This window comes from Mytilus trossulus, chromosome 3 (assembly GCF_036588685.1).
Source record: "Mytilus trossulus isolate FHL-02 chromosome 3, PNRI_Mtr1.1.1.hap1, whole genome shotgun sequence".
Lineage (NCBI taxonomy): Eukaryota > Metazoa > Mollusca > Bivalvia > Mytilida > Mytilidae > Mytilus > Mytilus trossulus.
This window is the reverse complement of record NC_086375.1, coordinates 22,124,175-22,268,353: the sequence shown is the minus strand read 5'-3', so window position 1 is coordinate 22,268,353 and position 144,179 is coordinate 22,124,175. Positions and strand designations below refer to the sequence as shown.

The window sequence follows — 144,179 nt, the reverse complement described above, 5'->3', positions numbered from 1 at the left end:
GAAATTGGAGTATGAACTCTAATTTGGCATTAAAATTAGAAAGATCATATCATAGGGAACATGTGTAATAACTTTCAACCTGATAGGACTTCAACTTAATCAAAAACTTCCTTGACCAAAAACTTTAACCCGAAGCTGGACAGACGGACGGACAAACAAACATATGGATGAACAGACCAGCAAACATAATGGCCCTCTGCTATCCTAGGTGGGGCATAAACATGCTTTTTCTCTAAACACTCAATTTATGTACACATGTGTTTGTGTGAATGTTTTGCCAGTTCTAAGTGAATATCTAACACACTTTAATACCAGACTGTATAAAACTATTAATTGCAAAAATACTAAGTCCTTTAATGTTTCTCATGTAAAATTTCATTAATACAAATCACAATGTTAACTACAAAATAATGCTAGCCAGTATCTCAATGTTGACTACAAAATAACTTCAGTCCATAGCAAGAAAACTGAAAACCTGAAAGATATCTTGTAAAATTTTGCTCTGAACCCTATCTTTTGGTCATAAAAGGCTAGGAATCTGATGTACAGTAGTTGTCGTTTGTTTATATAATATAAACGTGTTTCTCGTTTCTCGTTTTGTTGAATGGTTTTATACTAGTAATTTTGGGGCCCTTTATAGCTTGTTGTTCGGTGTGAGCCAAGGCTCCGTGTTGAAGGCCGTACTTTAACCTATAATGGTTTACTTTTTAAATTGTTATTTGGATGGAGAGTTGTCTCATTGGCACTCACACCACATCTTCCTATATCTATTAACATTATTTTCCATGAATATTTGACAAACTTATCAATGTCTAAATAAAAAAACATTCAACACAAACTGAACCTTAGATGTTGATGCCTACAACAACATGATATTTATGTTTTTCTTTCTTGACAGAGCTATTCTACAGAAATCAAGTTTAAAACCAACAAATTTTATTTTATTTATATATATATATTTCTCCTTCATTTATAACATACGCTAAGTAGCTTGAAAAAATGACACCCACGTGCACTAAACATAGCTTCCTGGTTTACATTTTGGCAAGTTATAGTCTTCCTCTTAAGTGTGTAATTTTTAATGAAAAAATAAATATTGATTTTAGTTATTGGGAAGTATAATTCCTGTTTTATCTCCTCTTTCCCTGTCAGATATGATTTATAATACATTTCATACCTTTAGTTACTCACTGCTTTATACCCAGATTTAAACCTAGCATTTTATTAGTTTCAACTGTTTGCTAGCTGTACAAAATTGGTGCATTGTTTAAGGTCCCACAAACCTTTACCTTTTTGAATTATGTTTTTAAGAACCTAACTTTCAAAATCCATCCTAGCTCAAAATTCTGATATATGCGAATTTGAAGTAGAAAATGGGCTTTCAACATAGGTCAAATTTCTCGTATGAAATAGATCAATCTTACGATAAGCGTGAGAGCATGACATAATTTTTTGAACTGTCATATAGCAAACTGTAATTTCATGGACCTGTTTATTTCCTAACAGAAACAAAATATTAATATTTTTTCAAATATTACCTGTGTATCAACCCATCTTTTCTTTCCACCATTATCCTCAACTCTTCCATAGAAGTTGATAGGGAGTACATATTCTGGTCTAGCTTTCTCCCATGGGTTTCCATACCTCAACCATTCATCTGGTTCCTCTACCTGACAAAAAGTACCAGTACACATAGCTTTGTTCATGGTTAAACATGAAAATTTTGATAATGAAAATAAAATTCATTAAATGCCAGATTTCAAAATAATTTCTATCGTTTTTGGCTATTTCAAACAGTAAGAAATATATTTAACAGTTATGTACCGAAAAAGGCAAAGATTTCATGAGTAGAATAAAGCTAATATATTGACTCTATCTGTAGAAAATCCTTAGACACATTGAAAAGGTCTTGCAGTGGCAAACGGGGAAAGGGATGGACATAAAAAAATAATTTAATTTACTTTCAAGGTAAAAGGTGTGCTACATCAATATGCCAGATATCATAGGCTTTTGTCACAGGAGAAAAAACAATTAAGTCCAGAACAAAAAAAATGTAAAGCCTTGACCTTGACCTAGAAGTCATAGAGAGGTCATGATGATATGTAATACACTGTGCTTAAGTCACAATATGCTTCAGTAAACACTTTTTCATCAATATAGTATAGAATTATAAAGATTATTATGGACAGGTCTAATAATTTTTTTCTACATAGACATAATGACATAACTAATACCCTAAATGATAAATATTTTATTTGAGATACTCTGACACTGTATCAAGAGTATAATTCAAAAGAAAAATATGTAATCTATTGTTTGTTTTTCTTATTTTAAATGACTATAAATTCAAAAGTCGGCTTAAATTTTAGGTAAATACCTTTAAATATTATATAAACAATAAACTGCCAGGAAGTTTTTTTGGCCTTCAGAATATTTTCCTTTTTTTGCTTTTTAACAAATTGAAATTTTTTTCTCAGGAGTTTATTTTAATTGAACTTAGAAAAGTAATATGTATATTAAAATTGAATCTGTACTGAAAATAATATTTTGGGTTTTATAATGTATCATGAATAATTCATTGTTACCAAAATCTGATAGTAAAATTACATAAGAAGAGGTAGCTTAAGAAAATGCTTGACTGATTCACAATTTATACTAAATTGGATGAATATTACATATTATACATGTTTGTGAAGATGTGACAAGATAAGGATGATAAAAAAAATCTGCTAATTCATCAAAAGTACATGTTTTTTTTTATAATATTAGGAATATTTAGTGGTCCAAAACATATCTGTTTCCTCTTATTCTAAAGAGTCACTTCAGTAAAGGAATCTTAGGTGCACTTGAAAGGCCTTATTATGGCATTATAGAATGTATAAGGTTAAAGAGTGGAAATCTGACTCACAGCAACACAACCTATGATGCACTGGAAAGACCTGATCATGACAATTAAGAATATACTCTTTTGGGTTGCATGTGAAAAAATCCTGAAAAATCTGTAACTTGACCTTTAGGTCAACCCCAAATGTCATCTCAATTATAAATCATAGAAACAAGACCAATTATAAAAAGAAATGTTTTCGTATTATTGGAATGACTACAGTTTACTACATTTGTATTCAAATTTTGTCATAGAGCTTCAAAAACAACTTTCTCCTCAAATTAAAGCAAAATGAACTTTTGAACTGACTGAAGAAATGGACTTACCTGCCAACCATTTTCTATTTTCTGTGCAAAGATACCATAATCATATCTTATACCATAACCATATGCTGCCAGCCCAAGTGTTGCCATGGAATCTAGGAAACATGCGGCAAGACGACCAAGTCCTCCATTACCCAGACCAGCATCCTCTTCTATCTCCTCAAGTTCTTCTATATCTAATCCTAACTATAAAACACAATACATTTCAAGAGTTATGTCTCTGCCAATTAATGAGGAGTTACTCCCTTTGCTTGTTAGATAGTGTTATTTTAATGATTTCAGAAGTATAGATTTTCAAATTAAGTGAATATCGGGTCCTAACATTGAGAAGTATCAAATGACATCTAAAAAATAAACAGGTTTTTTTTCCTTCTGTACAGAATACTTCACTGAATGATGAAATCATGCTTTCAGTTACATCTTAGTGTGGTGGTAATGGACTTGGGGAAAAAATAATTCACACTCAAACCTGACCTAGAGAATGCTCTGATTATTTTCTCCCCAGTGACTGTGATACATATCATTTGACTGGATATACTTGTTTATATAAAAGTTTGGCGTGTATTTGTTCAAATATGTAACCTTTTACTCTGTAATCTCCAAATGAATCTGACAATAACTACTATAACTGTATCTATCAATATACTTGATACAATGTGAAATCACATGATCACTGTATTCCAATAAACATGAAGTTTGCTAGGGTACATCTCATCAGTCCCTGATTATATGTTACACCAAACTTAACCTATCAATATGCCTGATATAATGTTTAATCACATGCTCACTGTATTCCAAGACTGAAGATGATGTTTGCTAGGGAACATCTCACCAGTCCCTAATTCTATCTCACACCTTATCTTGACCGTTCCTCTGGTATCTTTCGCCCCTCTTTTATTGAAATTATCAACATACCTGATATAATGCTTCATCACATGACGATTGTATTCCAAGATTGACCATAGTGTTAGCTAGTGTACGTCCCATGTAAAACTCCAAAGATAAGTAATATACTCTCTGAAATTAAAAATAATTTTGATAATGAAGAAATAATAAACTATACTTCATTATTTCTTTTTGTTTTTGTATGAATTTTTTGTGTCCTAAAGAACTGAAACTGTAATTTTTTAAAACAATCAACAATCTCAGATTGATTAATTGTAGATTGTTTTAAAAAATTAAACAAGCAGTGACAAACATTTCATGCATATGCAGGACGATTTCAAGACCAGAAAGTTAAAATATATTTACTTAAAAATTGCAGCTGAATTTGCATATACATTTTGTAGTGCTTATAATAATGAACTAACAAGTTATATTGGATCTTAGTCTTTACTTTCTCTCCAACTGGGGCTGGAACCTATACTTTTCCTTTTTAAATTTATATTAACTAAGCAGACCATGCACTATACAAAATGATTTAATCACACATATAACTATATATATCTGAGACTGAGGTCCTTTGAATTTTGATCAAGAGAATGGATGTAATATTAAATACAAGATCTTAAATTTGACCCTCTCTATTTCAAAAAACTACAAAAATTTCCTCCCACTTTCATCAGGATAATGACACATATTATTTTATCATATTTAACTATAACTATAAGGGCCTGTCTAATATCAAGAGATTTAAATGTCCCGACTGAAGGATTACATATATGTTTGGCAGGTTCACAAATAATGTATAAGAGGGAAAATTGAAGGCATAAATATGAATAAATGAGGATGTGGGGTATACATTGTATGTACATGTACCAATGAGATAACAACCTTGCTATACAAGAAATACAAGATATCCAGAAGTCAATGTATGACCTTCAACCCTAACCAAGTGTCTTAACAATGTGTCAAACTTGAAATCACCTAATATGACCAAAGGAATGTAAAATAATATGAAAAAATCTAAAATTCAACAGACTTTCAGAGATCTACCAACAATGACAACTTCTTGGTAGTACATAAAGATTGACAGAAGTGCTCACAGTTTTCAGCAAAAACATTAAAATTTTAGCAATTAAAGACAGTAGGTCCGAGACCACAATTGTCCCCCCTTGATTTCCGTTGTTCACGAATATAGTCCCTAGTGTTTACAGTGTGTTACTTGCCAATAATTTTCATACCCCTTCCAAATTTATTTCTCCATGTTTAATGGCTCAAATTGTAAGTAGGGGGGTGAAATTACACTGGGTCCAGAATTATACAGGAAAGTAGTGATTTGGTACAGCTGAAAAAGGTTAAAAATTAGCACTTCGGAAGCTGTCAAAGATTTCAAGACACCCTAAACACAAAATTGTCCATATTTTGAGTTAGAGGCGATGAAGTTTTCTATAATTTTGATATAATTTGTCCAAAAAGTAGTACAACACACTGTAAACATGGTAAAAATTTCATTGAGAAAGCGCAGGTGGGATTTTTTTAATTTTCATTTATGTTCTAAAAGAAATGCACTACAAATTAATTGTGTTCTCGGACCAGTACAATCAGTGATAAGGTATCAATTTAATGACTGAGAATTAGACCCAATTAAGATTTCCTTCCAAATCCAACACTACAAAACATCTTGTCTCTTGAAAATTTGAGATAATGACCTCTAAATCAATTGCTTTTTTTTTAGAAAAAAAGAGTTTTTTACAATGGTATATTTATAGAATATGTTACTCAATACGTCTATGTAAATCAGATTTTATTGTTTCATATAATCTTCAGCCCCTCAGATATGGAAAGCCATACCTGTCAACTCACCCGTTTTTTGCGGGTGACACCCGTTATTTTCACCTCTCACCCGGGAGTTTTTCTTTAGCCGGCGGGTCCCGGGAATTTCTAACATAACCCGTTTCACCCGGAATTCTGACCGGAATTGTTTCCGGTATTTAGAAGTAATACGACCTTCGGTTTTATCGGTCTTTTTCGATAACCAAAAGTCAAAATGGAGGACTGTTTACCTGAGCTACGTAACGATATTTTCAACAAGCTACAAGATGAGTTCAGTGACTCTCAGTTGACCCCATTAGATGAACTTCCACTTTGCACTTCCCCTGAAACTGACATTGGCACATTTTGGGGAGAAATGTCCAAGTTGCATGACATTTTTCTTTACAAGCCAAGATTTTTTGTTTTGTCAAAACTTGCTAAAACATTACTGGTTTTGCCAAACAGCAATGCAGACAGTGAGAGGGCATTTTCTTAAGTAAAGAAAATAGCTACAGAGTTTAGGGCTGATCTTAATAAGGATACACTGTGTGCTCTTCTTTCCTGAAAAATGAATACACATTTGCATTGCTATAAACTGAAACCAAGTGCAGTTCTTTTAAAGAATGCCAAGTCTGCTACTATGGAATATAACAATAGTCTGAAATAAACTTGTATACATGTTCTAGCTGTTTCATATACATATTGACTATATAAATTATATGTAAACATATTTTTGTTCTTCAATTGAGCCCGCAAAATGTCGTACGCGTTATGACCTGAGATTTTTTTTCTCAATGCAGGTCATGACCTGACTTTTCATTTTCAGAGGTTGACAGGTATGGAAAGCTTATACATACATATAAAATAGAGACAACAACTGTCAGACAAGGATCTGGATTAACAAATGATTAAAGACATCTAGTCTCTAGAGGTTAATATAAATTGGAAAGGACCATCTAAAATTGAGCGTCACTGATGAGTCTTTTGTAGACGAAACGTACGTCTGGCGTATACTAAATTTAGTCCTGGTATCTATGATGAGTTTATTTGCATATAGGCCATTCAAGACTATAAAAATAAGAAAAGTTCTATATGTGATTCCAAATCTAAAACAAATTTATAAACATCAATGACCTTGGACTTGTATGTATATATTGTAACCTTTCAAGGTTTTTAAATGTTTGAGTAATATCAATGATAATTTCAAGGCAACTTTTAAACATTTTGAACAATTTCCAGGTTCAACTTAGATTTACAAGTATTACAGGTAATATCCCACTTGAACCAGATATTCATGATATTGATAAATATGTCAATGACTTCTTTTCATATTTTTTTAAATCCAAAATAAGTCATTAATGAAAACTATTATAATCTACCAAGTAAAAAGTACACACTATTATGATATTGTAGGTCTTGTTTTTGTTTGGGTTGTTTGCTTGTTCATGTTATTTATGATGATTTAGCAGATTATACCCATACTCCCACAGTTTATTATAACTCACTAAATATAGTGATTCAAAAAAATTTAAAACCTTTTTATATTCTGCACGAATGGATGAAAATTAAAACTGTTATACACATATATCATTGTTGTTTAAAGAGACAAAATGATATTGTCCTTTTGTTTAATTTATTCCCAAAGGGAAATATTACTGTCTTTTGTATATTTTCACCATTTAGCTTACACTTTTATTTCTACAGATTTTTAAAAACTGGGGAAAAAAAACCCTGATCAGTTAATAGACTGTTTAAGCGATGCAGGCAATAGTGCTATAAAATTTGTAAAAGGAACAGTCAACAGCCACTTTTGATATATTTAATATGATATCAGATATTTTTGCAAATCATTCCTTAACCAATTATGATGTCCCCTTTGTACTTTTTTTTTACTCTCAATTCTATGATGAACTTGATATTTGACACATGAAAAAGCCTAGTTTTTAAAAGTAAGGTTATGAAAATTGAAGCCACTGGCAAAAACATGCACTTTTCTACATTGGCTAGAGGTATAGGGGGAGGGTTGAGATTTCATAAACATGTTTAACCCGCCACAATTTTGCACCTGTCCCAAGTCAGGAGCCTCTGGCCTTAGTTAGTCTTGTATGCTTTTTAATTTTAGTTTCTTGTGTATAATTTGGAGTTTAGTATGACATCCATTATCACTGTACTAGTATGCATATTTTTAGGGGCCAGCTGAAGGACATCTTCAGGTGCGAGAATTCTCGCTACATTGCAGACCCATTGGTTGCCTTCGGCTGTTGTCTGCTTTATGGTCGGGTAGTTGTCGCTTTGACACATTCACCATTTCCTTTCTCAATTTTACTTTCTATTCACACCCCTAAAACAAAATGTTTGTTTTCAATCTAAAGCTTCTTGTGTGTTTTTGAGTGAAATAAAGGCCACTTATTCTTTTCATCAGTACCAGGATCACAATAGTCATTGTTAGTTGTCTATGTAAAAATTAGCATCCAACACAAAAACTCATCAATTTGCAAATATCTTTTTAATTTATAATCATATTCTATAAATTTAAATTTTGAAAATAAAGAATTAAAGTAAACGTTCTGAAAAAATTCTGTATTCATGCCAAACATATAGGCAGCAACTGGATTCCTCTTTATTCATTTCTATACTACACCATGAAAAAGGGTCCAAGTTTTAATATTCATTTACTAACAGTTCTTTTCGTCTCCATAAAATACAAACAACTAAAAATTCATTTTTTTTGGCCTATTGCTTGATCTACAAGCATGACAAGTAACTCTGTTATTGCAAGAGAAATGAGGTTACTCAGGTTACCTTAACATATATATTTTTTATATTTCTGTATATCATACACTTGCCACACTTTCTCAATCATGTCAACTATCTACAGAAATTAACGGAAAACTTCCATAGACTTGGAAATCATTGGAAAAGTACAGCTTAACTTGTGACTAAACCAGTTCCTAACACCATATTAGTTATTGGATATCTCCAATCAAGTATTATTGTTATTGAATATAAATAGACTCAGACTGGTACTAGTCTAAACTGGGTGGAAGTTCAATGAACCGTAGCACATTAAATGTCATTACAAGTTGAGGAGATCTTATTGTACCTTTAGCATTTTAATACACTCGGATTTTAATAGTACAATGTATTACACAAATGATAAATGCGTTAATGTTTTTTTTTTCCTTATTGAAATAATAGCACCTACATGTAGGACACAAACGTTATCATGTTTTTATACTACGTAATTCTTAAGATTAATGAATTCACACCAAGTGACATTTCATTGTTGAAACTTTTCTACATGTTCTTAGCTGGGATGATATTAATTTATATTAGGGTGTAATGCTAGCTTTAGGCTCCCCAAAAATTATCAAACTAAAGGTGTAAAACCAAAAATGTTGATCTGCATTTACAATAAGCAAAATTTTCCATATTTGACATCTTTTGGAGGTTTTCAACCCAATTTTTGAATACATAACCTGATACATGTAGGCTTTAACAAAATCATGTCATTTAACAAAGATATATCCCTATCAGCAAATTAAGGATATATTGTACTGTTTATAGTGTAGATCTACTTAGATTTTAACTCCAAGTGCTCTAGTACAATGCATACATATACATAAATGCACAGACCACAGACGGAAAGCGTTTGGCTTTGAAATTAAAAATGCAGACAGATTTATCTTTTTAAAGTAAGAATGAACTCTGGAAAGCAGTGATATATTTGGTAGTTCATGACAATGCCTTTATGTTTCATTTATTTATCTGCACCTGATGTTTGATGTTTCTTTAATAATGGCTGTGCATTGATTACATAATACCAAAATAAAATTAATCTTTTTCACAGATCAGGTTTATGCTGTATGAACTTTCTACTGAAAAGTTCTATGCAAATAACTTCAAACAAATTAAAAGCTATTTTTAATGAGTTCATTGCAAGTTTATCTATTAGACTAGAGTAGAGAATGGAAACAATTGGTGTGTCAAAGAGACAGAAACCAAATCAAAGGGCAGAAAATGTCCCAAGGCCACCAATGGGTTTTCAACACAGCAAGAAAATTAAAACGATTTCCAAAAATATAAACTTTCCTTCTTAAAAATATCCTTCTGAGGGAAATCTCCAATGTTTGAAGTTTTAAAAATCTGGCACCAAATACAGTATGACATGAATTACTTCTAAAAATATTTTTTTAAACTTTCCCCAATATTTTTTGTTGACATGCTTTTCTGATAATAAATAAAAATCTTATACAATGTATCTGGAAATAACCTACTTAACAGCAATTACATAGCTAAACTACTAAGAATAAGATTTGATATTTTTTTTGAATATGATAATACATGTTTGTACTACAGTTTAACAAAAGGACAAAGAAGACATTATTTTAGCTGACATCCTCTTTTCCATACAGCCACTTAACACTATAATGTACAATCTTAGTACACATTATAAATGATTGTCTGTCTCTAAGTGAATATGACAAATACAGGATATAAGTAGTATCTATATACATGTTCATACAAAAATGCACTCATTCACAATGAGTATACTGTATCCAATACTAGTTTATCTCTTTCCTGTTCTTAGTTTTTTGGTGATAGTACTTGTTTGTTCATTAGAGATCTATCATGTGCACATTTTTTTAAACAATTAATCACAAATGGGTTAAAACACTATAGACTTTTGGCCTTTAATAGGCCTCTAAAATTACTCAAGCAAAGTCTTCAGAGAAATCTCTCAAATCTTTTATACAGTTAATACTGAAAAACTAATGTTTATACACATATTGTGAATTTAACAAAACTGCTAAGACAGCTTTATTAGAAAAAGTATGTGTTATATCACCAGCCGATTGGATACAGGGGATTCCACCGTACATCATGTACATGAACATTATCATTGCATCATGACAAAATAATGGAAAGATTATAATAACCCAGTTACATTCACAATGCAGGCACTGCACTGGTGCATCGATCATGGATGCATTATGTTAAGGTGACTGCGTACATTGTTCAGTCAAGTATTAAGTGTGTCAACCCTCTGTACCTAAATCAGTCTTTTGCACTCTGTCTCCAGTATGTAATGAAATAAACAGACTATGAAGTACATGTATATGTAGTCCAATAATCATAAATAGTTGGAAGGCTATTTCATTTTTTTGATTAAACAACATTGTTTAATATATTTCATAATATATACTTCACAAGATCTTCACTTCAAAGAGTATAAATAGCTTTTCAAGACATTAATTTATAATTACATGTATTTGGACAATGTACACTATGAATTTGAAGGGGCACATATTTTCTTTAGAGGAGAAAATTGCATATTAAACTCAACAAAACAAAATTCTGTATGCATGTACATGTATGTACCTGTACATGTACATCTACTTAATACCAATATGTGTAATTGTGTCGGTACATGAACAGTGTTCTCCTTTTTTCACTAAGGTAAGGTGGGTGTTTTGAAAAAAACACTTGCAACCGGGTGATTTTTTTTTACATTTTCAACCGGGTTTTATTTTTTTTCAGTTTTACTGTGGGTTGGTGTTACAAATAGAAGGATTAGTATTGTATTCACATTTAATGGAATTGAACCATTCTTCTGCTATCGCTGCTAGCCTTTCATTAAATGATTTGACAAATTAGTTTTGTGCATCTCGGATAGCAGATCATAATGGCTTTTGCAAGACTCCCTCCTCTGACGAAGTCTGCTCATGCATGGCCTTTCGAACCAAGTTTCTCTCGTGTTCCTTGCTTTAGTGCTGTATTTTTGGCAGAAAGAACAGTAATATCCTTCTGTGACGATCATCCATGATTTAAAGTCCTGTTCATATTTATCACCACCCCTCAAATGAGGGGTAATCTCTCAATGTAATGACTATCCCTTTTATGAGGGGTACATTTAAAGAGAAACAGACGAGGGGTTACCTCTCCATGTAATGACTATCCCTTTTATGTAGGGTACATTTAAAGAGAAACAAACGAGGACATATTTGTTTCTGACCTTTTTATTATCATGGACACTCTTTTAGAAAAGTTTACTAAATAAAACGATTTCCCCCTTTTAAGCTAATTAATACATCTAAGTTTTTCTATTTTCTTCTTCAACAGTAATATGACCCCTTGCCTGATGGAGAGTCCCTAATTTAAGGGATATCCCTCATTTTGGGATTGTTCCCAACCTGTTTATCTTCGCGATCGCCTGTGTGCCTTTTCTGTTGTTTTGATACTTTTTTTTTCAATTTCAATTCAACTATCCGTTTTAGTTGACTTATATGGCTTAGAATTTCCTAATCACCATCGTCATCCGCCTTTCCATTCCCCCGATTGATAAAAAGAAAACATTGAAATTTAACGATCCGCCATTTTTTGTCAATGAAAACAAACTGCGAGGCGCGATTAGTATTTAAATGTTTACGGTGCGGAACTGAAAAAAGTCCGGAATTTGAAAAAAAGGCCGACCACCTCCTCAAATGGAAAGGTGGTCGGATTTGAAGAGAAAGTGGTCGGCACACCCGGCTTAAATGCCGAATGGAAAACACTGATGAAACAAATGTCAACTTTTCAAAATTCTAACAGGAACATGCCATTTCAAAATGCCATAAATATGTGGGGTAGTATAGCCCAAAATAAAATTTAGAATTTTGCATTTGTTTACATTGTTGTCAATGGTTGTAGGTCAATAGTTGGGAACTTTTGGAGAAGAATTTTTCAAGAAAACAAATTAGTTGCTAGATTGATCTCTCTGAAAATCAGCATCTTACAAGGGATGAAACGCATAAACAATACAGTATTCAGAAAAGGTGCTAAACAAAAGTCATTACATGTATTTCCCTTGAAGGATTTTTTTTTTTGCACAGTTAATTTTAAATCCCATATCCAAAACTAAAACAGGATACTATGACCAACATGTTTGTACTGTACCTTTTTATTGTTTCAATGCTAATATTTGAATATTTAAAGTTTTATTTGAAATCCAAACCATTTCCTCCAGCATGTCCAGGTCCTATCTACATGATATACTCTAACATTTGACAATTACTTATAAAGTTAATAGATATACATGTTTGAGATAATTTCATGCAGTACTACATGTCACAGTTATTTCCCTAAAACAAGTTTATAAACATGATCATGATGATTAATAAAATTATTGTCCATATCAGTTCAAAATTGCTACATCAATATGGACTATTCAAGCACACCCTTCATGTGTGTGTTTGACTTATTATTTTGACACACATAACTTTTTTAGGTTGTAAAAATTGTTCAGGACTTTTTGTAAATAATAAAAATGCTAGCACAACAAGCAATTCAAATGAGTAATCTGTGTTTAAAACGTTACCACAAATATCTTTGCAATATAGTTTGTGGGTTTTCTGTTAACATTTTGGCTTGATTTGCCATATAATTTCATTAACCTATTTGGTTTAATTTAAGAATTAAATTATTCAATTAGCAAAACAGTGAAATTTATATTTTACACCTCAGTAATCACACTGGTTCAAACTAGATTTTCATTAGTATAAACTCTTGCATTAAATTTACTCACTATATTATTTCGCTCTTTTTATTGGATATAAACTTTTCCTTTGTTGTTAATTGTTTATTTATACTATTGCAAAGTGTTTTCTTTACATTTTTGAATTTGATATTACGTTGAAATTACCCACCCTCCCTCCCTTGTTAAATTTTTTTTTTTTTTCCTTTTATAAATTCATAGTGGCGGATGTTTGCCAAAAAATTTGGTTTTATATCTATGTTTATGTATTTTCATTTGTGTATTTAATTATATATGATATATTGTATTTTGTAATATATTGAAAACATATTTATATCAGGCAATACAAATTATACCTATTGACTTCCTTTTATTTCACCCACTTGATAATTTCTATTAAAAATTTAAATGCAATAAAATCAAATCAATATTGCTGTGATCAAATTCCCCTATGTACAAAATCAAATGTCTCTTGTCTTCAGTTTTTTGCACCTTAAAAATTTGGCAATCCATTTGGGCCTATAATTTAAAATGGGTCACCAACCTTTTTTCACTTTAAATTAAACTTACCTTTGGGTCTTTTTCATAGTAATGTTGCTGTGTACGAATCCAGCGTCCTACTAAATGGTCCCTAATTGTGTGTGCAAGCGCTAAATAGTAATCTCTTGGTGTGGCAACATTCCTATCCTTCACTATAGTATAGTGGAGATGCCTATTGAATGCTTTCTTCAAATCTACAACATTTTCAACCGGTGCAATTCCTCTGATACTAATTTGCTTTCGTCTGTCATGGTCAGTCTGTGGTTTTGCAGCCATGATGATTTTGATCTACACCTTCAAACTACTGATCTGCAATATTCAGTTCCTAAATATCGAATAAATCACAGTAATGTCGACCTTCCCAAGGCCAGTTTCCTCGTCAAGGTTGACAACCGGAAGTAAATTACAGATTCAATTCGGGGATTAAGTAAAATCCGGAAATTTAGCTGTAACGTGTCTATTTATGTTTTTGGTAGCAAAGTATATTGATATCGTTTTCCAATTTGTTCATCGATTGTTGTTTTACATATAAAATAATCATTTTTTCAAAGTTCATTGTTTTTACCTTGCAACCTCAAACAGCACCCACTTAATTAAACTAACGATTTGTAGACTTAATTTATTTATCGTCAGAATAACCTTTAGTTTATTTCTTATCTAATGTGTGCCATATATTTATTGTTAAGATGATTACCAAAACACATGCCCAATTAAAAATACTGTCATGTTCATGAAATCTAGGTGTTCCAATCATTGAAGCGGACGTCATCGAAAGCACCAGATAAGTTGCTTGAAATTGTTTTATTATCTACACTTCACCATTGAGGCGTGGATGTCAACATGTCGAAAAAAGTTTCACGTGTTTCAAAAAAAGAGATTGATTTAGAGTTTATAGAAGCTCTTGGTGGTGAAAAGGTTAGGTTATTAATATAACAATGGAATCAGAATTCCTTACAGCGAAATATACGTATTTTTGTTAATGAAATTTTGTATGCATTTACATGATTTAGATCTCGTTGCAAAAATTGTTGAAAAAATATAGAAACATATAAACATTATACCATTTTCATAAATCCTGCTGTTAGTTTTCTTGTTTGAATTGTTCTGACATGCATGTTCATGTTTATCATTTCCTAGTCTTTTACAACTGTCTCTGTCATATAATATTTGCTCATTGTTGAAGGCCATCCATTGACCTACATGTTCTATTTCAGTTGGTCTCTTGCTGAGTGTGGTCTCATTGTCAATCACAGCACATATTTTTTTTATAAGTTGATTCAGAAAGCAGAAACAAATCAACCAGCCTCTATAAACTTGTACATGTAGTCTAAAGAACAATGTTTTGATAGTCAACCATGTCAACATAATTAAATTAAGAAGAGAAACAGGGAATGTGTCAAAGAGGCAAAACCCTGGCAAAAGAACAGCCAAAGGCCACCAATGGGTTTTCACCATTGTGAGAAAAATCCATTCATGTGAACCTCCCAACGGGAGTCCAATAATCCCGTTTTCAGGGGTCTCCTCCCGTCCTCCAGTTGAGGAGAAAAAAATCCTGTGTATGAGAAATATTTCATGAATGAAAATTTTCAGCTTCCATTTTTTTAATTTCTTACTACAGTACAGGTGTAATTTACACATGTGTTAAATTTTACCTGTAAATCAAAGAAGATGTATAATTATATGGCTTCACTTGACAGCTTGGGTGTCAAACATACTGGTAATCAACGGTGCTTACCTCTGGCTAATGATCACTAATTGCCGTTGTGTGATAAAAACTTTGTGAATTAAATTTTTGAAATACATTTTGGTTACTTCCCTTTGATTTATCCTGTTATAAGTTATTTATCGTTCAAAAATGTAAATTGTAAAATAAATGAATTATATTTTAATCAAATAATCATAAAAGGATGGTAATTAAATGAATTTAAATGTTTTGGGACAAATAATATAAAATGAATTTACAATATATTGTAGGAATCTAGACTTCTTTTCAAAGATTAATTTGAAATTTATATAATAATTCTGACCTTTTAATTATTTGTTAAACATTTCCATATATATATATTTGTAATTAAATGCATATTTCTGCATGTTTTTGAACTGAATAAATCACTGTAACAGTTGAACAAATTGCCTGACCCAGACCTTTAGGTGTAGAAATGTCTATATAAATTTGGTCAGTAAAATTGGTTATCAGTCACTAAAACAAGCAAAATCTTAAACACAGAATCTCAAGTTTCTAGTAATATGACTTTTATAATGCTAAAAAAACATGCAATTTACTATTATTATTGTAAATTATTTTTTAATTAATTTATCATGACAAAAATATACATGTTTAGCATATTTCTTTCTTATTTGTTTATAATCATTTATATGCAAGCAATGAACAATCAATTATCAAACACAAAACAAAACAAGAAACAGAATATTCTCAATATTTTTATTTGATAATGTGTTATCATTCAAATAGAAAGGCAACAAGGGTACTAGGGTGTATAAACACATTACATTCTGATGTAAATGAAAGAAATTTTAAAAGACAATTTCTACATTGTATGGTCACATTTACGACAAAATTAATGTCGATAAAAAACCTCCTGATCTGAGTCCCAATCTCCTAACCAAAAAATTCCCAATCTCCTGATCTGAGTTTCACAGTCCATCACATGTGTAAAAATCCTCAGAGGCAAAATTCCGCTGGCCCCTAAACAAAAATGTGTAGTAGTTTAGAGAAAATGGACGTCACACTAAACATGCTAAACTCTGAAACAAATTAAATGAATTAAAATAAATGTTTCAGAGCTTAAAGAAGATTCCTTGATAAAAATCTTCAAAACTGTCTCAGGTACATATTACACATGTTACATACATGTATATATGTTTTTCACTTAGGTTTCACTTAATATGCAATATGATTATTTCCCCTTGAATTTCTTAGTTATTATTGATAAGAAGTTTTAACACTTGCCGTTTAGTCAATCTATGTTCTTTATCATTGTTAATAATTTTATATTTCATAGCCATGATAGATTGAATGTTTCTCTGTTTTAGGGTGATCTTGATTTGCTAGAGGATTTAGATGATGATGAAGATGAAAATGAAGACCTTGATGACTTTGATGTTGATATGGATGCTGATCCAATCAAGAGAGATGAGGTAAAATTTAGAGCCACATGTAATTAATATGATAGTCCCTATCACATTCTGAATTTCTGATTCAATCAATTCAAGTAGGCTAAGGAAAAAATATTTACCTAATTTTTGTACATGCACCTGTTATTGATTTTAGTAGTGCTAGATCTAGATATCTGTTAAGTCTTTCTCTGCACTTGGAATATGTTACACAATGAGATTTGTGAGTGTTAATGCTATAGTATATATCACATGTGCTCAAACATTTCTAATTTTGTTATGTTTAATATTTTTAAATTAAGTTCTGATTTTTTATCAACTTTATATTAGGACACTTTAGACATTTTTTATAATATATATATATACATGTATGATTGGGATTTTTTACAGCTGAAAGATTTTATCAAACAGTTAGGAATAAAGGAGCACCGTGATGGCGAGGGGTAAGAAAGATACATGTATTTAACACAGCATTATTTTATTTTGTAAATATCAGTAACTATTCAAATATTGGAAGAGAACATAAGATATGGTGTATCTTTCCGTTACACAAAAACAGTACATGCACTGCAAAAAAAAACACTTAAAAATTAAAGCAAAGAAACAGCACTTTTATTGTTGTGTTTCATCTCCAAAGTCACAGCGAGGCATTCAACACTTGTATAAATTAAATCTTTAAACAATGGCTACTGAACACAAAAATTGGTTAATATGGTAAATGCAGGCATTCTTGAAAAGATGTCTTCCAAGTATGTTTTTGGCTATTTTGGTTGTGTTCGTAAAGAAACAAAGAGTTTTTTGGGGGTTTGAGCAAACAAAATTTATTCCTTTTTGACTGCTTTGATGAATAGATATCATGCAGGATAAATTTATTCTAAAGAATATTTAGCAGAAATAAATCTTAATGTAACTACCATAGTGGAATGAACAAATTTAAAGTCTATCCACATTTAGTAATTTCTACAAATGAAAAAGATTCATAAATTACTTTTTTGGCCAAATAAAGCCAAACTATTACGCAGGTTATACTAGAAATAATGTTTGTTCATTAGATACTTTGTCACAATTCCCTAATTGCGGATTATCAATTTTATAAGAATTTGATTTGACAAAAAGTTTGTGCAATGTAGCATGATATTTTTTTTAACTGCTTGCTCAACATGGGAAGGAGGTGACGTTGCCCCTAAATGTAAGAATGATGTTCATTGAAACCAAAGTTTTAAAGGAAATGCCACTAAGTCTAAAGTGGTTTATTTACAAGTATTGATAATTTTTTGCCACCTTATGGTGATTCTTAGTTGACTTGTTTGTTCATTAAACTTTTTCCATAATGAATGACATATATCAAAATGACATGGCTTCCAGGAAAAAAGAAAAGAAGAAAAAGCTGTTAGTTATGAAACCAGAAGAAGAAGAAGAAGTTAAACCTGAAAAATCAAGTAAAAAGAAGAAAAAGGAAAAAATCCAACATGATGAAGTGTCGAGTACCACAGCAAGAGTCACCTTTGATTTCTCTGCACACATTAAAAATAACAAACCTAGAGCTTACTTAGTGGTAAAATCTGGTCAAAACTGGATGGATATTCAGGTGTGTAAATTATACTTGCTCAAATGTACAATTGTAACATGTCTATTGCTTTCTAGTGATAAATATACACCACAGGGACCATATCTCTTATATTCATAACAACAGGAAATTATTGCAAGCTCAGTCCATCTGATTTTGTCAATTCCCTTTTGTTGTGTGAATGCAATTTTATGAAGAGATATTTTAGAATATTTCCAAAGTAAAAACCAAAATTGCACAATTTAAAGCAACAGTTAACAAGCTGTTTCAACTGAGTAATACTGATATCATGATGTTTACAAATAGACATAGTAAGATGTGGTATGAGTGCTTATGAGACAACTCTCTATCCAAGTCATTTTTAAAAGTAAACCATTATAGGTCAAGGTACGCTCTTCAACACGAGCCCAAAAAATTAACTAGTGTAAACCATTCAAACGGGGAAAACCAACAGTCTTAATCATGTTAATGTTTTTTAAAATAGCTCATGGTAAATTTTAATATCCAGCAACTAGAAAACATATATATATATATTTCTATGAGTTTGAGTATAAGGAAACTTTGATACCATTATCAGATAGAGCTTTTAACTGCTACGTAACCCTTGTTCCGCAAAAGTAAAAGTTTGCCTTTAAAATTTTGTTTGTGATATTTAAATACAGCATTTCACATTATCTTTATAGTTAATCTCTCGATTGTGTCTTTGTTCAACAACTGCAATTAATAATACACACAAAAAATTCTGAATTTAGCCAGTCTAATTACAATGTAAAATTTGTTGTTGCAGGCACCTGATGATAAAGTTAGGATGAAACAAGACCATAGCCGAGAGTTAGAACAACAAATGGAGAACTTTGCTTCTAAGTTATTGCAGGATGAAGTGGTAGTTTATAACAAACGTCAGTATTTACTGTAACTCCTAGTCTCAAATGAGTACAATGAAAGGATACTTAAAATACATTTCAACCTTTTAATATGAATCTCAAATTGTATGCTGGAAGGAAATATGTTTGATCAAATTTGTGTAATTTAACAATTTTACCAATTTACTATCGCTTTAATGCTGAATAACAAAAGATATTAAAAAAAAACACTCACAGTGTGTAGTATGTGAGTGTGCTTACAATGGGTCTTTAAATTGAAATGTAATTGATTAAATATAGGTTAGATATTAAAGAATACACCATCTATTCTGATCATCAGCAAATCACCACATAAGCATTTTAATCTTTGATGTCTCTCCAAATTCTGAAGACTTAAAAAGTTAACACCTTTGTTTAAAGTATCTTATATGAAAAATTATTTGTTTTACACATTTGACTTGCAGAACGTGAAGCCAGTAAAAAGTCAGATGTTGGCTGGATTAAAACAGTTTTGTCATCTGGAACTCTTGGAGATAAAATAGCAGCTCTTACACTGTTGGTTCAGGAATCACCCATACAGAATTTAACAAGTCTAGAATCATTGATAAACATGACAAAGAAAAAGGGAAAGAGAGAATGCATGATGGCTGCAGGTATGTTAGTTATTGCATTTATGATGATTTAACATCACCATCACAACATATTTCTTTCACAGAAGTGATTACCAATTTACATATTTCCATTTTCATATGTTTAGGTTTTTTTTGTGCCTCAGCCATTTAGTAGCATTGGCAGTTGGGGTTACCCTTGTTTTTCATGTGTCCATCCCAAAACATGTGTTGTTCAGACCTGTTTTATGCCTGTAATTTTTGAGATATCTTCACACTTTTGGGTTTCTTACACACTCTATTGACATGAGTTTTAAACTACTGAACAGTTTATTCTACTTACTGGAGAAAAATTGTTCTCTTTATTTTTCAGATACCACGAAAGAGCTGTTTCTAACATATCTGCTACCAAACGATAGGAAATTACTTACGTTTGACCAGGTAATTAATATTGATGAATAGTGAAAAATAGAAAGTGTGAACTGTTATCTTATCCATATACTTCATGATTTAGCTTCTCAAATTGTCTCATTGTTATCATTGCCATTTTACAGTACTTTGTGGATTTTTTTATTTTTTTTTATTATGTCCCCACTATTCAGTGGCTGGGGTATATTGTGGTGAGCCCTTTATTTGAAATTCAAACAGTTGCCTCAGTTTTTATGCCCCATTTATGCATTTATGGGCATTATGTCATCTCATCTGTTCGTCCAGTCATTCGTCTGTTCGTCCAGTCGTTTGTCTGTCAGGTTAAAGTTTTTGGTTGAGGTAGTTTTTGATGAAGTTGAAGTCCAATCAATTTGAGTATACATGTTCCTTATGATATGATATTTCTAATTTTAATGCCAAGTAAGAGTTCTGACCCAAATTTCACGGTCCACTGAACACAGAAAATGATAGTTTGATTTGGGCATCCGTGTACTATGGACACATTCTTGTTTGCAATATGCCTGTAGATGTTGGATTCACTAGTATATTATGTAAGCAAATAAATGAGTTCATGTTTCATTTCATATTTATACAAAATGAATTACCTATGTTTTCATGGAATTACATAGTGTTTTCATCATTCTGCAGAAGACAACTTTTGTTTTGTTTAAACATATTACATTTTCTGTAATGAATTGTGAATAAAATATTCTAGTCTATACTGGCTGAATTTTTGGCAACAAAGACATGAAACAAGTTTTACTATGACCTCAACAGATCTAACAATCTTTTTATCTAAAATGTTATGTAGTCATAAACAGTGGTTTGTTAATTTAGGAATATGGTAGAATAATACAGTATTAGGGCTGTTCCATTAAACCATACACAGTACCCAGTGAAGGCACTTTCAAAACGGGGTATCATCACAATTTATAATTTAACTTATATTTCCACTATGCAGGAACATAGATGACACCCACCAATAGTTATGATTCTTGGGTCACATGCATGTTTTTATAGAACATCCCTGATTCAAATATTATTAAAGCACTGGGTAATTTCCACTTACTGTGAAATCATTAATATATGTTGGATTTGTGGGTTCAAAGGAACCATGAATTCAAATGTTCAACAAATAACAAATTTTCTAAAGGAATGTATGCAATCTTTTTTAGTACAACGAAATTAAATATCCAAGAAAACTGCAACTTTTCTTAAAATCATGAAAACTGGTACCCACAAAAATAAATGAATTCACAGTATGCCTAACTTCCTTAAAAATACTGAAGAATTAGTAAATACAGTTTAAACAAAATAATACATATTAAGATATCTTTCCATTTCAGAATCCCTTATCCAGTTTAGGAAAGCTGTCAGGTGGGAACAAAGACACCATTGACAAATATTTGATGGTGTGGTACTTTGAATCTAAACTAAAAGAACATTATTCTAAATTTGTCAATGCTATAGAGGTAATTTTTGGGATACGATTGCTTTCAAGCAATCTGTAGACTTTTACCATTGGCTCAGAGCAATGCCCTCAGGTCAACCGTTTTATTCTAAACACTAAGGAACATCACTGATTCTTATGATTGTCTTGCTTTTGAAGGTATAAACAAACAAAGGGATTGAACTTAAACATCTTTCTAAAATGTTCTTTTCATAATCTTCATGTTTGATAATTCCCTTGACTTATATGCATGTTTTAAACAACACGGAACATCAGAATTAAGCAGTATTTATATTTAGTGTTTCTATTAATTTAGAAACACGTCGGAGGGAATTCCCCAGTTTTGATAAAAATGCGAGAGTTCTCTAAGTTCCGATAAATCTATTTCTGTCTTATAAGAACTGAAGTGGAGTTTTTCTTATTTGTTACCGTTATAATATACTGATATTTGAGATTGTACTTCCATAAAGAAATAGAGAACCATCTAGGTCGTTTAATAAACATTTTTAATACGTTCTTGTTCCAGGGTTTGTTTTGGTAATTATGCGCATGCGTATAGTTTTCTTGACTTGAAGAGGTATTAGATCGAATGGTTTCTCTGGATTCCCTACTCAATTAATTAATTTATAACTCATGGGATCTTTTTCTATGTATGTCTGCTATTGAGGGTTATTGTTGTTGCATAATTTTAAATCATATGCATCATTTGAATTAAAATAAATGTAGTCCACATAGTCAAATTGTAACGAGAACACCCCTTCAGGTGAAATGGAGTCTTCCATATTATCGTTTCTAGTTGTCTCCCTTCCGTAAGTAACTTCCATGAATTCTGAATCAAAACAACACGTTGAGTATTAGCTTGTTCTGTCGATAAACGTCATATTATATTAAAAACAATCGCAATTTAAATGTACGGAAAGGAGTCATGATCACTGACCCAAAGGAAATTAAATATTTAAAGAGTTAGGAATAGGGTTCCTCCTAGAATTAACGTAGGAAAAAGGTGAGTAGTTACAAAGTGAAATACCTTCTCTCACTCTGAGTCTGAGTGACTGTTGTGGAAAGTAAACTTGGAATTGATAGTACAAATATAAAACACAATAGGCCTAAGTACATTGTTCATACACTTTTATCCGAGATTGGCTATTTTGTAACTATTCAGATTACGTAAATTACATTTTACATGTGCAGTTGACATAGTTTTGAAAATAATATTATCCAGCTGCATATATACATGTGTCAATGAAACCATGGCAATAGTATCCCTTAGGACAATCTGCTCTTTGATTAAAGTAAAGTATTTACCGTTAAGCATGATAAACTTTTACCTCCGACTGTATAGTGGGTTATTTTGGTAGGGTGATATTTTTGCTTATTTTCGCGGGTAGAACAAAATTGCCAAAAAAAATACTCCGAGTAAAATTGCACATGTAAATGTATTGATAAAAGTTTTGAATCTCCTAGAATGATAACCGCCAAAATAACCCTCTATACAGTATTATTAGACTTCTTGTGGCAATGAATCATCATTAAGCAAGCAATAGCTCACAGTAGGATTCTGTTATATTTTAGTGGGAGGGGTAATCTGCCTTCCAGGTGGAAAATAAGAAATGCATTCAATCAAAAGAATAAAAAAATATAAATGGAGGTAAAAAGTAACTTCCTGTCATACAAGAAATGCTCACTGTATTTTGTGGGTGTAAAAAAACTTGTACACAGGTATTTTATACCAATGATTGTGCTATATATCAAACTTTAGCATAAAATTTGCATTCTCTTCCATTTCTACTTTCAGTTGATGTCACATGATACACTTTTACCAACAAAACAAAAAGCTTTGGGTAAGAAAAACTCTGTTTGTATGATAATTCATGTACAAAATATATAATACCAGTCTTAAATTGAACCGCACATGTTCTTGAATAACTTTGAGTACATTGAAGTCCATACCATGAATCCACAGTTTTTATACCCCCCCCCCCCCCCCCCCCCCCTTTAAAAAAAAAGGGGGTGTATACTGTTTTACCTCTGTCTGTCCTTCCGTCAGTCAGTCTGGCCGTCCCATGAATATTTTTCGTCGCATTTTTCTCAGGGACTACAATACAAGGATTTCTGAAATTTGGTTTCAGGATTTATATAAGTCAGCTATACTGTGTGATGCGTTTTCAGATTCATCACTCGAAAACTTCCTGTTTACCGAACACTTATATATTTTTACACTATTATAATATTATCCACTTGCAGCGAGGGTATCATCAGTGAGCAGTAGATCGCAGTTTCACATGTTTTCTACTCTGCAAAATTCATATTTTAGTTTAGTATAGAAGCCATTATTAAAGATGTTATTTTGGCATTTAGATGTATTTTGTGGTAGTCTGTTGTTGTATTGTTATCTCATTGAAGACCATGATAAATTTTCTTTTATTTGTAAATATTTTTATTATATCTGACAGTTTTTACAATCAGATATTGAAGGCTGTACGGTGACCTATAGTTGTTTTAAATGTCTGTGTCATTTTGGTCTTTTGTGGATAGTTGTCTCATTGGCAATCATATTATATCTTCTTTTTATATAGTAATAAAAAAGTGGTTGAAAATAATTCAGATACAACACTTACAAATATGTAACTCTCATTTGATTATCTCTGTTTGTTTTTAGGGATAATATTTGACCTGTTGGTAGGAAGACCAGAGCAGGAAAAGGTAAGTATGAAAAATTATTGCTAAAAATTTAACAGGGTTGTAATCCCAATAATTTTAACTCACATTTTTGATTGTTTTAAATGAATGAAGAAGGATTTTTCTTAGTATAGCAAAAACAAAAAATGAAATTTGGTTCAAAATGACATAATCACAATGATAAATGCAATTACAGTAAACACCCATTTGTGTTTGCTTGGTAAAATGCTAGTTGTGAGAAATGTTTTGATAAAACATAACTTTATTGAACCAGAACTTTAATGGAAAATTACTGTTAATACATACCATTGCTATCTGAACTATATGGGTCTTCAGTGTTGATACTTTTAAAAATATGTGAAACATAGGAACCTCTACATTGGGAGGGCTCTTCTTGATTACACTTGGTGTTAATTTGAAATTTTGAATAATAAAAAATGTATAAAAGTATTAAATCATCAGCTTTGATTGAAAGGGAGACAATTGTTTTTGATAATATAAAAACTTTATTAACTGAGAATAACAGATGATCTTCTGCTCTTTATATTTCAGGTTTTGCTGAACTTGCTAGTAAATAAAGTTGGTGATCCTAATTATAAACTGGCTTCTAAGACTGCATACTTATTAAGGAGATTGGGTAGGTTTGGTATAAAAACTGTACTACTACTGTGTGATTTTGGGAATGATAAAGTGATAATAGAAAGTCTTTTGAACACAGTTAAAGTTAGAGATACTGTTAGACCAAAATTTGGTTTAGACTTTTAATTTGAGACAGAATTTTTTTTTTTAGTTTCATCCTTGTATTAAACACTGATAAAGGCCCAATACAACTGTCGCAGGAAAAATGGGACACCATATAATATCGACTTGGGATGAGGGATAAATCACCATAAACCCATAAACTTGTCGTTGTAATGCGTGTGGGCCATTTCTGCATTTAATGAGTCGTCCAATATATAAATACTTTATTATATATAAATCTGCAAGTATACAAATTGTAAACCAAGTTTACAATTATGTTCCAATTAATATGAACAATATATATACTGAAATATTTGCATGCAACGGAGCTTTATTCTGACCTTAACTTATATACCAAAATGCGGCTTTCAAGCCATACTGAATTCTATATATGAAATACTAAAATAACTTTACTTTAATTGAAACATTTTAAACATTGCTAAAAGAATAAATAAATTTACAAGTACCTGCAGCGTAGACATTAGTCTGCCGCCTCCCTGATTGTAATAATGACCAGTGACTAACTTTAAAAGTGAAATTGTATTAATATATATATGGTTAGTATTGCCGCGCTTTGAGCTCATGCATAACTCATGCTATTTAAATATAAATATATATCATTTAAATAATAATAAGAATCGCTTTAACTTTCTATTGTACTAATTTAAATATTGAGTACGTAAAGCAAAGCATAGCGTATAAAGCTATAGTCTATTTCAAAATATGCAGCGCAAAACTATTGTCGTCAATCGCCAAGAAACATGATGATATGAAATATGAATATGATATGAATGGAAAACATATAGCACGGAAAACACAATTAATATGAAATGCATAATAATGAACCAAAATGGAAAAATATATCCGGTGACATACACCCCCTCCTACAAAAAGTTTCGTTCGAAACTATATCGAAACCAATATATCAAACCTTATACAATAATATATGACACTTTTGAAATTTGGGCATTCTAGATAGGCATGCGGCAAACGCCTCTATACCATATAGCAATGACCAAAATTCAAGACACTCAATAGGATTCACAAACAAATAACAACAAAAAAACAACAAAAAAAATATCAAAAAGTTAAATAAAATTTAAAAAATCTTCCCTCATTGCTTTGAATTGCCCTTGACAAACGATCAATCCAAATTCTTGCCAAATCAAATGTAGGATGTACCCCATCCACTAATCTGTTATACAAATATCTAAATTTTCCACTCTTACATTTATTATGTACAGGAGAATGAAAAAATGGAGTTATAACATGATTTGTTTGATTAAATTCTGTAATAAAATTATTTACATCCTGTATAATGGAGTTAAGTTCTAGCTGCATCCTATCGTATGCATTCTCATACTTTAAATGACTTGTTTTTCCAATAGACAATCTATGTAAATTCCAAAGACAGAAACTCATAGTTGTAATAGTAGCAAAAACTACCTTACAATTTATACTTTTCAATTTAGTTTCTGTATTTACTATAGTATTCTTTAGTCTCAATGCATGTTCAAAACAACTATTGTCAGTTCTTTTAAGAAATGATTCCTCATAATTTGATCTACGATTCCTTTCTAAAGAACAAATATCCGGTATTCCAGCTATGAAATACACGATTTTCAGACCGTCTATATCTTTAAGATCATCATATGCATATTTGCACAAAGTTTCCAATTTTCCTCCAGGCACTTCACGTGACGCTTTACAACGAACTTTGCCTTCTAGAACTTTTCCTCTACTAGACGTGTAAATATATGTATGCTGATTCATTTCTGTGAAACAAACAAAAATGAAACTAAATAGAAATAAAACTAAATTCCAAATATCAATACACAATATTCAAAAGTTAAATCATTAAAACTTGATTTACAATTTGTATACTTGCAGATTTATATATAATAAAGTATTTATATATTGGACGACTCATTAAATGCAGAAATGGCCCACACGCATTACAACGACAAGTTTATGGGTTTATGGTGATTTATCCCTCATCCCAAGTCGATATTATATGGTGTCCCATTTTTCCTGCGACAATGGAGGTTCCACTGTCATCTAACTTTGTTAAATAGTTGGTGTGTGAGCTGTCCAAAAATTTACACACACACACACATCCACATATTTTGTTCTTTGGAATATTCCTTAAGAAAAATGAAATTAAATCTCACATGTTTAAATATTGATATATTTTTTATCATTATGATCATGACAAGAAAATGATTCTAATTTTTAGTGGAGAAACACCCCAACATGAAGAGTGTGGTAGTTGATGAAGTAGAGAGACTATTGTACAGACCTAATATATCATCTAAAGCACAGTAAGTGTTCACAGACTTTTTTGGTTATTTTATCCCAAAAAAATCTTGATATAAAATATTCTTTGAAAAAAAAGTTTTATAAATACCAAGACTAGAATTGATATTGAAAATGGGTAATTGTAACTCCAGGAATACCTGGATTGTTTTTCCTTTTAAAGAAGTAAAGTTTTTATTTACAATATAGTGGTTTCAATCAACCCTATGATAGCCAAATTTTATCATTATTTAATTAGAACCACAGAGATTTTAAAATTGTTTGAATAGGAATGTACATGGTCAGTGCCAGCACTCAAAGTTTTTATTATTTTTAATTAAGGTACTACAGCATTTGTTTTCTGAATCAGCTAATGTTATCTAGAGAAGACAAACTCTTGGCTGCCAAGCTTGTAACTGTTTATTTCTCATTTTTCAAGGTAAGATATTATGAGTTGATAGTTGTGTTTTTTGTATGTATTTAGCTGAAGATGTTCAGAAAATTTTGATAAGTTTTTGTCACTTTGCTTAAAAAAAACTTGAAACTGAGTACACATGTTCCCTATGATATGATTTGTCTAATTGTAATGCCAAATTAGATTGTTTAACCCATTTTCATGGTCCACTGAACATAGAAAATGATAGTGTGAGTGGGGCATCTTTGTACTGGGGACACATTCTTGTTTATTCTGTAATGATTGATTTTTGTTAGTGGAATTTTATTTTAATTGCTTAATCATGATATGTGAAGACAAACTGCATTCATGACAATTTGTATTTTCAGTCATTTGTAAAGAAAGGAGAGGTAGACAGTAAGATGATGAGTGCATTGCTTACAGGTGTCAATAGATCATATCCTTATGCTGCAGGTAAACAAATTACACTTCTTTAAGCATCAACCAAACTGGACTCACACTAAGCTTTCATTCAGCAAATACTTGAAACATATATAAGTGTACAAAGGGTTTAGAGGTTACATGGTCTTCAATATGTTTAGAACATCTAATTGTAGAGCCCTGTGATATCTTGCTTCTGTTGTTTGTAAAAATGGGAAGGCTAATTAAATCTTTGAGATGAAATTAATGTCTTCCAAGAATTTTAGATAAATTCATTACTATCACAAAATAAAAGCATAACAAAATAATATTTATCACTTGCTAATTCATTTTACAATTTATTAAATTTGAATCAATTCAAGCATTCTGAAATTCAGATATTATCATTTAGTTGTGTTTTGATTTCTATTAACAGTTGATCCAGAATACTTAAGTGAACAGTTGCATAACATTTACAAGCTTGTCCATGTGGTCAACTTTAACACCAGTTTGCAGGCTTTGATGTTACTGTATCAAGTTATGGATTCAAGGTGAGTACAATGTTGACCTTAATGGATTTTGTGGTTAGAGTTGATAAATGAATTTGGGGGTTCAGCAGAATGCATATTTCCTAGAGGCTTGTATTATTTTTATATTTGAAATGTAAAATAAGGCTAGAAAGTCAAATTAAGTTAATATAGTCAATGATTACAAAAACTAGCATCCATCATCTGCATGTTTTTTTGTAATTAGAATAAGTAAAACTCTCAATATGAAAGAGAGGCAGAATATATTCAAACTCATAAGTGGAAAACAAACTGACAATGCCATGGCTAAATAACCAAAAAAATGAAGTAAAGAAAAACAACAGTACATAAAATGAAGACTTAGCAATATGATTGTTGAAAACCAAATCCGGACTCCTAGCTGACAAGGTTTTTTTAAGTCTTATGGTGTTTTTTTTCAGTCATTGGTTTAGATTCCCATGTTAAGTTTTGTTGCATGCCATATTGATTTATTCCCCACAATTTCATGGTTTTCTGTAAAATGTTTTTTTTTTTTATTTTCCAGTGAAACAGTATCTGATAGATATTACACAGCATTATATAAGAAGATGTCTGATCCAGAATTAAAGTCTTCATCAAAACAATCTATGTTTCTAAACTTACTGTTTAAAAGTATTAAAAAGGATACAGTGGATAGGAGAACAAAGGTAAAAGTAGAAACTGTTTTGTATTGTGGAATGTCTTCATTTTTTACAAATTAAGTTATTCACTTTTACAAAGCCAAACATCAAAATATATGTTTATGTCATTTATGAGCCAAATCATATAAAATGAAAAATATTGTCTAAATGGCAGGTTGGAACTTTTGAAATCTCTTATATAAAGAAAAAAGAAAAAAGATCTTGACTTTGTGGCATCATGTCTGTTTTAAGTAATAATCTCATTTGCATAATGCCCTTAAAATCACAAATATGTTATAGAAAAATTATGTTGTTTGAAATAGTGTAAATTAACCTCATCTTTTATTTTAATTTTATGTAAGCTTTTAGATACAAAAATGACCTTCAACAATATTTTTACCCTTTAATTAGAATTATTAAAATAGAAATGCTATCATTTTTATTGATCTTTTGTGTCAATAAGTATACAACCCATGGAGTATTGAAATTACATATAATATTTATTTTATTTTTTTGCTTTATTTTGTAGGCTTTTATTAAGAGACTATTACAAATATGCTCCAGTCAACCTGCCCAGTTTGTATGTGGTGCTCTAGTATTGTTGGGAGAACTTGTCAAATTAAAACCATCTGTTATTGTTGGCAAGCATATGGTTGAGGTATAATAATTTCTGCTAGTCTTTGTCCAATGTTGTATAAAACAAACCACAAAAAAACATATGTAAGCGTTAGTTTTATGCCAGATTTCTATATGTTTTATTCAAAAACAAAACAATTACAATGTAAGTATTCAAATATTGAGTTAAAATTGGAAACTTAAGCATGGGCGCACAAAATATAAAATTAAAGACATTGATCATATTATGGTCACTTGAAAAACACCGATATCACTCAGATTACATTTCTACCTTGACAGGTAAGTTTGTATTTAGCCTATGAAATACTTATTTAGCCTTGAGAATTGAAAGGTCAGTTTATCCCATTCATACAATAGAAGTTTACCTATGAGGGTCAAAATGGGGTTTACAGTATAGAGAATACATGTAATAGCAACACAAAATAGAGAAAATAGAAAATGAACAATAAATAATCTTGTAACAAAAAGACTATATAATAAAATCATTTTCATGAACATTTTACAGAATGAGAGTTATTTTCAAGACTATTAAACATGTTAAAAGGAAAATGCCATAAAAATTTAAAGAATACAGATATTAAAAAACCCATGCAGGTCCTCATGTCATTTACATTGTCAATATATAGGACACATCTAGTAAAACTGGTTTTAAACTAAACATCTGGTCAAACTGGTTTGGTATAACTGAATGTTTCTTGCCCTAGTTGTATATTTCACAGTGACCTTATGTGTTTGTGCTAAGAGTACATTGTAATGTCATATTTATTGATTTTCTGTTGGGACATGACCTAAATTGTAAACATAAAAAACAGTGGCTTGAGATTTCAACTGATATTAGTATAAGAAACAATGATAAATTAATATTTGGAATTTTATATCCTGGTTGATGATGTTTTTTTGGGACCAAGATGTTTCTTCATTCTAGTTTATATGATTATTTTAACCTTCAACATTGTTCAATGCACTTTTAAAATTTCAGGTCTCATTTAAAATATTTTGCAACTAAAATAATTTGTCAGATTTGGTGTAAACTAAAGACAAGACTTAGACAATATACGTATAGTGTCTTGAAATATGAAATTTATTTGTATGAGGCTTAGAAACGGGAAAATGCGAGGTTCTACCGAGCATTTTCCCGTTTCGTGCCGAACACAAATAAATTTCATATTTCTAGACACTATACGTATATTGTTTTTATACTGAAATCGAAAAAAAAAATGAAAAATGAAAAAAACATGTAACAAAAATTGTTAAAAAAAGTGTTTGGAATTTCCCTCTTGAGGTACCATTTTGGGGTATTTCCCTATGAGCGTAGTCCAGGTGGTAAGACATTGGCGTATTAAGGAATTAGAAAGGGAAAATTAACTTAAATAATAACATTTGATAAACATGATATATAAATAACCAATTTGAAGACATAAAAGTTTAAATTGAAAAAAGTTTGACCATTGTTACTTTACGTTGTCATGGTCGTGACGTGATGTTGATGAAATACGATAAGGAGGCGGGGCTTATAGGTCAGTTGGGGTCATTGACGTATAAAGCTAACGTTTATACGTATAGCTTTATCTGTACAGTAAACTAGCTGATTGCAGTATAAAGTGTAATAGATAACCTGCAAGCATAGTCTATTTCTATAACAGTCAAGCAGATAGTTTTTTTTTATATCTGAAAAAAACCTACCATGTAAAGAAATATGCAATTTAATATAACCTTATATAACCCCTAAAACTCAACATTAACAGATTTTTAAGAATTAAATCAAGATGCACAAAATTTTAAGTATTGGTCAGAATATAGGGTTCTTTTGTACTTTAACAATATCACAATAACAATAAAGTGACCTTAATTTTGGACAAGGTAAATGGCATGAAGCCAAATTTATCAACTTCTATTGTATGAATGGGAAACTGACCTTTCAATTCTCAAGGCTAAATAAGTATTTAAATTTTAATAGGCTAAATACAAACTTAGATGTGAAGGTAGAATTGTAATCTGAGTGATGCAGGTGTTATTCAACTCACCATAAAGTATTTTTTCTCAAATGCAGACATCAAAATGGTGCTATATTGTATATTGAACCAATGCAATGAAATTTATTTTATTTTCTTTTTCATATTGTAGATTGAAATTAATTACACAAAGTAGTTCAGAATTTGAATATTTTCACATTTTTTTTAGGAATCTGACGATGATGAAGATGAACACTTTACAGATCTCCCTGATCCTGACAGTGACAGTGGTACCAAAGAAACACAGTCACAAACAACAATAAAACAGAATCCATCATCTTGGGATCATAGATCTAAAGATAAAAGTAAGATTATTTGTAGAAAAAAGATAGATGAGAATGGTGCTAAATTCTGGAAAATATTGGAGAAAAAACTATATTAGAATTAGTATCTTCAATCCTGTTCAAAACAACAACAACATCTTCGTAAAACATTCAAGGAAATTCCTTTACCCAGTGGCATTACGGACCTGCAAATTTTATATGACTGCAAAAATTTTGCCGTCGTATATTGGTATCACGTCGTCAGCGTCATCCGAAGACAGATGGTTTCCGGATAATAACTTTAGTGATAGTTAATAAAAATCAATAAATTTTAATGTTTACACAAAAGGAGGCTTGGGATTGGTTTTGGGGTTATGGTCCCTCAGATTTGGGAATTAGGGGCCCAAAGGGCCCAAAACAAGCATTTATCTAGTGTCAGTACAAAAAGTTGTGTATAAGTATTTCAATTGTTCTGAAATTGTACCACAATGTTTAATACCATAAGTAGAAGGTTGGCATATATTTTGTTAATTAGGGGGCAAACAGTATAGGAATAAAGGGCCAAACATTGACCACAAACAAACATTTTTGTAGTTTCAAGAAAATAAATTGGAGTTATCTTTCTTTGTCCAGATTGGTTTTTGAATCACCTAAAACCAATACTTTATGAAATCTTTGAAAATTGGAGTTATCTTTCTATGTCTAGAATAGTAGTTGAATCAACTTTAATCATTGCTGTATACAAAATACAATGCAATATTCACTTAACTACCAACTGATAAATTAAAGCAGTCTTTACCATTTAGTGATTATAAGCACTTTGATTAAGCTCAATTTTTGGCAGCTTCACTTTTACAATTCTTGAATTATGTCCTTTTATAACATTTTATGCGAGGGGGAGGGTTATCATTTGTGTCCCTTTGGACACATTCCCCATTTTATTTTTCAGAAGTTACTATAAATTAATATTAATTTTAACCATGACTATGAAATTTTATATTTTAATATTTTATGATGTATTTAAATGAGTACTTATTGTTGCTAACTCCATTAGAAATTTGAATTGAGATCATTGTTTGAATAGGAGTTCATTAGACAACATTCATTCTGTGACAGAAACCTATGCTGTGTCAACTATTTAATCACAATCCAAAATCAGCTCTGTATCCAGCTTGAATGTTGTGTCCATACTAGCCCTAACTGTTCAGGGTTCGACCTCTGCAGTCGTATAAAGCTGCACCCTGTGGAGCATCTGGTTTATACTTAATATAAAGGTTATGTTTTCTACTATTTGTTTATCCGCCCATCCTGTATCAGGTTAAAAAATAAATGGTATTTTACCATATCAACTTGAAATATAGTACGCATTATTAATATGTTGTGAATTTTATTAATTTTATGTCAAATTAGGGTTTTTACCCCAATTTCAGAGTTCACTGAATCTGGAAATATAGCTCAAGCAAGACATGTCCTGTGAATCTTGTTTCAGAATATTTTTTCTGGAATATGTTGTACCAAACCATGAATGATTTTGTAATATCTATGACAATGGAGGGAACTAGATATGTGACTATCTAGTTAATTTCTTTGTCTTGTCATGACTTGATATGACTGTAATGCCAAGGAAAATTGTATACAAATCAATTTGCAATCTTATTTACAGATAAAAGTAGTCATTATGATCCCCAACACAGAAACCCACTATACTGTAATGCTGAGAACGAGTGTATTTGGGAACTGAAGCAGTTAAAGAATCACTTCCATCCAACTGTATCATTGTTTGCAGCTAAATTAGTCAAGGTTACTTATTAATCATTTTTCTAATAATACTGACAATTTACAGATTATCTCCCTTCTTGAAATCTGTTGACTGAAATACCGTATATTCAGATGATTATAAATGCAAAACACTTTGACTGGGCATTGTCGAATTTCCATTTTCTTAAATCAATTGTTTCAATGATAGAGTCCAATTATTAAATTTTGCAATGTTTACTAATTTATTATTTTATAAATGGAAATATAATTTCAAAATTTACAGTTTCAAGATAATTAACATTGCTGTTATTTTTATCTGTTAAAATTTATCCAAATATAGCCTCTTTTGTTTTTCATTAATTTTGGTTTAAATTTTATGTCTCTTTTCAAAATATGATAAATATTTCAGGGAGAACCAGTCACATATACTGGTAACCCATTAGAAGATTTCACAACTATCAGATTCCTTGACAGATTTGTTTATAAAAATCCAAAGAAAAGAGATGCATGTAAGTTATTTGTTATAAAATCATTAAATAGGAACAAACATATAGCTGAAGCTTAAAACATTAATGGATGCTGACTTCCAGCATAGGTAGATATTAAGATGGCCTCTGAGTTTTGAATTTCAGTGCAAATACTATAAATTAAAAGACAGAAAATATACTTTTACAAAAATGATTCAAAACACATGTATCAACTTCACTTTATTTGGCCTTTTTAACTTTTTTTATTTGAGCATCACTGATGAGAAATATCTAAAAAAAAAACATGTACACAATTTTAATCCTGGTATCTTCAATGAGTTTAATAAAATCAAAGTTACTGAGTTTCTGATTCTTGTCTTGATAGGGACAATTTAATGTGACAGAATTGACATTTTATTGCTGTTAATCTTAACATTTTCTTTAACAGCACAACATTATATTTTATGAATAAGATGTTATATATTTTAGTGCCTGAAGCTACCATGACCATAAAAAAACATAACAAAGCATCAGCTAAAGGCATCAAAAATATACCAGTGAACAGTGAGAAATATCTGGAGAACACAGAGGAGAGTATACCAGCAGAAGAGTTGTTCTACTACAGGTAAATGATGTACACTAGGAAATGGGACAGGGAAACAGTACATTAAAAGATTGGTACTAGAAGTAATTGAGGGATTATTCTTCTTTGTTTTAAATAATTCAGCAGCTACACCATTGTTTCATGCATGCTTCAATGTTATCACAAGAGAACACTTTCAAATCTTTGTACTTTCCCATAAATTTACTGTCACAAGGCTTATGTTATTACGTCACAATAAGAAACTATTGTTTGATGATTACTTGGTAGTACATGTGTAACTGAATCATTAAAAAATCATAGATTGGTGTATACATATGTCATGGATGATGTCATTCATTGTGAAATATAGGGTTTCAATTTAAAGTTGCTTGCATTTAACAGTCATTACAGCTTGTATTACAGGTACTTTTGTCAGCAGTTCTTTATATTTTTAAGGAGTTTCTTTATGTATCACACAGAAGGGAAGATAATCTTAAAAATTGCAGATAAATCTAACTGATGTTTTTATTTGTGTAATTCAGATACTTTTCACAGAAGGCAGCCAGGAAGAAGACAGATGATGATAACATGAGTGACACTGAGAGTGTTAGTGATGGAGAGTTTGATGCATATTTAGGTAAGTTGAAAATAATTTGTTTAAAGAATTGTTTATATTTTTAAAAACTAGTGCAATCTATTGAACAATTTAAGGATTCCTTACAAATGATTTAGTGGATTGGAAAATGTTTACTGTAAACTGGATTTTTTTTTTGCGCCGTCTTTATTTTTCGGTATATTAACACAATCTGATTTTGTTACATTTTGAATTTGAAATATCCCAGTGGCCTATATAAATATTTTCATAAATGCTTTAGAAAGTGACCAGCTTTACATGTAAACCTACAATTTCCTTTCTTTTCTTTCTTTCATACTAATTTATATGTTAACTGAAAATGCCAGTATACTGATTTAAGCAAATATTATTCTAAGTATGCTTTATGTATTAGATTATAGATTTGATTATTTATTTCAGATGATTATGAGAAGAATCTAGAACCTGGTCATTTTGATGAAGATGATTATGATTTTGCAAGGTAAACATTTAGATGTTAAAAAAAGAAACTTCTTAATATCATTTTATTTATTTGTTTAATTTTGGGGAGCTGTCTCATGGATATTCTAAAAGGTATATCATTGTAATGTTTAATGCATCTGGGTTTGAAAAATTATAAGCAAAATAAAAAAGAATTAAAAGGGCTAATGGAAAAAGCAATACACTGATGTTGGTTTCATATCTTTATTTATGTATAAGTATTGTTGGTTTTATTTATTATATAAAATTATATTTGTTTGAACAGTGAAGTGAAGAAGAAAATGAAAAAGAAAATAGCTGAAGATGAAGATGATGATTCTGATGATGAAGAAGAAGAATCTGAAGACGGAAAAGACTTTTCAGATGAGGAAGTAGATTTTGAGGGAGATGAAGATTTTGCAAATGCCTTTAAAGAGTATGACGAAGATATGATTGATGAAGAAAACATTGAATTTTCTGATGATGATGGTAAATAATTTTAAGTGTATTGCCTGAAATCTCATATTTAGGCCAAATCATCATTGTATGCTATTTATGCCAAAATATTGTATCATACGGGCATATACTCTGAGATAATCATCTTTGTTGTGAAAGATTTTGCTTAGAAACTTGTGCAAATGTGCTATTTTCATAGAAAATTTGAACACAGACGAGAAATAGTTGTTTTAGTGTGCTTCTTAATCAATAGGTATTTGAGGAGGTCTTTCCATACAGTTTTCTGTCTATCAGCTCTTTGTATTCTTACATTACCATTGAATGGATTTTATTGAAAATGACTATACATTGATGAACAAGTCATGAACAAGTGAGTGGAACACAGCCAATGAATGTGTGAGCTATGCCTATAGTTTTTTTAATGATATTCAAATAATAACACTTAAGTTTTCATGTACTGAAAAATTGATTAGAATAAAATGTAATAGGAAGATTTTTAATGAGGTATTTACATATGTTTACAATTGTTTATGGTTTTCCTTTTAGATGAACTGCCAGGTCCAAGTGTAGGGAAAAAGAAGAAACAAAAGAAAGATGACAAATCTTCATCCAAAAAGAAAAAGTATGTGAAACTTAACCTAAGGTTTCATTGTTTAAAAAAAATTACAGATTGCACAATAACAACAAAACTTAGTTATTTTAAGAGCGTAACACAATTGTTGCAGAACTTATCTTTCCTTAGGCCCTTTGCAAAGAAAAAGCTTTAACAAACAAATGTGGAAAAACTAAAAGTCTTCACAAGTACATGGCATACATTAGTATCAAAGGCGGGTATTAAGGTACTGTGAATTCATTTATAATCCATCCTTACTCATTTTTGGGATGGAGGCAAATTGTATTTTCGTGAATATTGTATTTTGTGTCTGCAAACAAGGCTATCCAGTATACAAAATATGTTCTTTGTTGTTCAAGTAAAACATATTATAATGTTGCATTGAAAGGAATTTAATGATGCTCATGTTCAGTATTGATATAAATAAATAAGAATGCATGCTGACTTTCTATGCTTTTTTCAAAAAAATCAGTCAATAACATTGATAGAAAAAAGTAAAATCACACTTGGTAACCTCGGCGACTTCCCAGCCGGTTAGTTCTTTGTATTATTTGTATTCATCATGCTCAAAGCTACGAAGTTCGAGATGCCCTCTTGAACTAATCCACCTTCAGTAAAGTATCTTCTAGGTAGAACATTCCTTGAAAATATATCTTTTATAATTTGTCACTAAATTGAAAGTGAACTTGATATGACAAATCATGCAAGTATGAGGTCTTATAAATAGGCTTTTTCATTGTTTGTGATTTAGATGTATAACTTATATGATCCTAAGAAATAAATTCTTACATTTTGATTTAATTAACAACATTTTTTATATTTTTAGGAAAGATGATGGCGGCGGTTTATTTGCTGCTGCAGAAGAGGTAAGCTTAATAAAATTTCTTTTTTTAAAAACAGAGAAAATGAAAAAAATTGAATAGTCACAAATCTTATATCATCTACTCTTAACAAGTTTTCCTAAGAAAGTTAATTTAAGTGAGATAAATGTATTCTCAGATTTAGATGCTGAAAAGGACTGTACAAATATTTTGAATTACAATGTTGTGATGCATATCTTTGATTTAATCGTTATTTTCTTTCAGTTTTCTCATTTAATGGATGATAATACAGATTTGACAGGTGGTTTGATGATTGGTACTGATGCTGTGTCAAATAAAGACAATGCTCGTACGTACATTTAAACATTGAAACCCACTTTAATGGTCATCTTTTAATGTTAAATGTTATCAATATAATTTTTAATTTTCACATCTTTCCTTGTTTTGAATAAGCTAAAGTTTTATTTAAAAACAAATTACAACCATGACAATTAGATGTATATATGCCAACAGAACCTTAATAGATATAAGAAGATGTGGTATGAGTATCAATGAGACAACTCTCCAACCAAGTCACAATTTATAAAGTAAACCCCTATAGGTCAAAGTACAGTCTTCAACATAGATCCTTGGCACTCAATTAGGAAAACCAACAGTCTAATCTATATGAAAAACGAGAAACACTTATGAAAGAACAACTACTGCAAATCAGATTAATACCTAATAAGATTAAGCACAAAATAATACAAGACCATTGGATATTTCTCAATATCTTTACATGTGTTTCTTTTCAGTCACATACATAATAGAATCTTATCTTGCAGATGCAATTATACTTTTAAGAATCATTATTATTTATACATCATAATGTAGGATACCAATTTGTGTAGATTAAATGTATTCAGGTTGACAATAAATTTAAATGTTCAACAATTTATAAATTTTCCGTTCAGTGTAGATGCAGACTTGGGCAAAACCACACAATCAAATATCCACAAAAGTTTTCCTCCATCCACAAAATTGATACCGCAGAAATAATTGAATCCACAATGCTTTGAAAACCATTTCTATACTGTATGCTTTTACTTAATTACTTAGAAGAATGTTCAATGTTACAAGTGGTCAGTTCTGCCATGTTTTCTGTTTATGTTAGACTCTGTTAAACAGGTTACACTGCTTTGCTTTGTCATATTCCAGATATTAAACAAATTAAATGGGAAGCAGACAGAGACAGGAAGATGAGACAAACAAGACCCATTAAACGACACAAGAAGCAGAAAACTGTTATGAAGAAAAGAAAAAGATGAAAAGTGTTCTGACATTAACAAAATTTTTCATTCATATGACTACTATAGTTTGAAAGAGAGCAGTTTCTTGTGAAATTTATTATCTGAAATTTTACTATTCACTTATCATAAATAAAAGAATCTGTTTAATTTAATTACTTATTTTCTAACTTGCAAGATCCATTTGATTGAGAATGTTTAACATTTCATTCTTTAATTGTGAAATACAAAATATCAGTACAATATCTTCAAGCAGCATGTAACAGCTTAAGTTTAACTGGTCATCATTTTATTATAACCCAAACTACAAGTAAGCAGAAGATATAGTGTTAGGCCCTCATGTCAGTCACGTCTGTCCATCCATTTGTCCATCCATAGATCAGTTTCAGGATGCTTGCTCAAATACTTTACATTCAATTGCAATCTTTCTTAGCAATATGGTAAAATACAATGAGGGGAAGATCCTTAATAATTTGAGATCAAAAGGTCGTAGACCAAGGTCATAGTTATATATTAAGATCACTTGTTTAAAAGTGGTTTTCTGATGAAAAAACAGGTACAGTCTACTGAATTTCTACCTTGATTGGGTTAGAGGCTTCTTTAATGAGAGGAGGACCCATTCTGATTTTGAGGTCAAAATTTCAAGTTAAGGTCAAAGTTTTTACAAATAGACAATTATTTGTAATGAAATAAAAAATGGTTTCCAGATGCTAATTTAAATTACATATTTTATATTCTTCTAGTAGAAATTTAAAGTTCCCAGTGAATAAACTACACGGGGAACAATAGCTATTGTATTTGTTAGATGGGACAATAGAACTTACAAAAGTTGAAATTGACAGGTAACTTGTAGGTGTATCTGTGGAATAGTATCATTTGGTTTGCAATAAACTGATTGAAAGATTATGTCTTCATCATATGAATGTCAAGCACAATCCCTCCTGTGAGGGTTTAGCATATCACCATAAAAAAAACTAGAGACTATCAAGAGCCTGTATCGCTCACCTGATTCTATTTGGGTTTTTGAAATCATATAAAAAAGATAAAATTTGGCTACAAAGTAACAACACTTGATCAGCATCTCATAAAGAAAGGAACATGTTTGCTATGATTGGTTTCATTCAAATCAGTGGTGCTCTAAAAGAAGACATTTGTATGTATTTCCCATAGGGTCCTATGTTAAACCAAGTCCCCTGCTGGCAGCCATCTTGGATGATGGATTGGCTACAAAGTAACAACAGTTGGTCAGCATGTCATAAGGAACATTCATGCTATATTTGACTTCATTCCATTCAGTGGTTCTCTAAAAGAAGACATTTGTATGTATTTCGCAGTGGGTCCTATGTTAAACTAAGTCCCCCCGCTGGCACCTCATAAAGAAAGGAACATGTTTGCTATGCTTGGTTTCATTCAATTCAGTGGTGCTCCAAAAGAAGACATTTGTATGTATTTCCCATAGGGTCCTATGTTAAACCAAGTCCCCTGCTGGCAGCCATCTTGGATGATGGATTGGCTACATAGTAACAACACTTGGTCAGCATGTCATCAGGAACATACATGCTATATTTGACTTCATTCCATTCAGTGGTTCTCTAAAAGAAGACTTTTGTATGTATTTCCCATCAGGTCCTTTGTTAAAATAAGTCCCCTCGCTGGCAGCCATCTTGGATGATGGATTGGCTACAAAGTAACAACACTTGGTCAGCACCTCAAAGAACATTCATGCCATGTTTGGTTTCATTCCATTCAGTGGTTCTCTGAAAGAAGTCATTTGTATGCATTTCCCGTAGGGTCCTATGTTAAACTAAGTCCCCCGCTGGCAGCCATCTAGGATGATGGATTGGCTACAAAGTAACAACACTTGGTCAGCACCTCATAAGGAATATTCATGCCATGTTTGGTTTCATTCCATTCATTCCAGTCAGTAGTTCTAAAGAAGGAGTTCAAAATGTAAAAAGTTAACTCTGACGACGCTGGACGCCAAGTGATGAGGAAAGCTCACTTGCGCTAAAAATGAGAAAATCATAACTTGTACCATTTTAGAATAAATGTGTTTACTTCCGATGCAAAGACACTAGAAGAAATCTACACAAAGTGATAACTTGTTTTGGTCTTATTAATACACGCCTACAAAATTTGAAGGCCAAAATTTCATTTAAGAAATAATTCCTTTGTGTCTTGCTCTATGCTCATTTTAACATGGGTAGGCATTATATTTGTCGATATTTTACACTGAGCGTTACGAATTATTTCGATTCTAATATGACAAATACACTATATTTATAGGTCGATGCGTACGAAAATACCGTAAGAATGTGTGGCTGTTCCCGTGTCCTCCCTGAGGAGTCTGTAGTCTGTATATTACATTTTATATTTGATAAGTTTAAAAACTACGAGCAGGGCAAATATATGTTGTTTGATAAAAATATTAATTAAAGTTTATGTTAGCTGCTTAAGTGTAAATATTTTAAGGGATAACGATGGAAATAACGTTAATATAAACAGTAAGTCTGTGCGCATGTGTCAAACATATTTTTTGTGCTCATTAGAACACGGCTTTGTTAACAAAGCGTAATAAGGACGTCATATTAGAATGGCGTGCAATATCTATCAGAATAGAAAGTACAGCAGAATGTTGTCAGGAGGCTGAGATCCTTGTAAGCAATCTTCAACTTTAACACAAGATCTATATTTTAATAATATGTATTAGACACATATTTTTTTAGTTGATATTGGTTTTGTTGTGAAGCATGTATGTATACCCTGCAATCAGTGCAATGTGTGTATGTGTTTTCATTTAATATTTTTCTGTTTTGTATCGATCTGATAATTGCAGCTCTTTGTAATTGATTTTATTTAGTTTGTTCTTTTGTTGTACTGTTACACCACTATCCCAGATTATGAGATGGTTGGCACCTTTAAACATGTTTAAGCCTAACACATTCCTTATGAGCTTATCCCAAGTCAGTAGCCTGTAGTTCAGTGGTTGTAGTTGGTTCATGTCAGTTATATTTGTTTTTTTTCACAAATTGTTTTGTAATAAATAAGGACGTCAGCTGTCTCAAGTAAATTATTTTATATATTCATGTTTGCTCTTTTTGAAGCGGACTTGACAATATGGGTACCAGTATTTTTCATTGTTGAAGGCCATACAGTTTGCTATACATCATTACATCCACTTCATTTGAATTTTGGTGGATAGTTGTCTCATTGGCAATCAGACCTCATCTCCTTATTTATGTATGGATTTACAGGTAATGGAAACTTTTCAGAACATTTTACAATGACGTTCACTTGATAAAACAGAAATGAGAGTCAAGAAAGCAACTGAAACTTTTTCCTGCAAAAAAAGTGTCAATTAGGCTTTAAGGAAATAAACACATTTGTATAGTAACCATTTTACTCATCTTTCTGTAAAACCACATAGTTAAACATACATGTATACACAAACTCTACTTATATAAAACAAAATCTATGATATCATTCTTTTAATCTCAAACATAACAATCTTAACGAGACAAAGCTAAGTACAATGTTTTTGTAGTTCCTTTGTATAGTACATTTCTAGTCTGCTATTTGTGAACAGTAAGCGTTATATGTGTAAATGAATACTGTAAGTGTGAACAACATGAACATAAAGCATGTTCCGCTGCATAGCGTGAAATTTCACACCTGTAAACTGTGAAAGTACATGTATATGTATGTATAAATGAATAAGCAAAAATGTAAATAAATGTGAAATACATGTATTGTAGACATGTTCCTCTGTATAGTTCATTTTACACTTTCAATTTGTGAATGGCAAGTGTAAATGAATAAACAAAATGTAAGTAATGGGTACATATGTGTGAAAAAAGTGTATTCATAACAAAGTCATTTCACACTTGCTTTTTCTGAATGATTAAGTGTATATGTGTAAATGAGTAAGCAAAAATGAAAGTAATTAAATCCCACATCGATTGAAAAGAGAAAATAATAATGTTAGAAATCCATTACTGGAGATGCAGGACCTGTCAAAATTTTTTAATTTATACACCCTTAGTTTCAAAATACATAAACCAAATAATTTGCATATGCCTTTTAGTTTTTGCAACTTTTGCAAGTGTAAAAATAAAATGAATTTAAAGACCTGCTTAAATGTTAAAGTTTGACTTTAATAAATGAACAAAATTGTAAAATAAATTATCTATAAAGTCACCTAGAAAGGGATCAAGCCAAAAAAAAGAATCCTTAAAAATAAGATAAGTTTACAGTATTGCGGACTAAATCTGCACATTACATTAAAATACTTGCAAAATTGCATCCCAAAAAATTTCCAAATACAAATTAATATTTTAATTAGAAAAACCCCTCATTTAAAAAGTAATAAGTAAAAGTTAGATTGAGAGTGATTCGTTGTTGTGGAAAATAGCAGAAGCATATTTTATAATTAAATACAACATTAAACTTAACAAACAATAACAGTGTAAGTCATGATGGCATACATAAGGCTGAAATGATGCACATTTATGATTTTTCCATACAACAGCAATGGTTATTATTTTAATTGTATAAGAAATTTCTTGATAGGTGTAGATTCATTATTATTTGTTGGATACCAATTGTCTTGGATTTAGTGGTTGCCCAATCCATAAATTTCAATGTACAACGAATTACAAATTTCTATAAAAATGTATTCAGACAAAACCAGGAAATCAAATGAACATGAAAATGCAAGTTTTCCTCAATTCTTGAAAATTGGTACTCACTAAAATGATAAATAATCCGCAGTATTAAACCAAAAAGGTTAAAGCAATTTTGATTTTCACAGAAATCAATATTTAAAATACCACCTGTAATGAGTTACATATGATAATTTGGTTAATAAAATGCAGTGAAAATATGCAGATTGCATGCCTCTCTTTGAAATAACTCTGAAAAACAATTTGCAATACCCTTTGTCAGATATCTCAGATTTTAGAACAAAATGTGAATTCCAATCAATACCATTCACACAGGTTATGAAAAGTTACTGTTTCCATCTTAATATTACTTGATTGCTTTAGACATTTTCTTTTTTCATAAACCTGTATGCTAGATGAGATGTCTCAGCATTGGCAGATTCATTGGGATGGAACCCCCCTTTTTTTTGGCTGATCAATGCATTTGAATGGGGACATATAGTTGGAGCCCCCTTGTTGTCCTGGGTTTGGAACCCGCCTTTTTAAAATGGCTGGATCTACCCCTGCTCAGCATTCAAACCTAAAAAAATCATTTTTTATTTAAATATGTTTAAATCCATATGAACATTAATTGCAAAAGAAAAAGCATATGTGACCAGGGATCTTGGTGATTAAACTTCACTCAGTACACAGAGTTAGAATTTGTGCTGGACACACAAAATCCAGTATTTTGATTGGTTGATGATAGAGTCTGAGTACAAAAATCGTTCTCCAAAATTTTATGACTGCAATTCCAGAAAGTGTTATATACTTTTAGGTAAGATTTCTGTTCAGTTTTTTACTTAAATATTAAGTACTTAAATATCACTCTTAATGGTTGAAATTTTCATAAGATTCTAACAACTGTAACTGCATAAGATGATACAATGGCAAGCATAAGCTTTCACATCTATTGAAATCTTACCAATGGGTGTCATAGATTTTTATGTCTTGCATTTTCATGAGAGTTTGATAAGATTTTATGAATTACAATAAATGGTTTTATAATTATAATTCTAAGCATTAATGATTCATTTTTAAATGAAATGTTCTAAGTTTTGAAACTTTAAGTACAACATGGCAATATAAGCCCTTTTTAAGATGAAGCGATATGAAAATGTGTCCTTGCCTACTGCCAATAAGTAGCTTAAAATAAAGCTAGACCCAACAAGAAATATAGTACAACCACAATATCCCATTGATTATAATATTTATCCATTTTCAATATTGAAAAATGAAAAATTCTGAGTATAATATTATGAAATGAACAATGCAAACAACATGTGCTTTATCAAGAATTAATAAAACTAAATACAACTGTTTTAAATGCATGATGAATGAACAGAAATTTGTATTACATTATTGAAAATAAAAATTGTTTGAAGGAAAATTATTTTATATCAAGCAAACAAATAAATACATCGTTGATTTTGAACTAACACTTATACTGAGTTCAAGCTACCAGAATATCTCTTCATTCAACAGTTTTCTTTAAGTAAGATAACTAGAAGTTAATTGCTTTATTCAGTACTTCAGTTATAGTAATATTACAAGAAAATCTCTCCTTTTAGTAGTTTTCTTAAAGTATCAAACTTATTTATGGATCATAGTCATATACTCTAACAGTATGAAGTGAAATATAAAGGACATTTGCACAAATTCATTTATAGAGTTCAAACTTCAAAGCTAAACAATGCTTGAAATTTTACAACTACTATACAATTTCATTATCTGAGCAATTTGTTATACATTGAAATATACAATAATATGCACATATTCTGACTACCGGTAATTACAATGTTATGAAATGAGTATTGAAAAATTATTTTAAACAAAAGTAAAAGGAATTGTACACTTTGACCCAAAAGTAATTCTAAATATTATAAAAAATCTTTAACTGGTCCAAAAAAATTAAATTCAAGCACAAATGTGTAACTCATTATATGTTCAGTATTACAATCCTATTAAACAGCAATTTTATGCAATGCAATTTTATCAGTATATTTGGATAATTACAAGATTTAAACACAATTAAAACTTGCAGGCAAGATCATGTGTACGTTAAGTTTTCATTGAAAATTGCTTTGACTCTATTTATTTCAAGATTAAAATTAAGGTTGTTTTGTGTCAAATTTTGTTTAAACTTGTTGATTGTTAAATTAATTCTTTCAAAAAGCAAGGCTGGAAAAACATGTGACATTATAGCTATATAATATGGCACTTATATTAAAAATAACTGCTACAATTATTAGCTTTTTAAATTGGTATGCAGTTACTTGTTATGTATCAATATAATACTAAAAGGTTAAAATCTAGTATTTCGTATCTCAACACGTAAAATCAGTAACCCCAAAATATTTTTTAATAGATTTTGTCTGAAAGCATGTCTTCTATAGATTTGAATAAAATATGAATAAGAGAAGTTCATACAACAGAAACATAACTGCTTACAAAAAACAGACAAAACTTTGACTCACTGCTAGCACTTGCATTTATACAGATCTAAGACAAATTTTCACATCTACTCACAAAATAAAATTGTGATAACAATATTATTGCTGATGACCTTCCTAAAGGCCAACATTTCAAATTTGTAGGTTTAGATTATTTGTCCAAAAAAGTTAGGTAGGAAGCATAAATAAGAGTAAAAGACGAAAACAAAAACTGCTTTGAAAAAAACATTTTAAGTATAAAAAATTCCAATATCATAATCATGATAATAATCTGTCAAAAAGATTAGATGCACAGGGAAGAATCAAAATGAAACATTTCCTAATTCTTAAATTGAGGTGGATCTAAAATTATCACATTTATGAAAACCTATAAATAAAATATGTTGGCCTAGCTTGTAACAAAACAATCAACGACTAAAATATCTATAATTGATAACACATTATGTATCATAATCATCATCTTCCTCAGAGTTCTGTGACACGGCTGTACAAATGCTGGTTTTTACCACACTACTAATCTTTGATGATGATGAAGTTGTGCATAAATCTAAGGGCTGATTTCTGAAAATAAACAAATTATTGTCAATTTAATCAATGTAAAAATATATATCTGATGTCAACTTGTTTTTTTATGAATTTTGCTATTGGTCTCATTTGAATTGTTTTTACATTTTTCATGTTGGGGAATGTTTTTTTCTTCTTGTTGAAGGCCTAAAGGTGGCCTATAAATGCTTACTACCACTTCAATTGAACGCTTATGGATAGTTGTCTCATTGGCAAACATACCAAATCTTCTCATCCTTTTAATAAATACATTTTTGCTTGTATTGAACTTTTTCTTTATGAATTTCTTTGAATGTTTTTCCAGGTGAAAATCACTGTTAAATAACTGCATGTGTACATTTTTTGTAAATGAAAAATGTAAATTTCTAATTATCCTGAGGAAATCTACAAAAAACTTACGATTCATCTATTATGACTGGTGGCATCCCTGAGTTTGGGAATGGTGGCATCAATGGTACAAATGGATTTGATGGCATCATGTGGCTTACTGATGGCATCTTATTAACAAAAGGGGGAATAAATGTTGATGAACTATGACTAATGGGTGGTGAAAAACTTGATTTTTGAGCTAATCCTGCACTACTTGGCAATGACGCATTAAAACTTTGATCGTATGAGATAGGTTCGGCTGGATGTGATTCTGACGAGTGATCATCTTCATCTGTTTCAGTATCTTCGTCGTCATCCTCATCTTCTGCTGGATCTTCATTGACTGGATTATCATCTCCATTGTTTGTATTGTGATTATTTTCCTCCTGTAACATGCATCAGTAAAATAAATCATTGAAAATTACTCACTATTGAGAGTCAGACTATAGATATAAATAATATATACATGGGGGCCTGCAGACTTTCAGCTCATGGCCTATACAATGGCGGATCAAAGGGGAGGGTTCTGGGGGTTGGAACCACCCCCCCCCCCCTTTTTTTTGGATGATCAATGCATTTGAATGGGGACATATAGTTGAAACCCCCCTTTGTCCTTGGTTGGGAACCCCCCCCCCCTCCCTTTTCAAATGGCTGGATCTGCCCCTGCTATAGGTATCACTTGATCATCAGTACTTTCTATACTATATAAATCGATTGTAAAGATTTTTTGAAAATTTAATCCTTCTTTTTTTCTCTCCTTTTTGTTCAAGTAAAATTTCATTAACTTATGACCCTATTGCCAGTTGTATCTGTACAGCAGATAGAATAGGTAAAATAGTTCTAAAATATAGCCTATAATTTCTAAATATCTCACATTTAAATTGTGTTACCAAGGATTGGCATATATTCACATTTTCAAATGCCTGATATCTTATTCTAATGAACAATGGTTTCATACAATAATTTTTTTCTGTAAATATGTAAGGCCAAATAAGCCTAAAAATGTACCTTTTCCTAAGATTTTTTTCACAAAGATTTAAACTAAAGCTCTAAAAGCAAACCAGACTTACTCTCAGTCACATAATTAGAGTGGAGCATTTTCCAAAATGCTTTCAGATAATTTTATTCTTGAAATAAAGTTTCCAAAATGCTTTCAGATAATTTTATTCTTGAAATAAAGTAAGTCCAAGCAATGTACAATTACGATTGAAAGCAACATTAGAGCCTCTAGCTTATAGAGCACATAATGCCATCAATTTTTTAATCTTGCGTCATAATGTAACCTTGATCTTTGACGTCAAACATTGACATTAAAAATACTTATGGGTCAAGAAAGCCAAGCACAAAGATAAGTGTGTCTCTATAGATAAAAAAAACATTTTTGTTTCCTTTGGTGTGTTGTGACCTTGATCCCTCTTTGAGAAATTTAAAGTATTTATGCCTTCTAAATGACCAAGCAATGGATTAAATGTCAAAATCTTTCAAATTTTATTGCATACCTCAGAACTTTCTGATGACTTTTTCTTTCTGCCTCTTCTTTTTTCTGATTTTTCTGATTTTTCTCTTTGTTTTCTTGGCCTAATTTTGATTAAGAGGAACAAATTGCAACATTACTAAATTAAAAATTATAAGTGTTTCGTGGTAGCTCAGAGCCTCTATGATTAGTTATATCATAGGTTGATTTTATTTTCAATCCTATATTGAGATGGTTGTATATGGCAAGGTTTTTTAATTACTTCCCCCTTTTGTGATACTGCAAACATGGCAAATGAAAATAATTTCCAAATTATTCTCGTATTTTATAGAAGTTCCTGTTACATATTAATTTTTTTTAGTTCTTCCAATATACATGTTATAGTTTTTTACTATATTAGTTTGTAAGTTACTTTGAACTGTTCATGAATCAAAAGAGAATTTTTGGGGGTTTCTTTGTGTGAAATGGCCACTAATTTCACAAATACTTCACCTTAAATTGTGATTGATTTAAGTTATGGAGTTTTGTGTATTTTTTAACTAGTAAAGTAACGAACAATAAAACTTGTACCTTTTATGTAACCAAAGGAAGAAATAACTGATTTACTTTTTACTAACTTGATCTTCAATCAATAACTATGCAAAAAAATGTATATATTTGCATACCTGCTGTTGCATTTTATGTGCAAATTACCAAATTTGAATTCAAAGAATTTGTTTTACATAACATAAACTGTCATAAACACATGTTTCATGCATATGTTCATATATATTCATTAATTGTGCATTTTAGTAACAATAGATAAATAATATTTATGTGTTTTTTCTATATATATATGTGAATATTCGAACAACTATATCAAAACCCATTTTAAGAATATTGCTCTTAAGAGATTCATTTCTGAAATTCAGAATTTTGATTTTTCCTTAAAAACTTTGTTGGCTATCTTATTCCCATAATATAAACTCATTAGTTCAATTTTTAGAAATAAAAGATAATAAATGTTAGGTTCAATGTATAAAAATAATTTATCATTTTAATAAAAAGTTTACACTATAACTATTATTTTACATAAAAGAGATAGAAGTTTTTTTTTTGTTTTACAGACCTAACCTTTCTTAATACATGAAATATAGGAACATTGATATTATTCTTTTCTTTGAGCATCACAATGTTTATTTGTGAAAAGCTTTTTTTTCAAATTCTATAAGTGACCACACCTTTTTTGTTTCTTTGTTTCACCATGATTTGAACTTTCACCTTCGTCTTCTGCTTGGTGATCAGGTACAGTGGATACAAGGTCTCTTAAAAAGTCAAACTTTTTCTCCGACACAATCGTTTGCTTACTACAAATATTAAATAAACAATGTCAAGTAAATCTACTGATTTTGTGTTATGATTTATATACCCCATATCCTTCGTTTTTCTATAATATGTATTTATATTATAGATTATTGTTAATTCTAAAAAAAAAAATGGGTTAAAAAATAAAACTTGCATTTTGAACTTTGATTTCATAATTTTAATACAACATTTACTGAAATCATAATAATTTATCTCACGTTTTAGTCCATTCTTCAAAAATTTCATAATGAACACATTAATTTCTGAATTTACAGTATTATTAATGGTTATACATGTATAGCCAATATTCATTGACACTTTATTTAACACTCATCAATCAACATTTAAAGATTAAATACAATATAAATTATTAAAACACTTTTTTCAATTTCAAAAATGTTTTAATTTTCAAATTTGTTCACGTTTATCTCTGAATAATATTTAGCACTGAAGCGCTATTCTAAAATTCAATTTTATGATATGTGCAAGAGTCAGGAGACCTACCTTATCAAATACTAATATACGTGTGTAGATACAACTTGAATTTAAATGAAAGGAAAATGTATTTCCTCATGTTAAAACTGCTTAACCCTTACCATGCGGAATTGTTTTTAGAAAATGTCTAATTTTCGTTTATTTGCAAAAATATGCAAATTATATGCAAATGAGCTTAGCCCTGTTTTTTTTGGCGGAAATTTGCCCCAAAGAGGGTCATCAGGTGCAAAAAGCGTCAATTTTGCCGATTTTTCACCCCTTCTCTTGACCCAGAAGACCCAGGGTTGCTGGTTCAGGTATCCAACTGTAGCCTGCGTGTAGAGTGGACCCTAGTGAACAAATTGACCCCAACAGTTGTTAGATCGGAGTGAATCTGATCTTGATTCATCAGTCTACAGAAGGTTATTTGGACCCAAAATACCGAATTTCACGATTTTTGCCGATTTTTTACTTCGAATGGACCCAAAACCGGAAGTAGTTGTTTCCTATGCATATTTCATTAATAATAATGATCAGTAGTTATATGGCCGTGGGTTTGCACTATCTTTGCCAGTTTTATGCCTCTGAACTTCTTGTGTAAGATACATATGTGAAGCCTACCCCTCCAGAAAACCGAGTTTTAGCCAATTTCAATTTTCAAAGTCCGTATTTGTGCTCAAAATGCTACTTATACATGAGAAACGTGAATATGGATAGCCTCAGGTTGACGGGACATACATAAATTTTAAAATAAGTATCATAAAGTGGACTTCTAAAAGTATGGAACGCCATTGGAGCCAAATAACGGTTATTAGGGTCCGCCCGTCAAAAGACGGTCACCGCATGGTAAGGGTTAAGATTTAAACAGCATTTACAATCATATTTATGATACATCAATCTTGAATGATGAGCAATGTCAAGTGGCAATTATCAAATGCATAATTAGAACAATAACATGCTAATGAGGTATAATGTATGGTACATCCTGCTTTGTACTAGACTGGCATGCTGATTTGCTCACAAAGTCTTAAGTCCACAGGGAAATGTATCCCTCTACTCAGATATACATGTATTATTCTCACTCACAACATTTTCTTTTACTCCTAAATGCTGTATGCTCAACTGGGTAACAGTAAATACCAAAGTTACCAAAGTTCAAGTCATTGGTTTGAGCCAACTAGCTTTTGAAACAAACAACCTCCCACACTAAAGGCAGATCAAAATATGGTACCTGCTCATTTATTAGGCTTTCTAATTATCTTCCAGTGTGTGTTCTCTCTTACATGTCTAAAGTAATAAGGTTTACTGAGTTGATACATAATGTACTTACATATGAGTTGCTGTCAATGTCTTGGCATTCTTGTTGGAAGTTGTCTCCCCTGTTTTCACAATTAATGTTTCAATGAATTTTTCAAGAGCTCTAGCTAGGTTGTGTTAAGGTCTACTGTAAACTAAACAGGTACTTGGATTTTGTTTCATAAATGTATACTTATTAAAGCGAACCTGTCCCTCCTTTCTATAGATTAAAGTCTGCTAGATTTACTTAATGTATTACTTAAATAGAACTTTCTATAAGCATGATGAAATCACCAACATGACCAAATGACCAAAGACCAAAACATGAAATAAAGGTAATATCTTCAGCAAAAAATAGTATAAGACAGTATCAAAAATCACGGTGAAAGAAAATGATTTCTGAAATTTGTGAAAGATTGTAATTTCTTAACAAGTTCATAAAATTACACCTTTAATAGTAGAAAGTTCTGACTTTTTTTACAATTACAATTGTAAATCCCATAATCATGATAATGCATCTTTATATTAATTTTTAAACTGTTCATAGGGTCAAATGATATATTAATGTACCAGTATTGGTTAAAGCTCATAATTGCTAGGTGGACCAGGTGAAGTCCTGGTATGGAGCAATTATAAGTATGAATTTAAAAGTCATTGAACCATTCTTCAAAATATGGATACAAATAATAACAGGGACAGCAGCTGCAACCTTTCCTACTTCTTCATCTGTTTGCATGATCTTCTTGATTCTTGCCTGTAAAAAATCATGCTTAAATTTCATTTGATATGTAAATTTAACAAAATTGGTGAAATATATTATAGCAATAAATGCCTTTTGAAAGGAATTTATTGGTGTATATATGTAACAGCCACTATGTTCCGTCAGTTACTTTGTTCCAGCCGAACTTTTCAACTAGTTATTTCGTTCCGATGTTACTTTCCAACTAGTTGTTTTATTCTGAGTGCAGTCGAAAAAATTCCGGAAAAAAGTAGCTAGTTGAAAAGTTCCTGAACAATGTAGCTAGTTGAAAAGTTCCGGAACAATGTAGCTAGTTAATAGTTCTGGCTAAACAACAAAATATAAGTTGTATCTCATAGCTCACATAAAACGAAATAAGTTGCATTACCATGCAAATTTGGTATTCATAGTACCCTCAAGAGAGGGGAAAATACCCCCTCCTCATGTGGGTTCCTCTTAAAAATATCAATTAACATTAAAATTAGAAATCATTCCGTTATTTTACTTTGTATCAATTCTTCAAATGGATCTTTGTGCCTGGTTGCATTTGATAAGTTCTGTTGGAACTTTTGGGCTAATTTGTTAGTTCTGGTTTTCACTAATTTGCCAAAGAGGAACTTTGTGACTAGTTAATAAGTTCCTTTTGACTTTTGTAATCAGTATCTTAGTTCTCCCTTGAAAGGTTCAAATATAATTCTAACTAGTTTATAAATATGTCCCGTTGGACATGTTGGAACTTTTCAACTAGTCACTTTGTTCCTGTGGAACCTTTCAACCAGAGGAAGAACAAAGTAACTAGTCAATGAGTTCCTCCGGACCTTTTCGGCTAGTTAGTTCTTTCACCCAAAACTTTTCAACATCGGAACAAAAGAGCATTTACATATACAATGGTATACCAATTCACTCACAAATGAATCCGGGTCCGTCCGCCCTGATTCTGGTTCGCCCTAGTTTCTGTTTGCCCCGAGTCCATTCGCCCTGATTTTATTTTTCAGTATAGTGTTGCGTTGTGTGTATATAATAATTATAATTGAATGTGTTGAAGTCAGTCTACAATTTTGCTGAATATTTACGATGTATCATGTTAACTTGTCTAAAGCTAGCTGCTATACTATAATTTTTAACAAGCCAGGAGAATTTTTTAAATGCTGTTTACATTTTAAAGGTAAAGAGATTGAAAGTGCAAAATTATATAGATATCTTGGAATCACATTTAAATCTAGTGGTATTTTTAAGCAGTGTAAAGATGAATTATACAACAAATCTTTAAGGCCACGTTTTTTTTATTTTTTGGTTTACGGATTTTCCCCATGAAAAAGTCGGGTCGGTCGGGAAAAAAAAAGAAAAAAAAAATAACTTTCAAGACAGAAAAAAAATGCAAAATAAATATATACATTTCACCTTTCTAACAAAATGTTTTTTTATGCTATTTTGTCATCATTTCAAATTTTAGTTTGATGAAATATTCTTGCTCCCATGACATTGTCTTATGATATGCCGTAAACTAGAGGCTCTAAAGAGCCTGTGTCGCTCACCTTGGTCTATGTGAATATTAAACAAAGCAAGCAGATGGATTCATGACAAAATTGTGTTTTGGTGATGGTGATATGTTTGTACATCTTACTTAACTGAACATTCTTGCTGCTTACAATTATCACTATCTATAATGAACTTGGCCCAGTAGTTTCTGTGGAAAATGTTACCGGTAGTAAAAATTAACAAATTTTATGAAAATTGTTTAAAATTGACTATAAAGGACAATAACTCCTTAGGGGGTCAATTGACCATTTTGGTCATCATACATGTTGACTTATTTGTAAATCTTACTTTGCTGAACATTATTGCTGTTTACAGTTTATCTCTATCTATCATAATATTCAAGATAATAACCAAAAACAGCAAAATTTCCTTAAAATTACCAATTCAGGGACAGCAACCCAACAACGGGTTCTCTGATTCATCTGAAAATTTCAGGGCAGATAGATCTTGACCTGATAAAAAATTTACCCCCGTCAGATTTGCTCTAAATGCTTTGGTTTTTGAGTTATAAGCCAAAAGCTGCATTTCACCCCTATGTTCTATTTTAAGTTTGGATTAATTTGGCCCAGCAGTTTCAGAGGAGAAGATTTTTGTAAAAGATATTTAAAATTTACGAAAAATGGTTAAACATTGACTTTAAAGGGTAATAACTCCTAAAGGGGTCAACTGACCATTTTGGTCATGTTGACTTATTTGTAAATCTTACTTTGCTGAACATCATTGCTGTTTACAGTTTATCTCTATCTAAAATAATATTCAAGATAATAACCAATAACAGCAAAATTTCCCTAAAATTACCAATTCAGGGGCAGCAACCCAACAACGGGTTGTCCGATTCATCTGAAAATTTCAGGGCAGATAGATCTAGACCTGATTAACAATTTTACCACATGTCAGATTTGCTCTAAATGCTTTGGTTTTTGAGTTAAAAGCCAACCAGATGCTCCGCAGGGCGTAGCTTTATACGACCGCAGAGGTTGAACCCTGAACGGTTGGGGCAAGTATGGACACAACATTCAAGCTGGATTCCGCTCTAAATTTGGATTGTGATTAAATAGTTGACACAGCATAGGTTTCTGACACAGAATGAATGTATTCTAATGAACTTAAAATTTTTGTTTTCTCTTAGAGCAATTCACTATGCTGTTGAATATTAATCCTCTCAAAAAAATGTTTGAAGAAATTTTCTTTTTATTTATGAAAATTCAAATGAGAAAAATTGAACCCAATTTTTTAATCACATCCCCCTTTCCCTTATTCCAAAACTTATTTCAATTAAAATATTCTAATGGAGTTTGCAACAATTACTACTCATTTAAATACATCATAAAATATTAAGATGTAAAAAAACTGCTTGTTATCACTGAATGGTAAAGATTATTTAAATTTATCAGTTGGTAGTAAAAAGTGAATATACATTGTATATTGTATATAACAAAGATTTAAGTTGATTCTGGACAAAGAAAGATAATCCAATTAAAAAAAATTCTTGCAGATATTTCTTGCTTACTATACTGGACAAAGAAAGATAACTCTTAATTAAAAAAAAAATTGCTATTTCACAATATTGTGAAATTAGATATTTCTTGCCATTGCACAATACTGTGCAATTGAAAAGACTTGCTATTGCACAATACTTAATATAATAATTTTAGATCCTGATTTGGACCAACTTGAAAACTGGGCCCATAATCAAAAATCTAAGTACATGTTTAGATTCAGCATATCAAAGAGGCCCAAGAATTTAATTTTTGTTAAAATCAAACTTAGTTTAATTTTGGACCCTTTGCACTTTAATTTAGACCAATTTTAAAACTGGACCAAAAATGAAGAATCTACATACACAGTAAGATTTGGCATATCAAAGAACCCCAATTATTCAATTTTTGATGAAATCAAACAATGTTTAATTTTGGACCTCGATTTGGGCCAACTTGAAAACTGGGCCAATAATCAAAAATCTAAGTACATTTTTAGATTCAGCATATCAAAGAACCCCAAGGTTTCAATTTTTGTTAAAATCAAACTAAGTTTAATTTTGGACCCTTTGGACCTTAATGTAGACCAATTTGAAAACGGGACCAAAAATTAATAATCTACATACACAGTTAGATTCAGCATATTAAAGAACCCCAATTATTCAATTTTGATGAAATCAAACAAAGTTTAATTTTGGACCCTTTGGGCCCCTTTTTCCTTAACTGTTGGGACCAAAACTCTCAAAATCAATACCAACCTTCCTTTTATAGTCATAAACCTTGTGTTTAAATTTCATAGATTTCTATTTACTTATACTAACGCTATGGTGCGAAAACCAAGAAAAATGCTTATTTGGGTCCCTTTTTGGCCCCTAATTCCTAAACTGTTGGGACCGAAACTCCCAAAATCAATACCAACCTTCCTTTTGTGGTCATAAACATTGTGTTTAAATTTCATTGATTTCTATTTACTTTAACTAAAGTTATTGTGCGAAAACCAAGAATAATGCTTATTTGGGCCCTTTTTTGGCCCCTAATTCCTAAACTGTTGAAACCAAAACTCCCAAAATCAATCCCAACCTTTCTTTTGTGGTCATAAACCTTGTGTCAAAATTTCATAGATTTCTATTAACTTAAACTAAAGTTATAGTGCGAAAACCAAGAAAATGCTTATTTGGGCCCTTTTTGGCCCCTAATTCCTAAAATTCCTAAAATGTTGGGACCAAAACTCCCAAAATCAATACCAGCCTTCCTTTTGTGGTCATAAACCTTGTGTTAAAATTTCATAGATTTCTATTCACTTTTACTAAAGTTAGAGTGCGAAAACTAAAAGTACGACGACGACGCCAACGTGATAGCAATATACGACGAAAATTTTTTCAAAATTTGCGGTCGTATAAAAACTGCATTTTACCCCTATGTTCTATTTTTAGCCATGGCGGCCATCTTGGTTGGTTTGGCGGGTCACGCCACACATTTTTTAAACTAGATACCCCAATGATGATTGTGGCCAAGTTTGGTTTAATTTGGCCCAGTAGTTTCAGAGGTGAGGATTTTTGTAAAAGTTAACGACGACGGACGACGACGACGGATGACGCCAGACGCCAAGTGATGAGAAAAGCTCACTTGGCCCTTCGGGCCAGGTGAGCTAAAAAGGGGGTGTTCACAGACAAAGACGAAATTAAATCGTCTTTTCACAAACAAGAAAAACAGATTCGCGTGCTCTTAATCAATTCCAGAAACTTGGTGAGTAATGATCTTCAAAAACGAAAACTGATAAAGAAAAAAATGTAAAAAACGTCGTGCGAAAATAAGTTTCAACACACGTGTCAAAAATTAAAAGACTCGTCCACGGAAAAAACGAGAATATCGGGTTAATCTAGTGTCATGCATTCCCGTTTTAAATCCAAATGGACGATTTTTTTTTTTATTATCCATGAAACAAGAAAATTCTATTACGACTTGTTGATATTCAGAACTTTTACTTCCAAGGTGCTTTCCACCTGTTCACATTTGGACAAGTCTATTTCTATGAGATTATGCATCTTACAGACTGATGACAAATAAGGGAAACGAACTTATTGTGTAATGGGTTTTAAACACAGATTTCGTTCCGCAAAATCATTTGCATAAACAGCATTTCAAGGTCAGTAATAATTGATTTGTCTATTTTTAGAAAAGTAAACTGGAAGTTTTATTTTTTCACAACAGAGAGTGTTATCAATTTTGTTAGTGATTCATGCATTTCATTTCATAAAAAAAGAAGTGTATTTTTCAGGGATAATGTATTTCTTTGGGTCGGCGGGAATAAAAAAGCATGAAAAGTCAATTTTATTTTTATTCTAGGAATCGGCAAATCGGGTCGGCGGATCCGTAAACCAACAAATTAAAAAATCCTGGCCTAAAAGCATGTTTTAAGCTACAGAGATGCTTATTATTTGAAGCATTTATATGTTGTAAACAGTTACATAGCTCTATAAATGTAAATACATGGTATTCTAGTATCGATTATATTCAGAGAGAGATTGAATTACCAAATTTTGACCAATTTTATTTAATTAATATAAATTTGGCAAATACTCTTTATTTAACTTTTAATACATATACATAAATTTTAATATATATATTTCGTTCATTGAGTTAACATATACATATCATAAATGAATAGAGGGCGAACGGGCTATCAGGGCGAACAAACTCACTGCGAACGAACCTAGGCTGAACATGTAATCAGGGCCAACGATCCCTATACCCTCACAAACATATAAAACTCAAATGATTTTTTTTTAAATGATAACTGACTGCCTTCAAAATCCCTTATCAAGATCTTTAAAGTCTAATAATAACTATATTCAACAAAACTTTTGCCAACTACCTCAGCTCATACAGGTGCTTCTAACATTTACAGCACCATTTTCCACACCTGAAGCAGGTTAGAAAAAGGGATTAAGGAAACACCTGTCTCATATTAATGTATATGCATACTAATCTTTATACAGACCGAGCCCAAATCCTACCAGTGACATGTCCAGTCACAAAAGAGTTGCTATCCAAACATTATTAGATAAGTTTGTGCAAAACCATGGTTATTCATTGTAAAACCGTTATGTGAAATATGTCTGAACATTTAATTTTAAAAGTTAACCAGGTGTAAGTTTGTAGGGTTAAATTTGCCTATTGACAATTTGAAATATTTTTAACATTTCTGTCATTGGGATTAATTGATATCAAATGATCATTTCATCTTCCAACCAAAACAGTTTTTATAATGTTTGTTTATTTGTGCAAGTTTTGCATATTTTCTTCCTGCATTCAACAGGAACCCTTGATTCCTTCGGGACATAAAATAACTACTATCCCCAATAACCTTACAGGTGGAAATCTTGAGTTGAATTTCTTTTTCTTGCTTGGCATAATGGTCAAAATCAACCAGCAATCAGATGAAAACGAAGATTTTGTCGAAAGACAACACACCAATGAAAAGCGGAAGTGGTTGCTAACTTTCTAATATACAAATCGTAAGGCACAGAAGTGAAAAATTTGCGGACTCTTCGACAGCGCACTCGACTATTCAGACATAGCAGAGAAAGGAAAAAAATAAGGATATTTTAAAAAAAAATTAAACGGATTTTTTTTCTCGCAAGGATTACTTTTTTCCGTTGTTATATAACATCAAATAAAACTAATTCCATTCAATGTGCCGACCAAATCCACATAACGTATTTCGTCCCATGCGGTTTAATTCGTACCACTGCTCTCTCGGCCTTGGTAAGTTGGAGCGTCTTGATACGACACAATGTTAAAACAACAAAGAAAAACAAGGAAATGAAAGATCATTAGTCGAAAACAAACATAAAACACAATTGTAATTAAAAAAAAAAGACGAAACAATGATCATTAATAAAAAAAAAAAAAAAAATCTGAAGAATTGACAATCTGAGTAACTTATCCAAAAACTGAGAAATAATTAATTTATGTGCTAAGGAAGGATAAACGGCGATTCAAATTCCAATTGTGGCCCCAATCATTTTTGAAAAGTAGAGACTCGATCAGCGATATGTAAAGTCGGGTTTGGTGACTGACTTACTTCATTGCGGAGGAAAGGAGGTCTGTTGGATTCAGACAAATAGAACAGATCCAGAACAAATAGAACATATCCGTTGTCACCAATAGTGACATAGATATCCCTTATCGGTCAAACAAGTCGTAATGTCAACCTTTAAACTTTAAAACAAATAAAGTATTTCAACTTTACTCAATAACCTCGGTAGGGTCAGTCCGCTTTTCAAGAAGCGCAATACAATACTCTATCAATGGAATTATCATCGTTATGCTATCGGGACTCATACCATATCAGCATAGAGATATATCATACTCAATATGCAGGTGCTGTAGTTGCTCCTAGATGTTGCTGTACTTGAAAATAGACAGACCACAATAAGAAAATTAAGAAATTCGCCATATTACATTAATATCAAAGGAATATTTATCAAAGAAATTATATCGCCACCTGGTACGTCCCTGAACTTGATAATCTCCTCCAAGAAATTGTCTTTCAAACAATAGATAGACTCACGTGTTTTATGCTGAAACTGCCGTGGAATAATTTATTGTTAGTATACTACTGAGACTACTGTAACACAGTAGTCTTAGGTATAGTACTTTTACACCATGGTGTTTAATATATATTATTTTCAACTCTCCTTTTCTAAACATGAAATTTTAGATTTATATATAAGAAAATACTGACCTCACTTGATTCAATGCATACAACTAACGAAAAATATTGGAAAAAAAGTCTAAAGTAGATATTGAGAGAAAATGTGAATTGAAGAGGAGGTGCATGCATATATGGTATACGGCAGTGATACAAAAATAGAAAAAGGAACATAAATTAAATATATATGTTATAGACAAACGTGTGTACTATATGTCTAACTATAAATGAGATATACAGACTTTTCCATCAATACCAAAACTTACTGACAGTTCTCTTATTTGGGACTAGTACGTTAATGGTGGCTAAATAGCTTTTCTGGTTTATTCACCTTTTTGGGCTATGATGTCGACAACAAAAATAAAATAGATGTATACAAGATTGAAAAAAGAAAAAATCACAATGATATTAGTATTTTGACAATAAAAAAAATGTGCACAAATAAAACCATATGAAAGAAAAATCGAAGTGCTCTTGTAGAAATCACTAAATTGTTTGCCCTCTCTATGAATTAATATATTTTAATCCAACAGTTGAAAACCACATTTTCTTGTTTTTGGTCTGTAATATTGATATTAGTATTTTCAATAACCATTTGCATTCTATGAAAAGTGAAAAGAATTAATATGGTGTATAACACCCCATCCTACAACCCATTAACCCATAAACGAGAATCTCTATGACGGGGGAGGAGGGCGCAATAAGAATTTTGAGGTTTTTTTTTCAAGATATGTAATATGCTCATGGATAGTGTGGACCGGGAAGAGCAGACACAGTCAAGAAGTGTTGTACCCAAATTACACAAATTTTTATCAATAAAAACAGAGAAAATCGTTCAAGGTTCTTTTTTTTTTAACTTATCGAAATACACTTTTAATTATGAGTTGACATTAAGCACGTCTTTCAACATAGCTAATTATATGTAGACTTGCACAAACCTTTCACAGCTATTGTCAACAGATGAAGCATTCACTGGAAAAAGTCAAATATATGGAAAAGTCGCCATGCGACGTCCACAAATTGTATTTTTTAATCAGATGCTCCGCAGGGCGCAGCTCAGTTATACGACAGCAGAGGTCGAAACCTGAACAGTTTGGGCAAGTATGGACACAGCTCTGAATTTGGATTGTGATTAAATAGTTGACACAGCAAAGGTATTTCTTGAAAATAAAAAATAAAAAGATGTTTGAAAAATAAAAAAAAAATAATCAAGTTGAACCCTTGAAATTTTTTTTACCCCCAAACTTTTTGAATACTCCCTTGGAGAAATAACCCCCACAATCAAACCCAGCATTCCTTTGAAGTATGAAACCTTGTAGTACAATTTCAGAAAGATCCATATCCTTAAACACGAGTAATTGTCTGGAAACAAGAAAAATGCTAGGTTTTGGCCCCTTGTTTGCCCTTAACTTGATACCTAAACTTTTGGCACCATAACCCCCAACATGAATCCAAACTTTCAACTTATGGTATTAAATATTGTGGTACAATTTCAGAGCAATTTAAATACTTATACACAAGTTAATATCATGAAAGTAGAAAAATAAAATTGAGAATGGAAATGGGGAATGTGTCAAAAGACAACAACTCGAACATAGAACAGACAACAGCAGAAGGTCACCAATGCTTGGTTCGGATCCCTAATTCCAAAACGGTTTGGATCATCATCCTCAAAAGCAATCCCAACCTTCCTTTTGTGGTATTGAACCTACTTGAAATTTCATAGAGATCCATTCACTTAAAGTTTGCAAAGTAGTGGCGGATCAGGCCAGAATTTTTCATAAGGGAGGGGGCGCTGACTTACATAAGGGGAGCCGCCCCAGTCATACCTAAGTGATTCTCTTTATAATCAACCAAATATTTCTCCCGAAAGGGGGCGGGGCTCTCAGCCCCTACCCTTGTTGGCCATGATCCGCCTATGCAAAGCATAATAGTCCCAGCAGAGAGTATACTTATTTGTTAATTATCTTTTCTTCTTCTTCAATGAACTCAAATCACAGCCACTTGTCTCTAAATAACTATTTCCTATATACTTTATATTAAAAAATAAACTTTAAAGGTATTTTTTCAGAGACAATTTCAGACTTTAAAATTCATATTTCAGGTTAATGACTATATATGCTGGAACCATTATACTAGCAGTACAAACAGTATTATACAGTATTTGGCATAACTTTTTGGAATTTTGGATCCCATATGCTCTTCAACTTTGTACTTGTTTGGCTTAATAAATATTTTGATATGAGCGTCGCTGATGAGTCTTATGTAGACGAAACGCGCGTCTGGCGTACTAAATTATAATCCTTGTACCTTTGATAACTAATTATAGTCCCAGCTTTGTTTTGGAAACGGTGTACATGTAACTGTCATTCCGGAACGACAAAAAACGGCGTTCCCATAAAAGTTCATAATACCCATCTATTTGTTGATACGGTGCATGGGGACGAAAATAACTATCTTCTCTTGGTACGAGGGGCATAGCGTCTGTTAAGTAATATTTCAAGAACAAAATGTCGGAATGTTTTCATTTTGATTGTTGAGGAAATTTTTATGCGTTCACTGATATTTGCACGAACTTGATGAATATATGCAAGTATTAATAATATAGTAAGTTTTATCTGTCGTTTATTTACAATGTCACGGTGATATGCAGCACCCAAACTTGAAAATATCGATGAACGGTAGTTCGTACCGGTTGGCCCCTGTTTCCACCAACCAATTATGTCTGAGCTTTAAGCTACATCGTTCCACATTAATTCAAAATAGATTGCATAAAAAAAGATTCATCATCATGATCATATCCCAAACTGGGCTGTGTTTTTATTACCAAAAAAATATTCAGATAACCCTTTGGTCTGTCTGAACAGTTTTTACATCTAGCATTCACCAGATATACATGTATAGAAAATAAAGTATAAACCAGACATCCAAGAGATGCTAGCTCTGTACACAGACCTGCACATTTCTAACTGCACAGTTTTGTCTGTTTGCTATACACCTTTAATATCTCTATGTGTCCACCATTACAGCACTCCACAAATGTTCAGTTAAATTTTGACATTATTCAAAATATCATATGCTACAATGGAAAAGTGATTGTTGTATAAGGTCAATATTTCAAGCAGCACATATTCTCGTGTCAACTGGCCCAGATTTCCAAACAGTGATAAGGTGTTAAATGTTACAATGTACAAGTAATTATTATTTGAGGTACATGTACATGAAGTAGACCAGTACATGTAGTTAAATTTCCATTTGAAAAAAACTCAAAAGCCTAGATTTTAAAACCCCCCTGGGCCTCTTAACTGAATGTGACAACACACAAAAAGAAGTGAGTACTCTCTTAAAGTACCTACATGAACTACATATACCTGGTACATTGTAGCTTGGTAAGATTACTTTAAAAATTGAAAGTTGCATCATTTGCTGAAAATACTACCCATACGACATTTACTTCTACATATGAACTTGTATTACATGAACCATGATTGCAAAATTACCAATTACATGAATGAAATTGATACTATATTATTTCAGAATTAGGATGACATAATGTGTGACAGCAGACATTTACGTTCTCCAACACCGGCTGGTATAGTAGATCATGTTTCGTCTTTATCTGAAAATCTTGGTGAATTGGTAGATAGTGCTGATTACAGTGATATTACATTAATTGTTGAGGATGACAAATACCAGTCACATAAAGTTATATTGGCTGCCAGGTCGGACTACTTCAGGTAAGAGGTCATACATGTACCTGTCTTGTACATTAAGTTATATTGGCTGCCAGTAGGGACTTGTCTGATATTCTAAAAAACACTAACCATGCATGTCTAGTCAACTCTAACTGTTGGTTACTTTTATTTGTACATCATGTTTTAAGGGTCACTTGGACATTGATTAAGTTATCTTGTCTATTGCATTATCATTCTTGGAAGTGACGTCAGTCTCATACATGTATATGTACATGAACATGTATGAATAAAGCAAAATAGGACATGCTTACCACATTATGGATGTGCCTGTCCCAAGTCAGGAGCCTGTAATTCAGTGGTTGTCGTTTGTTTATGTGTAACATATTTGTTTTTTCGTTCATTTTTTTACATAAATAAGGCCTTTAGTTTTCTCGTTTGAATTGTTTTACATTGTCTTATCGGGCCTTATATAGCTGACTATGCAGTATGGGCTTTGCTCATTGTTGAAGGCCGTACGTTGACCTATAGTTGTTAATGTCTGTGTCATTTTGGTCTTTTGTGGATAGTTGTCTCATCATGCTCATTGGCAATCATACCACATCTTCTTTTTTTATATTTGACAAGTACAATGTTCTGCAGGTATAAAAAATCTTCTGCCTCTGAAAAGAAATTTTATTAAGAAAGATTATTACTTGAATGGTTAAGTTTTCTTTTATTAGTAAAACTTGCATATATACAAATGTGTAGACTTTCTTTTGATAAAAAATAGTTTATTTTCAAAATAAACTGCTATGTACATTGTACATTGTAATTGTTGTAGTCACATACTCTTGTATAATTAGCTGACATCTTTTCTGCATGGGATAACCCTAACCAGGACACTTTTCATTAGAATTTGTACAATGTACAACCTCACAGCAAGTGTGTGAGGGAGAAACTGATGTAAAAAAAAATTAAACAAGCAGGGATTTATTTACTGATTCTGAAATAAAAATGATAAAAAAAATATTATTAAAGTAAACTCTAAAAAAAAAGTAACTGGAAATGATTGTAAGTAATACATCACATTATTAAATGAATATTCTTGTGAAACAAAGCCATTGCAAAATGATAAAGATAGTTTTGGGCATTTTGCTGTCTCTATAACCGATAATCAGGATAACATATTCAAATATGTCACGTTATTCATATGACAATAATCTTTCCCATATATTTTCTATGTCACATTCACAATTTTTTGGGGTTTTCCCCATTTGTACTCTATATACATTTTACAACACAAATAAAAAGGTATATAGGGGAAACAAATATTTTCAGAGACAAGTGCCTGTGGTTGCAATGCTTAATTATGTTATAATGTCAATGTCATGACTGTAAGAACTGATTGTTCAAATGCAATGACCCCATTAATAACACAGATTGACGTCTTTGGGACAATTTGGGATTGGTGTATACACTATTTTTGATAACAGTACTAGTCTATCGTAAAATACTCCTGTCTTCATGATACATTGTACATGTAGATTCTGTAATAGTCAAGACCTTCAAAGAAAGTCATTGAATACATGTAAACAAATATTTGAAATGTTATATTAATTTGAAATTAAAGGCAACACATGTATAGTGGGAGTAAATGAGAATAATAATATAAATTCTATGTGACCTACAAATTTTGTAATTTATGTTTTCAGAGCATTGCTCTTTGGTGGTATGAGAGAATCTCAGCCTGGCACTACAGAGATTGAGTTGAAAGATACATCGTCTACAGCATTCAGTGTATTGCTAAAGTATATTTATACAGGCAGGATAAATCTACTTGAAATCAAGGTAAGTGCTGCTATAAATAGAATACAAGGAAACTTCTACTTCACAAGTTTAAACTTTTTTCCCACAGACACACACTGGAGCACACTACCCCACTGGGAACCCGCTGGTCCTAAGAGGGAGACATATCTCTGACTGTATCAACAGTTTATTGGTTGTAAGAGTTAGTTTGTCGTGTCATATTTCACTCATAAAAAAAACAGTTAGGAACAGTGTTCTCCCCAGGTCCTTTTAATGTCATGGTAATGTCATGCTATATTTTCTTGAATGTGATGCTAACTGAATTGGTTTTGGTATAGATTATGTTATGAATGTGATTGATGCTGTAATTTTTATAACAAGATAATTTGATTCTAAATAAAGTGTCTGGGGAGAACACTGGGTAAAAATTATTCTGCTTGTATAAAAAAAACATGATTTGGATTAACTGTAAATCTTTCAAAATGTTAAAGTGCTCAGATCTGTGATGTGATCATTTTTGTTTCAGCCTTCTCTGTTTCCAATATTATACTATTTACATTGTATATTTATGTTTTTAAAGGAAGAAAATTTATTGGATATACTTGGTATGTCACATCGGTATGGATTTATGGAACTGGCTTCTTCCATCTCGGACTACTTGAAGGCTATCCTGAATATCAACAATGTTTGCCTGATTTATGACATTGCTAATATGTATTCTTTGATGTCCTTGTGTCAAGTGTGTAAAGAATTCATTGACAGAAATGCCTTAGATATTCTTCACGGAGAAGCATTCCTTACTCTGTCACAGGTAAGGCTGAACGTAAAACTGTTTCCGTTTTTCACATCCTGATGGATACTTTGAGGTGGCATCAGTTTTAAGATTTTAAAAGAAAAAGTCATTGAATTCAAGACAATAATCAGATATAAGATATATTGAGGCATCTCAGACTTCTGAAATAAATTTTTGAAAGAGTTCATAGAATTTATTTAGATTGTTGATATGAAATCAATGAGATTATCTACTTTAAAGGTTAGAATTTGTCTATTCAGTTAGAAACTTTTTTGTAGGTGGAATTATTAGATAATAGAAATATTATTTAACAAAACTGTTGAAAACTGCTTTGACAGTTGGATAAATGATGATTGAAATATTATTTAACAAAACTGTTGATAGCTCCATTTAATAGCTTTAAGATAAATCATGAAAATGATTGTTTTTAATGCAATATGAAAAAATAGAATTGTCAGTTAATATAAAAGTTGATTTCCATACTTTTCATCTCATTTTTTCAGAGCTCAGTCAAGGATTTGATTTGTAGAGATTCATTTTGTTCACCAGAAATAGAGATATTTAATTCAATCGTTCTTTGGTCAGAACATAACACAGGGCAGGATCCTACCCCTATCTTAGATGCTATACGTTTACCACTAATGAATATGCAAGAGTTGTTGAACAAAGTGAGACCTACAAAATTAGTTTCCCCTGATTCTATCTTGGATGCCATCAAAGTTCAAACAGAATGTAGGAACATGGAACTGAAATACAGAGGACTTCTGGGTAATAATATGAATAATTAAAGATATAATGATGCATTTTATACACTGACAAGTCTCATGGATTTTTGTGTTGTTACTGTCACATTAATGTATACCCACATCTGTTATTCAAATGATGTTACTATTAAACTGTTTTGTCAACTGTTATTTCATTTATTTTACTGGGTACCAATATTTGATTTCCTGAATTTTCCCCTGGTCTGCATACAAGCCTACAGAAAGTTTGTGTTCGTTGAAACAATTCATGAATTGATAATTGAATATGTGTCTGACCTTTACCCACACTATTCACGTAAATTGGTGTTCCAGAAATTAAATGAATCCAAACTATCAAAAATCTAAAAAGTTAAAATTAAATTTGTTGTTTTTAATCAAAACTTTATTTCTTCTCTAGTTGTTGATGAGAATGTTGCTACAACAAGATTTGGTGCCCAAGTAATGAAAGGTGAGATGAAACAAGCCCTGTTAGATGGAGATAGCAGTAATTATGATTTGGACAGAGGTTTTACCAGACATCCAATAGATGATAACTATGAGGCAGGCGTTGTGATTAAACTGGCACAGCCATACATACTTAATACATTTAAGTTGTTGTTATGGGATAGAGATATGAGGTAAGTTGAAACAGACTGTCACTTCTTAATTATCTCCCTTTTGTTTCACCAAGATTATTTCTGATTAATATTGATAGTATATAGTTATCAAAGGTACCAGGATTATAATTTAGTACGCCAGTATGAGAGTGTATATTTTTGCCCATTACTAGTATTAAATAATGGTATAATTTTGCCAACTGCTGGTAGTAGATAACTAAGATTAAATAATGATCTACAAATGGACAATTATTGTGTGATTTTTTGTAGTATTACCATTTATTTCAAAACTGTTTGAAAACAAGGTTAAAACTGTTACTTTAAAAAAAAAAAGCCACATTTTTTTTTCAAATGGAACTAATTCATTTGAGAATGGCTTGATTTCCTTTGCTAGGCTCACTGTTTGCAATTTTGTTAAAAAAGTTCTTTTTAATTTTTGCAGGTCTTACTCCTATTTTATTGAAGTATCAATGGATGACAAGGACTATGAGAAAGTAATTGATCATACCAAGTTTCTGTGTAGATCATGGCAAATTCTTCATTTCCCTCCAAGGGTTGTAAGGTAAGTGATTTATTAAGGACTGTTCCAGAATAAATGCATGTGTGTGGGGGGCATTGAATGTACCTCCATCATCCATCAGATAAATTTTATAACAATTCTAAGCAACTTTGTTGAAGTTGATGATAAATTCCACTGTTGACCAGTCTTCTGAAAGGAGGTAAGAATCTTTCCATTTGTAAAAAGATATATGTTTTTTGCTCTAGCTCAAGCTTCAAGGGGCAGTGCATGAGTTATCTATTATTATGCAATTTTCTTTGCTAGTACAATGTATGTTATTAAATGATATCTTGCAAAGCGCTATAATATCTTACAAATACTTCTATATTACAATCTTTCAACAGTTTTCAAACCAAAATATTCAATCAATCTCACTTTCTAAATAATTTACTAATTTTTTCTCACAAACATACAAAACCATCAAAACTATTAGTTCCATATTTTTTGTATGCTGTATTGGAATAGAATATGCATATAACCACCATTACTTACATCCCACTGAATAAACATACAATTCTAAAAAGGAAACATTTTTGTTGTTGACATTTGATAGATTTTTAAACAAATACAACGTGAATATATCAACTTTCTTTAATACACTTATCATGCTTATTGTAAATATTTTTAAAAATATATTATTCCAATTTTATTCAAAACGTCTTGATACAAGGCACCAACTGTATGATATGTCCATCTATGTTCTACTTCTAAGCAGGGATGGAGTGCAGTATAGTAATATCTCGCAATACATCTTTTTATTTCTGTAGGTATGTACGAGTTGTAGGAACGCACAATACTGTCAATAGAGTGTTTCATTTGGTTGCCTTTGAATGTCTGTACACAAACAAGCCTTTCCAGTTAGAACAAGGATTAATTGGTAAGTATTTATTTTGATTGAAAATTGTCATCTTCTCTGTAAATGAAGGTACTTTCTTTAAAAGGATAGAAACTTAGAGAAAAGATAATTGATGTATTGTAAATTTTTATCAGGAGAAATTAACACATTAAATGTGTTCTTGACTCCTGAATATTTAATGCATGAGTCTTTCTATAGTTTTGTGTATCTCCTTTTTTGTGTGAAATAACCATGGCATAATATGTTTTTGATATTTCATGGTCTTTTTTTACATCACATTTTGATATTTTATCTTGACTCAATAGGAGAGGTGGTTACTGGTGTACCTAAGTCCAACAGTTTTTAAAAAAAAAATCTCAGCAGATAATATAGCTTGTTGAAACATAGGTTCCTTCTGGTTACTCCATGATACTGTTACATATTTAAAGTGCCTTCAATGTTCTAGTTCCAGTTTGCCAAAAAACATCTTAAAGCTGTCATGTATATATATGAAATTTTCATCACATTTTTTATTTGATATCCATTGCAAACACTTGTCAGTTATTAAGATTATATTGGTGTAGTAAAAAATATAATAATTATTTAACTTTATATTTTAGTGCCATCAGAGAATGTTGCAACAATATCAGCAAGTGCCTGTGTAATTGAGGGAGTTAGTAGAAGTAGGAATGCTCTGATCAATGGAGATATCCGACATTATGACTGGGATTCTGGATACACATGTCATCAGTTAGGAAGTGGGGCTGTCATTGTACAATTGGCACAGCCATATATTGTGGATTCTATGAGGTAATTATGAAAATATTAATAAGAAGTTATGGTATGATTGCCAATTAGATAACTCTCCACAAGAGACAAATGACATTGAAGTTTTAAAACAACTATAGGTCACTGTACAGCCATCAAAACCCATACCAATGTTGGCTATAAAAGGCTTTGAAATATAGATTTTTGTACATTTATTTTCATGTGTAAATTTCTTTAGAATTATAACTAGAATAACAAGGGATGAAGCAGAAGAAACAGTTAATTAAGAGGACAAAAAGAAAGAAAGAAAGAAAGGCAATAAGGGTTTCTCAGTCAAATAAAATCTACCTGAAAGTAAAATGTAGACTTTTTTTAAAACATAATCATTGTGTATAGATGTATTAAATTGAATGGTATGGTAAAATATCCATTTGAAGGATAAGAGTTAATTCTTCAGATGGGAGGTTAAAAAATAATTTATAATGATAAGGTTTTTGACACAGACGGATATGTATATACTTCTTACTGATTTTTTCATACCTGTATACAATTATTTCAGACTGCTGTTGTGGGACTGTGATGACAGAAGTTATAGTTACTATATAGAGGTATCAATCGATCAGAAAAACTGGCACATGGTCATTGATAAGAGGAATGAGCCATGCAAGTAAGTATTGTTATTTATGATAGTCCCCATTTATAAGCAAATCTAGCAGTCATCTTGAATTCGATTAAGTTTGCAAACTTTTTGTGGAAAAAGAACCTTCAGATATTTGATTAAACATATTTGTTTGAGAAGTAATTTGAGAGTGCTATGAAACCTTCATGCAGAAATCCATGAGAATTTTTTATTCTGAAACAGTAACCCTTTTAATTTGACTAAAAATCTTACACAAAAAAATATAAAACAGGAAATTTTTCGTTTACCTGATGATTCATTTTACTAATATCTGATGTGAAAAGTGTCACAGACCCTTAACTATTTTACTTACCAAAGTAGTTATACAATCATACACTATTGCACAATTGTACATTCCAATAAATGCTGAGATGAAGAACAGCAATGAAGTGTTATTCCTTTGACATTTTATCCCCCTTTCCCTGTATTTTATGGCCATGTTTCAGTGAAGCATACTCTGTATCTTTGTTATCTTCTTCATTAACAGATTATTATTGTCGATTAACATTGCATTATATAATCACATTTCAACAACAAAAAAAAGTTTTATTTCTTTAATATTAAATTTAAATAATATTGTAAAATGAGCCTATACCAGTGTTATGTTTATTTAGGTCTTGGCAGCACATAACGTTTGATAAAAGACCTGTAGCATTTGTAAAGATTGTTGGTACAAGTAACACTGCAAATGAGGTATGATTTAATGTCCAGCCTGATTTTCTTTGAAAATTTATTGTATGTTGCATTCACTTTATATAATAAGGGTATTAGGTATGATTAAAATTGAGAATGGAAATGGGGAATGTGTCAAAGAGACAACAACCCAACCAAAGAGCAGACGACAAGTCAACTATCCATTAGAGACCACAATGATGCAGATGTTAAAACAACTATATGTTGCGGAATAGTTTCCTGCAAAATCCATGCAGAATAGCATGCTAGAAAAGGTTCCAACACAGCAAAATGTAAAAACAATTCAAATGAGAAACAATGGCCTGATTTATGTACAAAATAACAAATAGAAAACAATTATGTTATAGAGCTACAATAGACAACAACATAACATAATGTAAAACAATTCAAATGAGAAACAATGCCTGATTTATGTACAAAACAACAAATAGAAAACAAATATGTTTTAGAGCTACAAAAGACAACAACAGAATTATAGGCATCTGACTTGAAACAAACACATACAGAATGTGGTGGGGGTTAAATTGTTCATCTGATTTTTTTTTATAAGAAGTTTTTGTTGTAATAAAGAATGCAAAATGTAAAAAAAAATATAAATTTTGAAAATGTTTGTTTTTGTAAGATATTTTTGTACTGTAAAAGCATTTAGAAAATTTTAAAATTGTACAATAATGTAGTTGTTTCATTTTTATACGACCGCAAATTTTGAAAAAAATTTCGTCGTATATTGCTATCACGTTGTCGTCGTCGTCGTCGTCCGAATACTTTTAGTTTTCGCACTCTAACTTTAGTAAAAGTGAATAGAAATCTATGAAATTTTAACACAAGGTTTATGACCATAAAAGGAAGGCTGGTATTGATTTTGGGAGTTTTGGTCCCAACATTTTAGGAATTAGGGGCCAAAAAGGGCCCAAATAAGCATTTTCTTGGTTTTCGCACTATAACTTGAGTTTAAGTTAATAGAAATCTATGAAATTTTGACACAAGGTTTATGACCACAAAAGAAAGGTTGGGATTGATTTTGGGAGTTTTGGTTTCAACAGTTTAGGAATTAGGGGCCAAAAAAAGGGCCCAAATAAGCATTATTCTTGGTTTTCGCACAATAACTTTAGTTAAAGTATATAGAAATCAATGAAATTTAAACACAAGGTTTATGACCACAAAAGGAAGGTTGGTATTGATATTGGGAGTTTCGGTCCCAACAGTTTAGGAATTAGGGGCCAAAAAGGGACCCAAATAAGCATTTTTCTTGGTTTTCGCACCATAGCGTTAGAATAAGTAAATAGAAATCTATGAAATTTAAACACAAGGTTTATGACTATAAAAGGAAGGTTGGTATTGATTTTGGGAGTTTTGGTTCCAACAGTTAAGGAAAAAGGGGCCCAAAGGGTCCAAAATTAAACTTTGTTTGATTTCATCAAAATTGAATAATTGGGGTTCTTTAATATGCCGAATCTAACTGTGTATGTAGATTCTTAATTTTTGGTCCCGTTTTCAAATTGGTCTACATTAAGGTCCAAAGGGTCCAAAATTAAACTTAGTTTGATTTGAACAAAAATTGAAACCTTGGGTTTCTTTGATATGCTGAATCTAAAAATGTACTTAGATTTTTGATTATTGGCCCAGTTTTCAAGTTGGCCCAAATTGAGGACCAAAATTAAACATTGTTTGATTTCATCAAAAATTGAATAATTGGGATTCTTTGATATGCGAAATCTAACTGTGTATGTAGATTCTTAATTTTTGGTCCAGTTTTAAAATTGGTCTAAATTAAAGTGCAAAGGGTCCAAAATTAAACTAAGTTTGATTTTAACAAAAATTAAATTCTTGGGCCTCTTTGATATGCTGAATCTAAACATGTACTTAGATTTTTGATTATGGGCCCAGTTTTCAAGTTGGTCCAAATCAGGATCTAAAATTATTATATTAAGTATTGTGCAATAGCAAGTCTTTTCAATTGCACAGTATTGTGCAATGGCAAGAAATATCTAATTTCATAATATTGTGAAATAGCAAATTGTTTTTAATTAAGAGTTATCTTTCTTTGTCCAGTATAGTAAGCAAGAAATATCTGCAAGAATTTTTTTTAATTGGAGTTATCTTTCTTTGTCCAGAATCAACTTAAATCTTTGTTATATACAATATACAATGTATATTCACTTTTTACTACCAACTGATAAATTTAAATAATCTTTACCATTCAGTGATAACAAGCAGTTTTTTTACATCGTAATATTTTATGATGTATTTAAATGAGTAGTAATTGTTGCAAACTCCATTAGAATATTTTAATTGAAATTAGTTTTGGAATAAGGGAAAGGGGGATGTGATTAAAAAATTGGGTTCAATTTTTCTCATTTGAAATTTCATAAATAAAAAGAAAATTTCTTCAAACATTTTTTTGAGAGGATTAATATTCAACAGCATAGTGAATTGCTCTAAGAGAAAACAAAAATTTGAAGTTCATTTAAATACATTTATTCTGTGTCAGAAACCTATGCTGTGTCAACTATTTATTAATTTTTGGTCCAGTTTTCAAATTGGTCTACATTAAGGTCCAAAGGGTCCAAAATCATAATGTGACATAAACCTATGTTGTGTCAACTTTTTAATCACAATCCACATTTAAAGCTGTATCAAACTTAAAAGTTGTGTCCATACTTGTCCCATCTGTTCAGGGTTCTACATCTGCGGTCGTATAATGCTGCGCCCTGCGAAGCAACTGGTTCCACTTATTTTTACATTAAAAGTAATCATTTTTATTACAGGTTTTCCATTGTGTTCATTTTGAATGTCCTGCTGAGACAAGCATCAATATGTCAAACCAAGGAGGGGCATGCTCACTTCCTGTTAATCCAAGTGGATCAGCCAGTAACAATAGTATTCAAACACCAAGTTCTGAGAACTATATTAGTGCAGAATATTCCCCACAGGATGCCCCAGAGGCAGACCGAATGGACACGCATGATTCTAGTGATTCAGAGAGCTGACAAGGAACAAAGACACAATCTGTTTTTAAATGGATGCCCATTTTTTCAGATGATTAAAAAAAAGAAGAAAAACAAAAGTAGAAGCAAATTTTTTACGTTGTATTTATGATATTGCTTTTATGCAAAAGGTTAAGGGGTGATCAAGCTTTTTACTACATTCACATGTATTACTGCTAGTGTTTAAAATTATGATCTTCATGTAGATTTATTTATATAAACCACCCCATAATGGCCATTGTACATTTGATGAGTCATTTCATTTTTTTGTACATGTAAATAGTATTTCTGATGTATATAAATGCATTGCTTTAATAAGTTATTAATTTCATTGATAAAATTTCTGATTTTAGAATGAAGTTTAAATGAGAAAGTGAGTGCGAGATACCGAGCCTGCAAAATTAATATAGAAAAAAAACTGTATAGTTTATACCACAGATAATTGATTTTTAGTTACATGATTTTTATATTCAAGGACATGGACTTAAAAAAGTCTGAGCAAATTGTTTCTATTCTTTTTGATAGCACCTCTATATTAAACAGATTTTTTTTGCTGTAAGACAGTTAAAACTCCTGATTTGAAATGATTTCATGGCATAGAGAATTATATTTCACTAAATTCCATGCAAATTTGATTTTTTTTGTCTTGAGTACAATAAATTCTGTTTTTCAATGAAACATATTCTTTACCAAAAATTAATAAAAGCAGATCTGCCAAAGCTTAAATAAATTTAGTGTAGGCTGAAAGAATGTGAGCAAGGTTGTGCCAAATACTGTGGATTAAATTTTGTAAGTACAAATTTTTGTGGTTTGATAAAGAAATGGAATTTTTATTTTGTTGAGAACTAAAATTTACTTAGGGCTGTTCCAAAATTAGTTATAGTGGTGAATGGGAAGCACTCAAATTAATTGAATATGGGGGGGGGGGGGGTGCAATTTCCTCACAATAATCTAAGAATAATTGTAACATGAAATACATGAAATACATGAAATATGCCTCCCACCTTCCCCCATGCATGTAATTCTTGAACAGCTCCTAATGTATCTAAAATGTGTACTTATGAAACATGGTGAATCCATAGTATAATTTTTTTTTGGTGAAATCCATGGTGAAGTTATATAAGATTGACTGTGATATATATAACATAAATGATTGTTTTCCTTATTTGAAAAAATCAAAATATCTGCATATTCTAGATTCTATAGTTGTGATTAAAAACTATTTCTTAAAAAGTGATGATGCTGTTATACATATATTTATAATGACATCAGATTACAGTATTGTTTTGAAAACTTAAGGCTGTGAATCTTGTCAGAGATAGTGAATTGTATTAAGCTTCTGTGGTATTTTAATTTGGCTAATTTTGAAAGATTTTTTGACAATGTGCAATATTATTTCTATTGATGGTATACATGAATAATAAACTTATGATTCCATGGTATGAAACCAAGCATGAATCAGAAAGGATACATTTTATCCTGTTTATTGATAAAAAGCTCTATATTTGGAAAGACAATTGATTCTTTAATTTCCAGATGTTAAGGATTTCTGGCTGTTCATTGTTCCAGTAATACTGGCAAGTAGCAGCAATAACTATGAGTTAAAATGAAAACATCAACACACTGCTGTTGAATCAAGCCTGTTGCAAGACACCTATTTTTATCAGTATTCATATGAAGATACAAGTGCTATATTTTTTTCATTTTGTGTATTTTTTTGTGTTGTTTATATATGTATTGAACTAGTTTAGTTTTATACTTGTATGTAATGGCTAGTGAGTTTTAAGAGTCTTTCACATTTTCCTTTTTGTAGTAAAAACGTTTAATATATTATGAAAATCTAAGTCAAAATATTAAATCGCACATTCCAGAATATATTTATTTGGAATAAAACATTGCCTTGATTTTCAACATTGACTGTTAGAATAACTTAATATTCATTCATATTGTCATTTTCATGCAAAATTTATTATATTAGTGAATGTGTAATAAATAATTTGACAAAGCATGTTAATTGTGCCTTCTGATTTTCAATTTTTTGTCAGTGTTTTTTTTTTAAGGTTTGATTATAATATACCTTTCACTGTTTTCCCTTTTCAGTCATTTTAACAGTTAAAGTTGTATGGAACTTATTAATCAACATGACTCCAAAAAAAAAAGTGAAAGTTTTTCATAGTTTTTTAGTTTATTTTTTTGTATATTAAACGATTCTTAATCTCTGTGATACTGTGTAAAAAATCTACTGTGTCAGAATTTCTACAAATAGATAAAATAAATAGTCATATTTTGTTCAGCTTCAAGGTTGATAGCATCATTTTTGTAGTCTTGTTGATGTGTCAATTAACAAAGCATGATTAGGTTGTTTTTGTGTCAATAACATTCACAAACGATATTTAAGTTCACATCCATTTATAGCCTTAGTTAGTAAGGGATTGATTACACAAAAACATTCTGATCCGAACTGCTTTCTCTCTTTGTTTTGAGAAAAATCAGTTTATTGGAAATTATTGCATGTTACATACAAGAATGTCTAAATTTACTTCATAAGAATTAAGAAAGCATTTCCCCATTTTAGCCTATAGATTTAGTAGCCCATGGTCATTTTATGTTGTTAAAAAATTTATTCCTCATTTAAATGTGTATAAAACTATTGTCAATGCTCATAAATATTTGGTTTATTAAAATTGGGTTGCAACAGTTTTTTATATATTTATTTATTTCAAGAATGATTTTGTGAACAATAAGCTTTACAATAACTTGAATTTGTATAGAATTTTAGTGCCATGATACAACCCTACAAACACTTTTTATCCTGTTTACCAAGAAGATAGTGCATTCAAGTTTTTCTCTAACTATGCTGGTTTCAAAATTCCGCTGTGAAAAATTATAATTTATTAAGACAATAATGAGTTTATGATTCAATTGAATACAACTTAACTAACATAACTAATTTCTAAGGTACACACCAGCAGTGTATTTTTGATAGAAATTTTATTTTCTTGTTAAAGGATAAAATCTGAATTACAATAAATTGTTAGACCTGTATATGTTAGACATTTAGGATGAAATATTCAAGGTTAAGCAAAACTCTGACTTTGTCCTAGACCTAATGTATGAAGGTGTTATTTGTAAAATACAATTAGAAAAACCATGGCTTGTCCTGTGGTTGTTTCTCATATATTTCTGTAACCATGAAATTCTTCCCCAAAATGAGTCATATGCTTTTCACTACTCTAGTGTATTGACATACTTACCTAGTCTTGCAGTTATCAGTTTATCTTCATTTTAATGTATCTCAGACTAATGTTGTTGAAGTAATTCATTGTGTTTTGAAACCATTATTTATGCAAGGTGTGTTGCATTATAATAATATTTGAACAGACTACCATATTTGATTTGTTTTTTAGGTAAAATAATTGTTTGTGTTAAAATGTTAATTTTTCATACTTAATAAAACATTGTTTTATGATGTTTGCATTTACCTTATGGCCAGTGTCTCTTACATTTTACTGTAAAAAATTGGTTGCCTGTGATTTTGTAATGTGTTACCTCAGATTGTGTGTCTATCCGTCTGATCACATCTGTAAAAAATTTATCAATGCTCAGAAACTGTTTTTAACATATAGTTTTCGTACTTGCTGGTAGGATTATTGAAGTCCTTTTCCTTCTTTCTTAAGTTTATCATCAGTTTGTTTTAACAAACTTTTACTGGACTAAGTGAACTGTGACCTTTGTTAATTAATGTAACATTGACATCTTGTGAATAAAATTGAGAATGGAAATGGGGAATGTGTCAAAGAGACAACAACCCGACCAAATAAAAAAACAACAGCAGAAGGTCACCAACAGGTCTTCAATGTAGCGAGAAATTCCCGCACCAGGAGGCGTCCTTCAGCTGGCCCCTAAACAAATATATACTAGTTCAGTGATAATGAACTCCATACTAATTTCCAAATTGTACACAAGAAACTAAAATTAAAATAATACAAGACTAACAAAGGCCAGAGGCTCCTGACTTGGGACAGGCGCAAAAATGTGGCGGGGTTAAACATGTTTGTGAGATCTCAACCCTCCCCCTATACCTCTAACCAATGTAGAAAAGTAAACGCATAACAAAACGCACATTAAAATACACATTCTCTTAGTCTAGTTTGCAAAAGGCTCACATACTTGGTAGGATTTTTCAACGATTTTTGTCGAGCCTGCGACTATTGTTGCAAAAAGCTCAACATAGGGATACTGATCAGGCGGGGATGTTAGCTAACTTCTTAAAAGCTTTTTATTTTAGAAGATGGAAGACCTGGATGCTTCATAATTTTTATATGGATGCCTCATGTTATGAAGTTTCCATCAGTCACATGTCCGATGTCCTTGACCTCATTGCCCATCAGACAGTTTTCACTTGACCTCACCCTCATTTCATGGATTAGTGAACAAGGTTAAGTTTTGGTGGTCAAGTCTAAATCTTAGATACTATAAGCAATAGGTCTAGTATATTTGGTGTATAGAAGCACTGTAAGGTGTACATGTCCAACTGGCGGGTGTCATCTGACCTTGACCTCATTTTCATGGTTCAGTGGTTATAGTTTAGTTTTTGTGTTATGGTCTATTTTTCTTATACTGTATGATATTAGTCTACTATATTTGGTCTATGGAATGATTGAAAGGTGTAAATGTCTAGCTGGCTGATGTCATCTGACCTTGACCTCATTTTCATGGTTCAGTGGTCAAAGTTAAGTTTTTGTCTTTTTTCTTATCCTTTATGCAATAGGTCAACTATATTTGGTGTATGGAAATATTTTATGATCAATATGTTGGTCCCACATGTTTTATTTGACCGAGACCTCATTTTCACGGTTCATTGCTCAGTGTTAAGTTTTTGTGTTTTGGTCTGTTTCTTAATAGCAATATTTGCAATAGGTAAACTATATTTGTTTTAAGGAAGAATTGTTAGCTGTACATGTCTTCTGGCAAGGTTCATTTGACCTTGACCCCATTCTTATGGTTCATTGGTCAATGATTAGTTTTCCTATTTTATGTAAAGTTGTAATAAAGCTTTAAATTTAGGACTATCAACATAATAACAATGATTAGTAAAGAAGGTGTGCACTCTTGTTACCTTATTTTAAGTATCACTACACTAACACACTGAGAATGCCACTTCTCTAAGACAGTACTTTAGAATTTCTCATACTTGGTAGGATTGTTTGCCATAATGTGTAGTTGACCATATATAAGGGCCATTTTGTTGTGACTATAATACAGCGATTATTGAAGTTGGACTATTTTGACAATAACAACTAGTCAATGCAACTTAGAGGAGACCATTTGACAAAAATGGTAGGATTGTACATATGGTTGCCCTTTTTATACGGTCATCATGATTTGACTATTTTTTTGGAGTATTGAAATAGTCCCCGTTTGAACACAACTCCACTGAGACCTGAAAGCTCTTATATTTAGTAGGATTGTTTCATGTGGATTGTTTGCCATCAAGTGTAATTGACCACATTTGTCATTTTGATTTAATCATTTTTATTGAGTATCGGAATTTTTGTCATACTGTAAATTCAGAAATTATTGCGAGGTTTTCATTATTGCGAAAAATGGGACAGAGATGTAAAGGCAATAATTTTAACTAGCATTTTGAAATATTTTATATGAATTTAACTGGATTCTTCACAAATTCGTAAAAATTAAAATTGGCATTGCATTTAAGTCAAAAATGACAAAATTGCAAAAATAAATGCACACAATAATTTCTGAATTTACAGTACTTTAACAACCACATCACAAAACATTGTATATTTTGTGACACACTAATTAAGTTTTGAGTGTTTTATGCAGAGTAGGATATGCTGTGTAACTGAGGCTAGGCAAATACTTTTTATTATTATTCCAATTATTCTTTGTATGTTTCATAAAACATCCCTTTTGAGAGAACTGAGACTGCAATTATTCAATTGGTCAATTAATTGTATGAAATATTTTATGAATAAAAGTAGAATTGGATTGTGTCAATAAGAAGGCAACCCAATAATTCATAACAAAATAATCTAGAATTCTTCTTAATGCTTGTTCGTTATTCTATACATTTTCTTTCTTAGATTTCTGAGCATCACATTGGGTATGGCTTCTTCCAATAAAAGAGCTTTAGTGGATATTGCTTTTCTACTTGTCGAAGTTAATATATATTCCATATCTTATGTAAATACATATTCTAACATGACGTGCTTCTTACGCTTTGTAAACAACACTATGATAAAATTCTCAATATATCTATACTTAGCGCAGACTCCGTGGTGTACATAATAATGGCTGTTACAATATAATTCCCACGTAAACCCACATGTATTGAAACCTATTTGCAATCCCTTTGCCGATTTTATGGTTTTAAAAATTGCATTTAAAAAAAGACAAACTCACTTTTATTTGGTTGCATAATACGTAAGTAATGCACAAGATCTCGGAGAAACTAACAAAATAAAAATAAAATAAAATTCCGTGAAAGTCTATTAATGTTTTTGGCGCATTTAAGTCATTTCAAAACATGACGTCATACAAATGAAAACGCTATAGTTCAAAGTTTTCTGTTGCATGAACCATTGAAATGTTGTTTACTATTGTATTAAAATTGATTATCAAGGTAGGTTTTGTTTGATTTTCTATTCTATTGCGTTATTCGCATATTTACTGATTTCAGCAAGTCAACATGGCGGCTCCTTAGTTACGAAATGTCAACTTTGGATTTGACGGTAGCTTACGAGAAAAACATGTTAATCAAAATGACAATTGTTGGTTTTGAGAATAAAACAAATTTTTATTTTAGCGGTTGTCCGCGAAATAATCAATGCAAGCTACGATTTATTAGAATGTTTGAGCTTTATATAACAGGGAGTAAAAAAGAACAGCAACACATACAGCTTTACCTACCCTCGCTTCAGCTTTTTAATGATCGTATTTGTCCTATTAGAATCGAAATATTTCATGGAAGCCATAGATTATTGGAAATTTACACATGGCCTGGGGCGTGATATTCGTTAATTTTATCCCTCACTTACGCTCAGGATAAAATTTGAATATCACGGCCCAGGCCATGTGTAAATTTCCTATAATCTATGGATTCCATGAATTATTTCTTAATTGAGTACAAATACAAGTTTAACTGTGCTCACTCATGATACCCCCACTATAAGTATTAGTTTAACAGAGAAAAAAAAGTATGAATGACAAACGTGAATTAACGTCACACAGTAAAGCAAACTCACAATCCTTGGAACAAAATTTCAGGAAGGCTGATCAATACACCTTATCACTATTTGTCCGCCATTACTGAATCACACACAGGTTCCCATAAAATTTTGAGGTCATAAAACAAAATATCTGACGCCACAATGGAAAAGTGATTGTTGTTGACGTCAAAAGTTCAAGCGGCTGGGTCAGCCGGGATTAGCGATAAGGTGTATTTATTGTTCCTGACCAGAAAATAAAATGCCACAAAACTATCATTAACCATTGGAAGGATGGACAGATAGATGTAAATGAATAAAACCTCCTCTTATGAACTTTCTAGTTTATCAGATCAATAAATCATGCATCAAGACAACTCCATCAGCAAGATAGCAGTTTTTCTCATCCTGTGACTGATACAGTAGTCGTTGGTTAAAAAGAATACAAAAAAAATAAACAAAAACAACAATTTTTACTCATATCTTTTCCATTTTACAACAAAATATCACAAAGCTTGTTCTAAATAATCATATTTTAAGTTCTAAAATATACATAATAATTTAACAGTACTCATTCATCAAGAATTAACACATAACATATGTCACTTGGTCCACATCATAATTCACAACCAGATTACTTATACATGTAAATGAAAGGAGATCTTACTTTGTACTAAAAATCTAAGATATCTTCAGGTTACAGGTCACTGTACAACATTCAACAATGTGCCAAAATCCTTAGAGTTAAACAAATTTTGGGTTTTCAAACCCAGCCACACAATATGTCCTTGTCGACAGTCTTTGAAAGATTCTTTCAACTTATTTTACAACATTTATAGAATCTTGGCCACTTAACATATTTATGCTTGATATAACATATACTGAAACTCCATCTTTTACTTACAAAAAGTGTTACATTAACTAGTTTTGTAGTATAGTGAATAATGTCTCAATTTGTCATAATAGCTTACTACATGGTACAGGTCTTACTTATAATTAAAGTCTGTACCGTGATCTGTAGTTGTTCATGTCCTTATTCTTTTGATAATTTAAGTGGGTACTTGTCTCGCTTACAATCATCATGATCATACACATCTCCTTATTTTACTATACTAATATAAATAAATTGCACTTATATATTGTTGAGACAAAGTTTCTTAGGGGAATGGAGGGGTCAGGGTCTGTTAACCATCTCCAATAATCATGATAACCAACCTATGATTTATATATCAAAACATAAAAATTTATAAACTTTTAAGTTGTTACACTACATGTAGATGCAATATGGAATTCAAATATATATTAGCAGTGCACAAGAATTGTGGAAAATTTGAAATATAGTTGAAAAAATATTTGGAGATCAAAATTAAGACACTAAGGTAAACAAAAATCTAATAAGCTACATGAAATTTTAAAATGTGAATGTAAGTTATGTAATATATAAGTATTGATGATATTTCATGATTTTTCAAAAAGCAATATAGCATTGCATGTCAGCCAATTTATTGCAAGTGGTCAATTGTACTGTATTTTCTTTTTCTTTTAGAAATTTCAGGTTTTAAAAGAAGGTTTGTTAGCCAGAAACTTTTGTTTCTTCCTGGATCCTATCCTGTAATTTTATTACCAGCTACTTTGTCAGAAGTTTGTAGAACAAAGCCAAAGGTACTTTAAATCTTACATCCTTTTTTTTAAATGATGATAAACATGCTCATTGTTGAAGGCCGTACGGTGACCTATAATTGTTACTGTTTGTGTCATTTTGGTCTTTCGTGGATAGTTGGCTATCATACCACATCTTCTTTTTTATATGACATGCCTTTATATTTAAATTATAATGATATAACTACAGAATAATGTTTATCAAATCCATTGTTTAAAGCGCCTAAAATATATTAGTGTTTCTTGTTTATATGGTTACAGGGCCAGCATGAAAACATGAATGATTTTATTCAAATTCTGAGAGACAATTAAGTCAAATAAATAGTTAATAAAAATGTACTGACAAAAATATGGTTATGTTGCAACATATCAATAATAAACAAAAACTGTCTTATAAAACCCCACTGGGACTGAACACTTTTTTTTACAATATCAAAAAAATTTAATGAATATATTGCAACATAATAATCACTCAATTTTGACAAACAAAGTTCAGCAGACCAATTCCCAAAATAAACTTTGACCTTGTCAATTACAATACATGTGCATTCTCTGCAGCTTCCAGAGATGTTTTTTTCAAAGAAAAATCTTAAACAAATTTATTGTTCCCATAATGCAATACATTTACTCAAGGATTTGTATAGTCTAACTATACAAATCCTTGATTTACTGAATAGATCCATTAACACATATTTCTACATTTCTCTTAATTTGTGTTAAGAAAGTAAGAAGGGGTAGGAGGGGTCCTGATCCCGAAATCCCGGGCTTAAAAACACAAAATCCCGAAATCCCGGACTTAAAAACACGAAATCCAGAGGTCCCCAAATAAAGAATTCCCGGATCCCGAAAGGGTCAATCCCGAAATCCCGAGCTTATAAACACCTGATCCCGGAGTCCCGATAAAGGTCCTATCCCCCCTCAAAGTAATACTTACTCAAATAAATACTTAATGTAAAAAAAAAATCCTGACAAAAATCATAACAATGACATGTATAAGGGACTTCTAACTAAGTGCTGTTTCAGAATTAAACCCATGAGGACATGGGAGGCAATTTTTAAGACCCCAACCACCAATTAATCAAAATTTTCATTTTACTTCTTACAAAATTTTAAGGAAAATGTTGCCACTCATATTTTATCATTCAATCTGATTGCCTCCCACTCCCCCACCTGATGAATTTTGGAACAGCCCTAATCATATCACAGTAACAATAATGATATATAACATGCATAAACAAAATAACAAGCAATAACTATAATGGCCCTGACTAAAGAGCCCTGATTCCCAACTACTTGTTTAAGTTCTTATCTTGTAAGATTTTTTTATCTGGAATATTTCATTAATGGTGACTTCTATTTTATTAACACATGATTAGTGTTTGCACCAATTTGCATTATCTTTCTTCAAGATTGTTTATCTATGTCATTGGTAAAAAGAATATTGCATGAGACACAAGATAAACATTATCGCATGAATAAAAAAAATCAATAGTCAAATAGGATCAACACATACATAAACATCCCAGAAAATACAACTTTTTTGTATACGGTAATTTGAATAAAAAAATGGTGTACAAATGAAGAAAAGTGCTTTTACAATTAACATAAAGGTAAATTTCAACACCTTTGAGACAATTATTCCCCATCTATTCTTAATCTACTGGTTTCAGTGATATCTGTAAGATCAATTTATCATCAACAAGGTAGGGAGAATTTGATTGGGCAAGCTCTCCTACACCAACTTTCTTGTCCATTTCTGTATCAGCTGTGTACCTTGTTTTGGAGAAACTTTTCCTCCCAAAAACAGAATGAATAATTTCATCCTTTCCAACTATAGACAATAAATACTCAATTGGTCGTGGTTGGTCTAAGATCAGATTTGAATACAATATACATCTGAAGTCATCTGCATTTGAACTAAAGCCTTTTGGAAAGACTTTCAATTCCCAATCCCAAACTTGAACAGGAAGTGACGATGCTCTGGTTGAAAATCTTTCACTGATCTCATTAAATCTCTGGCATGATGGGTAATGAATTACAAATCGTTTTTCCCATCGTAGATCTGTGTAGTTTCTCAGCAGACAAGCAGGCGATGTAAAACATTTTTCATGTGCTCGTCCTGTCAATGTTAAAGCATGGTATTTATAAGCCAGTAAAAATGGCTTCTGAAATAGTTCTGGATGCTTCTGTACTATGTCTGCTCTTTCAATCTCACATAACTGTTGAGGAGACATCATTGGAAATCTTATAAATTTAACAATTTCCTGTAAGTTAGTTTCAAGGTTATCTAGACGAGCTTGGTGCTGTGATGAAGTCAGCCATTTTACAGCAGCTTTCCATAGTTCGTATTCATCTTTCACAATCAGATCTGAACTTCGTAAAAATTCCACCAGTTGATCTCTGTCAAGATTTATCCATTCTTGCTCCCACTCAACAGACCCAATAACCTCGTCCATTTTCTCTGCCAAAACATTGACACAGGAAGTGATTAGTTGTTTATGGTAACATTTTGTGCCGTACTGGAACCACTGATGGAACACATCTTTCAGTTGTAGCTTTGGAATGATAAAAGAGCATGCAAAGTTCGTACAGACCTGTCTTAGACTGGTAACATTGTATTTATCGGCTAGAATGAGGACAGGTAATGTATTGTCCATGTTAAGTTTGATATGGCAACTGTATAAAAACTTTAGAAATCGTGGAAATACTTCAACACATTCATTTTCTTCTACCAATTCTACTTCCTGTGAAAAAAATTATAAATACATTTGAAATAAGCTAGATGGCCTAAATCAATAAAAGTTCTTCAAAAACAAATCTCTTGTACAGTATGCACATCTGTTGCTTGTTTAAATCAATTAACAAAGTATTTAACATTGTGCTGTATGCACAAACATTATTAATGACATACTAGAATTATTTACATCATTTTGTTTGACACAAAGTCAATTGTAATATGTAATGAAAATCATAGTTGCATGACTTATTTTACAAGATATTTTGGTTTGATTAAGGCCTGTTAGAGGTAAAAAAATGTTATAACTAATTTTTTTCATATCAAGCATTATATCAATTTTTATTTCTTATACATATATATCATGTATATCAAACGTAACATCCAATGTTTACCCAAATTTATGATGTTTTCTTTTTTTCTTCTTGTTTGTGTCGATTAAGAACACAGCTATCAATTTGCATAAATTAAAAAAACACATTTTAGCAATAAGTTCTTCAATATATGCTAAGTTCCTGAAATTCAAGATAACAAAGTAATACACAATCTGCTCAAGTTTCCTATGTTTATCATAAATGAACATGTACATCTTTTAACATCACTCTACATGTATATGAATAAGTTCATGTATCATGTGTTAATTTGTAAGTGTTGTGAAACTCAGCTTACTTGAATGAGCTTAGGCCTAAAATAAAATATTGTTTGTTTCCCTTATCCCGACCGACCCTGCAAAAAACGGTCTGACTCATAAAATTTTATTGTCAAAACTAAGTAAAATATTATTTATTCGTTTAATTTTCAGACTTGCTGGATCCACCGCTATTCTTCCACCATTTGGAGAAAATCAAATTATTTCCCTACCTACCTACCAACACCTGGCTTGGCATGTGCAGGGTCCAGATTGGGGAAACAAACAATATATTAATTTAGGCCTTAACAACAACTCAGAATCTAACCAAGTATTATATTTATAAATACCTTTTTCTCACTGTTACTCCAATCTTCACTGAGCATCCTTTCAAACACATCACTACACTGAACCAGTATAAATTTATGTGCATAAAACTTGTTGCCTCCAACTGTCAGGACAATATCACTCAGTGCTTCATTGTTGTAAAATTTGGTCTGTTTCGTCAGAACTTGCCGCTCATTTCCATAACAGTCAATCCCCTCTGGACTGGACAAACTAAGCGTGGAAGGAGACGACTTTAGGGAGACATTTAATAATGATTGACTGGAGCTCTCAGCATGGTCTGCTTGTGGCTGAACTGGTTGTAAAGACAGCTGTTGTATATTAGGGGGAGAAGCCATTCTACCTGAAACAAATGGTAAATATTGAGCATTTTGACAAAATCAGCTGTTTACACCCCTTTCAAAATATATGTTAAAATGAATTTGTTTAAATTTGTTACCAAATTCACTAACAACCTTAAATTCTTTTTTACAAGATTGATTAATCACATTGAAAATTGAGTTGATCTAAAATAAAACACTAATCAAAAATTACTTTTATGCATGGTAAATCTATATCTCAAATAAGTTTTTCTAATATGAAGCTTTTCTTTTTTCAAAGCCATGATTTAATTCCATTGGAACATGTGGTGCATGTGCATCTGTGGCGGATCCAAAGGGAGATTTCTGGGAACACACCCCCTTTTTATGGGACGATCAATGTATTTGAATGGGGACATGTAGTTGGAACACCCCTCCCCCCCTTTTTGTTCTGGGCTGGGAACCCCCCTTTTTAAAATGACTGGATCCACCCCTGTGTGTGACATCGTTATTAAAATGTTAACATCATTTGTATTTTGAACACAATGGTGATCTTTATGGATCCTATATTTTGACTTTAGTGGAACCTTAATACAAAAGTTCTATGCCGATCTGAGACTGAGGTCTAAATTACTCCTGATCAAAATTATGCATTTCCTGATAAAAATTTGCATGTCTTTGCATAATAATAGTTAAATTGTGTTTTACCACACTTTTAAATCTGAGTTATCGTGTTATGGGATAAAAGTTCATTTATAATAATATAAGTTTTAGAAGAAAGAAATGTTCTGTAATATATTATTGGCACTGGCTACAATTACATGGAAATGTGACAAATAATAAAAATACTGTTGTTACATTGGAGACTAATTGCTGGAGTGCAAGGTTGGGTATTAAAGGAACAGATTAATTAGGAATGTAACAATAATTATTGAGTCTACAGTTACATTGCGTTATTGTTACATTAATTTGCTTCAATGTATGCTGGGACTAGTAATATCAGAGACATTTGATTGAATTATTTGTCTCTGGTAACATGGGTAATAGGAATAAAATAAAACTTGAAAACTTTTATTTGAATTTTAAAAAACTGCATACAATTTTTAAATTTTTATTTGCAATTTTCAGTTTCTACAAACATTACCAAATCCAATATGTTGTTTTTGGGAGCATGTTTTAGTTTGATGAATCCTGGTGAAACCAAGCAGCCATCACAAATGAGTGATGCAGCAATATGGATAATATGCACGTCCGTTTTTCATACTGTACAATTTCCTGCTGTATTTTCCTTTCTAAAATTAAAGAAACTACAATATTTTTTTGCTCTTACCATCAAGGATTTGTATGTAAAGATCCTTGTTGTGATGTTTATATATTCGTCCATTTTTTGTTGTTGGAAGCATATATATATATAGATTCACTGCATTGAGTGTAATATGATATTTATCCACTCAAGACAGTTAAATTTTCAGATTAGAAACGCGAGGCTTGCCTGAACTCCTGGAAAGGACCAACATGACCAAATAAACAGATATGTGTGGGCTGGAAGGGTCAGGTGGAATGTTAGTCCAAATAATTATGACGTCTTGAAAGGCTATTATAAAATATTATAATAGCCTTTCATAAGGCGTCAAAGGCATCAAAGAAAAAAATTATAATAGCCTTTCAAGACATCATAATTATTTGGACTAGTGAGGAGGGAAAGGACCTTTATCGGGACCTCGGGATCGGGTGTTTTTAATCTCGGGACCTCGGGATCGGGTGTTTTTAATCTCGGGAATTCGAGATTGAGACTTTCGTGATCCGGGAATTTCTTTATTCGCATTTCGGGACCTCGGGATCTCGTATTTGTAAGCCCGGGATTTCGGGAATTCGTATTTTTAAGACCGGGATATTTCGGGATCAGGACCCCTCCTAGTCCAAATAATTATGACGTCTGGCAAGGCTATTTTAATTTTTTTCTAGGAAGCTAGGAAGGCGTCACAGAAAAAAAATAAGGAAGGCGTCCCAGAAAAAAAATAAAATAGCCGTCCCAGACGTCATAATTATTTGGACTAGACCCCTCCTATCATCCTATCCCCCCTCACTAGTGGAACGTTACATATACAATGATTTATTAATATAGACTTTCAACGTCAGTTCTTTTTCAAGCATCTCATTGTACCTAATCAAATTACTGTCTTTAAATTGTGTGACAATCTGCTAAATTTATATTATTTCATTATTATGTTACTGCAAATTTCTTTGTCCAAATTTACCGGAAGTGCCGCATTTATCTCCCTTTGAAGCACTGTGGAGAAGGATTCAAGTGTGTTTTTGTTACTTCGTACGCTCTTCGACTCCTATATTGTTTAAATCCTTAAATATTTAGCATTATGTTTCCATATTTATAACCATAATAACTGAGGAAAAGCCACAAAAACCTCACAATCCCAAATTTTAAGAAAAAATTAAAGGTTTAACTAAAAACCTTAAAAAAGTTTTTAGGGTCTATAGAATTACCAAAAAATTACACCAAAACACAGAAAACTGTAATAATCATAAAACGTATGTTTTTAAAAGTGAAAATAAATTGTTACCTATTCAAATTTGAATAACCTTATAAACAATAGCCGAAAGTAATCTGTGACTTACCCTTCCAATTACAGAAGTCGGAAATACAGATAGGGGTCTCATACACCTTATTGCTATAGGCACAGGCACTTGTTTCTATCCATTGGAAGAACCACTATCAACGTATATTTACGAGCACTTGTTTCTATCCATTGGAAGAACCACTATCAACGTATATTTACGAGCACTTGTTTCTATCCATTGGAAGAACCACTATCAACGTAAATATACGTTGATAGTGGTTCTTCCAATGGATAGAAACAAGTGCCTGTGGCTATAGGCCAGTTCCGGGATACGGTTTTCAGACGAATCTGTCATGTGACTTCCATCACCATGTGACAAAAAAGTATGCATAGAAATTTCTGACACATGTTGAGCAAACGGGTGAAAAAGTTTTGTTTTATACTGCACAAAATATTTGGGAAATTCAAATCTAAAAAGATGGTAACCCTCCCTCAGTCATACGGCAATCAAGATTATGTACTTACAGAATATTAATTATTTATTTACTAGCCTACATAATGACGATTATGAAAGTGTTGGAAACTTTTAATAGAGCAGGGATACAGGCGTGCCTTCTATCTGGTAAATGACGTCATAAAGGCGTGCAAAATTGACGATCTTTTCCGGTGAAAGACATGATTCCAGAAATGACCTATTCCTAGCTGACCCGGCTGTTTGAACTTTTGATGTCATACAACAATCACTTTTCCCATGTGGCGTCAAATATTTTGTTTTATGACGTCAAAATTTTACGGGAACCTGTGTGATATCCAGTAATGGCGGACAAAAAGCAATAAGATGTATTTTGGGGTGGTCTGATCCCGGATCCCACTTATTGTTTAGTGAGAATCCCATATCCCACTCTTGTTGCCATAATAGAACATAATATTTCCTGTGTCCGGCTAAACTTCATTTCCCATTTTCGGTCTTTCACATATGTCACGTTTTAAAAAAAATCAACCAATCCCGTGTCACGCTTAGACCCAAATGACGCCCACCAGATACAGATACACACATGTGAATTTTTTTTGTCCCACTGTTATAAAGTTTCGGTTTTCTATATGTCCATGGTCATTGACCTCATTTTCATGGTTCAGTTACTGCTTGAATAAAAAGTAAAATAACAAAATTTTATACCAAACCCTGATTTATAAGTCAAATGTGTCTGAGGATAATTCAAAATGGAATGTCCCTAATCAAATGCCAAAGGAATGGCAAAATCAGAAGCTCAAACTCAACAAACAAATAGATAAAAATTATTGTTATATTCCTTGCTTTCATGGGGGGTCTCATTGTGGGGTTCTGATCCTGGATCCTGCTTACTGTTTTGTCAGATTTCCGTATTCCGCTTACACTATGTATTGAAGCAATTCTCATTGTTTTGCAATTTCCCGTGTCCCGCTAGATGTCATACCTGTTTTCACGGCACAATAATTTGCATTTCACATGTCACTCTTACAAAAAATCGGCAAATCCTGCGTCACACTTAGAAACCAAAGAGACCCACATCATAATACTGCAGGCATTTTCTATTGTAGAATTTTTTTTGACTGGTAGTTTCATCTTACATTGACCTCATTTTCATGGTTCAGCGGAAAATGTTATGTTTTCATTCTCTGATTCTATAAGCAATAGGGCCTTGATGTGTGTATGGAATGATGGGAACATGTCAGACTGTCAGATTTGATCCAAGTGGACTCTAATTTATTTATTTTATTTTTCAAGCTTATAAATGATTTTCATTGCAAACATTTTATTATTATATAACATGTATAATAAATTTATTTTTATTTCTAGAAAATGGCAAGCTTTGGATTGAGGGTTTTATGCCAAAAATGTAGTTGCCATCAGCTTAACAGAATAAAAGGAAGCAAACATTTATCTTCCATAACTTACAGCCAAAGGTAAGGCTTATACTCTGTAAAAGGAATTTCTGTGTAGTTCAGTCTCAGTGATGTATACTGTGGTTTCATTTAAACAATAATGAGAGCTCTGACATTTGGTCTCTGACGAAAAATTGTCTCAGCGGCAATCATATACCACATCTTCTTATTTTTATTGAACAAACTTGTACAAGTTAGATTATGAAATTTACAAAGTATGAAATTAGCCTTTTTGGACTTAATAAAGCCAAACTTATTCAGGTTGCATTCTGATCACAGGATTAAGGAAATTTTAAGTAAAAAAACTATTTTTTTTATTTTTTATTTATAAAATATTAAGTATCTCTTAACAGATTTATAGTGAATAATAACTCAATAATTAACAATGAAAATTTGTATGATGCTTTAGTACATTATCAAATTACATGTTGTTTAAATCTATTAATATATAAATATATATATAACATTTTCACTATTTATCACAAATACACGAATCCTTTCTTTTAGGGATTTGCACATATTTTTGTTGATAAGACTTGATGTGGAAAAATGGCATGATATCTCATCTAACTTGTTGAAGTCAGTTTTTGTTTAAAAAAATGGGAGGTAACTCATGACACCAAATATTCTAATTAACATGTCATAAAATTCTGACTTGTATATGTCAAAGCTCTGACTGATTAATAACTGTTGGAAACAACTTTTGCATAGATTTCATCCAACACATCTACATCTACATCTACAACAACAAAATGTTTTATGACATCTTGAAGCATTGTAATTTTGATTTGACTGCCAAAAAAAAAAAAAAATTGGCTGTATATTGGTCATGTTGGTAACATGTTGTCGTTGTCGTCAGCGTTGTCCACAGACAGATTGTTTCCAGAAATCAATAAAATAACACAAGGTTTATAACCACTAAAGGAAGGTTTTGGATTGATTTTGGCAGTTATGGTCCCAACTGTTTAGGAATTAGGGGCCAAAAAAGGGGCCCAAATAAGCATTTTTGTAGTTTCGAGACAATAACTTGTGTTAAAGTGTATGAATATCTCTGAAATTATACTAGAAAATTCCATACAACAAAGGGATGGTTTGGATTGACTAAGGGGGGTGGGGGGGTGGGGGGTGGGGGGTGTTATGGCTCAAACCATGTAGGAATGTAAGGCCAAAAAAAGGGGAAAAACAAGGTTTTTTCTGGTTTTTCTGACAATTAACACAATTTAAAAGCAGTCTAAGGGATGTAATCTAATCCCAATTTAAAACAACAATGTTTGATTACCTCCCTTACACTGCTTGTAAATTATGTATTGTAAAAGAAATGATGATTATCTTGAGGTAATTAGCTGTCAATTTATTTTTAAAAGTTACTATTAATTAATATTAATTTCAGCCATGACTATGAATGAGGGGGATAGGACCTTTATCGGGACTCTGGGATTGGGCTCAGGATTTTGGGATCGAGGGATTCTTTTTTTTTTATTTTTGGATGTCAGGATTTAAATTTTTCAGAATTTAAATTTATCTAAATTAGGGATCTCGTGTTTTAAGCCCGGGATTTTGGGACCCCTCCGCTCCCCCCCCCCCCCCCTCCTGAATGTCAGTTTATATTTTAAGACTTGTATGATGTATTTAAAAGGGTAATTAAAATAATTATGGTAGCCAACTTTATTAGAAATTTGAATTGAGTATATGACTATAACATTAGGGAATGATTTTTGGGGGGAATAAGGGAAAGGGGAAGGTGAAAAAAGTATTATGGGGGGGACTATTTTTTCTTATTTCAGATTTCAGAAATTAAAAAGAAAATTTCTTAAATTTTTTTTTTGAGGGGGTTAATATTCACTTGGATAGTATATTGCAGAAAAACACAAAAAAAAAAAAAAAAAAAAAAAAAACAGGGTCAATTTTATTTAGGGGAAGAGGGGGTCAATTCGCAACAGCAAAGTGTATTGCATAAAGCAAAAAAATGAATATATATATATATTCAAATCATATAAACAATTTTTAAGTTCTTTGATTATAGTTATTCTTTGGCAGATCCTATTATGAGTCAAATATTTAATTAGAATCCAAATTCAAACCTGTATCAAGCCTGAATATTGTGTCCATTTTGGTCCCAACTTTTCAGGGTTGTTGTAACATCTGTGGTAGTATCCAGCTGCACTCATCGAAGCAATTTAATATTCATGTTTACACAAAAGCAAGACCACAGTACAGCATTTGCATTTTTATGATCACAATTGAACTTATAATCATGTGACAATGATAACCTCCTCAAAAATAAATCAATGTTTAAAAATAGAACTGCAAAATATCTGTAAATAAGTAAATATAATTAGTACAGCCACATTTTCCTCTTGGATATAAATGCCAGGGAATACTCAAGTTTAACCCTTCTTGCACTTTTGATTCTGTCGATTGATCTATTGATTTCATTTTAGTTAGTTTTTTTTTTTTTTGTATTTCTTCCATCAGACTGGTGCAGAAAAAGAAACAAAACCAAAACCAAGGAGTCAGCCCATGGAATTCACCTTTAGTTATAAAAACGCCAGAATATGATTGGAGTTTTCTTTGTGACACAAATAATCTGTCACAAATAAAGGATAATATAGAAAAAAGGAAAGGAGTAGGTGACATAGAAAAATTGGTAAGATGTTATATGATGTACAATATTAATACAGACTGATATTTTATAAGTTTACACTTAAGCTCATGTACCAGTAACATCTTTTTCTTGCAACAGTTATTTTGTTAATTTTAATTTTGAATAAAGCTATTTGAACATTTGATTTAAATTAAAATTCAGTATTGCTTATGTAAATCAGTCTACTCACAGCGACTTTTCATATATTTACTCTATTTCTGCCTTAGTTTTTTGGTTTCAAAGCATAAATTTGTTCTTCATGATATTAACGTACAAATTACAAATTGAAGGATAATTGGTTAACAAATTGTAAACAGTGAACATAACTTTTATAACATGGTGAAAACATAACTCATGAAAGTTGCTATGATGAAAAACATTATAGAATTTGTTTGACAAGTCAGGCAAAACATTTATCAGCCATATTTTTTTGGTCTGAATATTGAAACACATTGCTGGCAGAAATTATAAAAAATAGTTCATCTTTTTTATTTTTCCTGTTCAATAGAAAACCATACACTTTACCTGATATTTTCAAACTTTTTATGTTATTGGTAAAATTTTAAATAATGAGAAGACAATGTTAAAATAACGGAGAAGGTACAATGAAAATGTAAGTTACAAGTGATATGTTGTAAAATTAGTTTTATTATTTTGTTACATTACAGCAAGCCACATGGAAACAGCTTCAAGATGAAACTTCAGTAAGTATTTGTATTCATCTTGTTATAAAAGTTAAAACTAATATGTTGTGTATTTTAAAATTATTTTTATATTATTTATGAATATGATATATTAAAAAATAATGAGATGTGGTATCATTGTCAATCAGACAACTATCAACTAAAGTTCAAATGAAGAAGATGTAAGCAATTATAGATAACCATACAGCCTTCATCTATGAAGAACCCAAAGCTGTAGAGTCGCTGACATGATAAATGTGAATCAGTTCAATTGAGAAAACTAATAGACTAATTGACATAAAAACTATTTTCATTAAAACAAATATGACAGACTTTTTTATCCACGACAACCTCTGCTCCTAACTATAGACAGGCAGGGTTAAACATTTATTCTTTGAAAGCCGAATCCTCCCTCTAACCTCCTACATTGGTGTAACAGCACAACACAAGGACAAACTTTGCAAAATGATAAATGAAAGATATATATGTGAATCAACAAAAAATCACAAACACTCGATTACATGCTCCTAACTTGGGACAGGCACATATATAATGGGGCGGGTTTAAACATGTTTGTTCACAACACCTCCCGATGATACTTATCATTTAAAAAAATATAAATTGCATAGAAAATTACAAAATCTAAACAACAGCAGTTGCATTATTATACTCCCCACTCAAAGAACGGGGGCTATAGTGCATTCACCATGTCTATCCTTTCATCTGTCCACCCCTCCATCAAATATTCCAGCTTCAATTTTTTCATCCCCTACTGTACAGAAGGATTTCATATAAGATCAGACGCTTGAAAGCAGCTTGTGACAGCTACTTTACAGATCTGCCAAACACCCATTTTCTGTTTGGTAATAATTTGAATTTTCAATATATTAAAATAATTACATTAGATGTATGTTTCACTATAATACGTTATTATGATTGGCTAACTGCACATCACATGTTATTCCGTAAGCAATTGCATCACTCAATAAAACTTTTCATTCATCATGTTCATGATAACACGAGGTCCCACAATAAAACTTTTCATTCATCATGTTCATGATAACACGAGGTCCCACAATAAAGTACACAGGTGAATTTTATAAAAAAAAAATTGATAAAATTTGTGTTTTCATGATCCTAGCTAAAAAATGTAATTATAAGTATTGAATGATACTTTTTGTAACTTTATCCGCGCTTCATACAAAATGTACTTCGGTCAACGCTTTTACACTCCAATAAAGTTACAAAAAGAAGCATTCAATACTTAAATAAACTTTAAATTTTTGGTCACCTTTTTCTCTTGTACTATTTAGCAGAAAAACATCATATTTAGTTTTCAGCTAAACAGTAATAAGTTGTTATGTGTGAGCGTGATACTTTGATTTTTCAATATGTTAAAAAAAAATTATCAAACCTTTTCTCAAGTATTTCTGAACAGAATATTTAGTTTGCCTCCTAACAGTGATTAGGTTTAACATGTGAGAGCTTTTTGAAAATATCAGATACCTAATTTCATTTTTCTGATACTTTGAGGTATGAGTGGGTGTATGCTTAGCATGACTTCCTGTGCATTGTTGATTTGTTAACCATTTTCCAGGACAGTAGAAAACAAGAGCTTACCAATGATCTGAACAAGTTAGCAGCAGATATACCAAATACAAGTTCACATTTGTCAGTAAGTATCATGGGAAAAACTTATTGTTATACTCTTAGATATTAGAAATATATGTATGCATGTCTAATCTGCAAATCTTGGAGGTCATTTTAATGGTAAATTAGATGACGTCTAGACATAAATACGCACGGAATTCTGATACATATTATCAAGTCCATGTATTGTTAATTGTTTATTTTAGTCTTTCTGTAATTTGGATATATGTTTTAGTATATGATAAATTTGGATATACCTTTTAGTATATTATCAATCAGATATGAGTCAAATCGGTGAATTAGAATTTGACAGCCCCTTTAAGACTTGATTTATTGTATAGTCTGTTGTTAGAGATTGTATGTTGATCTCTATATGTCTAGAAGTCTTTTTTAATTGTGTTGTTGGGTTACTTTTTCACTGGAATATACATGCATCTCTTTTATTCATATTATGATTTAAATTTGCAAAATAAATGTTTATATATAATGAGAAAACTGACAGACTTAGAAATGTCAAACTATTTTTTTGATAGAACCTTTTGATGAAATTGATTTTCTACAAAAATATTAAACAAAATTATCTTAACTTAGGCATAGTTGTCAAAATGTATGTTTAGTCTCCTAATTACTCAAAAAATGTAATCGATTTTACTCCCTCTTAACAAAGTTAATTGAACCAAAACTCATTTGAAATCCACATTCCGAAAAAGGGTCATTTATTTTAAATATGTATCATTGAACCTTTCAATCTATTTTCATCCCATCAGGGTTTTTTTCATAAAAAATCTTGAGCCCTGCTACAAGAGTCTACAACATATCTCCATAAAAAACATTTTGCACAGAAGAGACATCTCTTGCTTAAAATAAAGGTATATGTTCAAATCAAGTTTTTGATAAACTAGTTGTTATTTTTATTTCAGCCAGTTGGAGATGAATCTGAAGCAAATCTTTTAGAAACACATGGTGAAAAGAAAGGTAAGTTAGCTTAAAGTAACTGAAAATGTCTACTTTGTCAGGTTTGTTTTCTTTATTTAAAAATGGATTCAATTGTCTTAGTGGTAGCATACTTGTCTTGTATTTTGGAGTTCACCTATAGGGCAAATCTAAGACTTAGAATGAGTATTGACTTCTTGTCTGCACAACACACAGCATTAGTTTAACATTGAAGATTGATTTGCCCAGTGCAATGAGTCTAGGTAATGAGAGATTTCTTCCTCCAGACTGTTACCAATCACATTCAACATTTTAATTTAGTAAAAATCAGAATATATTTGTTTGACATTAGAATGTACTTGTCCAAAATATACATGCTTTATTTTCTGGTAAATATTAAGTGCCAATCAACCAATCTTAAATTTGAATAGAAAAATAGAATCATTTAATGTTTAAGTTGATTTTATTTATAAATTTTGGATATATTCTAACAGATTAGCTACTACATGGTTAATTTCCTTAAATGAAAGTTTTAATGTGATCATTTCAGAGTTTTCTTTCAAACCCAAGTCTTGTATTCAAGTCGGAAGCAATTTAGGAGTACTCAGGACAGAGTAAGTTAATTTTCAAATTGTGCTTGATTTTCAATTGTGACTTATTTCTTATTAATAGATTTAACCTGATGGCTACAAAATTTAGATAGATTCTATTTAAGAAAAGATTAACTATGAGTCACTACATATTTGTTGTAATACATTCATAATTATGATGGTTAGAAATCAGTACACAGAACATATATTTTATAAGTACATGTATATGAACTCATCATAGATACCAGAATTAGTATGCCAGAAGTGCATTTGGTCGACAAAAGACTCATTAGTGATGCTCGAAACAAACAAAAAACAGTTTAAAAAGGCCAAATAAAGTATGAAGTTGAAAAGCATTGAAGACCCAAAATTCTGAAAGGTTTTGCCAAATACAGCAAGGTGATCTATTTCTGGATTATTAAATCTAAACAAGCAGAGGTAAATGCAGTTTCAAAACTTTTGTCTAACCAACCTTTCTTTAAATCATAACATATTACATAAATGGTCATATATTATCTTTGTTTCAGATATGTATCATTAACCACAGGAACAAGTACTTATTATTTCATTGGAGATTTAGCTCAACTAGAGCAAGCATTAGTTCAGTACACATTACAGCATCTTATATCAAAGGGTTTTAGTGTGGTCTCTGTGCCTGATATTATACATCCTGCAGTCATTGTAAGTTATAGAATAATACTATTAGTTACACAGTGTTTAATTGTCCTAATACAAGAATTTATCCTGATTTTGTTATATTCTTTTGGGATATTCATCTGCTATGCCAAGGCCAAAAGTTTGAAATACAAATAAATAAACTTTTGGACACATCACAAACTAGGGGCCTAGTCATACTAGACCAGAAGTTCCATAAGGAAGTTGCAATCTTTGATAGTGTTCTAAGGCTCTGTTCGCAAATATCTTACAACAAAAAAATGATCCTAAGTTACTGAAATGTTCATGACTTACAATTATTTTTTCTCTCAAGAATTTTGTGATATGAGTTGCAGTACCATTTCAATTATGCTTTGAATGGAATATTTGTACTGAAATTGGGAATGGAAATGGTGAATATGTCAAAGAGACAACAACCTGACTAAAGAGCAGAAAACAGCGGAACTAGGCAGTTTACCCCTCAAGAAGTTTCCATCAATATAACCAGTTCAATGGTAGCATTTTTTACACCTATCTTGTATGTAACTAAAAGAACCTTTATTATTTATGATCAAGTTCAAAAGTTTTGAAATTTTAACATATATAATCTTATTTTGCATGATAATGTTAAACTATAACATGCAGATTTATTCACATACATTCCTGTTAGTTCAGTTGTCACTGATGCAGTTATGGTAGTTAAGTTATGATGTTATAGGCTGTGTATAATGTATAAACAAATGCCTTACTGATTTTGAAATTACACATGCCCTTCATCATGAGGCTTCAAACAGTCATTTTTGGCTACCAATAGCATCAAATTGATGAAAGTTTTAATCGTAATGCATCAAAATATCCTTAACGTCATTTGTCAGAGGTCTTGAATAATAATCGTTACTGTTATTTTTGGGAAATAAATTATCATGACTTTTATATTTTGGAAAAAAATTAACTTGATTCATCAAGGTCTTCTAAAAGAAATGTGTACATTTTATTGTCATGCATAAAAAATTACTGTTTACATCATTTGTCAAGAATTTTTACCATTATATGTCATGAAGGTACCCCCTATACCCCCCTCTTGGAATGTTTCTATGACTTTATACTTCCATTCTAATTTAATGAAAAAGTATACTAGAATATGTAATTACAATTAAAGATAGAATCCTTAGTTCTTTTCAAGTTTCAACAATATACAATTGATATGATATTTTTCATATATAGGAAGGTTGTGGATTTAAAACAACAGGGGAGAAAACCCAAGTCTACAAACTAAATGACCAGGATCTTTGTTTAGCTGGTACTGGGGAAATGCCTTTAGCAGGTAATCAGTTTGAGACCAAAAAAACCAGCAAACATGGCAAAATAAGACAAGACACGAAAAAATGGCGAAGCATTAGTTTTGAATTGAATTTAAATATCTGTGCATTTAAAGAAATTGATAATTATAGATTATCATTGATCATCTCAACGAGATTGATTTTCTAGAGAAAAGCAATCGAGTTGAGATAATCAATGATAATTTGTTTATCGGTATTTTACCTATGAAGACAATAAAAATGTATCAATTTCATGTCAATTTCCTTAGCAACGCCACATGCCTCCTTAGTTCCTTGCAATTTTTTTCCATCTCAAGCAAGTAGTATGTTATGAAAAATTATCACAAAAAAAAAAATCAAAGGCAAAATGCACAAAATAGCAATAATATTATATATTTAAAAAAATATCTGAACTTTCTTAAACATAGATTTTGCCTGATAGGCAATTATTATGGAATATCTGCATGGTTTTGTAAAACTGGATTGTTAATTTCTTCATAATTATTTAGCCATTACATAATTATGTAATTTTTGCTGTTCTAAGGACATATAAGTCATACAAATTTGATTGTATGATACATTATTTTTCTCAACAAATTTACACATTATAATATGTTTTTATAATAGAGTTAAAGTTTTACTGTGAAACACTTCTTTTCAGGATATTTCATCAATGAAACATTGAATTACAATGAATTGCCTAAAAAGTAAGTAGTGCTTAGTCTACATGAATCTAGAATAGTAAGTGATAACAATATATTTTTTATTTTTTTTCCTTAATCATATTTTCCTTAATTTTTTTTTATTAATTAATTCTTCTTACTTTTATTTGTTCTTTATATTAACATTAAATCCCAACAACATGTTATTTTCAAGTTCTATGCATTTTCTGATGAGTTGTATTATATGATGAACTTGAAATTTGATATGAATAAAACAAAAATCATAGCAATCTTGGACAATACTAGTCAAAATACATCCTAACATGTTTATGGTAGAAAATATTGAAAAATGTAAAGCTCTTTTTCTACCTTTTTAAAATAAATTTGTAATGCTATAATTTGTGCTTAATAGCTCATGTTTATACAGAAAACTTACCATAGCCTCATTGTATCAAAAGACTTTATTTTATTAATTAATAAGAAATGGAAAAATTAAGTATGTATACATATGAAGCATTTTCCTCAGTTTACAAAATTTTGTTACAAGAAAATCAAATGGAAACTTCAAACAGTTTGAATTTATGTATGCCTTATTAAAACTTGTTTTTTTTTTTAGAATATGTACTGTGAGTCGATGTTTTCGTGCTGAAACATCAAATATAGAAATAGAGAGGGGAATCTATAGAGTTCATCAGTTCACAAAGGTATTAAAATTTATAAACTATTGTATAAACTAAAATAGATTTGTTGACAGAAACAAATATTAAATGTTGCTTACTAAAGAATTTTGGGAATAGTAAGTGACTATATTAGTTCTCTTCAAGAATTTGCATGCGATCATCAAGATAAAAAGAAATATTTGAATGGAGGGTTGTCTCATTGGCACTCATACCACATCTTCCTTTATCTGTATATGTTGTTTTGTTTAAAAATGTGTTTCCATTATTTATGAGATTGTGTCTTGTTTTTTATATATTTCACTCCATATTCCAAAGTGTTGATCTATATTTTGTCTTAATGATTATTCTGATTGATTGATGGCTGTTTAATATTATATAACAGCAAATACATGTATTACATTTTCAGGTCTATGACATCATGTTGGAAATCCCTGTTTTGGAAAAGTCTGAGTCATATTTTTAACTCTAGCTCACAATGTAACAGTCTGCAGGAAGACATAATACCCTACTCAAAAATATTCTGATGTTCAGTTGTTGTTGTTTGTTGATGTGGTTCATAAGTGTTTCTCGTTTCTAGTTTTTTATATAGATTAGATGTTTGGTTTTCCCATTTGAATGATTTTACACTAGTCATTTTTGGGGCCCTTTATAGCTTGCTGTTCGGTGTGAGCAAATGTTCCATGTTAAATACTGTACTTTGACCTATAATGGTTTACTTATATAGATTGTGACTTGAATGGAGAGTTGTCTCATTGGCACTCATACCACTTCTTCTAATATCTTTGAACTAGGTGTTGCTCTTACTCTTACACTGTTACAAGAAGAGAAGCCATAAATTACAATTAGAAATTATTTTTGCTACCCAGTCAAACTCATAAATCGACAATAAACTGACAACGCCATGGCTAAAAATGAAAAGGACAAACAGACAAACAATAGTACACATTACACAACATAGAAAACTAAAGAATAAACAACATGAACCCCACCAAAAACTAGGGGTGATCTCAGCTGCTCCTGAAAGGTACGCAGATCCTGTAACTTAGTTGTTGTTTTTTTACATAACATATATTTTTTACTACAGGTAGAAATGTTTGGTGTAACTAGTGCCTCTCCAGAAGAGAGTAGAAAACTCATGGAAGAATTTATGTCCATTCAGAAAGAATTGTTTATTGGTCTTGGGCTTCACTTCAGGTACTAATTATTTTGTTTGATCCATGCTTTGTTCAAATAAATATTACTCTGATATTCATATATAGCTACTGCATAGAAACTGAAGGAACTTGACAAATATAATCAGTTGATTACTGTTGATTCATTATTATTTATGGGGCACTAATTTGGTTGATTTCAAGAGTAAAAGTTAACTCGGAATTAAGATAGTCAACACAATGCTAATTTTCTATATGCTTGGAAACCAAAGTTTTGAAAACGGAAAGAACCAACTGAAAGACAATAATTCCTGAATAAAAACAAATAAAACCTGTGAAAATAATAAATCCATAGTAACTGGTAAAGTCTGCTTCCAAACAATATCAAGATATATCTGATCTATATCATACAATGTTTTAAAGTAAATTTGTCATGATTATTTTAGGGTTCTGGAAATGCCAACACAAGAATTAGGAGCACCAGCACACAGAAAAATTGACATGGAAGCATGGATGCCAAGTAAAGAATTCTGGGGAGAGGTATGTTTGAATTTTCTTTAAAATTACAAATTGGTCCTAATGTTTATAAAACTACTAGACTTCAATTTTTAGGGTGGGAGGGTTTTTACTTGTATGGATATGAGTGAACCATTAAAAGATATCTGTCTCATTTTAAATGCTGGATCTTTTTATTTTACAAATAAGATATTATTTTAAAAATGATATAAGTATAAAGGGAGTTTTAAAAACAGATATTTGTTGCTATCAGAAAATTTTAAATATATAAATCTAGGTGATATCCATTGGTGATTGGTGTCCTATAAAAAAGTGGGGTTAATCATTTACACTATACATGTAGTATGTTTCTATAAGTATGAAATTATTATTGAATGTTAGATTTGTAAATTACTATACAGAAATAAAATGTAGTTTTTAATGATTGTATGTCTTCTTTCTTACAGATTTCCAGTACCTCTGACTGCACTGACTTTCAAAGTCGACACCTCTCCATAATGTATTCTGATGAACAGGACAATATTTTGCATACTTTTTCAGTAAGTGAATTTAAAAAAAAGATCTTTACCCATCTTTTCACACTTTTCGTGAAAACAAAGTATTTTACAACTGCAGGTTAAACTTTGTTTGATTGCAACAAAAATTGAAATATATAGGGTTCTTTGATATGCTGAATCCAACATGTATTTAGATTTTGTAAACAGACCCAGTTATCTAATTGGTCCACATTGGGTCAACAGGGTTCAAAACTAAATTCATCAAAAATTGAATTATTGAGTTTCTTTGTTATGGTGAATATAAGCATGTATTAAGATTTTGGATATTGGTCCATAATCTGTAATTATCCAATTTCAAATTTTTAAGTTCTTAAACCACATTCTGTATCAGAAACCTATGCTGTGTCAAAATGTTTAATCACAATCCAAAATCAGAGCTGTATCAAGGGTTTTATCCCCATCAACAAATTACCATAATTATATACTTCATGATGAATTACAATTTTTCAGTACATATTCATATATCCTGATTTGCACTTGACCAACATTCTTAGCAAGCTGAAGTGCTTTCAAAGAAAGATTAAGATAAAACATGTCACAATATCTGAGCACAATTTTGACCAGTCTTTGCACTTTCACCTAGGTAAACATTCAAAGTTATTGGCCGACAAACAGAAAATAAAATTTTAAAGTCTTTGATTTTATCTGGCCTTGGATCAAACTTGCATCCTTTCTTAATCACACTTCTACCGTTACTGATGGGTTAAGGTAAGGAAGACATTTGAATGCATAGAAAACTTCGAAATTCCCAACCGAGACTTTGGGTGGCAAGTTTCTACTTAAAAATGGATCTTTTATGATTGAAAGACAGAAACTTACTGCCCAAATTCTGTGTGAACAATTTCAATATTTTAAATTCCGCGAGGTGAACCAACGCCTGTGAAATCGTTTTGGTAGAGTCCCTGAAGTGGATACCTTGGTATGCCGGGTTGTCAAATCATGCAAATGAATGCAATCCTTAAATAATAATTAAAATTGACAACAACACTTCAAAAGATCTGCAATTTTATTATCTATGTCTACATGTTTCGCCTGCAAGGCAGGCTTCATCAGGACAATTTTTATACAGAAATTGAGCCCCTGAAGTACTCAAAAGTGGTGCATTTTATTTGACGTCGTCATGGTGAGAGAAACAATGAAAAGTGAAAGTAGCAATACAGAGTTATAAATAGATAAGATAAATATAGAAAATTAAAGTTTGTATACAATGTAACTTGAGTTCGTTTTACTATTATATGGTACATGAAATTGTTCTAAAGGCTTGGCATCTAATAGGACGAACTTCCCATGGTTCCTACCACTTCGCAAGGCTTCTCTTCCAACCTGGCCATAGTTGGAGGTTACTACTTCCCGGCGCGTCGGCAACAATAGGAAGATTATGATCGCCGCTGTGGATGATAAAATTGTCAAAAACTGTTCCTTTGTTAATTATTTGGTGACTATATAATTTTTGGATCGTCTGCAGTAGTTGGTCTGTATAATGGCATAGTTGTGAATTCCTAGTTCATTTAAGATCGGCGCCCGTGGTACGTTTCTTCTGCAATCATTTATATCTGCTATCATTTATAGATGTATAGGTGGTATCGGACATCTTGGTCATCTTGATTCAGTTGTTATTTCTTCGTAAGTATGGAATATTCCTTGGTCCATGTATATTTTTCTATATGATTGTTCCATGCTGTGGCCCAGCAAGTCCTGAAAAAGGCTGTCAAGACTAGGCACTTTTAAATGTCTGGTTTCTGAGGCTTATTTACAGAGACAAAATGGTACAAATCAGTTTTAATTTAGAACAAAAGAAGACCAAATAATTAAGATTTTGACACAAAAATTTAAAAAAATTAAAAAAAAGAGATGAAAAGGAATGGTCACCATTTCTTTGCTTGTATTGTTATTTTCAAGCCATTTCACTGAGATATATAAACTGCTGAGAAATATGAGAAGTGTTCACCATATATTTTGGTGGAAGAAACACCTTTCACAGAAACTTGATCTCCTTTTTCAAGTTCTAGCACAGGGTTGGCAGTTTCAGTTCCTCCGTGGATCTTTGGACCGTATATGTTCATAAGATTTTTTCCATTTTTACTGATACAGCAATGTAAACTATCTCCATTATTGGACATGACTGTTGCAGAAATTTGATATAGTCCTGTCTTTGTTGCTGTGAATATTCCTGTTTTTGGACTGTATCCTTGACCACGATTCAAAAGTACTGTATCAAATTTAACTGCAACACCATTAGAAAGACTTAAATGGCTTTTTAGTGTTGCTGTAAAAGCAGGTCTATCTTTTTCACTACTTCCACCTAAAAAGAATCAAAACTATTGTAAATTTGGAAAATTGACCTTTACTATAGTTTGAATTAAATTATGTGCATTGACTAATGACTTAAGTTGTTTGATTGTAACTGCTTAAATTTTTGTATTTTAATAGTATAATATTTAAAAAAATAGATTTGTTTTGTTTAGTTTTCATAAAATGTTAACAGAATATATACTTATAAAAATGATTTCATTGGATATATATATATGCAATTTGATGAACACTTTATAAACTTGATTTCACTTTACTTATATTATGTGATTAAAATATACAGCTGATTATTAAAGAGTAGTTAACTCCCTTAGATGGGTCAAGGTGCATATTAGTTTCTCCATTGTTTTGTACATCCCCCCATTAACATGAACATTTTTTCAAATAATCTATTTACCTAATTTTGGTGGTGTTGATGATCCAGATTTAATGGCAACCATCATATCCAGTAAGTTGTCAAGAATCTTGCCTTCTGAAAATGATAAATAAATAAACTTTGATTTGTGTTAAAAATATCTTATAATTATGAATAAAATGTTTACAAAACTTTACATTTTTGAAATACTAAGTTTTTTTTTACCTCAGGAATATATTACCTTAGCTGTATTTGACAAAACGTTTAGGAATTTTTGGTCCTAGTTTATGTACACATTAAACGATTGATAGTTTTTACTGTAAAGATAGACACTTACCAAGTTTTGGGCATGATCCAGCATCCACTTCTTGATGCAACACCAAAGTCATCAACAGACAGATGCTTAATACACATATATTAAAATTCATCATTTTGATTACAATGCAGCTCTTTCATAGAAAATATGAACTAGTTCTGGTGGAACTTGTGTATGATAACATATGTTTTATGTCAGATTACCTGTATTATACAAGTTCATGATGATGGTATTGCATGTTTTTCACATGAACATATGGCTGTAATTCAATACACCAAATAAAAAAAATACAAAACAAGTATTATGTTACCTGTTTCAAAGAAAAATGAAAAAGAGATCATTAAAAAATAGTTTATTTTTTAAAGATTTTTGAAATATTTTTGAACAGTTTTATTTAAATGTAATTTTCTTAGATACTACATACCGGTAGTTTCTCTAAAGAACAATTAACAGGCTATTATTTCAACTTGGAAATACTTTTAATTATGCACAAAATGCATAATTTCTTGTGCTTGAAATTTTTTAACATCCAAAGTCATAATATGCTAAAAACTTCTATCATTACCTGATGATAAATAAACCTAAACTATCATACACATCCATCTGTACCCATCTTGTAGCAATGTTCAAACACCAACAAGATATTAATTGATTTAATTAAAAGGTTTCCTACCAATTACAGCTTGAACTAAATTATTAGCTAATAGTGTCCATTTATAGTTAAATAAATGAAATTCATGGGTGTACTTGAATATGCTGAATTTGACCATGTATTTTGATTTTGGATATTGGACAAAAATAGGTAAAAAAATCCATTTCAAACTTTTCAGTTCTTTGACTACATTCTTTCTACATTCTTTCTGTGTCAAAACCTTTGCTGTATTAAACATTTGATAACAATCCAAATTCAGTGCTAAATCTAGCTTGTATGTAGTTTCCTTACTTGTCCCTACTTTTCATAGTTCAACCTCTGTGGTGGTATCAAGCTGTACCTCACAGAATATTTAATTGTCTATCTTATAGGTATGGTATGTGTATGTCTATGAAATTTTCTGTTATTTTGTTATGAAATAAAAATGTTTTCTCTCAATAAAAAATAATTTGAGGAGCATCAGTTGGCATTACCAGCTCTTTACTAGTTATAAACTGGTTTGTTTCTCTGACATTGCTCATTGTTAGCAAAACAAAGTAATCCAGTTACCTTAAGAACCTTTATTGGAAAGCCATGCAAGATATGAGATCATTTTCTTGAATTTATCTAATGCTTTATTTAAGGTATATAATCCTTAAAATCCAAACATTTTCCTGTTCTTCTGCTGACAAGCTTACATAATGCATTCAATTAAATTATTTAAAAGACAACTGATTATCTCCATTGTAGTCTGGTCGATTGGATTCAGAGATTTTGGAACATAATAAACCGTACAATGAGAAGTGATGTCTTTTAATTACAGTAACTTTTTTTTAAGGTGAATGGAACTGCCTGTGCTGTACCAAGATTGATAATGAATATATTGGAAACAAATCAAACTGCAGTAAGTGCTAGTAATACAAGTAGGATCATTTTAGTTTAATCAGTTTTTCACAAAAAACAGACTTTATTAGTATGCTATTTTAAAATGCTATTCTTCAATGAATTGCAATTGTATTTTTTCTTTTGAAGTATGATATATCTTGTTTGAGAAACTATAATAGATTTAAACACTCTCATAATACAATAGTTATCATCAAAGGTACCAGGATTATAATTTAATATGCCAGACTCATCAGTGATGCTCAGATCAAAATAGTTATAAAGCCAAACAAGTACACAGATTGTCCAAATAAATAAAGCAATGTTTTTTGATTTGTGCATTAGTTCCATTTTTCAAACATCTTGAAACTTTCAAACAGAAAACAAAAAAGACATATAGGTTCAATTTTCATTATGTTAAAACTGTTGATCTTAATTGCTGGTTAAGTTAAAAACAATACATTGCCTAATCTTACTCTGTGATTTGTTTTATAGGATGGAGATGTTCTCATTCCAACAGTATTACAGCCTTATATGGATGGGAAAGAAAAACTGACAAAAATAGACAAAAAAATAAAATTCATACCAGCTAATAAGTTACACAGGATGATACAAAAATAAAAATCTCAATTTTATTTAATTAGTGTATTTAAAAATAATAAAATTGGATTACTACAGGAAAAGGCTATTCAAAACCTCACAAAAATTTTTGGAAGTATTAATTTTTCCCATTGCTTTTCAATTTATTAATTGAAATTACCTGTGTTCAATTGAGTTTAAAATAGTCTTCTAGGGGACAAAAACAAATAGAATTTATACATTAAAGTATCAAACCAAATGTTTAGTGTGGGCGAATGTCATTTCATTGTTCATTTTTCCCTGTTTATTTTGTATATATCAATAGTTACAAAACAAAGCTCATTTCTTGTATAATTTCCATGAAATTTTCTTATATGACCTTATATATTTTCTGAGTATCTTATGATTCTTGTCAAATAATGTTTTAAATTTTTATTATCAAATATTTTTTTAACTTTGATGTCACAGTACTGTTATATAAACAAAAAACTTCATATGTAACTTACAAATTCTTCAACAGATCAATGAACAATTATCAAAAACAACACATATTTCTGAATATAATATGAAATGTATAACGATTTTAAAAATAGGTTCATTTTTTTTTACAATTTTTTTGAAATGACTGTCCAAGTTTTGAAAAGGAAATGACTTTTGTTGTGTGTTAAACGTTCAGTTGGAAATTCAAAGTACACTACTAAATCAAAAGCAAAATGACAGGTGTATAGACCAAAAATCGTGTCATTGTACAGACAAACATAAACATGAACTTGACCAACTAAAACATGACCATAGTAGTGGCCAACAAAACATGACCATAGTAGTGACCATCCAAAATCATGATGAGGTATAAACTTCAAAAACAAGGTGTCCAGACTAATGAAACATGAAAGGTGTAAGACCAATAAAACATGATGAGTGTGCAGACCATTAAACATGATGGGTATACATATCTACAAAACATGAATGGTGTAAGAACCAATAAAACATGATGAGTGTGCAGACCATTAAACATGATGGGTATACATATCTACAAAACACGAATGGTGTAAGAACCAATAAAACATGATGAGTGTGCAGACCATTAAACATGATGGGTATACATATCTACAAAACACGAATGGTGTAAGAACCAATAAAACATGATGAGGGTGCAGACCATTAAACATGATGGGTATACATATTTACAAAACATGAATGGTGTAAGAACCAATAAAACATGATGAGTGTGCAGACCATTAAACATGATGGGTATACATATCTACAAAACACGAATGGTGTAGGAACCAATAAAACATGATGAGTGCAGACCATTAAACATGATGAGTATACATATTTACAAAACATGAATGGTGTAAGAACCAATAAAACATGATGAGTGCAGACCATTAAACATGATGAGTATACATATTTACAAAACATGAATGGTGTAAGAACCAATAAAACATGATGAGTTAGCAGACCATTAAACATGATGGGTATACATATTTACAAAACATGAATGGTGTAAGAACCAATAAAACATGATGAGGGTGCAGACCATTAAACATGATGGGTATACATATTTACAAAACATGAATGGTGTACAGACCAATAAAACATGATGAGTGCAGACCATTAAACATGATGAGTTTACATATTTACAAAACACGAATGGTTTAAGAACCAATAAAACATGATGAGTGTGCAGACCATTAAACATGATGGGTATACATATTTACAAAACACGAATGGTGTACAGACCAATAAAACATGATGAGTGCAGACCATTAAACATGAGTATACATATCTACAAAACACGAATGGTGTAAGAACCAATAAAACATGATGAGTGTGCAGACCATTAAACATGATGGGTATACATATCTACAAAACACGAATGGTGTAGGAACCAATAAAACATGATGAGTGTGCAGACCATTAAACATGATGGGTATACATATCTACAAAACACGAATGGTGTAAGAACCAATAAAACATGATGAGTGTGCAGACCATTAAACATGATGGGTATACATATTTACAAAACATGAATGGTGTAAGAACCAATAAAACATGATGAGTGCAGACCATTAAACATGATGGGTATACATATTTACAAAACATGAATGGTGTAAGAACCAATAAAACATGATGAGTGCAGACCATTAAACATGATGAGTATACATATTTACAAAACATGAATGGTGTAAGAACCAATAAAACATGATGAGTGCAGACCATTAAACATGATGAGTATACATATTTACAAAACATGAATGGTGTAAGAACCAATAAAACATGATGAGTGCAGACCATTAAACATGATGGGTATACATATTTACAAAACATGAATGGTGTAAGAACCAATAAAACATGATGAGTGCAGAATATTAAACATGATGAGTATACATATTTACAAAACACGAATGGTGTAAGAACCAATAAAACATGATGAGTGTGCAGACCATTAAACATGATGGGTATACATATTTACAAAACATGAATGGTGTACAGACCAATAAAACATGATGAGTGCAGACCATTAAACATGATGAGTTTACATATTTACAAAACACGAATGGTTTAAGAACCAATAAAACATGATGAGTGTGCAGACCATTAAACATGATGGGTATACATATTTACAAAACACGAATGGTGTACAGACCAATAAAACATGATGAGTGCAGACCATTAAACATGATGAGTATACATATCTACAAAACACGAATGGTGTAAGAACCAATAAAACATGATGAGTGTGCAGACATTAAACATGATGGGTATACATATCTACAAAACACGAATGGTGTAGGAACCAATAAAACATGATGAGTGTGCAGACCATTAAACATGATGGGTATACATATTTACAAAACACGAATGGTGTACAGACCAATAAAACATGATGAGTGCAGACCATTAAACATGATGAGTATACATATTTACAAAACACGAATGGTGTAAGAACCAATAAAACATGATGAGGGTGCAGACCATTAAACATGATGGGTATACATATCTACAAAACACGAATGGTGTACAGACCAATAAAACATGATGAGGGTGCAGACCATTAAACATGATGAGTATACATATCTACAAAACACGAATGGTGTAAGAACCAATAAAACATGATGAGTTAGCAGACCATTACACATGATGGGTATACATATCTACAAAACACGAATGGTGTAAGAACCAATAAAACATGATGAGTGTGCAGACCATTAAACATGATGGGTATACATTTTACAAAACACGAATGGTGTACAGACCAATAAAACATGATGAGTGTGCAGACCATTAAACATCATGTTTTAATGGTCTGTACAAACCTACAGAACATGATGGGTGTAAAGACCTTCAAAACATGGAAGAGGAACAGACCTACAAAACATGATGGGTGTAAAGACCTACACAATATGATAGGTGTACAGACCTATAAAACATGATGGATGACCAGACCAATAAAACATGATGGGTGTACAGACCATTAAGACCTGATGGGTGTACGACCAGACCAATAAAACATGATGGGTGTACAGACCAATAAGACATGATAGGTGTACAGACCATTAAGACATGATGGGTGTACAGACCACTAAGACATGATGGGTGTATAGACCGTTAAGACATGATTGGTGTACAGACCATTAAAACATGATGGGTGTACAGACCAAAATAACATGATGGGTGTACAGACCATTAAGACATGATGGGTGTACAGACCATTAAACGTGATGGGTGTACAGACCAAAATAACATGATTGGTGTACAGACCATTAAGACATGATGGGTGTATACACCATTAAAACATGATGGGTGTACAGACCAAAATAACATGATGGGTGTACAGACCAAAATAACATGATAGGTGTACGGACCAATAAAACATGATGGGTAGACAGACCATTAAACAATGATGGGTGTACAGATCAATAAAACAATGGATGAACGAACCTACAAAACATGATGGGTATACAGACCAATAAAACATGATGGTTGTTCAGACCTATTAGAAGAGGGACGAAAGATACCAAAGGGACAGCCAAACTCATAAATCTAAAACAAACAAACATGGCTAAAAATGAAAAAGACAATACAGAAAAACTATAATACACATGACACAACATAGAAAACTAAAGAATAAACAACACGAACCCCCACCAAAAGCTAGGGGTGATCTCAGGTGCTTCGGAAGGGTAAGCAGATCCTGCTCCACATGTGGCACCCGTCGTGTTGCTTATGTTATTACAAATCCGGTATATAGTCTTATTCGGTAGGTCACATGACCTGATGGGCGAACAGACCATTAAAACATAATGGGTGTACAGAACATTAAAACATAATGAGTGTATAGACCATTAAAACATAATGGGGTTACAGACCTACAAAACATGATGAATGTATAGGTCAATAAAACATGATGGGTGTTCAAACCAATAATACATGATGGGTGTACAGACCTACAAAAAATGATGGTATATTGACCTACAAAACATGATGGATGTACAGACTTACAAAACATGATGGATGTACATACTTTCAAAACATTATGGTTGTACAGACGTACAAAACATGATAAGTATACAGACTAATAAAACATGATTGGTGTACAGACGAATAAATATGATAGACATACACGATTTCCTAAATTACTTTTGCTGTACAAACCACTTAACAAGGTGTCAACACATATTTTATCAGAAAAGGAAGGGGACTTTCAGATGTACAGTGATTCGATAGCAATCAACTTCAACCCTTATGAATGCGTTTTTTTGTTGGTCAAAACTACATCCCACTTATTTGCTGTATATTGTAGTTGTATATGAGAATAGAAAAAATACTTTACATTGATTGATATTTCGGTTTAGGGTATTAATCTTCGATATGCCTGTATTATAAACTCTCGAAATTGATTTAAGTTAACAAATTATCACACGAAAATTGAAAAAGCTTGAGAAAAAAAAAACAACAACAAAATTCACATCTAGAGCTTAGATAAATTTAACCGGGCTTAACCGATATGTAGAAAGGAGGGACGAAAGATACCAGAGGGTAAGACAAACTCATAAACCGAAAATAAACTGACAACGCCGTGACTAAAAAGAAAGAGACAAACAGACAAATAATAGTACACAAGACAATACATAGAAAACTTAAGACTAAGCAACACGAACTCTACCAAAAACTGGGGTGATCTCAGATCCTGCTCCACATGTGGCACCCGTCGTGTTGCTCATGTTATAATAAATCCGGTAAAATCAAACGCTATACTATATAAACCAACAGAACAAATGACAAACATGCTTCTTATGGGAAGATTGTCAACACTAATTTGTTACAAGGTAATGAAACGAGTAGAAAGTAATCATCATATGTGTGGTTGTGTGAGAAATATGTAATCTTTCAGATAATAACAAGAACCAACTGTTAGTAAACAGGTAGAGCACATAGACTGGAAATAAAATACGCCATACACAGGCTATTGATTCCAGTATTTGTAGGAGTCCCAGTAGAAAACTGAACTTAATCTTCCAAACATAACTCGAATACCGGAACTTAGTTCCAATCCAACATTTATAAAGTTAACATTGAAATAGATTAAATGGTTTCCTTGCAGGTGCTGAAGAAGTAATACCTACCAGAACTGACCAGTGGATGACTAAATGACCAGTCAAGGCTTATTCAAATTAATCGGACAGTTGTTACAAAAAATATGGTCACTTTTTTTCCTATATAACGGACACTATCAGCTGACTGAAAATTCTACCACTAAGTGTTGCGTATGATAATTGAAAACAATGGTTCTGATAGAATTAAAATATTTTTTTCGGGGAGTTGTTTTTAAATTGTAATGTATGTATATATATTGTGGTAAGTGGTAAGGCATTCCATTTTACGAACGATTTGTGACAGTAAGAAGTATTCCATTATTATGTCTGTGCTGTTTGTTTATGTTTAAATTTCTTTTTAGGAATCCAATATTTAAATTCGATGTTTGTAAGATGTTACTCGCACATCATTCTTTCAATTTAGCAATGATGTCATAAAAATTCGAGTACGATTATCGTATTCAAACTCAGTATCGGGTAAACCAACCATAATACTGAATAAGTTGTTTTAAGCACAGAAAAAAAACCCAGAATGGCTGTTGGTTAATTGCGGTCCTGAATGTATTGGACACAATCTTTTCAATGATGAGACTATGTCTTCTGTTGTAATTTCTGAATGTTTAGAATAGCTTCATTCTCCGCGATTTTCGATAATGCTACCATATCTGGAGGAATTAAAATGGATCCACATATATTCAGTATGATCTCTTCCAACGTTCATGTACAATAGTTATCGAAGGTACCAGGATTATAATTTAGTACGCCAGACGCGCGTTTCGTCTACATAAGACTCATCAGTGACGCTCATATCAAACTGTGAACTGCTTTGTATTTTTTTATCATCCTATTTATCATGAGATTTCCTTATCCTTCCTTAGTCCCTCTTTCTTTCTTTTGATTTTCAGGTATATTAAAATACATACTCTAGGCACGGTGTAAAAAAACACCATCAAAGATAAACTAACCAAGCTTATAATATGGTATGCTAAGAGCATTTTTTATCAACATAAGACTCGTAAATCAAATCAATTAGAAAGCCAAATCGGGATATTAAAGGTGAAGTGCAGCTGGATAAAATTTTATTAGACGTAGATAAAAACATCCCAAAACACATGCAATTCAAGTCTCAACTTTGAATTTTACGCACCATTTATGATTTCTTTCCTTCGTCAATTTAAAGAAACAATTGAATGATAAGGCAGACTTTGTTGCATAGAAAAAAGTGTTGGTCCTCTGTTAACTAATTTGCTACTTTGATCATGTAAGACTGACTTCACTCAGGAACTGCGCTGAAGAAATGAAGAGAAAACGATCATTTTCCTTGAATTTCACTCTTAGTTAAATAGTCGCTAAATAGTCATACGTTTGGTTAATATGTTGAACGCATTTATCCCATCGAACTGGAAAAATAAACACCACGAACGCAGTTAAGTCTGCCTCATATCTTGGCTTCTATTTGAAATTGATATTGAAGGTCGATGGTGAACTAAATTTATAACAAAAAAGACAATTTCAGCTTTCTTATTATAATTGTTTCCTTTTTCTGTGTAGTAGAATATAGTATATATATCCATTTGATACGATATAACAGATTTGCTTGATAGAGAGTTGACAAGAAAGATATTTAACCAAGGGTTCCTTATGCTAAAGTTTATTTCGTCCCTTTGAAAGGTTTACGAAAGCCATCCTGATTTAGTCAGTTAATCAACCAGTATGAAGTACATGTATATAAATATCACAGACTGAGTTGACCATGAAATTATGCTATAAAAAGAGGGGTATAACAAATGTACTTCCGAACGCACCAAACGAACAAATTGACAAAGCCACGACAAAAGATCAACAAAACAAAACACAAATATAAAATACAAAATTGAACATCACGAACACCATAAAAACCCAAACGGTCGCAGCAACGATCCAGTCCACTTGTCCTTGGTTATGACTTATTAGTAACCGTGTACTTGTCATTTGCAAAACAGAGGATGTTAATATAGGATCTGTTTGTTTTTCTTTCGGAGCACTTGCTATAATCATCTGTTTTTGTTTGGCGCGTGTTACTCAGTCTTTAGTTATGTAGAGTTTTATAGACTATTTGTCCATTCGAGGGTTTTCTTTCTAGACTATTCACCTAACAATCAAAGTATCCCCTTGGTATATTCTGCCATTTTTGTCTGATTTCTGGCTCATTTGGTTGGTACCGATACAGGTTTCAAGAAGGTTTCAGTCTTTTTCTAAATTCTCATTAAGTTTTTTTTTGTAATAGTAGCTTTGGTTTAGTGATATAATATTCAATTTTATATGGTGTTGTAGACAATCATGTAAACTGTAAGATTCCTTTTAAACTATAAAACCAACTTCTGAACCTGTTTTTTTTTTCTGTCTTTAATATGGTCTTTGTTTGAATTGTCAAATTTACTTTTGTATTTTTATAAAATGATTCTATTTCGAGCTTGTTTAAATACTTGAAATGAGATGTGTTTTCACTTTTTGTCACGAGACTTCATTTAGTTGATCTGTCTTAAGACATTTTGAGAAAATTGCTTCGGAAGACGGAACTTTATAACGAGTTGTTTTCATTTTTTCTTCAATAGAGAAACAATAATATGTTCTTTTTGATGTAGAGTCAACATATTTCTAAAGTAGTTATACATTTCTCGACGTGGTGTAAACAATTAGAAGAATGATAAAGTTCTTCTCTTAAATCGTAGCGATTCTTTATATCTTTTATTATATTCTCTCCTTTCGTATATAAAACGTCTTTACTTCTTGTGAAAGGAGAGACGTTATTAATCGTAAAACTATTAAAGTTTCTGTAATCAACACATGTTCTTATTTTCTTATTAATTGAATTTCGAAAATAAGTCTTAACGCTAATATCGAATCATCCTGACTATATAAGGGATCCTTTTACATTGGATGGCCAAAGAAGGATAGAATTATTATGGGAACGGTTAACGTTTGTTTGTCGACGCTTTCCTTATATGGTTCATTGATATTAAAAGATAAATAAATGGTATACTAGTATTTATGACAGGTCTGTTTATCACAACTATCACTTAATGGGTAAATGGTGATATACGGTTCCAAGCGGAAATCGAATACAATAAGTCGAGTAAAAACAGATAACACCATTGCAACAAAACATAGAAAAGAAAAGTATTCAACAAAACACTAATTAAAAAATGAGTCTCAACACCTACAAACCTACTAAAAATCATAAATGCATCATTCTATTTTAGCAATGTTCTTTGTTAGTATCAGTATAGCTTTACTAAAGTTAATGACTATTTAAACTATCTTAACCTAAGTTTTTTTTTATGGGGAGCAAAATGAAAATCAGTGGGAAGAAATGCAAAATAAAAGGAAATAGCAACAGCGGTAATCTATCAGGAAAAATCAGATGATATTGATTTTATGATAATTAATTCGATGGTTTATGTTTACTAATTTTAACTTGGATCATTCTAATTTTCAAAGCAATTCGTGTTGTTAAAAGGCTTTGGGTATGGACATTGCATTATTGATTTGTGTGAAGACTGTATAAGAATAAAATCTGATCAAACAGATAAAAACGGATTTCAGGATTTTCATGAATATTATCTACCAACTTATTGTTACAATCCCTTTAAAGTATATAGTCTGTAAAAGCAAATTGACTTATGCGATCAGTAACTATCCTAATAATTTTCTCACATAATGTTGTAAAACCTTTAGTTCTTCAATCAAGTATGTAACTGCACGGAAGGTTATAGAATATATTTTAGAGTCAGCTGTTGAAAAAGAAAAAGGTTCAATAAAATCCGCAGTACAATGCAGTACTTTGACTGACACTAAAATTACCACTTAGTACATTTATTCACAAGCAACAATGTAAATAGGTGCAATTTCTTCGTTGACTATATTCCGTGTTAAATAGGGTTGATGGAGTAAACCTGTTTTTATAGCTAGATAAACTTCTCACTTGTATGAAAGACGCATCAAATTATATTATATTGACAATGATGTGTGAAAAAAAAACAAACAGACATTACGGGTAGAAATGTAAAAATTAATGGTACAGTAGTATACATTGTGTTAAAATCTTAATCACTATAAAACAAACAAATTTGTGACAAAAAAAACCCGCAAAAAGACACTTAAGCAAAAGCAGAATAACACAATGACGGGATGTATAAGTACAGATCCATGTCATGTGTATCAAAGAAACACAAAAAGGCATTTAGATAAAGAAAATTAGCAAAAATGAAAAACAAGAAGACAAAAATTAAGATAGAACAATAACACAATGACGGGATATATAGTACAGAACCACATCCTATGTATCGAAGAAACACTAAAAGGCATAAAGACAAATCACATTAGCAAAAATGAAAGACAGGAATACAAAGATTATAAGGACAATAACAAAATGAGGGGTAAATAAATACCGAGTCACGTCTAATGGATATAACCAAAAACAGACTAAACAGTAAAATAAAGACACATTAAAGAATAATATAACACGTTATTCAGACAATAATCAACATTAGAATCCAGAATCTATTCTTCAAGATCATCGTGTATTATTTGTGAAGTTAATATCGAAATTTTATCAACAAGGTCTTGCAACCTTCCGATAAACTTTTTTTTTTTAAATGACAAGACGTTCTTTGACATACTCCTGGTTCATCAACTTTCTGCTAAGAGACTGGTGACGTTTTACAAAGTCTGAGTAGGAGCTGCAAGCTCTTAAATACCGAATATGTTGGAAAATAGTAATAGATAAAAACAATACTTCCATTACTAAAATATTAATTGATATACCTCAAACTGATTTAGGATAAAAACATTATGAGAAGCCGAAGAAAAAAATGTGAAATGAAAAAATTAGACTCACTAAAAAGGCAGCAGTCAGGACCAAATGGGGTGAATAAAAGATATCAATTTATCTGACCTTCTTTACAATAGGTCACAAGCACACTGTGTCACTAATAATAGTCCCAGGATTATAATCTAATACGCCAGACGCGTGTTTCGTCTACATAAGACTAATATGATTTGTTATGCATTAGAATATTGACAGTTTAAAAATATTGACAATAAAATCGAAGTTGGTATCCATAAAAATAATATTTAAAGATCTTTTAATAAATCTTGAATTGATATCCTTTATTAAATTTATCTAAAGTGCTTATCAGTTAATATGAACCGTTTTCCAATATGCAAGCTTAATAAACAATATTACAACCACTATTGCCTCCAAGGTGCCTTGGGTTTATAGCTATATGGAGATCTTTTTATATGTTTTATGCAGACATGTCTTACTTTTCAAATTTTATTTTAAATAATGCAAAACCATTGGTTATAAAGGAAACTTTATCAAGAAGTCTATTGGCGATGTTGGTCATGACGATAAACCACCCAGTGGTAGATCCGGGGAGGGAGGTCCGGGGGTTGGATCCCCCTTTTTGTTTTGGGCCGAGCAATGCATTTAGATTGGGACATATAGTTGGACCCCCCCTTATCCTGTGTTTGGAACCACCTCCTTTCTAAAATGACTGGATCCGCCCCTGAAACCTATAGTAGGATGTTGATAAGTGAAAACAGCGTTGATGGACATTGGTTTGGTTGTTTCAGAAGACGTTTTTATTTTATGTTGAAGATGGTGACTGGTGCCATACTATACAGTAAGGAACGAGAAATCGTGTCCGGTTTTTGTTTTAAAGTCAGTTCCCTAGGGTAAATATCTGCAGCATAGTTCTTTGCTATTAAAAAAAAATGGTATATTTGTTTTCTTTTAATTATTCTGTACATAAATCAGGTCTTTTGTGTTCTCTTTGTCATCTCTGAGTCTTTTGTAACTTACTATACTGTATGCATTTTGCTCACTATTGACGACCGTACCCTGGTATATTGGTGTTTACTTCTGTATTATTAGGTCTCTGGTGGAGAGTTGTCTGATAAGCAATCATAACACATCTACTTCTGTTTAACTTTATAAGACGAACTACTAGTACCTTAATTGAGTTTGGTCATAAACTGTTAAATTCAAGACAAAGAAATAATTTCAACTTTCCAATTGTGAAATTTCCAATGCTATGTTGCGAAATTCAAGCATCGCCGGCATATAGAATAATTATCTCCAAGTTGAAACAATATTACAGAGCTTGTATTTCCTATCAGGATTTCATTGGTAGAGGGTTACAAGGAAGCTATTACGCCAATAGTTTCAAGTGATGAAGATGGAATGTACCCTTCGAAAATTTTACAGACGTTATGTTTCACAGTAACGACAGATATGTTTTGATCGTCGTAAAAAGTAAACTAACAAAGAACACCGAACTGTGAGGAAAATTTAAAACGGGAAATCCATAATCAAATGGCAAAATCAAAAGCCCAAAAAATCAAACGAATCGATAAAAACTGTCAGATTTCTTTTTTAGGACAAACATTTTCTTATGCAGAAAAAGATGTATAGCTATAGCGAGTCACTTGTAAAACAGCCGCATTAAATTCCTTTATATTGACAACGATGTGTGAACAAAACAAACAGGCATATTTGGTAAACATTGCAAAAATAGGTGTAACGTACGTTCTCTTTTCCTCAAAATTGAACAAAAAGAGGGACGAAAGATACCAAAGCGACAGTCAAACTCATAAATCTAAAACAAACTGAAAACTTGTACTAGTAAGACTTATCATCCGGTTTGTACTATATCAGTAACACTATCGACGGTTGCCAGAATGTTATTACCTTTCCAGAGCATCTGATATCACCATAGATTCTGGTGGATTGGAGCTCGAGTTACACAGTGTTTGGTTTTTCTATGGTTTTTTGGGTAGTATTGTATGTCTTCTGTTAGTCTTTCGTGTTTTTGTCATTGCATTGTCAGTTCGTTTTTGACTGATGAGTTTGATATCCCGTTGGTATCACTTTACAAGAACAAATATATAATTAAAGGTTTGACTGTGTTGTTATAGGAATGCCCTTATCATGCCAATTAATTGTATTGTTGAAGCGTATCTTTATATTGACACAGAGATATTAAATACCACTTCTTCCAGTTTTTGAGACATTTATAGGTATAATTATTTTATCATCTTCACTCGCTAAAAGGGTTCAGTTTATAGTGTATCGTAGTATCCTCATCCTATCGTTTAATCCTTTGATTGAAGACTAATATCCAAGGGACACTGTTGTTTGCTGGTCTTTTGTTTTCTGTTTCCCTTTTTTAGGGGGGGATGGTCTTGCTTAAGATAAATGTACTGTGCACAATATCAATGTTCTTAAGTCGAAAACTAGTATTTGGAAATCATTATCAAAATATTCATATATTTGTCAAATTAGATATTCTTGTTTGAAATATTCAAGACATGCTTTTGTTCACTCGAAATTTAATATCTGAAATTTGTATGAAAAATCTTATTTATGAATTTACAAGATAAGTAAAAGAGGTTCTTTGATCTTTTATAAATTTGTAAATGTTAAAACTTTTATTGCATAAAATGTTTATGGAAAAATGGAATTCGTTTTAACGGATACCAATTTTTAATAGATAATCTGACAATAAAACCAATAAACTGGTTTAAAATGAAATTTATTATATTTGATATCTTCGTATTTATTGTGAAAAGAACGTTAAGCTAATTTAGTTTTTTGAGTAGCCATGCGTAATTTGAGAAGAAAAATTGAAACAGAAAGAGGCGTGAATGAGGTTTCTACTTTCTACTTATAAATTCTATTTCCAATTTAAACAATTATTTACCTTTCATTGAAATGGATTTGTAATATGACATGTGTTCTCATTTAAAGGTATTGATATTTTGGAAGTTGACATTCCCGTATTAAAGTTTTTCTATAATTACATGCTATATCAATGTAAGACCTTCGATTTCATTGTATATTCGATGACTCCCTGTTGGTAAATTTGTAAATGTGATTGAAATATAATTCATACTTTTGTTGCATTTAAATGTCAAAACGTGTATCCTTTTTCTCACCGTTTAGATGCAGGTTTCGATTGTTACGCACCTCTATCAACCCTGCGCGCGGTTGTGGTATATATTTTTTCTTTCCATGGTAAAAGCACACCCCAATCTGAAGAGCAAACACAATACTATATTTGTTTTAAAACTTCCGTACCTGATCTCATATAAGAAAAGTTAATAGATCTTTAAAGGGTAGAACATTTCACTTCACGAATAGACTGTGAAGTGCTTTGTTTATATATATTAGAAAAGGTATCCTGTGATTAGATATTTATTTACAAAATAAACTTTGGGGGAAAATGCTATTTTATCTTATTTAATGGATATTTAATGGATTAGTTTTACTTATAAGAATATACATTCAATAATCAGACTTATCTTGTATATTGACTGGATTATTCTGCTGTTATGGCTCAGCTTCAGCATCGAGTAGTGGAATTGATCTCAAAGAAACCATCTTTGAGGAGAGAGAACGATATACAAGTTGTGTTACCTTGGCTTAGACGTAAAAGTGATTTACTGAAGGATCTGGATAATAGTAAGTGTTCATAAAATTAGAAAAAAAGATTTTGAATAATCCTATTTTTCATCTTATATATATAATATTCTTCTTATTCAAAGTTTGAAATGGAATGAGGTTAAATGTTTTAACCTTTCAAAGGTTATTTTTTGCTTTTACAATGTGTAGATAAAAATAAATGTGAGACATGTTATATGTATAATGCCACATAATTTTATCTAACATATACAAGATTATAGTTCCCAAACAAGATTCTGGATTTGTAATAATAAGCAACCTAAAATATTGGTAGGGTTAACATCAAAGTAAAGTTGTCATATTTTCATTTTTTTCTTAAGTTCATAATTTATTGAGGCAAAACAATACTCTTTCATGTGGAGATACAACGAAAATATGTCCGCTCCTATAAACTCCGTCAGGATTCAATTATACAATGTATATGTTGTGTACAAGTTATCATTTTGTACAAATTGTAAGGTGTACAAAAGAATTGTACAACTTATAGGTTGCAATTTGACTTTGTACATAATTTGACTAAAATTCACTTATATCTTGTACAAAAATCTACAGTATGGATTTTGTTTTAAAAAAGCATTACACAAGTATAGAATTTTTATTAAATTCACACAATAAACCTTATTTTCATAATTCAAAAATATCGAGATGGAGACAGGAAATGTAATTGATACATGTATGCCAGTTAATTCTGGTAGTAGAATAGAAATTGGCCTAAGTGATAATTCTGATAAAATAATAAAAATATATCCAGTGACAATTACGATTGTATAATAGAAGTGACAGTCAGATTAGATGACACTGACTTTGAAACACCAATGATACATATTAAGAAGCATGCGTTGTATGTCACACAGTTTCAAGCCCAAGAACTAACCAAGATATCAAAACGGAAACTATCAGAACTTGCTGTGGGGGATAATGTCATTATACAAATTCTTCAGTATGATTTTTTATTGAATCTGATGAATTTGGATGCCACAGTGAAACAGCTGTAGGAATTTTAACAAGATATTGGACGAACAATCAAATTGAAGCTGTAAATAAACTCATCATAGATACTAGGATTAAATTTTGTATTTACGCCAGACGCGCGTTTCGTTTACAAAAGACTCATCATTGACGATCGAATCCAAAAAAGTAAAAAAAGACCAAATAAAGACACATCTTTATTCGCAACAACGGTTCCTGAGCTACAACATTCGATACATGAAGCAGTTAAAAAGCGTTTTAAAACTGGTCGTCAGGGGTTCTTTCATGTAAATTAAAAGGGGGTGCAGCCTTCTTAATGTAAATGTAGAAAGTAAAAGATGTTTTACAATTTTATACGTCATGATTCGCTCACATGCTTAAACAAAGTGATAAAAAAACTATTTTTGTATTTTGTAAATAAGGTTTATTGTGTGGTCATTGATTAAAATTCTATATGGTATATCAATGTTTTTATGGCAAAATCCATACTATAAATTATTGTACAAGTTATAAGTAAATGTTCCATGTTTTGTACAAATTTGACGCGCATTGCAATTCGAATTAGATTTTACGTTTGGACGTACAACGTTTCGAATGTGAATTAAACTAATTCGAATTAGTTAATGAGAATCTAATTAGAATTACGTTTGATCGCAGCATTAATCTCTACGTTTTAACCACAACGATTGTGCAAAGCCTTATTATATGCTCTCAAATCCCTCCCAAACAAAAGAAAGAAAATATAAGGATACATACATAAATCTTACAAATATGAATATAGCAAACATAACAGTTCTGTGAAAGTCTTTTTTCATTGAGAACATTTTAAAACGAGAGACAGTGTCCTACAAATTACACCTTTAAGACCATTCATTAATTTGTTTCTGGTAAAAGAGGGACGAAAGATACCAAAGGGACAGTCCAACTCATAAATCTAAAACAAACTGACAACGACATGACTAAAAAATGAAAAACACAAACAGACAAACAATAGTACACATGCCACAACATAGAAAACTAAAGATAAAAAACACGAACCCCAACATATAACTTGTGAATGGAATTCTCGAAGTCCATAATATGCAGAATTGCGATCCACTTGAATGTGATATCATGTGCTCTAGAACAGATAAACTCTACGAATGGCACCAGTCGACGAAAGAGGACTGGATTATGAAAATATTATTTTTAATATCAAATTCAAATTTATCAGAGTGACTGCAACTGCAAACCATCCAAAATACCGGAAATACTTTATGCTAAACTAGAGAAAAATACTGTTAAATATAGACTGGAAAAGATATAAAAAGGGGTATTGGATGCATTACCCAAAATAACAAAATATTTAACCAAAGTCACTTAACACTGGTCATGGGGCCCCAAGTGTAAGACATGTTTATTTAAGTAAACATTAAAATCATTAAAAACCAAATTAGTGTGCAAGAGATGAACCAAAACGTTAATTCAACTTAGTATAGGCAGACGTACAGACAACAAGGGTTATAAAATTGAAAGAAGGAAATATAAAATATGCATAATAGGCCTTACGCTGACCTATAGTTGTTAAATCCTCCTTTATTATATCTTTGGTGGAGAGTTGTCTTATTGTCAACCATACGGTGACCTATAGTTGTTAATTTCTGTGTCATTTTTGGTCTCGTGTGGAGAATTGTCTCATTGGAAATCATACCACATCTTCTTTATATATATATATAGATAAATATACAACTCGTCTAAACATAAACTTAACAATGTTAGATCTGTAAATTTGCTTTCGCAAATTTTTTGTTCTTCCCTCACCGGGATTCGAACCCATGCTACTGAGATATCGTGACACCAAATCGCATGCACTGTAGCCGTCCCGCTAGACCACACGACCATCTGGGCTTCACAGAAATAAAGCTTTCGGTGGCCGTGTGTTTCCTATCCTATATATACCACATATTTTTTTAAATCATGTTGGTGTTATGGTTGATATTAAGAATTCACTCGGACAACCTAAAATATAATTTCCATTTATCTTGAATTTACAATTGAATATTAACAAATTATAACGGAGTATATAAATATATTTTTCGTCGTTTCTAATAAGATAGTTGAAAATCTTGAAAACATAAAACGAACGAAAAATAACTGTCAATTCCTGATTTGGTACAGGCATTTTCTGGTTAGGACATACTTACGTCTTCTATAAATGAATTTGCAATGTGTGCTTATGAAGACTATGCTCAAATAGTTTTATAACAATTTACTGTTATATGGATGCCAGATACTTTAAATTAAAACATGCAATATTAATATTATGGTTTCTTCATAAACTTTAATCAACTTTTTAACTTGTATTTTTTTTAGTTATAGGCTCTGTAATTATATGTACTGATAAGCAACCTAAAACTTTGGAAGGGTTAACATAAAAGTAAAATTGTTTATTTATCATTTATTTCTTAACAAGTTGATAATTTATAGAGTTAAAAATACACTTAAGACATAGAAATACATTGGAAATATCTACGCTCCTTTAAAAGATGTCAGGATTCAAAATACGTTTAATTCACTACGTTTAAACAACAACGATCGTGACCGAACATAAAAAAATATGTAAGGATAAACACAATCTATAAAGATTTGTTTACCCAACAAAGGATGAATAAGCAAAAATTACAGTTCTATATAACGAAAAATATTATTAAAAACAAATTTTGAACGAGAGAAAGTTTTACTTTTAACCGAATTCATTCATGTATTCTGGTAATTTTCCAAAATAAGCACAGTTTTAATTGAACTTTATCGAAAATAGACCAATCTCTAAATATCTAACCATGAATCTATTATAAATGAACTAAACCCCGTTTTACCAAAGGGACATTCAAAACTCTCATGTCGACATAAACTGACATAGACATGTAAAAAAACGAAAGACGACGAACAAAACCCAACAGACTCGAAAACACTAGAATGAAAACTTAAAAACAAAAAAAATGGACGAAATATCATGTGTTCAGCAAGCAATCAAAGAACCGGAAATACTTTATGCTGAACTAACGGAACCTACTGTTAAATATAGACTGAAAATATAAATGATGATAGAACAAAAAAATAACAAAAGTCATATAGCGCTGGTCAAAGCGCCCCAAGTGTAAGACATTTTTCTGCAAAAAATCATTTAAAAGCAAATGGTGTGTAAGAGATGACCCAAAATGTTTATTCAACTTAATAAAGGGAGAAGTACAGACAACAAGGGTTATAAAATTGAAAGACATATAAAATATGCATAACAGGCCTTACGAGGACCTATGATTGTTAACTTTTACGTCATAAGGTCTCTGGTGGATATTTGTCTTATTGGTAATCATGCCACATCTGTCTATTTTTAAAATATATTCATATAGGTGCAATGATTGATATGTCGCTTGGACAACCAAAATTATTAATTCCATTTATTTTAAATTTACAATTAAATATAACAAATTCTAGAAACAGAGTTACTGTATAGGAATTTGAACAGAGAAAATGTATTTCATTTCGCCGTTTGTAAATAGATACTATATTGTTCTCATGAATTTCACAAGTACAAGTTCTTTGGTGCACACACGTTTCTATCTTGGTAGACATATTAGACGTCTTCTTTAAATGAAATGTTAATGTGAGCTAAATGAAGTCAATTCCCAAATAGTTTTATAATAGATGTGTTAGAGAAAAAAAGTTAAACTTACAAACTTATATTAAGGTTCATGCCACATTTTTTTATTAGTTACTTGAGTAAAACTAAACAATATGTCAAACACTGATTTCTTTCTACAATACCAAATAGTATATAATGGCTTTAAAAGGGATGCTTTTTCATATTCAGAAATAAAGGTTTAATACTTATGTAGACGAAACGCGCGTCTGGCATACTAAATTGTAATCCTGGTACCTTTTATAGCTAATTGCAGTGTCGTTTATGCCAATATATACCGAATTAAACTAACTATAAAACAAATCTCGAAGAAACTGCATAACAAATCATTACAAAACAGGCGAAATTGTCATACGTAGTCTTTAACAACAATTTGTTGCCAAATAGTATTTTATATTTCACTTTTTTTTAACTTTTAAAATCAATCAATACCGCATGTTGAAAACGAATTGTCTGGTGTATATTTGTTTAGTTTATTAATAATTTTGTCTTCAGTTGTTTTTGTTTTCTATAGATGTATACATGTAAAAAATACCCTACAATTTAAATAAGATGAAATTTATAGCAACTTTTCGTTCAAAAAATAAACTTGTGTATATATCATCACAGCATTTCAACGCTTCACAACAAAACAATAAATATATAATACTGTGATAATTCTACTTTTATTGGAACCAAGACAACGAATCCAACAAGAAATTACCCCACACTAATTTATTTATAAACATAGTTGTAGATCCAAAAATAGTTTACAAAGTTATAAATCATTTCCCTATCTGAGAAGAAAAGGGTATTATCGCAGCTAGTCATCTTTCAATAAATTTTCCAATAGAAAATATATAGAGGGGAAAAGGGGCAATAAAAATTGGGAGTTGAGTAACAAAACGAAAAGAAAAGAAAACAATCAGGTGAATACAAAATACACTATGCTGAAAATTAAGGATTAAGATATCTTAAATTAAGCTATGATATGTTATAATGAACATTTAAACTTAAAACAATGTTGATGTTAGTCATAGCGAACGAAGTAAAGAGACCCACATACATAAACAATGGTCAAAGAGTTGCATTAATAGAATAATTTCCACCTATAAGTAGGTATATGTGTTAAATATTTGCTTAAATTATAAAATGGGTCGATTCTTCCTAGTCGACGCTTTTCAATTCGATTATATAGCAAATATTTATGCAAGAAACCGTTCACAACAAGTTTAAAGGGCACCCAACCAGAAGATGTTAAACATTGATCTTACCACAATCTTAAGTATTTTAAAGATTTATTTATTCATAATTAGCCTTGATATTTCCTTTCAGGACATTTTTTTAAAGTGTTGACATGAAATTTCGTAGATGCTTAAGTGCCAATTAATTCGAATCAACTCCTGTATCGATGCACGTTTACGAAATATTAAAATGCAATAAAGTTACTTTGACCTATAATGGTTTACTTTTATAAATTGTGAATTGAATGGAGAGTTGTATCATTGGTACTTATGCCACATCTTCTTATATCTATAAAATAGATGTTCTGACTGTGGTAATTTCTTTCTAAGATAAACGACCATATACTGCGTTCGACAAGTTTCGGAACATATATTTTGAAAGTTAAACTTTAAATATTTTTTGGGGGGGTTTTAGTTTCTGGCCGAACTAAAATTGGTGCACTATTTGGTTAAATATTTGGTAACAATAATCTGTTTATGTCTGTTTGGGTTTCTCACAAAAAAGTATGACCGTTCGTTCCGTTCATTTAAATAGTCGAGCGTCTGGTTTTGTCAAGTTTTATGGACACCTTTTTTAAATGTAGCTTGGAGTTCGGTATTTTTCAGTTAATAAATTATTTAGTTTATTTTTTTATTAAATATTTTGGTTGTTTATTATTGAGTTGATATATATTTTAAGATTCTATAAATCCATATTCATGTTCTATTTTCGATTAATATATTTACTTAAGCACACTATATTTATAAAGTCCTATAAAAGAAAAAGAAAAGAAAACCGATATAATTCAATACAGACATATTTGCTTTTACTTTTGCACGGCCGTTTGTCCAGTTGTATATGAATAGAAGGAAATATAGACTACTTAAAACAGCAATGAGACAGCAACCTACTGACGTAACGAACCGAAAGACATCTACAGAAGCCAAGATTAGTCTTCAGATGTCTAATACAAAATTCAATGCTCTTAAATGTCATAAGTTAAGTGGCGAATAATTCAAACAGAGACTTAAAAAAACTACCTCAAACAATATATCAATCCATTGTATACTTTTGTTATCATTTTTTGTTTGATTAAAATGGTGATACCTGCAAAAAATCTTTAATTTCAGTTGATAAAAGATAAAGTGTTAATTTCATATCGTTATCTAGTCGACCGATCAGATAAATTTTATTCAAACAAAACATTTAGGAAACAATGAAACCATTATTTCACAGTTATTTAAAACAAATTATACCGTAAAAGCTCAAACTTCCATAAAATATCTTCAAATCGTGACATTTATTACTTTAAATGGATTGTTTCTACTATTATAACATTTTAAATAAACTTGAAGTGTACTTAACAAAAAATTTTTAAACCTCGAGGAAAAGCAGAAAATGATAGTGAAATGATCGATGCCACATACACGGCTATTGTCTTTGACTGCTAAAATTATTTAGACAGAAACTCTTTTGATTTTTACTCTCCATTCATAGACATGTTAGTATAACTAGGCAATTACCAGTAGTGCATTAGTAGGGACCCTATAATAAGGGACATTTGTGGGAATTTCTGATAGGCAACCTACAATGACAAGTTAAAATAAAGTGTTTTGTCATGTTTTAATTATTTTATGGGTTTTGACTTCAAGAGAGAGCAATAATTTTAATTTATATTCAAAGTTTTATTGTCATATAAATCAACTTTTATGATTTATACAAAAAATCCACAAAGCAACATAGTACTACAAACATGTATAAATAACAAGAAGAATGCAAGTAGGATTAAACAAACTTTATTATGTTAGAGTTTACAATTCAATTACGAGTCCTGTCATTAGGTACAAACAACTGATTTATTTATAACGTTAGTACATATACAATCTTTTATTCACCAAACCCTTTGATTTTAATCGTTTTTTGTGTTCGAGGAGATAAATGTATTTTATTTTTTCTAAACTAAATTAAAACACACAACACATAAGAAAAAAAGGTGTCCATTCCCCAAACCGCATGTGCAATTTTGGTGCTTATTTTATATGAAGTTAGTATACAATTGTCAGTAAAAATATCAGAATCCCAGGTCAACATAATTATATTTAAAAGGGAAATAAGTGTCCGTCACTACTACGGGGATGGGGAGGCGGAAAACAACCTTTACTCAATGCGGGCCATAAGGGTCTCGCCAATTTGCTTAGGATACTGCAAATTTAAATAGGATTCAAAGTAATACATAGTAGCACTTGTCATTCATATACACATACCACAAAAAGTTATATATATTATGTTAAAAGGAAGATAATTCAAGGGAGAAAGTGCACACATATAAACGGACGAATTTCGTATTTCTCAAAAATAATAAGCTGTGATATAGCTGAATAACTTATAATAATTTGCTGGTCCATAGATGCTATAGAATTTTTTTCGAATGCAAGTGTTACGGGAAAAAAAAATTATACTTCTTTTTAAATACTTAGCTAAAACATCATAGACGATTGGAAACAGAAAATATTTAAAATCTTAAATATTAGATATTTTACTATGTTGAAGTTATATGAACACAAAAGGTTAATTTTAATTCGACACTAAACAATTATTTAAACCAATACTCCTTTGAGGTCAGAAGAATGTGTGTTCTTTCCCTTTTCAATCAGCGTTTACTTATTCGAAAACGATTGAACAAATCCCTAAAATAAACGATTGATTAATTGATTGCTGTTTAACGTCCATATCTTTCAGGAATGTTCAGGACGACAAAAAGTAAAGGATGAATTATTAAAAATGCACAAGAGTAATGATCCAAAATAAGAAAAATTTAAATGTGGCACTGATTGGCTTTGCTTTGTTTAAGCATGTTATTAGATAAGAAAATCCTTATGTGGCATTTGAGTTGTTTTGTTTAAGCAAGCTATCATAACTTTGTTTCAGCTGTCTTGACGGATGTGATTAGGAACTGTGATTACACAAAAGCTTGTCGAGATGATGTTGTTATCAAGCAAGGCGACACGGGTGACAGGTAAGTCATATGTCCTCTAAATATCAGAGTTAGTTCTTTTAGTAATTTCTCTCTTATTGTTGAACGTAAAAATATTTTCAGGAGCATGAGATCATTATTTGAATGCTTACTTTCACAACTGGTCATCATCATGTAGGCAATTTTAAGAAGAAATTCAGATGGTCAAACGTAACGTGTCGCTTAAACTATTTCACTGATTCTTTGTACTTTGGCAAAAAAAACAAAAAAAACACACTCACATTTTTCTTATTGGAATACAGACAACTTGTCTAAACACGACAAAGTTGTAAAAAACAAGACAGTTTTAGGTTATCGCGCCATGACATGCTATGTGAAAATTAGGATTGCCAATAAAACAACTATCCAGCAATGTTTAAATGAAACGATTCAAAATTAAAAAATTACTCCTCTTTTTCATACGTCCAGATGAAAGGCATTGAATTAGCAATTAACGATCGGTAAAAACACATTGCATAAAAAAAATACATGTCAAGGTACATACTTTGCCTTAAGATAAATATATAAAAAGACTAGCATATTATAAGTGTTTGGTTATTTGGAAAAATTAAACAAAATTTTAATTGTTTTCTTAATTTTGCATCGTTTTTGACAATTCCAGTGGGTTTAACGTGTACCCAGTGAGACTGTCGCGGCATAAGATGACCAGTAAGCTAAGGAGTGTGCTTAAGAAGGCAAAGACCTTAAATTATTACTGTTTTCATTTTGTTTTTGTCCTTTTTGGAATTGCTTTCTGAACCTTGATGCATTGAGAGAAACTGTAAACGAAATAATAATATGCACATCTACCAGGATTATGTCCTTTAATTTCCTGAACGTTTTGTATTATTATTATTTTTCGTGCTAGAACTGGACGAAACTCTAAATCTACAGTTGTCCCTGATGGCTCCTACCTCCCACTAATTGTTTAATTGTTGCATTCTTTTGCTATGTGTGCATTTAGTGTTAAGAATTTTCGGTCGTAAGGATATGATCGTTAAATAATCGTATTTTAATAAATTTATGTCAAACTGATTGAAAAAGATGTTTTAATTTTGAATAATCAAAACAATAATATGATGTTTTTCATATGCTTAATCATAATTTAAATTTTGAATTTCACCAAATATTGATTCTCGGCGCTTAATAGCACTTTTAAAAGCCCGTTAGGTCAAAAGGAAAACTAATGATAGGAACTAATAAAAAAATAATGTTTCCTTTTGAGATTTACTCTATTTACAGGACTAATTTAGCAAGCGTCATATGTCTCAGCAGTTTACTTGACGTAATAATACCTTTAGGGGATAATCATATGCTTCTTATTATTTTTAAAGCACGAGCAATTTAAAATAAAGAAAACAAAATATATGTTGATCGTGTTTGTACTGGTACTTTGTCATTTAATTATAAGGTACCCAGGTTAAACATTTTATTCTCACCTAAAACCAATCATGTTTTCCAAAAAGCCATTAATTTGTATCAACAAATTCCCATTTCTGACACCAAACAAACAAAGAAAAATATAAACGCTTTCAATATATTAAGTTATCAAAATATAAAAACACATTTAGAGACCTTTGTGAAAGTCATTACTTTTGAAATTTATGACAAGAACATGTTGAAATTCTCAGGTTTTTCATTATGCTTACTGGGACGACATCCGTATACATCGATACGGTGAAATCGGACGAGGAAAATGCTGTGGTGCCAGAGGAAATGTCAGAGAAAGATATAATCGAAAAGATACTAGAGGAAGAGACTGGGAAGAAGAAGAAATTGGATAGAAAGAAATACGGAAAATTTATTCTACACTACGGTAAGAAAAAGATGTTTTTGTCTGTTAGTACTGGAGATTCATGGACTCTAAAGCGCATTTGAAAGAACTCTATAACATGTATATACACAACAAAGCTTCTATGGTAAGGGTACAATTTTGTCTTTTAGACTTTAACATCGGGTTGAAAGGTCATAAATGTTTTCCTAGTTCCCCTGAATTGAGTACACAATACTGGTGGTTAAAAAAAACATCTTTACTAAAATTAACAACCGTTAAAAACTAGATTGGTGCACTTTCATATATACATATGTCTCTACTTTCAGTTTATGACAACATTTTAGCATCTTAAAGCTGGATGGCATTCGAAATAAATCCAAAATTGTCGGAAATTATTTTTTTGTTGTTAAACATCAATTCAGCTTGGTAAAGGATTCCCTGGATGCAAATTTTTACTAAAACATGTAAAATTTACAATATTGTGTCAAAAACGTTTTTAAAAATGCTGAAGAAGTTTCTGCACCGAATAACCTAATGATTTCATGACTTCTTATATGTATAAAGCTGTTATTTTTTTTTATAGTGTTTAACTTGACTCTCTAGTTTTAAAATTACATTATATTTCAACAACTTCCTCATTTTCGCCCTGATAGTAAAACAATACAGAAAAATGCACCAAGTTTATCATAATTTTCTATGTATGTTGGCGTTTGTTTCGTTGTTTTCCTCGTATAGTTGATGTGTTCCCCTCAGTTTTGGTTTGTAACACGGGTTTGTTTCAATTAAATCGATTAATGACTATTGAACAGCCGGTATACTACTATTGCCTTCATTTACCACATCTTCCCACTTCTTTAAAAAGGGTTTACTGTCCTCCTTTTATTTTAGTAAATTGATTGAATGTCCAATAATCAAGACTGCCTGTAATGACCAACAATCTATTTCTTGAAAACCGTAATAAATTCACCATAAAATAAAGCAATAAAGTTAATGTTTCATTGTTAGATATCGTAATACACTTGAAATGTTCAGTGTACAATAAAATGTTGTTTCATTGTTTTCAGTTCTGTCAAGTGCGTGTACGGAATTTATGTCACGAATTCATATACAACATCCCTATTTTATATTATAAAAGTCTTGTGAAATGGAAAATTATAACTTGAGGCATTTTCATTGAAAATATAGTTCGTGATTAATAAGAATGCTGAGCATAAAATGTGGTAAGTAGACTGGAATATAAACTTGGAGTAATCTCCATCGGATAAAGTGATGCTGCCTATTTTTTTTTTTTTTTTTTTTTTATTATTTCAAATGTGTGCATGGATTTATTTCCTATACAATACCCCCTTTTCCCATTTTAAACCACTTCTGTTCAGGATAATTATTAAGGTATACTTTCTAAATATGCTTTTTTATTAATAAGAATACCGATCATGGCATTTGGTAAGTAGACTAAACATTGTTGCCATCTTTACGTGTACGTAAAAGGCCATTATTTCAACTACATAAACCCATGTTAAATTTATTTCACATGTTTCCAAATGTATTCTTACGTAGCCGTTTTAGATCGTTTTTTAATTACACAATGTATTGAATTATAATTATATTAAATCTTTTTTAAATTCCATAAGGTATTTTTAGTTCAGAAAAAATGAAATACATCTTTTATTAGGAGAAATAAAGTTAACATTTTTATGTAATTTCTTTTATACTGTGATTATTTATGTCCTATTCCGATCCAATTACAAAAGTTTTCGGATTTATGAACAAGTTAACCGTCTGTATAAAAATTCAATACACTTGATAACATACTGGAAATAATAAAATTACTCATTCTATTGATGGTATATCAAGAGATAATATATATAGAAATTTCAATCAAAATATTAAATTTATCTACCCAGTAAGCCGTTCAAGTTATTAAATGATACAATAAGATTTTGTGTGGATGTTTACGTCTGTTCGTTGGTATGGATCCCTGAGCAGAATATAAATTATTTGGTTTTATTTATAGAGGCAGGGAAGAGTTTTGGTGAAGTTGCCCTGATGAGTGAGGATGCTGTAAGGAACGCGACGGTCATTGCCGATGAGGAAACTGACCTCTTGGTGGTTAGCAGGGAGTTATTTAATAGATCTATGAAGGTAATAACTGTTTGAAGTAAAATCTTGTATCAATTTGTATAATATAACTCTGCACTGTGTAAATACGTCGTGCGTCAATTTCAAATAAAAAAGCGCATTGAAAATATATTTCTTTTAAATTATATATATAAATAACTATTTGGACATTTAAAATGAAATTTGATTAAAGCAATAAACGGGTAATAAATAGTTTATATATTTATTTAAAATAAAAAGTACTCAAGTTGAGGATATTTGCACAAGACAATTGAAAAGTACATATACTATATTCAGTGGCATGTTCCTAGTCTGGATTTTTCGATTTTGGTTGCATATTACATAATTAACACGTTTAACAAAAAGAAAAGCAAATTATGAAGAAGCATAGGATATGTTACTGTTTAAATACGTTGTTAAACATAAAGAAGAGGAACTGGATGGGGTTTACAGATTAGAGAAAAATTAGCAAAATGTGCGGATTAAAGAAAAAAACAAAATATAAATCATAAAAAGCAAATAACACTGAAAAAAAATAATTATGTGGTGCTGAATTATGAAGAAAGGATAATAAATATGACGTGTATAATTTAAGTCTAGCTTCGAAATCCAGGAACAATGTCATTAATTTTTGTACCCTTGTTTGTGTTTCACGAGGGAGCATGCCCTCCTCCAATATTGGGTAGTAGATGGTATAATTCTACGTCCCTTGGAAAAAGTTCATAGTCTAATGCTACTTTTGAGGTCATGAATGCACCACGGACTCTAATTCATTCCCATGGACAAGATGCTCAAATTTGACGATTTTGTTTATTTTCTTTGTCACCGTATTAAAACATGATTTACATTTTAGGCAAAGCAAGAAGAAGAGTATAAAGAAAGAGAAGACTTTATACAAAAATGTCCTCTCTTCAGATCTTGGACCTCTAGATTTAAAAGGTTATTGGAATTAAGCATAAGAAAAGAGACGTTCCCGTTTGGTACCGTTATTGCTCGTCAAGGAGAACCGGTTTCTGGTCTTTTCTTTATTCTAAGGTAAATAAATGTTCAAGTATTACTGCAAACATGTCATCTTGAAATGAATCTTATTCAACAAGAAAATAAATACGAATGTCAAGGTGTGAAACGCAACATGTCTAACGTGTACAGATAATTGCATGTTATTCAACTTATTATTTACTTTATGTTAAAGTCGAACGTGGTTAAGGTGCATTTGCATTTAGATATGTAATAATTATTTTATTCTGAACATGCATGCTGTGAATCTATTGACGCCTTTTGAAATTCTAGTTCTTTTGTATAATAATTTTACAGGTAACATTTACAATATAAGGCCTCTCCCTTTTCATGTTCAAATTCAAAATTGTCTGCATGTGTATTGTTTATATGCATCCTTCTGACTTACTCTGAATATAATTGTAACACCTATGTATATATGAGTGTAGACTTGTGTTTGTATTTTCTAGTTACGAAACCAAATCACGTTACTTGAATGCCCTAATCAGACATGATAGTTCCTTTTCAATTTACATAGTATAAGATTTAACTGAAACCCCCATATGAATAAATTAATCATTTCATCTCAAATGTTTCACAATTAAAATTCCAGACAGTGACTTTACGGGGTGATTAAAAGCATATATAAATGCATTTTTAAGTGCACGTTTTAACTTAATTTTAAACACCATATCCTAAGGGCTATAGTGTAGGTCCTTTTTCTTTTACTGAATCGGTTTATTGATATGCAGAGCCTTTTGGCAAATAAAACGTATTTATATATATAAAAAAGGAGATGTGGATTGATTGCAAACATTGCAACATTTAAATTTCCAACTTCCATTGAAGCTGTTACCAAACATTTCTCTGGGCAAAACCACTTACAAAACATGTCCAAACTATTTACAATGTACTTGTGTCCGCAGTTTAAGCATTGTTTACAAAACTCTCAATACATGCAAACCGTTCACTTTGGTTATGAGTGGGAAGAAAATTAAAATCGTCTTATAATTCAGTATTCATGATTAGTGTTTCAAAAAAGCGACAGTGTGTGGTTTCAACTTTGAAAAGTCTAAATACACCTTTTTTAATTTTTTACTTGTCAATCAACAAACTACATGCCATTCCCTTTTTGAAAGTTATAAAATTCGGTAAACTGTATGAAACATGTGCATCTTTACAAACCAGATTATTGGCGACGTAGTACATGAAATGCCAAACGCAGATTTTGATGGTTTTAGGTTGTGATCTGTTAACTATTGTTCAAGAAAACTTGCATGTTATTTGTTATTGTCTTGTCCTATGATTTTTTTAACGCTGAATCTTATGCTGATTGAAGAATATATGTCGTTTCTATGCATGTTAGCTGGTTTTTATTTTGTTCACTTCAGTATTCCTGGTGTTTGTTTGTTTTCCTCTTATCCTCGTGTGGTTGATGTGTTTCCCTCGATTTTAGTTTGTAACCCGAATATGTTTTCTCTCAATCGACCTTTGAATACAGGTATACTACTGTGGCTTTTATTTAGAGACTTTAATTCGTGTTATAGAAAAACAGCCAGTTAAATGGGAAGGAATTTTGAATGATCTGTGATTAAAAATAACTATTTGTTTTTAGTGGTCAAGCCAAATCAACTGTCCAGCCTGCACTACATCACCAACAGTACCCACAGTTAATGAAACTCGATGTAAACGAGGTTGCAGCTGAACTTGGGAGGTAGGTTCAGGTTGATGGATCAAGTCTATATTTGGTCAATTGGAATGTTGGTGGACGTTTCATACCTAAGGATCTTTTTTAAATATATATTTGATGTTGAATCATATGTTTTAATCATTCTAAACATAAAGATCGACTTTCGTACTTTAAAGACATGGTTTTCTTAGCCATATTAGGCATACTAGTAATATTCTAGAATTTGTGGTTTTAATGCTCTTCAAATTAGTAATTGATTTTGCATTCAAACTACAAAATTGATTCGACATCCCATTTGTTTATTTTTGTATACGTGTTATATATGTGTCATTGATTTTAAACATATTACAGAGAAAATTACAACAAACTGGTACAAAAGAAAGAAAAAGATCTGACACAGGAACAGATCAAAATCCGACGGAAAGAAGGATATGCTGCAGCAGAGAGACATAGAAACCAAAGTAGGATTGAACTTTGTTCTATAGAAGAAAATGATCTCATAGGTAGGCTTTATCATAGTACAGTATAAAATGTTTTCTCAACCAATAAAAATTGGCCACCACGATACAGCCAATAGAGCTGAAAGTTGTGTTATTACACCAAATAAAGTATATCAATCAATGTTAAGTTCTTTTATTTGGCTTGTCTACCAAATTAACATTGATGTTACTATATTGTTATCTTTTAGTTCGTTTCTGTGTGTGTTGCATTGTCGTTTTTTTGTTGCACTTTGTGTTTCTGTTGTTTTTTCCTCTTATATTTGATGTGTTTCCTGCAGTTTTATTTAGTAACACGGATTTATTTTCTCTCCATCGATTTATGACTTTCGAACAGTGGTATACTACTATTGCCTTTATTTATCGACCTGTTTTCATTAAAACACATATACAATTTCACCTTTTTTATATTTAAGGTATACATTTTTCTTGATCTGTTAATAATATCCTATTTATATATTTATTTTCATCGTGACATATTTTACTATTTGTTTCTTTTAATTGACATCTTATCGGGTTCTATTTGTGTCGTTAAACAGAAAAAATAGTAGTAGACCACGAAAACTGCTAATTTTAAATTAAAAACTTGCTTGATTTAAGTTAACAAATTCTTTTTTTTTTTATGTTTTTCATTAAATACTTTCAAAGAGAATTAACACATTTTTATCACAAAATAACTTAGATGTTGTAGTTTTAATGGGGAAATTGTAAGTTCATGTTCTATGCATGCCACTCATAATTTAAATTTGTTATTCAGGGGACTTAGAAATGGTGCTTGATTTAGAAACAAATTATAGTACGGTAACGTGTACTGCAAACACTGTTGCCATGGTACTGGATGCCAAAAATTACGATCGTCTAGTTGCCAAGAAAAATCAACAAACAGTCATCAAAATGTGCCAAACTGCAGCCCAAAAAATGTATTATAGACTTTATGCTTACAAAGGAGACCAAATTCCTTTTCTTAAATGTGCCTTAAAGAAGTTAAACGAAAAACTGCCAAGAAGACCCGAGTCAAAATACCAACGAAAACCAGTATCAACAGATAAATCGAAGATCATGGAAACTTTAATAGAATTATTTCTTCAAGGAAAAGGACCTTTGATAGAACCTTATGTCCCAGATTCTTTGTATTATCGGAAAATGTCAGCACGAAAGGCAAAACACATGGAACAAAGTAAGAAACTTACTGAACGCTTGCATCCTGTAAGAAAACGTAGAACCATACCAAGAAGTCTCAAACAACTAAAAAGAATGGACGCAGAAAATGAACTTTTACATGTACCGGTCAGTCATGAAACAACGATAGTAAGATCTTTCGTTCGACCTGGAACGGCTTTAGGTATTAAAGGTACAGAAAGGCCGAAGGAACATACAAAACTAAGACCAAAAACAGCTACTGAAAGAAGTACTGGTTTCTTTATCACAGAAGTAGATGGCGAATACACAACCAATGTTGCCAAACCTTTCGATTCGCCACAAATATTTGAACAAATGGACCAAATACAACACGAAAAGTCTGAAGCACGTTCAAATGTTATATGCACAATGTCAGCTAAAGAGGAACTTAGAAATTATATGAAACAAACTGATCATGGTACAGAATCAACAGTAGATGGTTTATCTAATGACGATTTTTTCGATTGGGAAACGAGTGATAGTAATCTACGAACACTAGAAGATAGACTAAAAGATTTCTGCTCACAGCATTCAAGTACTACAAGAGGTCCTCCTTTGTTAGCTGAACTCAAACGCTTTTATATCAAAGACGAGAGAGAGGTAATTCTTATAATTATTCTTAATATCTAGTGTATACTTAATCTAAATTCACAGTTGTTTGCTGAAATATGTATCATGTGGACCTTGGGTGTTTTCTACTTCTTCACCAGGTTGTTGTCTCTTCGAGCAATCCACCGTATTCTCTATTTTATCATACACGTAAAAAGTAGTAATTTGACGAGGGACTCTCTGATTTGAATTTTCCTGGAGTTCGGTATTTTTTTTTATTTTCCCCACTAAACACAAGTTTTATCATTGGCAAACACAACACATCTCATTATGTTTATAGTCATTAAATTTAAATACCATTAAAAAGTAATAAGCTCTGCCCTCAAATCATGGTATTATAAATTGGGAGTAAGTATTAAAAAGTCTTTTCTCCAATAATGTCGTTATCGAAATTACTTTTCTATCAAAAAAGTATCAAGGTGTTATATTAAATTAAACTTATACCATACATTGTGTCATCCACCTCTGAGAGTGCAAATCAGATATAAACTTAACACATATAATGCATTTGGTTGTTGGAAGTTGACGTTAAAATTTCAATTTCATAATACGCCTGGGTATCATTAGAACTTGATATGTCACTTTGAAGTGGATGTTTACATCAACACTTTTAGCTTATATATTATTGATTACATGCTTATTCAAATTTAATGTATTTATAAAAGCAGTCTAATCAGAGGTGATTAGATATAAATAATAATCATCAGTTTGAAAAGGTATGTTAGATGTAAGATCACAGGTTTGTAGGGTTTATGAATAACTATTGAGTAGGGCCTAGAATTGCAAAATGGATTGTTCATTCATTGCCTGACGTCTCACCTGGTCTGTCATTTATTTTGTGCATTATATTCCAATTGTTTTTACTATGTATAAGAGGATAATCTCAGAATTTATAATTGATTCCTGTGTACAGCTTGAAAAGCTTTGGATGGCGTGGTTTTGTCAATAAAGAAACGACACTGGTGGTACCAACTGTGCTCTCCTTGAATTGTTCTTTATTCGCATGAGACTGACTTTTCAAACATGAGCTTCTTAGAAAGAATGAAGCGAAGCTAGCATTTTTTCTTTAAATTAACTTTCCGCTATAAAGATGATGTCTGTTCGCTAGATATTGTTTATTTTGCATGATTTATAAAAAGGAATCACATTTTGTATTTTTACTGGAAAAATATAACGGTGAAATAGCCTTGTTTCGGTACAGAAATGAAAATGGTTAAAAAAAGTTGCATCTTTAAACTATCCCGTATGTGCAATAAGGGTAAATACTCCCATTGCATAATCTGCCTACTACAAAGCCGTATTAAGAAGGAAACCAATAAAATCAAGTCAACAGTAGTTTACCGATCTTCAATTCCGATTCCAAAAATCGAAAGTCGATTATTACGAAACAAATGAAGGAAACAAAAAAAAATTGAGAGAGTCGCATGAATTCGAAAATGAGCAAGTCCGCATGCGTCTATTGCCAAGTAATAAAAAGCAAAAGCAAACGAAAAACGAGAGACAAACAAAAGTTTACAAACCGCTACATCGAAACAACGAGAGACCAACAACATAACAAAAACATGACATAGAAAAGGCAAGAGACAAAACAACAATTTAAAAATCACTGCATGAAAGACTGCATACCGAAATCAATTTCGAGCATATCGGATGTTTCATAGTACATTCTAAGAAATGTCATGTCATTCTTGTCTCCTTTTTGATGAAAGGCCCCACCAGATTTAACCTAGTAGTTATGAAGGGTGATCCTCAGTTATAGTCGACATACATTTCCGATGGATGCGCGTTTCGCTTACGTTAGTGTTTCTAGTGGCGCTGGAATAAAAAAAGGTTGGAATTTCATATCATTTCATATCAAGAAGTTGTACAGCATAATACACCAAGTATTTATAATATTTCTGCAACGCTTTTATCAATTTTTATAAATTGAGTTTTTGTTTCTGTTAACTGTTGCATGTCTTTTTTATTATCATTTTTAGGAGGAAAATGCATTTGAGTTGAAAGTACCACGACCTGGCGGAACTGTCTATGTACGGACAAAACAATGTGATGGTAAAACAGATTCCCACAGTGGTGAGCACCACCATGTCAGACATTATGTAATCTCACGTGATGATAAACTGGACACGTCTGCCATGCTTCCTCCACGCCCAATACGTATGGGGAGGAGTAGCGAATCTGGTAGTAGGTCATCTTCTAGACGACTGCCACGAGCGACTAGCATTACACATTAGAGTTGTTTACATACAAAATATTGCTTAATTGTAGACAGAAAATTAAATAGGTTTAAAAGATATTTTATCTGATTGTATAATGGCCACGGAGCTAAAAGTTCCACGCTGAGATTATGAGTTATGATTATTTACACCATTAAAAGAAAGTCGTGATACTATTTACGTTTGCATGTCATACCTTACAGTGGAAATAATAAGTGTTTTCTATCCCAGGCAAAGATGGTCTTAGCCAGTTTTGATGCATTTGTTGTAGGACATTTTGTACAGATTTGATCCCTTTCAGTTGTGTTTTTTTTAGCCGAAGTTGCATACAATCAACTATGGAACTAATCAATTCAAAATATAATAAGAAATATGCCACCATGTGCACAATGACAAAATGGGTAGGAATTTTAAATATTTATTCCAAAAGTCATTTTATTTTACGTTTTGGATTTTTATTTCAAAAGATGAACGCAAGCCGTTTTTTTGTGAAACATTTGAAAATGCCTATTTAAAGATACATCTTCTAAATTTATGTAACAGTTCTTTTGTAGATAATACATACTAGTATCATTTTTATGAATGTAGATTAAAATAAATCAAATATATCTATCAGATTAAAATTAACCTAAA

The 144,179-nt window shown here is 31.3% G+C and overlaps 8 protein-coding genes across 12 annotated transcripts in view; 4 read left to right on the top strand and 4 right to left on the bottom strand.

Annotated features, from left to right (window-relative positions):
* LOC134710514 (glycogen phosphorylase, muscle form-like) overlaps positions 1-14,364 on the bottom strand; it is a 28,571-nt gene extending 14,207 nt beyond the window's left edge. The window contains exons 1-4 of the mRNA XM_063570885.1: positions 13,985-14,364; positions 4,123-4,224; positions 3,211-3,393; positions 1,539-1,670 (exon numbers count right to left, since the gene is read on the bottom strand). Coding sequence (XP_063426955.1) covers positions 1,539-1,670; positions 3,211-3,393; positions 4,123-4,224; positions 13,985-14,230 — 663 coding nt within the window. The 5' untranslated portion in view covers positions 14,231-14,364. The remainder of the gene's footprint in view (positions 1-1,538; positions 1,671-3,210; positions 3,394-4,122; positions 4,225-13,984) is intronic.
* A 369-nt stretch (positions 14,365-14,733) lies between these two features.
* On the top strand, positions 14,734-39,843 carry LOC134710510 (CCAAT/enhancer-binding protein zeta-like). The gene is made up of 28 exons (XM_063570881.1): positions 14,734-14,869; positions 17,009-17,113; positions 17,480-17,532; positions 18,455-18,677; positions 19,444-19,555; positions 19,984-20,172; positions 20,501-20,568; positions 21,903-22,028; positions 23,802-23,847; positions 24,666-24,709; positions 25,238-25,322; positions 27,663-27,747; positions 28,064-28,160; positions 28,505-28,589; positions 28,972-29,086; positions 29,607-29,748; positions 30,251-30,379; positions 32,539-32,674; positions 34,296-34,432; positions 34,800-34,899; positions 35,347-35,482; positions 35,983-36,077; positions 36,474-36,534; positions 36,799-37,001; positions 37,515-37,590; positions 38,408-38,447; positions 38,667-38,751; positions 39,600-39,843. The coding sequence occupies exons 1-28, from the start codon at positions 14,795-14,797 to the stop codon at positions 39,707-39,709; spliced, it is 2,958 nt and encodes a 985-aa protein (XP_063426951.1). The 5' UTR covers positions 14,734-14,794; the 3' UTR covers positions 39,710-39,843.
* A 6,927-nt stretch (positions 39,844-46,770) lies between these two features.
* Positions 46,771-59,609, bottom strand: LOC134710509 (dr1-associated corepressor-like). Its single transcript, XM_063570879.1, has 7 exons — positions 59,491-59,609; positions 53,044-53,116; positions 52,397-52,490; positions 50,469-50,594; positions 49,274-49,352; positions 47,805-48,160; positions 46,771-47,402 (listed from the first exon to the last, which is right to left on the bottom strand). The coding sequence occupies exons 1-7, from the start codon at positions 59,530-59,532 to the stop codon at positions 47,282-47,284; spliced, it is 891 nt and encodes a 296-aa protein (XP_063426949.1). The 5' UTR covers positions 59,533-59,609; the 3' UTR covers positions 46,771-47,281.
* Positions 59,610-63,338: 3,729 nt separating this feature from the next.
* LOC134710505 (BTB/POZ domain-containing protein 9-like) lies at positions 63,339-78,458 on the top strand. 2 transcript variants are annotated; one of them, XM_063570875.1, is made up of 12 exons: positions 63,339-63,424; positions 64,373-64,572; positions 66,222-66,357; positions 66,896-67,126; positions 67,612-67,876; positions 68,270-68,489; positions 68,911-69,030; positions 69,795-69,904; positions 70,483-70,672; positions 71,190-71,297; positions 71,924-72,002; positions 74,771-78,458. In XM_063570875.1, exons 2-12 carry the CDS (start codon positions 64,388-64,390, stop codon positions 74,990-74,992), a joined length of 1,866 nt encoding a protein of 621 aa, XP_063426945.1. In that variant the 5' UTR covers positions 63,339-63,424; positions 64,373-64,387; the 3' UTR covers positions 74,993-78,458. The 2 variants fall into 2 exon arrangements, with proteins under 2 accessions (XP_063426945.1, XP_063426944.1); XM_063570874.1 differs by having other exon boundaries at positions 63,339-63,442.
* A 4,666-nt stretch (positions 78,459-83,124) lies between these two features.
* On the bottom strand, positions 83,125-90,578 carry LOC134710495 (BTB/POZ domain-containing protein 17-like). 3 transcript variants are annotated; one of them, XM_063570862.1, is made up of 3 exons: positions 90,482-90,578; positions 87,590-87,927; positions 83,125-86,621 (listed from the first exon to the last, which is right to left on the bottom strand). In XM_063570862.1, exons 2-3 carry the CDS (start codon positions 87,920-87,922, stop codon positions 85,530-85,532), a joined length of 1,425 nt encoding a protein of 474 aa, XP_063426932.1. In that variant the 5' UTR covers positions 87,923-87,927; positions 90,482-90,578; the 3' UTR covers positions 83,125-85,529. The 3 variants fall into 3 exon arrangements, with proteins under 3 accessions (XP_063426932.1, XP_063426931.1, XP_063426930.1); XM_063570861.1 differs by lacking the exon at positions 90,482-90,578 and adding an exon at positions 90,142-90,352; XM_063570860.1 differs by lacking the exon at positions 90,482-90,578 and adding an exon at positions 90,048-90,345.
* On the top strand, positions 90,142-109,550 carry LOC134710496 (serine--tRNA ligase, mitochondrial-like). The gene is made up of 16 exons (XM_063570863.1): positions 90,142-90,191; positions 92,297-92,403; positions 94,858-95,029; positions 95,695-95,730; positions 97,307-97,384; positions 98,280-98,334; positions 98,843-98,906; positions 99,410-99,563; positions 100,761-100,860; positions 101,517-101,562; positions 102,134-102,221; positions 103,282-103,391; positions 103,795-103,888; positions 104,311-104,403; positions 108,872-108,937; positions 109,411-109,550. Exons 2-16 carry the CDS (start codon positions 92,300-92,302, stop codon positions 109,534-109,536), a joined length of 1,386 nt encoding a protein of 461 aa, XP_063426933.1. The 5' UTR covers positions 90,142-90,191; positions 92,297-92,299; the 3' UTR covers positions 109,537-109,550.
* Positions 106,186-107,558, bottom strand: LOC134709279 (collagen alpha-1(X) chain-like). Its single transcript, XM_063569447.1, has 3 exons — positions 107,424-107,558; positions 107,129-107,203; positions 106,186-106,723 (listed from the first exon to the last, which is right to left on the bottom strand). The coding sequence occupies exons 1-3, from the start codon at positions 107,515-107,517 to the stop codon at positions 106,326-106,328; spliced, it is 567 nt and encodes a 188-aa protein (XP_063425517.1). The 5' UTR covers positions 107,518-107,558; the 3' UTR covers positions 106,186-106,325.
* Positions 109,551-123,108: 13,558 nt separating the features above from the next.
* On the top strand, positions 123,109-143,914 carry LOC134710483 (uncharacterized). 2 transcript variants are annotated; one of them, XM_063570848.1, is made up of 9 exons: positions 123,109-123,603; positions 132,383-132,470; positions 134,099-134,283; positions 136,256-136,383; positions 137,213-137,394; positions 138,971-139,069; positions 139,397-139,548; positions 140,300-141,321; positions 143,310-143,914. In XM_063570848.1, exons 1-9 carry the CDS (start codon positions 123,474-123,476, stop codon positions 143,562-143,564), a joined length of 2,241 nt encoding a protein of 746 aa, XP_063426918.1. In that variant the 5' UTR covers positions 123,109-123,473; the 3' UTR covers positions 143,565-143,914. The 2 variants fall into 2 exon arrangements, with proteins under 2 accessions (XP_063426918.1, XP_063426919.1); XM_063570849.1 differs by lacking the exons at positions 123,109-123,603; positions 132,383-132,470; positions 134,099-134,283 and adding an exon at positions 135,316-135,461 and having other exon boundaries at positions 143,310-143,912.
* Positions 143,915-144,179: the final 265 nt, after the last annotated feature.

Excerpts from the sequence above, each read along its gene's own strand:
- LOC134710510 (XM_063570881.1), top strand. The coding sequence starts at position 14,795 with ATGTCGAAAAAAGTTTCACGTGTTTCAAAAAAAGAGATTGATTTAGAG. Across the intron at positions 22,029-23,801 it reads AATTTGTCAATGCTATAGAG|TTGATGTCACATGATACACT; the intron begins GTAATTTTTGGG and ends TTCTACTTTCAG. Across the intron at positions 36,078-36,473 it reads AGAGTTTGATGCATATTTAG|ATGATTATGAGAAGAATCTA; the intron begins GTAAGTTGAAAA and ends TATTTATTTCAG.
- LOC134710509 (XM_063570879.1), bottom strand. The coding sequence starts at position 59,532 with ATGCCAAGCAAGAAAAAGAAATTCAACTCAAGATTTCCACCT. Across the intron at positions 53,117-59,490 it reads TCAACTCAAGATTTCCACCT|GCAAGAATCAAGAAGATCAT; the intron begins GTAAGGTTATTG and ends GATTTTTTACAG. Across the intron at positions 50,595-52,396 it reads ACATTGACAGCAACTCATAT|TAAGCAAACGATTGTGTCGG; the intron begins GTAAGTACATTA and ends TAATATTTGTAG.
- LOC134710505 (XM_063570875.1), top strand. The coding sequence starts at position 64,388 with ATGTGTGACAGCAGACATTTACGTTCTCCAACACCGGCTGGTATAGTA. Across the intron at positions 67,877-68,269 it reads GAAATACAGAGGACTTCTGG|TTGTTGATGAGAATGTTGCT; the intron begins GTAATAATATGA and ends TTTCTTCTCTAG. Across the intron at positions 72,003-74,770 it reads CAAGTAACACTGCAAATGAG|GTTTTCCATTGTGTTCATTT; the intron begins GTATGATTTAAT and ends TTTTTATTACAG.
- LOC134710495 (XM_063570862.1), bottom strand. The coding sequence starts at position 87,922 with ATGGCTTCTCCCCCTAATATACAACAGCTGTCTTTACAACCAGTTCAG. Across the intron at positions 86,622-87,589 it reads GGAGTAACAGTGAGAAAAAG|GAAGTAGAATTGGTAGAAGA; the intron begins GTATTTATAAAT and ends TTTTTTTCACAG.
- LOC134710496 (XM_063570863.1), top strand. The coding sequence starts at position 92,300 with ATGGCAAGCTTTGGATTGAGGGTTTTATGCCAAAAATGTAGTTGCCAT. Across the intron at positions 95,030-95,694 it reads TAGGTGACATAGAAAAATTG|CAAGCCACATGGAAACAGCT; the intron begins GTAAGATGTTAT and ends GTTACATTACAG. Across the intron at positions 97,385-98,279 it reads ATACAAGTTCACATTTGTCA|CCAGTTGGAGATGAATCTGA; the intron begins GTAAGTATCATG and ends TTTTTATTTCAG.
- LOC134709279 (XM_063569447.1), bottom strand. The coding sequence starts at position 107,517 with ATGATGAATTTTAATATATGTGTATTAAGCATCTGTCTGTTGATGACT. Across the intron at positions 107,204-107,423 it reads TGGATCATGCCCAAAACTTG|AAGGCAAGATTCTTGACAAC; the intron begins GTAAGTGTCTAT and ends TATCATTTTCAG. Across the intron at positions 106,724-107,128 it reads ATCAACACCACCAAAATTAG|GTGGAAGTAGTGAAAAAGAT; the intron begins GTAAATAGATTA and ends GATTCTTTTTAG.
- LOC134710483 (XM_063570848.1), top strand. The coding sequence starts at position 123,474 with ATGGCTCAGCTTCAGCATCGAGTAGTGGAATTGATCTCAAAGAAACCA. Across the intron at positions 123,604-132,382 it reads ACTGAAGGATCTGGATAATA|CTGTCTTGACGGATGTGATT; the intron begins GTAAGTGTTCAT and ends ACTTTGTTTCAG. Across the intron at positions 134,284-136,255 it reads AAAATTTATTCTACACTACG|AGGCAGGGAAGAGTTTTGGT; the intron begins GTAAGAAAAAGA and ends TTTTATTTATAG.